The sequence below is a fragment of the Mustela putorius genome, unplaced genomic scaffold, assembly GCF_011764305.1.
Source record: "Mustela putorius furo isolate JIRA1106 unplaced genomic scaffold, ASM1176430v1.1 tig00003972_pilon_pilon_pilon, whole genome shotgun sequence".
NCBI lineage: Eukaryota > Metazoa > Chordata > Mammalia > Carnivora > Mustelidae > Mustela > Mustela putorius.
Genome location: NW_025422115.1, coordinates 17926633 through 18050838, shown reverse-complemented (window position 1 = coordinate 18050838; position 124206 = coordinate 17926633). Strand labels below are relative to the sequence as shown.

At 44.8% G+C, this 124206-nt stretch overlaps 2 protein-coding genes and 1 long non-coding RNA gene across 7 annotated transcripts; 2 read left to right on the top strand and 1 right to left on the bottom strand.

Moving 5' to 3' along the window:
* The first annotated feature begins 53339 nt into the window (after positions 1–53339).
* LOC106006458 lies at positions 53340–64338 on the top strand. The gene is made up of 3 exons (XR_001180500.2): positions 53340–53650; positions 55582–55963; positions 62363–64338. It is a non-coding gene; the product is annotated as an uncharacterized LOC106006458 (long non-coding RNA).
* LOC101673302 (40S ribosomal protein S4-like) lies at positions 60979–66184 on the bottom strand. Its single transcript, XM_045070442.1, has 2 exons — positions 66075–66184; positions 60979–61849 (listed from the first exon to the last, which is right to left on the bottom strand). Exon 2 carries the CDS (start codon positions 61840–61842, stop codon positions 61051–61053), a length of 792 nt encoding a protein of 263 aa, XP_044926377.1. The 5' UTR covers positions 61843–61849; positions 66075–66184; the 3' UTR covers positions 60979–61050.
* A 192-nt stretch (positions 66185–66376) lies between these two features.
* Positions 66377–121719, top strand: ARID3B (AT-rich interaction domain 3B). Of its 5 annotated transcripts, XM_045070439.1 has the most exons (10): positions 66377–66531; positions 68187–68258; positions 69066–69697; positions 101185–101256; positions 101462–101567; positions 113815–113998; positions 115074–115351; positions 115458–115712; positions 117113–117214; positions 119270–121719. In XM_045070439.1, the coding sequence occupies exons 3-10, from the start codon at positions 69143–69145 to the stop codon at positions 119431–119433; spliced, it is 1716 nt and encodes a 571-aa protein (XP_044926374.1). In that variant the 5' UTR covers positions 66377–66531; positions 68187–68258; positions 69066–69142; the 3' UTR covers positions 119434–121719. The 5 variants fall into 5 exon arrangements, with proteins under 5 accessions (XP_044926374.1, XP_044926373.1, XP_004758474.1 ...); XM_045070438.1 differs by lacking the exon at positions 68187–68258; XM_004758417.3 differs by lacking the exon at positions 68187–68258 and having other exon boundaries at positions 66378–66531; positions 101462–101534.
* Positions 121720–124206: the final 2487 nt, after the last annotated feature.

Below are 124206 nucleotides of genomic sequence, written 5' to 3'. Positions count from 1 at the left end.
TTATACTTCTAAAAATATAACTATATTGAATTAGATAAATGCGTGTATTCAACAAGATTTAGATTATACTGCATATGTTTAGTAAGCTAAATATTTCCCCATATGCTCATGTTTGAGAACATGACTTTTCTAGTTTTTTTTAAGATTTATTTATTTTGTAGAGGGAGAGAGTGCAAGCAGAAGGAGTGGCAGAGGGAGACAGAGGGAAGCCGACTCCCCCCTAAGTGTGGAGGGTGATGCAGGCCTGGATCCCAGGATCCTGAGATCATGACCTGAGCCAAAATTTAGTCTGACACTCAACCAACTAAGCCACACAGGCACCCCTATTTTTATTTTTAAATAATTTGAAGTTTACAGTAAAGTTGCAAAAATAATAGAAAATAGCTCCCTTTTAACCTTTACCTAAAGCCCCAATTGTTAACATTTTACAACATTTACCTTTTCATTCTTTCTCACCCTCTCTAGATGTGGAAGCAGAGAGCCTGATGCGGGGCTTAATCCCAGGACTCTGGGATTATGACCTGAGCCGAAGGCAGAGGCTTTAAGCCACTTAGCCACCCAGGCGCCCCTCACCCTCTCTAGATGTATTATTCTTCTCCCAACCCCATCCCTAAGCCATTTGAAAGCAAGTTGCAAATACAATACCCCATTACTCCGAAATATTTCAGTGTCTCTTTACTGAAAACAAAGACATGCTCCCCTACATAGCCACAGTATAACCTATCAGAATCAAGAAATTAATATTTATACAATACTACCATCTATAGTTAATCCACAGATGAATTTCAAATTTCAACTGCCCCAGGTAGATGGAAACTGATCATCTCACTGCTGTTTTGCTTTCTTTTTCTTTTCTTTTTTTTAAGATTGTATTTACTTATTTGACAGAGAGAGACATAGCAAGAGAGGGAACACAAGCAGGGGGAGTGGGAGAGGGAGAAGCAGGCTTCTGCTGGGCAGGGAGCCCAATACCAGGTCTGATCCCAAGACCCTGATCTTGACCTGACCTGAAGGCAGATGCTTCACTACTGAGCCACCCAGGTGCCCCAAGATTTGTTTATTTATTTGAGATAGAGAGAGAGTGATGCGGGCACAAGGGGGTATGGAGGGAAAGGGCAGAGGGAGAGGCAGAGGGAAAGAATCTCAGGCAGCTGAGTGAAAAGCCAAAGCAGGGCTCCAACCCAAGACCCTGAGATCATGACTTGAGCCAAAATCAGGAGTCGGACACAACCAACTAAGCTACCCAGGTCCCCCCTCACTGTTGTTTTCATAAGTGATGTGGGAAATTTTGACAAAGTCTGTCCTATTAGTCATTAATCCAAACAGCTTTTTTTTTTATTTTAGTAGAGAATCGTATTTAGGATCCAAGTCTGGATGCTAGGTGTGTTTATTACCACTGGGGTGGCATTATTTCCAGTCCATCTCAGTGGATAGACCTAGGATATATATGAATATTTACACACACAAACCCATTTATTTGTATTTCTATTTTATACATATATAAAATATGTAAATATAAATTATACATGTTTTAACACCAATACTTCGAATTCTAATCCAACACCACAATTTTTTCTAGTCTCCTCCTCTATAATTTTACTGCTCTTCAAAATGGCTCCCATTTTCCACAGTATATTTACCTGTATTTGCTCATGTTGAAATTCATGGTACTATACAGTGAACCGTCTTCAACTTGAGGCTGGGTCCTTTTAACATATAATCCAGGAAGTTTTTGCTCTTTTCCATACTATCTGGCCTGAAAAGAGTTCCAGGCTCATTTTGTACATTTCCTGCCCCAGACACAAGAATGAACCATTCGTTCAAGAAGCTCAAGTGGTTTTTAGCGGGAAATTGTATTTCAAGACCACATTCGGTACTAGAGATGCTCACTGCTACCAGACTGATCATTATTTCTAAGCCGCTTTTGTGGTCAGAGCTAGAGAGAGATCTAGATCTATACCTAATTTATATCTAGATTTATATTCATAGAGATAAAAAGTTTATATTGCTACTTCAAATTTAAGACTAACTGCAGGGTTTTTTTGTTTTTGTTTTTAAAGATTTTATTTATTTATTTGAGAGAAAGACAGAGAGAGTTTGAGTACAAGTACGAGGGAAGGGGCAGAGGCAGGAGAGAGAGAAGCATATTCTCTACCGAGCAGGGAGCCTGATGTGGGGCTGGATCCCAGGACCATGACCTTAGCTGAAGGCAGATGTTTAACCAACTGAGCCACCGAGGAGCCCTTGCAGGGGTTTTCTGTAACCTTTTCTACATTGCATGTTTATTTCCTGTCTTCCACACTGAGCATCCTAGTTCTCAAGAACATAGTTAGGGGGCGCCTGGGTGGCTCAGTGGGTTAAAGCCTCTGCCTTCAGCTCAGGTCGTGATCCCAGGGTCCTGGGATCGAGCCCCACTCTCTCTGCCTGCCTCTCTGCCTACTTGTGATCTCTGTCTGTCAAATAAAAAATAAAATCTTAAAAAAAAAAAAAAGAATGTAGTAGTATGGATAATCCATAATTACTCATTTACTTTAACCTACATTACATAAATAGTACTCTCCAAAAACAATACAGTCATCACCAATGTAATTATTACGAAATGTTTTTTTAAAAAAGAAAGAAATGTTTAAGGGGTGCCTGGCTGACTCAATCAGAACAGTTTGTGACTCTTGATCTCTGGGTCGTGAATTCAATCCCCACATTGGGCGTAGAGATTGCTTAAATTAAATACATAACTTTTAGGGGCACCTGGGTGGCTCAGTCAGTTAAGCATCTGCCTTAGATTCAGGTCATGATCCCAAGGTCCCAAGATTGAACCCTACATAGGGCTCCCAGGGAGCCTGCTCTCACTCTCCCTCTGCCTGTCATTCCTCGTGTTTGTGCTCTCCCTCTCTCTTTCTCTTGATCAAATAAATTTTAAAAATCTTAAAAAATAATAATAATAACTTGGGGCATCTGGGTGGCTTAGTCCCTCTCTTTTTCTCTCACCCTCTCACTCTCTCTCTCTAAAATAAATAAATAAAATTTAAAAATAAAATAAAAAATAAGTAAATAAATTAACTTTTAAAATTAAAGAGAAAAATTTTAAATGCTTTTGTATATACTTTTTTTTTTTACCGCTTCAACTCCTCTCCACTTCAACAGACATATTATATATTATTTGAATCTATATCATTAAATACTTTACCTTCTTCCTTTCAACACTTTTATTTTCTAAAGAATTCTGTGTTTTTACAGTTGCAACTCATTCTCTACTGGATTTCCTAGGAAGGGCTACAATATTCCCTGAGCTTTTTCATATCGGGAGTCTTTATATGTGAAAATCAGTTTTTTAAACATAAAATTCTTGGCTCTTGCTCATATCTCATTGGTATGCTTTCACTGTCTATAGGTCTATAAGTCTCCTTATTCTCTTCTTCTTATAATAATCTTCTTTGAGATTTGACTTTCTTTACTGTTTTTATTATATATAGCTATCAATGTTTATGTTAAAAAAACAAGAAAGATCTCAAATCAGTAACTTACTTTACAACTTAAAGAACTAGAAAAAGCAGAATAAACTAAACCCAAAGCTAAGGAAGGAAATAATAAAGATTAGACCAGAGAGAAATGAAATACAGAAGAGAAATATCAATGGAACCGGAAGTTGGGTCTTTGAAAAAATCAACAAAATTAACAAACTTTTAGCTAGATGGACTGCAAAAAAAAAAAAAAAAGAAAGAGAGAGAGAGACAAGTTACTCAAATCAGAAATGAAAGTGGGGACATTACCACTGATTCTATGGAAATAAAAAGACTGTAAGAGAGTACTGTGAACAGTCATACTAACAAATTGAATAACATCGATGAAAAGGACAAATTCCTAGAAACAAACCCAAGACTAAATCATGAAGAAATAGATCTGAATATAACTAGTAAGGAGACTGAATCAGTAATGACAAATCTCCCAACATCTGACAACTAGATGGTGCTGAGAAGTTTTGAGTAACACACTTTGCTTGAAAAACAAATAAACCAACAAAGAAAAGCCCTGAACTTAATGGCTTCACTGGTAAATTCTACCAAACATTTAAAGAACTAATACCAATCCTTCTCAAACTTTCCCAAAAAACTGAAAAGGGATCACTTCTTAACTCGGGTTTACAAGGGCAACATTATATTGTTATCAAAACCAGACAAAGTCACTACAAGAAAACTATAGACCAATATGCCTATGAGCATTGATGCAAAAATCCTGGAAAAAATACTAGCAAATAATTCAGTAGCATATTAAAAGGATTATACCATGACTAAGTGGGATTTATTCCTGCAATGCAAAGGTAGTCAACACGCAAAAAAAAATTAATTTAATTTATAGCACATCAATAAAAGGAATTGGAAAAACTACATAAATACAGAAAAAGCACTGACAAAATTTGGAAAAACTGTATGAATATAGCAAAAGCACTGACAAAATTTGACACTCTTCTAAGATAAAGACGCTTAACAAACTAGCAATAGAAACTACCTCCACAAAATAAAAGGGGGCCTTCTTAATTATATCCCCCTCCCATCACATGGAAATGAGTTTGGATTTTCTGAGCAAACACCAGCTGGCTGAGGGGTGGCAGCCCAGAAGGCTGCCAGTTGGAGAAGGGAGGAGAAGGGAGAGGGGAGGAAGTCAGGCCAAGATGAAAATTCAGTGTTGGGGTGCCTGGGTGGCTCAGTTAGTTAAGTGGCTGCCTTGGGCTCAGGTCATGATCCTGGGTGCTAGAATTGTTCCGCACTTCCGGCTCCCTGCTCAGTGGGCGAGCCTGCTATTCCCTCTCTCCCTGCCTCTCCCCGTTTGTGTGCTCTCTCTCTCTCAAATAAATAAAATCTTTAAAAAAAAAAAATCTGGGTTCTCACAGCAGAGCAATGATGGGGTGCTGACCCCTGCCCTCTGCCTGCCTCCTGAAGGGAAAGCATCTTGCTTATAGGCTCAGAGGAAGTGATGTGCACTTAAACCAGCTTGTCCTCTGAGAAATAAAACTTCCAAGATCCAAACCATTTAGCTGGCCATTAGTGAGATTCCCTGGTACTAGACTTGTCTGCTAGTCTGTTAAGACTCCTCAACTTCTAGGCCAGCCCTCTGGTGGGGTGGAGGTGAGTGGATCTGAGGCTCAGAGAAAGGACAAGGCCTGCCACCCACCACAGAAGTCCACAAGTCTGTCTTGTCCCCGGCGGCCTGGGTTCTCCCTTTGGAGTTGAGGGAGAGCCGGCGGCGAAGGTTTTCCGGGTGTGTGTGTGGGGAGAGGGGGTTGCACCGCGGACTCAGGGCATGAAAGGCTGCGAGGGGCGGGGTGAGGTCAGGTGTTCGACTCCGCCTCCCCGCGCCGAGATCTCGGCTGCTGGGCTGCTGGCTACTGTTGCTCCCGGTCCTCCGGATGTCACCGTCTCTGCCCAGATGCGCCTCCCGGCCTGCTGGCCTAGTCCCGGCTCCAGCTGCGGCGGCGGCGGCGGCGGCTGCTGCTGCTGCTGCTGCTGCTCTGGACGGCGGCCGCCACCCAAGGCCACCCGAAGACCGGACCCCGCATCTCCACTGTCTGGAAAGGTAGGTGGTGCCGCGGGGCCGGTGGGGCGCGGGATCGGACGCAGCGTCGGGCGCGTGCGTAGTGTGAGGGCCCCGGAGGGAGTGCGTGCGCGCGTCTGCGGGTCCCGGGCTGTCCCCGCGGGGAGCGTGTGGGTCTGGGTGAGTGTGTGTGAGTGTGCGCGCTGGCACGCCGGAGCGGGCTGGAACGCTGCGGTGAGCGAGCGGCGGGGGCTGGAGCCCCGGCTAAGTCGCTCCAAGTCCGCCCCCAGCCGGGAACCGCAGCGTCGGGGCGCAGGGGAGGGAGAGGGCCCCTCTCTATCGGCCGAGGGGCGTTTGATTGCCTGTCTCCGTGCAGGAGCTGTCTGTTGCATTCTGTTTCCTTTGCTCCTCACTTGAGCCTGGGGGTGAGTGTCATTTCTGGAACTTGTCCAGGTTCGTGAAGCCATCCAGTGGAAAAGACAGGGTTCCAGCTCCTGTGGTTTTCTCTAAACCGCGTGGCCCTGGCGGACAGTGAAGGGGAACAGGAGCAGGACCGTGGACAGCTTGTCCTTTCCGTTCCTTCGTCTTCCCCAGCTAGATGCCTCTTCACTCTGCTGTCCAGCCCAGGAGCTTTCACTGGCTCCGCGTGGGCCATAAATGAGACCGATTTGGTTTGTGTGGTTTTGAAAAGCTCGCCACGCCTCACCCTTGCGCGCTCGCCTCTCTGAATTTGCGTGTCATCCCCACTGCCTTCTCTTTCCCACGTGTGAGGCCCTACTTGGAAGGAAGTCCTGACAGGTCAGTTTTAGGGTCCATACTGACTAGACTGCTCCAGTCCCTTCAGACCTAAAGTGGACTCCTTGCCTTTAGCCACTGTTGGAATGGGAAGAAAAAAAAAAAAAAACCAACCCTGTTTCAACTGCTGTTCTCAAAATGGTTAGACTTTACAGTGAATATTTGCTGACTATTTATACGAATTCCTATTCTCAGATCTGTGAGATGTCTCCTTACTTCCTTCTGCTTCTTTCTGCACAGATGCTAATATCCCGCAAGTCTGTGGTTACCAGTAGTTTGTCCTCACCAACTTATACTTTGGAGTTCATGAAATACCAGCACTTCACATATAATTCTCATAATGCTGCCATGAAAAAAATACTACAGACTGAGTAGCCTAAACAATAGAAATCTATTTCTCATGTTCTGGAACCTGGAAAGTCCAAGATCAAAGTTGAGCAGGATATGGTTTGTAGGGAGGATTAGGATTCACTTTCTGGTTTCACGGTGTCCTCACCTGGCCTTTCATTGGTGTGTGTTCATGGAGAGAGAGAAAGAGAGAGATTTCTCTCTGATAAGACCACCCATCCTATTGTATTAGGGACTCATGACTTCATTTAACCTTCATTGCCTCCTAAAATCTCTATCTCCAGATGATGTCATTTTGAAGTTTAGGGTTCACTGTATAAATTTAGGGAGCAAACTGTTCATAACACCTAGTTTTGTTATTAATATTGTCCTTGGGTTTTTGGCTTTGACCCCAGTTGTTCTGTTTTTAATTGGGAATCCAGAGAGATTAAAAAGTGTGTCCCCCATTATGCTAACTGAAATAAGCCAGTCACAAAAAGACAAATATATGATTTCACTTATATATAGTACTTGCAGTAATTAAAATCATAGAGACAGAAAGTATAAGGGCAGTTGCTAATGTTTGGAGACGAGAGAATGGAGGGATATTGTCTGACATAGAGTTTCAGTTTTGTAAGAAGAAAATAATTCTGGATATGGATGATGGTACATCACAATGTGACTTTACTTAATACTGCAAACTTAAAATGCTTAAAATTTTATGTGTTTCCTGTAACAATTAAAAAAACGGGGCGGCGAGGACCTGGCTGGCTCAGTCACTGAAGCATGTGACTCTTGATCTCAGGGTTGTGATTCCAGCTCCATGTTGGGTGTAGAGATTACTTAAAAAAGTAAAATCTTGGGGCGCCTGGGTGGCTCATTGGGTTAAAGCCTCTCCCTTTGGCTCATGTTATCATCCCAGGGTCCTGGGATAGAGTCCCGAGCCCCCCCCCCACCATCCACATCTGGCTCTCTGCTCAGTGGGGAGCCTGCTTCCTCCTCTCTCTCTGCCTCCCTTGTGATCTCTCTGTCAAATAAATAAATAAAATCTTTAAAAACAACAACAACAAAATCTTACAAAAACTTTTTTAAAGGAAAAAAACAGGGAAGAATACCATCACCACCATCATCTTCCAGAATCCTCTCCAAGTGTCCAATCTTTATTTTTTTTAAATATTTTATTTATTTATTTGAGAGAGAGACAGAGATAACAATAGAGAGCAGCTCGAGCAGGGGAGGAGAGGGAGAACCAAGATCTCCCCCAGGTCGGCGGGGTGTGTCCCAAGACTCTGGGATCATCTCCTGAGCTGAAGGCAGAAGCTCAAACGACTGAGCCACCCAACTTCCAATCTTTAAACAGTGTTCCACGTCAAAATCCAGGAGCACCTACTCTTTACATCCTTTTTAACAATGAGTATTATCTTTCTTTAGTCCATGCCTATTGGATAGATTTAAATAATGAATTACACTAAAGTTTTAATTTGTCTTAAAATAATAACAAACAAAGGTATGTCCCTGTACTCTACTGGTCAGTGGTCTTTTCCAAACAACAGACATTAACTCTGCTTAACCTTAGCAGAAAAGGAATATATTAGAATGGTGCTGTGAAGCTCCCAGAATCAATGAAAGTGGACATAAACATGAAGGGGGCAAGAACCAACCTTAGAAATATCTTATGTCAGTCTACTTATGGCCTTCCACCCACAAGCCTAGTTTTGAAATCATGGTGCTTGCCACAGTCTGGATATTGTTCTTGAGGTTAATAATGAGGTTTGGCTTAATGTTTCATCCTGTTCCTAATTTCCTGGGCAGATTTATCCCCTCAGAAAAATAGTTCTTTTTTAAAAGTTAATTAATTATAACTAATTCATTAACTAAATTTTAAAATTTAATTCCAGTAAAATTAACATGCAGTATTAGTTTCAGGTGTACAATAGAGTGGTTCAGCAATTCTATACATTACTCCGCGCTCATTATGATAAGGGAACTCTAATTCCCATCAGCTGTCACCCAACCCCCCACCATCTCCTCTCTGGTAACCATCACTTTGTTCTCTATAATTAAGGATCTATTTTGGGGTTTGTCTCTTTTTTTGTTGTTCATTTGTTTTGTTTCTTCAGTTCCACATATGAGTGAAATCATATAGTATTTGTCTTTCTCTGACTGACTTATTTCACTTAGGATAATACTCTCTAGCTCCATCTATGTTGTTGCAAATGGCAAGATTTCATTCTTATTTTATAGCTGAGTACAATTCCATTGTATGTAAACATCACATCTTCTTTATCCATTCACATGTTGTTAGACATTTGGGCTGCTTCCATATTTTGGCTATTGTAAATGATGTTACTATAAACATAAGGGTACATGTATCTTTTCGACTTAATGTTGAAATGTATTCTTTGGGTACATACCCAAGAGATGGAATTACTGAATCATAGGGTAGTTCTATTTTTAATCTTTTGAGGAACCTCCATACTGTCTTCCACAGTTCCCACCAACAGTGCACGAAGATTCCTTTTTTTCCACATTCTTGCTAACACCTGTTGATCCTTGTGTTGTTGATTTTAACCATTTGGACAGGTATGAGGTGATATCTTATTGTGCTTTTGATTTACATTTCCCTGTAATAAGTGATGTTGAGCATCTTTTCCTGCATCTGTTGGCCATCCGGATGTCTTTTACCCATTTTTAATTGGATTGTGAGTTTTGGTGTTGAACTGTTCTTTATATATTTTGGATACTGGCCCCTTACTGAAAAATGTCATTTGCAAATATCTTCTTCCATTAAGTAGATTGTCTTTTAGATTTGTTGATTGTTTCCTTTGCTGTGCAGAAGTTTTTTATTTTGTTGTAGTTCCAATAGTTTATTTTGCTTTTGTTTCCCTTGCTTCCAGAGACATATCTAGAAAAAAATGTGACAGCCAATGTCAGGGATATTGCTGCCTGTGTTCTCTTTAAGAATTTTCATGGTTTGAGGTCTCACATTTAGGTCTTTAATCCTTTTTAAATTTATTTTTGTGTACGGTGTAAGAAAGTGGTCCAGTTTCATTCTTTTGTGTGTAGCTGTCCAGTTTCCCCAGCACCATTGGTTAAAGAGACTGTCATTCTCCCATTGCATATTCTTGCCTCCTTTATAGAATATTAATTGAGCATATAAGTAAATCATGTGTTTGTTTCTGGGCTCTCTATCCTGTTTCATTAATGTATGTGTCTATTCTTGTGCCAGTGCCATACTGTTTGATTACTTAAACATTGTAGTGTATCTTGAAATCTGGGATGTGATACCTCCAGCTTTGTTCTTCTTCAAGATGACTTTGGCTATTCAAGGTCTTTTTTGGTTCCATACAAATTTTAGGATTGTTTGTTCTAGTTTGGTGGAAAATGCTGTTGGTATTTTGATAGGGATTGCATTCAATCTGTAGATTGCTTTGGGTACTATGGACATTTTATCAATATTTGTTCTTCTAACCCATGAGCATGGAATATCTTTCCATTTGTTTGTGCCATCTTTAATTTCTTCCATTGGTGTTTTATGGCTTTCAGAGTATAGGTCCTTTACCTCCTTCATTAAGTTCAGTCCTAGATGTTTTATTATTTGGCATGCAATTGTGAATAGGGTTGTTTTCTTAATTCCTCTTTCTGCTAATCATTATTAGTGTATAGAAATGTAATGGACTTCTGTATATTAATTTTGTGGCCTGCAACTTTATTGAACTCATTTATCAGTTCTAGTAGTTTTTGGTGGAGTCTTTCAGGATTTCTGCCTTTATGTCATCTGCAAATAGTAAAAGTTTTTTTACTTCTTCCTTGCCAATTTGGATGCCTTTTATTTCTTTTCATTGTCTGACTGCTGAGGCTAGAACTTCTAGTACTATATTGAATAAAAATCGTGGAAGTGGACATCTCTGTCTTGTTCCTGACCATAGAGGAAAAGCTGTCGGATTTTCCCCCATTGATGATGATATTAGCTTTTATGTATGCCTTTATTACATTGAGGTATATTCCCTCTAAACCTGCTTTGTTGAGGATTTTTATCATGAATGGATATTGTACATTGTCAATTGCTTTTTCTGCATCTATTGAATGATCATCTGGTTTTTATCCTTTCTCTTGTTGGTGTGATGTATCATGTTTTAGGATATTGAAGTATGTTCTCTCTAGGATCTTGATGAGAATTTTTGCATACATGTTTATCAGGGATGTTGGTCCATAATTCTTCTTGGTGGGGTCTTTGGTTTGGGGATCAAGGTAATGCTGGCCTCATAAAAAGAGTTTGGAAGTTTTCCTTCTATTTCTCTTTTTTGAAACAGCTTCATGGGAATAGGTATTCTTCTTTAAATGTTTGGTAGACTTCCCCTGGGAAACCATCTGGTCCTGGACTCTTGTGTGTTGGGAGATTTTTAATTACGGCTTCAATTTCTTTGATGGTTATCAATCTGTCCAGGTTTTCTACTTTTTCCCATTTCAGTTCTGGTAGTTTATATTTTCCTAAGAATGCATCCATTTCTTCCAGATTGCCTAATTTGTTGGCATATAGTTGCTCATAATATGTTCTTATAATTGTTTGTATTTCTTTGGTGTTGGTTGTGATCTCTCCTCTTTCATTTATGATTTTGTTTATTTGGGTCCTTTCTCTTTTCTTTTTGGTAAGCCTGGTTAGGGGGTTATTGATCCTATTAATGCTTTCAGAGAACCAGCTCCTAGTTTCATTGATCTGTTCTACTGTTCTTTTGGTTTCTAGTTCATTGATTGCTGCTCTAATCTTTATTATTCTCTTCTCCTGCTGGTTTTAGGCTTTATTTGGTGTTTCACCAGCTCTTTTGGGCATAAGGTTAGGTTGTGTATTTGAGACTTTTCTTGTTTCTTGAGAAAGGTTTGTATTACTATGTACTTTCCTCTTAGAACTGCCTTTGCTGCATCCCAAAGTTTCTGAGGAGCTGTGTTTTCATTTTAATTTGTTTCCATGAATTTTTAAAATTCTTCTTTAATTTCCTGGTTGACACATTCATTCTTCAGTAGGATGCTCTTTAGCCTCCAAGTATTTCTGTTCCTTCCAAATTTTCTCATGTGATTGAGTTCCAGTTTTAAAGCATGTGGTCTGAAAATATGCAAAGAATAATCCCAATCTTTTGGTACTGGTTGAGACCTGATTTGTGGCCCAGTATGTGATCTATTCTGGAGAATGTTCCATGTACACTCGAGAAGAATGTGTATTCTGTTGCTTCAGGGTGAAATGCTCTGAATAAATCTGTGAAGTCCTTCTGGTCCAGTGTGTTATTCAAAGCCCTTGTTTCCTTGTTGATCTTCTGCTTGGATGATCTGTCCATTGCTGAGTGGGGTGTTAAAGTCCCCACTACTGTTGTATTATTATCAATATGTTTCCTTAATTTTGTTATTAATTGGCTTATATAATTGGCTGCTCCCAAGTTAGCATAAATATATACAATTTTTAGATCTTCTTATTGGACAGACCCTTTTATTATGATATAGTGTCCTTCTTCAGCTCTTATTACAGTCTTTGGTTTAAAATCTAATTTGTCTAATGTAAGGATTGGCACTCCAGCTTTCTTTTGATGTCCATTAGCATGATAAATGTTCTCCAGCCCCTCTTTTTCAATCTGGAGATGGCTTTTGGTCTAAAATGAGTCTCTTGTGGACAGCATTTTCATGGGTTTTATTTGTTTGTTTGTTTGTTTTTTTATCTAATCTATACCCTGTGTCTTCTGGTTAGAGTGTTTAGACCAATTACATTCAAAGTAATTACTGAAAGATATAAATTTAGTGCCATTTTATTACCTGTAAAGTCACTGTGTCTGTATATTATCTCTGTTCCTTTCTGGCGTTTGTTACTTTTGGGCTCCTTCTTCTCTGAAAGGAGCCCCTTTAATATATATATCATATTTAATATATATATTTAATATATATGATATATGATATGATATATATCATATATATATTTAATATATATGATATATGATATGATATAAATATATATCATATTTAATATATATCATATATCATATATATTAAATATATATATGAAATATGATATATATATTTTTAAGATTTTATTTATTTATTTGAGAGAGAGAGCACATGAGAGAAAGCATGAGTGGAGGAGAGGGAGAAGCAAGTTCCCCACTGAGCAGGGAGCCCCACGTGGGGCCTGATCCCTGATCTTGGGATCATGACCTGAGCTGAAGGCAGACACTTGACCAGACTGAGCCACTCGGACACACATACCCCCTTTAATATTTCTTGCATGGCTGGTTTAGTGATCAGAGATTCTTTTGTTTTCTGTTTGTCCTGGAAGTTCTTTATTTCTCCTTCTATTCTGAGTGGCAGCCTTGCTGAATAAAGTATTCTTGGCTGCATATTTTTCTTATTTAGCACCTTGAATATATCATGTCAGTCCTTTCTGGTCTGCCCAGTCTGTCCACAGGTCTGCTGCCAGCCTTATGTTTCTACCCTTATGGGTTAAGAACCTCTTGTCCTGAGCTGCCTTCAGGATTTTCTCTATCTCTGAAATTTGCAAGCTTCACTCTTATATGTTGAGGTGTTGACCTATTTTTATGGATTTTGAGGAGGGTTCCCTGTGCCTCCTGGACTTGAGTGCCTGTTTCCTTCCCTGGATTAAGGAAGTTCTCAACTATAATTTGTTCAAATAAACCTTCTCTCTCTTTCCTCTTCCTCTGGGACCCAAATTACTCTAATATTGTTTTGCATTATGGTATCACTGATCTCTCAAATCCTCCCTTTGTGATCCAGTGGTTGTTTATCTTTCTTTTTCTCCACTTCTTTATTCTACATTATTTTTGTCTTCTATTTCACTGACCCTATCCTCTGCCTCATTTATCCTAGCAGTTAGAACCACCATTTTTTATTGAATCTCAGGAATAGCCCTTTTTATTTCAACCTGATTAGATTTTAGTTCTTTTCTCCAGTAAGGGATTCTCTGGTGTCTTCTATGCTTTTGTCAAGCCCAGCTATATCTTTATAATAGTTGGTTTGAATTCTAATTCCCACATCTTACTTGTATCCATATTGATTAAATCCCTGGCAGTGAATACTGCCTCCTGTTCTCTCTTTTGGGGTGAGTTTTTCCATCTCATCCTTATGTCCAGAAAAGAATAGATGGAAGAGAGAAAAATACAAAAACAGCAACAAGACATCAGAAAAATATGCACTAAACAAATCAGAAGAGAACAGAAACAACAAAAAAGAGAGAGAGAGAGAGGGAGAGAAATTAAACAAGAAGTAGAACAGAACATAACAATAAACTAGATTCTGGGTGTATTTTGGTCTGTTTGTTAGAAGAAACTAGATCTCAAAATAGGAGAGCAAGAAAAACTTACACAAAAATAAAATTGAATACAGTGAAAGGAAGCCAAAAACGAAAAAAATATATATAAAATGTAAATGTAAAAATGAAAATTAAAAAAGACTTAAAAAAAGAATTGATAAAATTTAAAAATAGCTGAAAAGAAAAAAAAGGAAAACTGAAAGAGTAAAGAATAATGAGAAAAAAACCCATGAATGCTGTATACTCTTTTCCCCAAGAGCTGAGTTTTCCAGCTTTCTATGATCAGTAAACTTGGTATTAGCTGATGTTTCTGCTGGTGTTCTGGAGGAGGGGCCTATTGCACTGATTCTCAAGCGTCTTTGCCCTGGTGGAATTGCACCCCCTTTGCCAGGGAGCCAGGCTCAGTATAAGTGTCTCCCTCCAGATTGCACTATATGGCTGTTTTGCTCTCTGAAGCAACAATGGCGGGGGTCGGGGGTGGTTGTGGTGGTGAAAATGGCGGCGTCCTGATCTCTAGCCCCAGAGCTAAAAGTTTGTGCCCCCTACTTTTCAGTGAGCCTTCACTGAAAAGCAATCGCTATTGTCTCCCTGGTTTCTGTCAGTACTCTGTGCTTACCTAGCCTGGGACTGAGGACTTCTAGCTCAGTCACACGACCCTACTTCAAGTCTCCAAACCCTGCAGACTCCTGCACAGCCCACCTGTGCCATTCCTCCCAGAGGGGGGGGGGAGTGTTTCTCTGTGGTTCTGCCTCTTGCTGGGCCCCTCCTTGGAGACCAGTCACCCCACCCTGCAGTGGTTTGCAGTTTATGACAACACCAAGCAGAAAGTTGGCACCTGGACTCGCTGTTTGCAGCTGGCTTCCCCACTCCAGTGCTTGGGAACTCTGCTGCATTCAGGCACCCGCATTCTTTTTGTGACCCCAGGGACCCTGAGACCATGCTGCCCCACTGGGATTCCATCCACTTTACCCCCTGAGCACTTTTCAGAGAGACTTCTAAAAGTTAGGATTTTGTGCTTCACTGTTTGTAACACTTTCTGGTACCCCGTTTATGGAGGCTCCCCCCCCCCATCTTTTATCTTCTGATATATTGTTTCAGTTTCATGTCTCTACACCTCCTACCTTGCAAAAAGTGGTCCCTTTTCTATTTGTAGAACTGCAACAATTCTTTTCTCAGATCTCTGGTTAATTTCACAGGTGTTAAGAATGCTTTGATAACTTTCCAGCTGGATTCCAGGGACCAGATGAAATTAGGGTCCCTTATTCCTCCAACATCTTAACTCCTCCCCGTATAATGGTTGTCCCCTTGTTAGATTGTTCCCTTTATGAATACATAGTTTCCTCTGTCTAATTACAGTTGTCTTAGAGTCTTTTTTTTTTTTTTAAGATTTTATTTATTTGAGAGATACAGCATGAGAGAGGGAAAGGCAGAGGGAGAAACAGACTCCCCACTGATCGGGGAGCCCAACGCAGAACTCGATTCTGGGGCTCTGGGATCATGACCTGAACCAAAGGCAGTTGCTTAACCAACTGAGCCATCTAGGTGCCCTCTTTTTCTTTTCCTTTTTTTTTTTTAAGATTTTATTTATTTATTTGACACACAGAGAGAGAGAGCTCACAAGTAGGCAGAGAGGCAGGCAGAGAGAGAGGGTGTAGCAGGTTCCCCGCTGAGCAGAGAGCCCGATACAGGGCTCGATCCCGGGACCCCGAGACCATGACCTGAGCCAAAAGCAGAGGCCCAACCCACTGAGCCACCAAGGCGCCCCTAGAGTCCATTTTTTCTGATATAAGTATTGCTACCTTGGCTTTCTTTTCACTTCTGTTTGCGTGTTAAATGCTTTTCCATCCTTTCCCTTTCAGCTTGCAGGTGGCTGTAGGTCTGAAGTGAGTCTCCTGTAGGCAGTGCGTAGATGGGTCTTGCTTTTTTATCCATTCCATCACCCTATGTCTTTCAATGAGCACTGAGTCCATTTACGTTTGAAGTAATTATTAGTAGGAATGTACTTATTGCTATTTTGGTACTTGTTTTGTGGTTGTTTTTGTAGTTCTTCTCTGTTCCTTTCTTTTCTTACTCTCTTCTCTCACAGTTTGCTGGATTTCTTTAGTGATATACTTGGATTCCTTTCTCTTTATCTTTTGCATATCTATTGCCAATTTTTAATTTGTGGTTACCATTAGATTTAAGTATAGCATCTTATACATATAGCAGGCCATATTAAGTTGATGGTTGCTTAAGTTTGAACCCATTCTAAAAGCACTAAACTTTTACGCCTGTCCCCACCACATTTTGGGTATCTGGTGTCATAATGATTCAGGAGACTTTCAGCTACTATTTCTTCAAATACATTTTCTGCCTGTTTTTCTCTCTCTTCTCCTTCTGGGATCCCTATAATGCAAATGTTATTATGCATGATGGTGTCACTGAGTTCCCTTAATCTGTTTTCATTTTTTGTTATTGTTTTTTCTTTCTCCCATTTAGCTTGACTACTTTCCATTACTTTGACCTCCAGGTTGCTGATCTGTTCTGTTTCCTCTAGCCCACTAGCTATTCCATCTCATGTATTTTAAATTTCAGTTATTGGTTTCTTCATCTCTGATTGGTTCTTTTTCATTTTTTCTGTCTCTTTATTGAGGGCCTCACTGAGGTCCTCCAATCTTTTCTCAGGTCCAGTGAGTATCTTTATGACCATTATTTTAAATTCTCTATCAGTCATATTGCTTATCTCTGTTTTGCTCTCTTACTGCAATTTTGTCCTGATCTTTCATTTGGGACATATTCCTCCGTCTTCTTCTCTCTAACTCTCTGTGTCTGTTTCTATGTGTTAGGAAAGTCAGCTACATCTCCCCTTGCAAGTTGTGGCCTTATCAGGCAATATCCCCTGTTTATCAGAACCTGGCTCTTCTGGGCTGTCTCCTACATGTGTTGTGTGTGCCCTCCATTTGTGGTTAAGACCCCTTTGCCTCTGGTCCAATTGTCTGCAACAGTTCTCTTTGCCTGTTGGGGGGCAAGGTTTGGTCCCTGTGTTGTTAGTGGGCCAGTCTGGGGACACCTTCGGCTTGAGTTGAGTCAGACCAAGTATTTCTCAGAGATGCAGTAGCACCAAACTTTAGAGCAATTTCCCTGTGTTGTCCCCCTGAAAATCTTTCACTGGTTGGTGGGGCCTGCAGTCAGACCAGATGTCTGCCCCCCAGCCCACTTCTAGGGCTACAGTTGAAATAATGTATGGTTATCTTCCCCCTTCCCATGGTCACGTGTCACTCTCCTCTAGTGCTGGCCCACCAAGGCTGCTTGCACACTCTCCAGTTTGTGGCTCTGTTTTGGATGAACTCCTGCTGAGGACATGTTGGATCAGCTAGGTCTGCAAGAGAATGTGGCTGTGGGGCACCTGGTATTAACGAGGTCTGCACAGTTTGCTGTGGGAAGGGACGGATTTTGGAAAATTTCTTCCCAGGACATGTTGGATGGGGCAGGTCTACAGAAGAACACGGGGCAGGGCCTCCTGTTAGCAAGCCAGGTGGAGAGCGTTCATGTGGCACTGGTTCCCATACTTAGTGGAATTTGTTTTGCAGGTAAAAGGAGCCCATCACTTCACAATAGCCAAAGGTAAAGCAACCCAAGTGCCCATCGACAGGGGAATGGCTAAACAAAATGTGGTATATACATACAATGGAATATTATTCAACCTTAAAAAGGAAGGAAATTCTGACATATACTACAACATGGATGAACCTTGAGGACATTATGCTGATGAAATAATCCAGTCACAAAAAGACTGTATGATTCCACTTACATGAGGTACCTAAGACAGTCACATTCATATAGACAAAAAGTAAAATGGTGGTTGCCAGGGGCTGGGGGGCAGGGAGACAAGGAGAATGGAGAGTTATTGTTTAATGGGTACAGCGTTTCAGTTTGGGAAGGTAAAGTTCTCAAGATGGATGGTGGTGGTGGTTGCACAGTAATATGAATGTACTTAATGCCATTGAACTTCACCCTTACAAAAAAGTTAAGATGGGGCTCCTGGGTGGTACAGTCGGTTAGGTGTCCAACTCTTGATTTTGGCCCAGGGTGTCATCTCTGGTTCCAGGCTCTGCACTCAGCATGGAGTCTGCTTGAGACTCTCTCCCTCTACCCCTTACCCCCTCCCCTGAATGCACACATCCTCTTTCTCTAAAATGGATAAAGAAAATCTTTTTAAAAAGTTAAGATGGTAGTTTCATGTTACATATATTGTACCACAATTTTAAAAATTATTTATTTATTTGAGAGGGAGAGAGAGGGAGGGTATGCATGCTTGATGGGGAGGGCCAGAGGGAGAGGGAGAGAGAATCCCAAGCAGTCTCCTTCCTGAGTGTGGGGTCCAAGGTGGGGCTTGATCCCACAACTCTGAGATCACGACCTGAGCCAAAACCGAGAGTCAGATGCTTTTTTTAAAAAAAGATTTTATTTATTTTTTTGACAAGGAGAGACATAGTGAAAGAGGGAACGCAAATAGGGGGAGTGGGTATGGGAGAACAGGCTTCCTACAGACCAGGGAGCCAGATGCAGGGTTCAATCATAGGACCCTGGGATCATGACTCAAGCCAAAGGTAGATGCTTAATGACTGAACCATCCAGGCACCCCCAAGAGTCAGACACAACCAACTGTGCCACCCAGGAGCCCTTATTTTATCACAGTTTCTAAAATGGAGAAGACCCCCCATCACCACACACCCATCCAAAAAAAGGAACACATCAAAATTTGAATGATCCCGTCTGTCAGTCACTGGGCTGGAACTCCTCCAACCCTTCACTTGACAGGAAACTATTCTATGAATAGAGATTATGAGCTCACTGAAATGACTATAAAATATAAAGATAGGTATTGCTGTGCATGTGGGTCTCTTCCTTCCTCTGGAGCCTGAAATAAATAGGACTACCTTTATGGCTGAACATTAATTTCACAAATGTTCAAGCGCCTATTTTATGCAAGGCATTATGCCAGCAGCTGGGGGAAAATGTGAAAATGAAGCACATACAAGAAGTTCATAGTCTGGAAGGGATAGGTCCATGCATAAATTTTTTCATGAATAATTTGAGTATGAGATAAAACATGAAACGTTCCCTTTTCTATGCCCTTAAAGCACCCTGTACTTCTCAGTTATGGTATGTGTTCCACTGTATTGTCATTAGCTTCACGTTTCCTATTCCCACACTGTCGGAAGATTGTGTTCATCATCATCCCTGTCCCCACACCCTTCACTGCGGAACTGTGTAGCCAGTGTCTGCCCACCATGAGAAGCGTAACCTGCCAGCCCCTTGATTCTGGTTTCCACCATCTGACTTGCTTTGGCCAGGGGAATGTTAGCAACTGTGATGGCTTGATACGGACTTGAACATCGGGAGCTACCCTTTGTGCCTCTCGGCTGTCACTGTGAGACCATGCCTGCGCTGGCCCGTGGTGGACGACAGGTACACATTGCAGAGCTGAATCTCCTGAATTGCCCCCGCAGAGGCCAGCCCAGGCAGCTGAGTGCCAGATGAACCTCTAGACGTGTCGGTGAGGCCAGCCAAAAGAAGTGTACAAATGATAAATGTACAGCTTGATGAATTTTCACTCAGCGCACATGTCCATATCATCACCTCCCAGATCTAAAACCAGAACATTCACCACCGCTTGGGAGCACCTCCTTTCTAGTCATTATCCACATCTTCCTCCAAAGATAACCATTATCTTGACTTCTAACCCCAAAATTAGGTTTTGCCTGCTTTTGAACTTCTAAACGGAATCATACCGTGTGTAGTCTTTTGGTCTGGCTTCGTTTGTTCAACATTATGTTAATGAGATTTTCACTGGTTGCTGGGAACAGCAGTAGTTCCTTCATCTGCATTGCTCTGCAGTATAGATGGACTGACTGTATCACAATGTGTTTATTAATTCTACTATTTGTGTGTTTCCCAATCAAAGCTATTAGGAATGGTGCTGCAGTGAATATTCGTACACGTCTTTTTGGTGAGCGTACGCGTGTGTTTCTCTTGTATACATAGAATTGCTGGGATATAGGATAAGTGTGTGTTCAGCTTCATACATGCTGCCAAACAGACTTCCCCAGTAGTTGTACCAGTTTATTCTCCCAGCAGAAATGTATGAGTCCCACTTTCTCTACTTTCTTGCAAACACTTGGTATTGTCAGTTCTTTTCATTTTAGTCATTCCAGTGGGTGTGCAGTAGTATCTGATTTTTGGCTTTAATTCACATATGCCTTATGACTAGTGAACATGAATACATTTAACTATGAGCATTCGAATGAACAGACACTTTTCTGAAGTGTCTGTTCATGTAAGATTCAAGTTTGTGCCTGGGAGAGACTTCTGCTACAGGATCAGAAGGACAGCTAGGCAGGTCATAAGGCTTTTGGCAAGAGATCATGAAGATAAAAAAGAACTTTGCATCAGCTCACACCCAGCCTTATATACATTAGGAATAATACAGAGAGATTCCAGCATAAAACACTGAATGCTATGAAACTTAAATCAATACCTGAGAAGGAGGTGATGGGTTGGACACATAATAATGTGGGAGTCTTCAAAGGAACTTACTGGCTGGTTGCTGATAGACTCACATGTTTTTAGACATCTTGGAAATACCAGGACTTCGGGGTCTGATTCATAGCAACACAGGCTCAGAAAGGAGCTTTTGTCAACACAGTGGGTCAGAAATTAATATAAAAACCAGAAGGCTAGAAAGCCAAAGTTGGTGTCATCACAATTCCGGACTTTAAGCTCTATTACAAAGCTGTCATTATCAAGACAGCATGGTACTGGCACAAAAACAGACACATAGATCAATGGAACAGAATAGAGAGCCCAGAAATAGACCCTCAACTCTATGGTCAACTAATCTTCGACAAAGCAGGAAAGAATGTCCAATGGAAAAAGGACAGCCTCTTCAATAAATGGTGTTGGGAAAATTGGACAGCCACATGCAGAAAAATGAAGTTGGACCATTTCCTTAAACCACATATAAAAATAGACTCCAAATGGATGAAGGACCTCAATGTGAGAAAGGAATCCATCAAAATCCTTGAGGAGAACACAGGCAGCAACCTCTTCGACCTCCGCCGCAGCAACATCTTCCTAGGAACATCATCAAAGGCAAGGGAAACATGGGCAAAAATGAACTATTGGGATTTTATCAAGATCAAAAGCTTTTGCACAGCAAAGGAAACAGTTAACAAGACCAAAAGACAACTGACAGAATGGGAGAAGATATTTGCAAACGACATATCAGATAAAGGGCTAGTGTCCAAAATTTATAAAGAACTTAGCAAACTCGACACCCAAAGAACAAATAATCCAATCAAGAAATGGGCAGAAGACATGAACAGACATTTCTGCAAAGAAGACATCCAGATGGCCAACAGACACATGAAAAAGTGCTCCATGTCACTCGGTATCAGGGAAATACAAATCAAAACCACAATGAGATATCACCTCACACCAGTCAGAATGGCTAAAATTAACAAGTCAGGAAATGACAGATGCTGGCTAGGATGCGGAGAAAGGGGACCCCTCCTACACTGTTGGTGGGAATGCAAGCTGGTGCAACCACCCTGGAAAACAGCATGGAGGTTCCTCAAAATGTTGAAAATAGAACTTCCCTATGACCCAGCAATTGCACTACTGGGTATTTACCCTAAAGATACAAACGTAGTGATCTGAAGGGGCACGTGCACCCAAATGTTTATAGCAGCAATGTCTACAATAGCCAAACTATGGACAGAACCTAGATGTCCATCAACAGATGAATGGATAAAGAAGATGTGGTATATATACACAATGGAATACTATGCAGCCATCAAAAGAAATGAAATCTTGCCATTTGTGATGACGTGGATGGAACTAGAGGGCATCATGCTTAGCGAAATAAGTCAATTGGAGAAAGACAACTATCATATGATCTCCCTGATATGAGGAAGTGGAGATGCAACATGGGGGGTTAAGAATAATAAAGAATAAATGAAACAAGATGGGATTGGGAGGGAGACAAACCATAAGTGACTCTTAATCTCACAAAACAAAGGGAGGGTTCCTGGAGGAAGGTGGGTTGGAAGAAGGGGGGTGGGGTTATGGACCTTGGGGAGGGTATGTGCTTTGGTGAGTGCTGTGAAGTGTGTAAACCTGGCGATTCACAGACCTATACCCCTGGTGATAAAAATATATTATATGTTTATAAAAAATAAAAAAACATTAATTTAAAAAAAACCCCAAAACCCAGAAGGCTGATGTATTAGTTTATGCTGTGAGTGAGAATTGCCAAGCATTCTGGTCTCTGATTAGAGTACTCTCTCCCTATAAGAAAATAATTTGGGGGACGCCTGGGTGACTCAGTTGGTTAAGCCACTGTCTTCGGCTCAGGTCATGATCCCAGGGTCCTGGGATCGAGTCTCCTGCATCAGGCTTCTTGCTCAGCGGGGAGCCTGCTTCTCTCTCTGCCTCTGCCTGCCACTTTGCCTCTTTCTCTAATAAATAAATAAAATCTTCTAAAAACAAAATTAAAAAAAAAAGAAAGTAAATAACTTGGGAGGTCGAATGCAATCCGAAGCCTGCATAATGAGCTGGAATCAGAGCACCAGAATGAGAGATGGGGGCTGGGAGTAACAGGAGAGTGCTCCCAAGTCCTTCACAGGAAAAATGGATCTACCAGTAGACCTGGACAAGATATGACCTTGGACCAGGCTTCTCTCTTCCCCTCCAATGCATGGATAGATGAATGCTGTCGATGTTACTTTAGAGACTCTCTCTTTTCTTGCTATTTCCAGTGCTAACTAATCCATTTTTTGATTGATTCCTTCTTTCTTTAGCTGTCCTGGTGGACATTTGTTGATTGTGTTCCTATCATCCATTTCCCTACCTTACTCCCCGGAGGCCCAAAACTCCTTTTTAAGAAACCATAGTTTCCATTTGGGAATCTGATCTGTGTAATTCCTGGGATGAGTCCACCACAAAACTCGGTTTAGAGCTTGCTACCTAGGCTGAGCAAATGAGCACATTCCATTCTCCAAACCCCGTCTTCGGTTGGGATTGTCAGCTGCAAATGCTGGGACCTGATAACCCTCTATTTGCTATTGGGCACGAATGACAAATCTTGTAGCCCTATGAGCATCTGAGGGTCAAAAGGGGAGTCAGCCTCAGATTATTTGGACACACAAGAAGGCAAAGTGGAAAGCTAGAGAGAAACCAGATTCTTGGTGATTTCATTAAGCTGTTGGATCAAGCTGTTGGACTTTTCAATTACTTGAGCCAAGATATTCCCTTTCTTGTGTAAACAGTTTGCATTGGTCTGGCAGACCCAGTTGACTATCCAAAATCTATTCTCTTCTTCTTCCTTATTTACAGATCCTCCAGAACCTTCTATGACTAATAATATTTAGCTTATGGGACCCCTGCATGGCTTAGTCAGTTAAGCTACTGCCTTTGGCTCAGGTCTTGATCCCAGAGTCTTGGGATCGAGTCCTGCATCATGCTCCCTACTCAGGGTGGCAATGCAGCCAATAAGATGCAAGTGAAACTCACTGGGAAAATTGATTCTATAAAAGTGACGAACTTCATGACTAAAAAAAGAGCACAGATTCTCTGGCGCAAGCATTTTGCCTTCCTCTATCCCCTTCTTCCGGCCTGCAGAGCAAATACAACATCCAGAAGTGGGACAGAAAACTTGTGATCATAAAGCCAAAAGACACTAAGGATGGCCAAAGAAGGTAGAAGGAGCCTAATTCTGTGAATAGCTATGCCAACCCGGACTGCATATGCCAGACTTGTCCTAACATGAGAAAAGTAAAGTAAAAAAGTTAGCCACTGGGGCGCCTGGGTGGCTCAGTGGGTTGGGCCGCTGCCTTCGGCTCAGGTCATGATCTCAGGGTCCTGGGATCGAGTCCCACATCGGGCTCTCTGCTCGGCAGGGAGCCTGCTTTCTCCTCTCTCTCTGCCTGCCTCTCTGCCTACTTGTGATCTCTCTCTGTCAAATAAATAAATAAAATCTTTAAAAAAAAAAAAAAGTTAGCCACTCTGTTGGGTTTTTGTGAAATGCAGCCAAATGCAATCACTTGGAGAATTCAGCCCATGAAACATGGACTTTACTGCCTGGTAGAGATGGGGGCTTGGGCTGTGAGGGTGCAGACCTTACAGACTGGAACACCCACAGCCTCCTTATGCAGTGGTGAAACATTGGGTCCCTTTGTTCTCCGATGAGAGATACCCTATATGCAACCAAGTCTGTTGTGTCGGGGAGATAACTGGAATAATTCAGAATAATAGCACGCGCAGGCTGCTTTGCTCCACTTTACACTGAGTCCTGAGAGACGTCCGTGCACTAGAGTGATCTAAAGGAAAAAGGGAAGGAAGTACTTGTTTACTGAGTTTCTTCACTAAGGAAAAACACTCCGCCTAGGGACCTTAAATCTTTGACGGAACCTCATAATTTGGAGATTTGCAGGGTTGGAAAAAGATTGTTCTTTCTCTTCTCTAAATAGGAGTGGTGGCTGCTGAGCAGTACCTTAGAAGAAGATAAGACTAGGGCGCCTGGGTGGCTTAGTGGGTTAAGCCTCTGCCTTCCGCTCAGGTCATGATCAGGGTCCTGGGTTCAAGTCCTGCATCAGGTTCCCTGCTCAGCAGGGAGCCTGCTTCTCCCTCTCCCTCTGCAGCTCCCCCTGCTTGTGCTCTCTCACATACATTCTTCCTCTCAAATAAATAAAATAAAAATTTAAAAAAAAAAAAAAAAGAGGACAGGTGTTCTAGAATTTTCCTAACCACCTTCCTTTAAGAGCCACCACTTGACAGAAGAAGTGAGGTCTGCAAAGCATTCTCTTCCCACTCCAGTCTTTTTTTTTCCCATTTGTCTAAAGTCAGTAAACATTAAGTTGAGGGCTTGAGGCACAGGCAGAACACAGGGGCCAGAAGGTTATAGAGGAGGACTTTCAGGTATAAAGACCAGGGCTATGTGATGCCTGGGTGGTTCCTTTGGCTCAGGTCATTGTCTCAGGGTCATGAGATTGAGCCCCATGTCTGGCTCCGTGCTGGGGTGTGGAGCCTACTTGAGATTCTCTCTCTCCCTCTCTGCCCCTCCCCATTTGTGCTCTCTCTCTTTGAAAAAAAAAAAAAAATCGTGGCGATATAGGAACTTTGGCTGTGGCTATTCACACCTAGGACTGAATGAGAGGCAAATAGACTAAAAGCCTACAACATTTTTGAGGGAATAATATCATCAAAAATGAGAATTTAAGAATCTGGCCAGCAATACCTTATCATTTTTCGGCCCATTCTGCTGTGGGTGTTCAGGTTCCCAGAGTTCACTTCTGATATGCTTAAAGAGGACAAAGAACAAGAAGTCCTCTCCAAAGGACTTCGAGGACCGCAGAGCTCAGTCAAAGAGGCATATCCTCCCAGAGAGTAGGTTGGGGAGTAAGGAAATTACTGTCAGGGAGAAAGTCCTGGTCGCTCCTGTCTAGCAGAATCTGGTGTTTGCGGTGGATGTACCTCCCGTTCTTCCCCTTCCTTTGTGGGAGCTGTATTTCACTCCTTTTCCTCTTCTATATGGAAAATGCTAGGGGAAAATAACTTGCCTTTTAGTTTGCAGGTCACTGGACTCCGAAGCTTCCCATCAGGGTTACGTGAAGGAAACTACTTCCTGACTAGGGATCTGGGCTTTTGAGATGAATGTGATATCTGGGTGAGACCTCAGCACTGTCTCCATTGTTGTGGGAGTGGGTGTATCCTACCTGTGGGAGGACGGATAGCCCAAACGGTGGTCTGTGGCAGTCACTGCTTTTTCCTACCCAAAACAATTCTCCTTGTCTTCTTTATGAGCAGAACCTTAAATTTGTTTGGAAAAGCAGTATGCCTAGCTAAAAACTACACCAAGGTTTTCTAGCCAACGAGACATCAGCAAAGTTCTGCCAAGGATATCTGGAAATGCTTTGCTTTCTGGCTGGAAGTATCATTCCTTCTCTCCTTTTCACTTCTTCTCTTCTTGCCTGGAACCAGATGGAAATTTGAATCCACAGGAAGGAATGAGGAGCATTGGAATTGGCAAATATGTGGATAAATGTCAAAGACTACTTACTTTTCTTGGTTTTTGTACGTGCATGTGACTAGTTAAAAATAACGGAGGAGTTTCCCTTTTCTCTGCTCTGGAATATTTTAAGTAGCTTGGAAGGTTTAGGAGATTCTCCTATGAATCCATCTGGGTCTCGTGTCTTTTTGAGGAGTAACCCGTTCATGTTTTATGCTTACTGGGGTCAATTTCAGTGAATAATATCCTCCTAGGAAATCACAATTGGTTTTTTAATGTTTTGTATCTAGACTTGGGAAAAGTAGTATCTTAAGATTTTTCATTTTTCTTCTGTTTCAATGGCCAGTTCCCCATCACTTCTTATCTTTCCATATTTATACCTTTTCTTTTTTGTTCCTGATTAGGTTAGCTAATGGTTTGTTTGATTGACTGGATTGGATTGATTTGATTTTTTAAGAACCAGCTGTTGAATGGATTTACTCTTTTTAGATTTTTTTCCTGTTCTCTAACTCTTTAATTTCTGCTTCTATCTTTATTTTATTTTATTTTTAAAGATTTTATTTATTTATTTGACAGAGAGATCACAAGTAGGCAGCAAGGCAGGCTGGGGGGAGCGGGGGAGCAGATTCCATGCTGAGCAGAGAGCCCGATGTGGGGCTGAATCCCAGGTCCCTGAGGTCATGACCTGAGACGAAGGCAGAGGCTTTAACCCACTGAGCCACCCGGCACACCTCTTTTTCTTTTTTCTTTCTTTTTTTTTTTTTTTAAAGAAAGTAGTTTCTTTCTTTCTTTCTTTCTTTTTTTTTTTTTTTTTTAAGATTTTATTGATTTATTTGACAGAGAGAGAGTGAAAGAGGGAACACCAACAGAGGGAGTGGAAGAGGGAGAAGAAGGCTTCTAGCTGAGCAGGGAGCCTGCTGGGGGGCTCCATTCCAGCACCCTGGGATCATGACTTGAGCTGAAGGCAGACGCTCAACCCTCTGAGCCATCCAGGCATCCTGCTTTTATCTTTAATAGTCCCTTTATTCTGCTTTCTTTTGGTTTACTTATTTTTTTTAAGCTTTTGAATTGATGTTTAATTTTACTGTTACAGGTAACTTCATGTAATATATTTTCTTCCAACAACCATTTTTGCAGTATCTCATAGCTTCAATAAACTTTTTTCATAATTGTTATTTCATAAAATTCTGCAGTTTTGGTTTGTATTGCCTTATTGGCCCACAAGCTTAATACAGTTGTTGTTTTTTTTTAATTGGTGGAGGTATCTTTTTGCTCTTAATTTTGTTATTACCATTTTTTTGACTTGTCATAAGAGAATGTGGCTTACATTATTGTTTGTTTGTTTGTTTGTTTTAAGATTTTGGTTTTTTATTTGACAGACTGAGATCACAAGTAGGCAGAGAGGCAGGCAGAGAAGGGGGGCGGCGAAGCAGGCTTGCCGCTGAGCAGAGAACCTGATGTGGGGCTCTATCCCAGGACCCTGGGATCATGACCTGAGCTGAAGGCAGAGGCTTTAACCCACTGAGCCACCCAGGCACCCCCATCACTGTTATTCTTAAAGTTACTGATGGGGCGCCTGGGTTAAGTGTCTGCCTTTGGCTCAGGTTATGATCCCAGGGTCCTGGGATGGAGCCCTGCATCAGATTCCTTGCTTGGTGGGAATTCTGCTTGTTCCTCTCCCTCTGCCTCTTCCCCCATTCTTGCTTTCTCTCTTTTATTCAAATAAATAAATAAAATCTTAAAAAAAAAATAAAGTTACTGAGATTTTCTTTTGCGATCCATTTTCACAAGTGTTCTTTTCGATTACCCAGTAGCCAGTGTTCTGATCCACCAGACTTCAGACCTGTCCTTGGTGCTTCCCCTCGTGGTATTGAGCCCTCTCCTTCGGAGGCTAGTTGGAGCTGATGTTGTTGGTATTGGCCTCCTCTAGGACCAGCTGTACTCCTCTCCTCTCTTCCACGCACCATCCCTACCCTCCCCCAAGTCCCAGTTCTGCTGTGAGCTCTGGAGCTGGCTCTGCGAGTTCCAGATATGCATCTCCCCATTTACATGTAAATTGAAGTGTGAGGTATTCTCTGTCTCCTAGGATGCTGTAGGTGAGAGCTGGGGTGATTTCATTTGCTGTCATTGTTGATCTGTATGGTTTCAGGAGGATTGTGAAGGGATTTAGGTATTTGCCATTATTCTATGGGAATCAGGGAGCTCTGTGCTTTCCTTTTATCATATCTACCTTGCTGTTTCTTCTTCCAGTCCCGTCTTCCACTGGTTTACTCAAATATTCTCTTTTGCCCATTCCTTTTCCTGAACATTGAAGTCACAGTTCTATTTCTGTCCTCTGAGTGGTAACCGCGAAAAGTGTAGCACGCATATTCAGCTTAGCAAAGTCTAAAGTTAACATTACTGCCTTCCTTTCAAATGACCTAAGGACCTTGGGAGGCTTTGACTCCTGTCATCTCCTTCTCATGTTGCTTCTATTCTTGCCAGACAATTTGGAGTGCTTACCATGTGCCAGCTTGATACAATAATGAACAAATGGGGGGAGGGTAGAACTCCTGTTCTAAAGGATTTGCATTTTAGTGGGAAAGACAAACAAGATACAAATTTATTTTATTTTTTTTTAAAGATTTTATTTATTTATTTGACACACAGAGAGACAGCTAGAGAGGGAACACAACAGGGGGAGTGGAAGAGAGAGAAACAGATTTCCTGCAGAGCAGGGAGCATGACCTGGGGCTTGATCCCAGGACCCTGGGATCATGACAGGGGCTGAAGGCAGATGCTTAACAACTGAGCCACCCAGGCGTCCCATAAGATACAAATTTAAAATATGTAATATGTTACATGATGAAAAGTACTACAGAGCAAAAATTAAGAAAGGTAGGGGAATATGAAATCTGCACTGTGTGTGTGCACATGTGTGTGTGCTTGTGTGTGTGTGTGTAGCTAGCCATGCAGGTATCTTGGGGGAGAACATTCTGGCCACAGAGAATATCAGATGCAAAAGCCTCAGAGGACTTTTTTTTTTTTTTTAAGATTTTATTTATTTATTTGAGAGAGAGCACAAGAGGGGGGAGGGTCAGTGGGAGAAGCAGACTCTCCGCTGAGCAGGGAGCCCAACATGGACTCGATCCCGATCCCAGTACTCCAGGATCATGACTTGAGCTGAAAGCAGACGGTTAACCAACTGAGCCACCCAGGTGTTCCCATTAGAGGACTTTCTGACAAAGAGGCCTGTGAGGCTGCGGGGAAGAGACAGAGGGAAGGATGGTAGGATTTGGGATCACAGGAGCTCATGAGAGGACCGAAGTAGAGCCTCACAAGGACTACAGTCTGGACTGTAATCATATTAGGGACTTCTGCTTTTATTCCAAGATGGGCCTCCAGTGAAGGGTGCTGAACAGAGGAACTACATGGTCTGGCTTATGTCGTACCAGGAGCACATAAGTTACTGAGAACAGATGGCTAAGCTGGGTCCATTAGGAGGGTACTGCAGTAAGCCACGTTGAGAGGTGGTGATGACTGGCCCAAGCTAGGGCACCAGGGGTGTGTGTGTGTGTGTGTGTGTGTGACAGGACATGGTTGTATTCTAAATGTATTTTGGAAGTTAAGCTGACAGATGACTGGTCAGTGTTAAAAACAAAGCAACAGACCCAAAATGGAGTCACTTATGCTAAGCCCCACATCACCAAATGGAGACTTAACTGAACTATGTAAAGTTTTTTCCGGCGAGATAAACACAACACCAGGCAAAGTGGGTGCAAGGCAAGATTTATTAAAAACGCTCTCTGGCGAAGTTTCAGGGCTCAGGAGAAGGGGAGCCAGGAAAGTTGCGCCGGGAGGAGGTGGGCACCCTCGGGCGAGGTTCCGCCACTCTGGAAAGCAGAGTGGCGGAAGTCGCACCCAAGGCAGGGAGGAGGGGGCTTTTAAGGGGTCTCGGAGGAAGCTCAGGGGTCTTTTGGAAGTTTCCCTTATTTGGATATCCCGCCGCTCATCAGGATCCCATTGGCCCACAGGAGCCCGGGGCGGGGGTCTCAGATTCCTGCTTGGGCCTTTGTTCTCCTGTCCAAGCTCAGGTCTTGTGGCGGGAACTTTCGCCATCTTTAGTAGCCCTTCCTGCCAGCCCAACAAACTATAGTTCTGCCATCTCCCAGAAGTAAAATCTTAAATCTATTGATCAGGAATCACTCGGTCTGCACTAGTGAGGTAATCTGTCTGATAGACCCTTGCCATCCCCTAGGGAAAGTGACCTTACCGTCACAATCCACTATTTTGCTGGTATAGTTTCTTTATTCCCTCTCCCTTCTGCCTATAAGTCTTTCACTTCGTATAACACTTGGGGCTCCTTTCTCCTTGCTAGATGGGATGCTGCCTGATTAAAAAATTGCTGAATAAGGGGCACCTAGGTGGCTCAGTGGGTTAAGCCTCTGTCTTCGGCTCCAGTCATGATCCCAGGGTCCTGGGATCAAGCCCCACATCGGGCTCTCTGCTCAGCAGGGAGCCTGCTTCCCCCCCTCTCTCTACCTGCCTCTCTGCCTACTTGTGATCTCTGTCAAATAAATAAATAAAATCTTTAAAAAAAAAAAAAAGAATTGCTGAATAAAGCCAGTAAGAACTTTAAGATTTATTTGGTTGAATTTTGTTTTTTAATACAAATGAAGTGTAAAGAAAAGCAAGAGGACAAGGATGACACCCAAAGCGTTGCCTTGAGCAGCTGGAAGGATAGAGTGGCCACTAACTTCTATTGACTGGCATTTAGTCACATTCTAGGAATGCCCTCAGTGCTCTGTGAAATCTCTTCCTTAGGAGTGTGGGTATGATCTCATGATGTGGTCCTGTTATGTTGCATAATAAAAAGAAGGCTACCCAGGTGGGCTGGTTCTAATCACAAGCCCTTTAAATGCACAGCTTTTTCCTACTGGTGAGCAGAAAGGGAAGTCAAAGATTCAAAGCCTGAGAAGGACTTGCTGTACTGATGCCATTTTAAAGATGGAGAGGGCACAAGAGGAGGGTCCAGGCAGCCTCGAGGAACAGAGAACAGGGGACGGGACCTCAGACCCGTGGCCCCAAGGATCTGGCTTCCACTAAGAGCCTGAGTGAGTTTAGAAGCAGGTTCTTACCCAGAACCTCCAGACCTGACACCTTGATTTTGGCCTTGTGGAACTCTGAACAGAAAACAACCAAACTCAGACTTCTGACCTACAGAACTCTGGGATAATAAGTGGTGTTGTTATAAGCTACTAAGTTTGTGGTAGCTCTTTACAGTGCAATTAAAAAAAAAAAAAAAGCCTCTTGGCCACACACAACTCTTAGGGAGGTCGGGAGATGGTGTCTCCAGCTGGCTATTCATATGTGTTGTCAAACTTGAGAGTGGGATGTGTCTATAATAAAACAAAGAGAAGAATGAATGCTGGGGAGATGATAAAATGTTCTTGCATAAGCTGTACACCTGCATTGTTCAGTAACAGCGGATATTAGCCACGTGTGGATACTGAGCACTTGAAATGTGGCCAGTCCAAACTGAGATGTGCTATAATCACAAAATATCCACTAGCTTTCAGACTTTGTATGAAAAATAAGGAATGTAAAATATATCATTAAGTATATTTTATATCTACTATATTTTGAAATGATAATATTTTTGATATATTTGATTAAATAAAATATATTATTAAACTTGATTTCAACCTGTTTCCTTTTACTTTAAAACATTTGGTTACGTGTGTAACTGAAAATTTCAAATTACATATATGGCTCTATATGTGGCTCTAAAACAACATGTTATAGTTTTGTTGGACAGTGCTGCTGTAAACTCTTTTGTACATCTCAAATTTTCTTCACATGTCCAGGAATTAAATTTTTTTAATGTTGGTTTTTTTTTCTTTTCAGCATTGTAGGTTTTAAAATACATTGTTCTCATAAGAAATAATGACAAAGAACGAAGTTCCTAGTCATACTCGGCAAACCTGCTTTCCCAGACTACATGAGTATGCTAGCTGATGCTTGTACACGTGTAGGAGGTGGGGTTGATGGTTATGACATTAGGTGACCGCCATCATGGAGATGGAAATGGTGCTTATACCGTCACGATTCATCCCTTAAGGCTGGGCATACCAGGGTCCCAAATGATGTGTAAGTTCTAGCGGCACAGGGGAAGGGGTGGTAACTTTATCATTACCGGAGGGAGAAGAAAGGACCGGCTGTCTGCGCTTGGTCTCTTCAGGACACGTGTGTACTGCCCCCTGGTGGACGAAAGGGCACTTCAGTCAGGCAGCTCAGAATCCCCCACTTCTCCCCACCTCCACGGAGTCCAAGCCATCACCTCAGACAAGCATTATCCTAAGAGATTTCTAATAGATCTCCCTCCTCCCCTCTCACCCGCGCCCTGCCCCCGCCCTGGTCCAGCAGAATGATCTTTTTTCTTTTTTAAAAAGATGTTGTTTATTTATTTGACAGAGATCACAAGTAGGCAAAGAGAGAGAGAGAGGGATGCAGGTTTCCTGCTGAGCAGAAAGCCCGATGCGGGACTCGATTCCAGGACCCTGAGATCATGACCCGAGCCAAAGGCAGCGGCTTAACCCACTGAGCCACCCAGGCGCCCCAGAATGATCTTTTTTCTTAAAGACTTATTTATGTGATGTAAATATACAAAAATGCAAAAAAAAAAAAAAGAATATTACTAAAAAAAATTATTTGAGAGAGACAGCTTGCACGAGCATGGGGAGGGGCAGAGGGAGAGGGAAAGGGAGAGAAGCAGATTCCCCTGAGTGTGGACCCCACAGAGGGCTCCATCCTGGGACCTTGACAACATGATCTGAGCAGAAATCGAGTGGGAGGCTTAACCTGCTGAGCCACCCAGACGCCCCCAGAATGGTCTTTTAAAACCTTCATCAGATCGTGTTACTCTTCTGCTCAAAACTGAGGAGCAACTTTCTTCCCCAGTTAGAGTTAAAGCCAATGTTCATTTTCCCTCCTACCATCTACCTCTTACTCCTTGCTAGCCTTACTGCGCTGCTTGCCCCTCGGCAAGTGTAACACACCACGCATGCGCGCGCCCTGGCCGCGCTCTCTCTTCTGCCTGCGACCCGTGGGTTTCTCTTTCACGGCTGCGCGCAAACCTCGCCATATCACCTTGTTGCCCTAAATTTAGAAAAAAGAAAATGACGTTCACCATTCTATATTGCCCCCTCAGCCAGATTCCTTTTTCTTTTTGGCCGTAGCACGTAATACTGTGTGACTTATTGCATATTTACCTGTTATGTGTATTATGTATTTATTACCGGTCTGTTCGGCTAGAATGTATACTTCAAAAAGGAGCAAAACTTATCTGTTTTGTTGACTGTTGTATCCCCAACATTTAGGATAGGGCTTAGCAAGTAGTAGGTGCTCGAAAATACTTGTTGGATAAATAAACGAAACGGGATCTGTTGTATGGGCTCATTGTTTTACCCTAGAATATGAAGACTTAATGTCACAAAAAAGGTCAACTTCATAAATTTATATAAAATTAATTTCAATTACAGTATCCACCAGGCTTCTTTTTAATGGTATTAGATTATCTTAAAATTCATTTGGAAAGAATAAATCACCTATGAATAGCTAATAATGTAGAAAGAAGTACACTAAACGTACACTTGGCTTCCCAGACATTGGAAGACGCTGTAAAGCTACCATGATAAAACCCATATGAAATTGGCATAGGAATAGACAAATGAGCCAGTGTAACTGACTAGAAAATCCAGGAATAGAAATGTGTTTAAAGGATAGAACATATGAAAGGTGAAATTCAGTGATAAAAGGATGAATATATAATAAATGAACTAGACCCCAATTTTATACCATTTACAAAAAGTGCCAAGTAGATTAAATACTAAAATATAGTTGGTACTTTAAGAACTTGAACATAAATACAGAATATTGTTAATTTTGTCCTCATGCCAAATGAAGACATATGGCTGATTTCATCACAGCCAGAACTTATAGTGCACATTCTTAATCCCTTTGCTTTAAAAATCCCATTTCATGACTGGGCTCAGAGTATTGAAGCCCAAGCAGAATGAAGAGGGAGTCTGCTGGGTAGTGGTGGATGGGTGGTGATCAAGAGTGAGGGGCTGGAGGCCAAGCACAAGAAGGTTTCTAGAGTGGGATGGGGACGTAGCAGTCGCCAGCCAGCTGGGATGTCAGCGTCCAAGCCAGGTAGGGAGAGATTTCAGGGAGGGGCAGAACAGTAGTGCTTCATAAGATACAAAGCGATTGATCAAAGAAGTAAATATGTCAGGGGTGATAGAATACTAGGAGCCAAATTTCTCACTATCAAAAATGAAAGGGGACGCCTGGGTGGCTCAGTCGGTTAAGCAGCTACCTTCAGCTCAGGTCATGATCCCAGTGTCCTGGGATCAAGTCCCACATCGGGCTCTCTGCTCAGTGGGGAGCCTGCTTCTCCCTCTGCCTCTGCTTGCCATTCTGCCTGCCTGTGCTTGCGCTTGCTCTCTCTCTCTCTCTCTGACAAGTAAATAAATTAAAAAAAGAAAGAAAGAAAGAAAGAAAGAGCAGGGAAAGAAAGAAAGAATGAATGGACAGGGGCACCTGGCTGGCTCAGTGGGTTAAAGGCTTGGCCTTCAGCTCAGGTCATGGTCTTAGGGTCCTGGGATGGAGCCCTGCATCTGTCTCTCTGCTCAGCAGGGAGCCTGCTTCCCCCTTCTCTCTGCCTGCCTCTCTGCCTACTTGTGCTCTCTCTCTGCCAAATAAATAAATAAAATCTTTTTTTTTTTTTAATGAAAGGATAAATAAAGTAATGGAGAAGCCAGAAAAACCCTGTGGTGTTGGATTGGAATTGGAATGGTTTTCATTTAATATAAACAGGTAATAATGTATGTATAACTAAGTATATGTAGGTCTTTTAAAACATATATTCCCTTGATCTGTCCACTGAGAAAGACTGGGAACAACAGTATGCTGAAGCAAGTCTACTTAGCACTGAGATCTTAGATGCTGAGTGCTGAGAAGCATGCAAGAGAGCATCTTAACCAAGTAATCAAATTAACATCACAAGTAATGCACCAAATTGAAATTGTGCATCCCCTGATAAGATGCAAGGGGAAGATACTCCTGCCAGAGTGCATAACTTGAGCCTAGACATGACAACATATCAGACAAACTCAGATCAAAACACTTGGCCTGTCACTAACAAAAGTGATTGTACCAGTCAAGGAAAGACTGAGGAAGTATTCTAGTCTAAAGGAAACCAAAGAGAGATGAAAACCAAAAACAGGGTGTGATTCTGGGCTGGCTTCTTTTGCAAGAATATCTTTGGGACTGTTGGTGAAATTTGGATGAGACTTGGTGAAACCTGCTCTCTGGGTTCGATTGTTTTAAGACATCATTGCCAAAGTCCTGGTTTTGATGGTTGTGTTGTATGTATGTAAAAGGATGCTGTTGATTATAGGAAATACAAACAGTAAGTGTCACTGCAGGTGCCAGGGCGTATCACTAGCAACATACTCTTAAATTGCTCAGGGCAAAAAAGTTCTTTGCACTAGTCTTGGAATTCTTCTTTAAGTTCGAAATTATTTCGAAATTGTGGCTCAGTTGTTAAGTGTTTGCCTTCCGCTCAGGTTGTGATCCCAGGGTCCTGGGATCGAGCCCCTCATCAGGCTCCCTGCTTGGCAGGAAGCCTACTTCTCCCTCTCCCACTCCCTCTGCTTGTGTTCCCTCTCTCGTGTCTCTGTCAAATAAATAAATAAAATCTTTTTTTAAAAAAAGTTTAAATTATTTCAAGATGAAAAGAAAGGGAAAATTGTATTTTAACCACTGATCCCATAGAGGAAATAAAAGAACCATAAAGCAAAACTGCATAGGTACAATTTGAATTTACATCTTTGTGTACCCCTATACATACTTCAATACAACATAATCGGTAACTTCTAGAAAGAACGATTTGGTGTGTTTCTAGAAAGAAAGGAGTAATTGGCATAGAAAGCCAATCTATGGTCACCCATACTAGTCACCCATATTATCCATCCTAGCATAATTTCCAAATACCTATGGCGCACCACTGCCTTTATATTGATTCGATGTTCAATCGTTCTGTGTCCTGAAGAATGGCACCCTGTCTTTGCAGAGCATTGCCTCAGCTTCAGCTGTGATGTCGGCAGACTGCCCAACACTCTATGGGGCAAGCATTTCTCATATCAGATTAGATACAACACAGGACATGACCCTTAATGCCTGTTGTCCATTCAATTAGCAAATGCTAATTTTTTTCTGTCCCTGTCTATCTGATTGGGATGGAAAACGTGTTTGCCAAATCAGTGGCTGCATACCATGCACCTGAGGCCAGAGTAACCGGCTCTAGCAAATGGGTCACATCTGGCTCAGCAGTTGTAGTCAGGGCTAGTGTACCCGGTTGAGCTCATAGTAGTCTATAGTCACCCTCCAGGATTCTGGGTTCTGCAGGGGTGAGAACTGTGAATTAAACAGATATGTGATGGAAACCAGCATCCCCGCATCCTTTATATTCTTAAGGATAGAACTGATCTCTGTTATCTTTATTCTCAGCACTTTTCTTTGTGGACCCCCAAGAACAAACCAACCCCTATTATATACTCAGGGACTGAGAAATGACCATTGATGGGTCCGGGAACACAGGAGACTCATTGTAAGCCAAACCTAAGACAGGATAGACAGGATTTTTGCTTATTACCTGGACCCATGTGCCTCCCCAGCTCTAACTGGGAGCAGGCAGATGATACTTCAGATGTTTAGTATCAATGTCAACACACACCCTGTACATGTCTGGGTATTCTCCCTTTCCTAGTGAAGTTACCCAAGTAAATGGTCATAGATCTCTTTGGGAAAGGATTGGGGGAGTCATTAGCATATATTCTTGCTGTAATGTTGAGGATCCTTCCTCTTACAAGCCTGGCCAGTTCTTCAGTCATGGTCTGAAAATTGTCTCAGGTCTGGACTCTGGGAAGAGACTGGGACTTTTTCCAGGAGCTGGTGCCTCCAGCCTTCCAGTCACCTATCCTTAATATTTTCTGCTGGTACAAACTAAGTTGTCCATCTGTTTTGCCTCTAGGAACGCTTTGCTGGATTAACCATCTCCATAACTACCTGTGGGCCAGGTCCTCCTGGCTGCCACTCCAACATTACCAGTCATTATGAGAATTGTCATTCTCTCGATTCCAGAAGTTAAGCAGTGCCATTTGGCCTTTGTTGTTTTACGGTCCAGTTGTGCCCATTGCTATCAGTGAGCCAAGTTCTGTAACAGTATCTTCCATCATCAGCCCTGGTCTATGGAGGAGAGCCACCACCTAACTTGTTAAAGATTCTGGTCAGCTTCTCACCAGCAGATTCTCATGGCCTTGGTAAATAGTGTGTCTTTTTGTTCTTTCCAAGGGACATAATTATCTGATAGGTCTTCTGGTTATCCATAGTCCATTCTGGCATACCCACTTCCCTGAGTCTTGTAATCTCACCTGCATCATCTTCCTTAGGAAGTCTAACACTTAAATTTTCTTTAGCATGGGTCATCATCACTTTTTCCATGCTTCCAGGATCCATCCTAGTGATGACATTGCATTATATCCTGGCACTTGCCAGGATACTGAATCCTGTAACTCAAGAGGGGGGTACCAAATTTATTCCTAGGTTGCAGGGGTGGTTCAATATTTACAAATCAATCAACGTGGAACATCACATTAATAAAAGAAAGGAGGAAAAACCAGATGATCATTTCAATAGATGATGAAGATAAATATTCAACAAAGTACAATATCTATTCATGATTTAAAAAAAAAAAAACAAAAAAACCTCCACAAAGTAGATTTAGAGGAAACCTACCTTAACATAATAAAGGCAAACATGAAAAACCCACGCTAACATCATCCTCAATGGGGAAAATCCGACAGCTTTTCCTCTATGATCAGGAACAAAACAGAAATGTCCACTCCTACCAATTCTATTCAACACAGTACTAGTAATCAGAAAATGAAAAGAAATAAAAGGGATCCACACTAGCAACGAAGCAGTAAAACTTTTACTATTTGCAGATGACATGATATTATATATAGAAAATCTGAAAAATTCCACCAAAAAACTGCTAGAACTGATAAACGAATTCAGCAAAGTTGCGGAATTCAAAATCAACGTGCAGAAATCTGTTGCATTTCTCTACACCAATAATAAAGCTGTAGAAAGGGAAATTAAGGACTCAATCCTATTTACAGTTGCACCAAAAACTTATATAATATATCTAGGAACCAAAAAGTGAAAGACCTGTACTCTGAAAATATAAAACACTGATGAGAGAAATTGAAGATGACACAAACAAATGGAAAGACATTCCATGTTCATGGATTGGAAGGACAAATACTGTTAAAATGTCTATACTATTCAAAGAAATCTACAGATTTAATGGAAACGCTGTCAAAATACCAACAGCAATTGTCTCAGAACTAGAACAAACAATCCTAAAATTTGTATGGAACCACAAAAGACCCTAAATAGCCAAAGCAATCCTGAAAAAGAAAAGAAAAACTGGGGGAAAAAAAGAAAGAAAAGAAAAGCTAGAGTCATTACAGTTCTGGACTTTAGGGTATATTACAAATCTATAGTGATCAAGACAGTGTGGGACCACCTCTTGATTAAGTGTCCAACTCTTGATTTTGGCTCAGGTCATGATCTCAGGGTTGTGATCTCAAGCCATGGAGCCTGCTTAAGATTCTCTCTCTCCCTCCCCCCATCCCCCCTCTAAAAAAGAGGCAATATGGTGCTCGCACAAAAATAGACACATAGAGCAATGGAAGAGAATAGAAAACCCAGAAATGAACACATCTTTGAAAAAAGAGGGGAAAATATCCTGTAGGAAAGAGACAGTCTCTTCAAGAAGCAGTGTTGGAAAAACTAGACAGCAACATCCAAAAGAATGAAACTAGACCACTTTCTCACACCATACACAAAAATAAGCCTACAGTGGATTAAAGACCTAAATGTGAGACCTGAAACCATAAAAATCCTAGAAGAGAACACAAGCAGTAATTTCTTTGACATTGGCCATAGCAACTTCTCTCTAGATTTTATCTCCAGAGACAAGGGAAACAAAAGCAAAAATAAACTGTTGATACACATCAAAATAAAAAGCGTCTGCACAGTGAAGGGAACAATCAACAAAATTAAAAGGCAACCTACAGAATGGGAGAAGATATTTGCAAATGACATATCTGGTAAAGGGTTAGTATCTGAAACATATAAAGAGCTCACAAAACTCAACACTCCCAAAAATGAATAATCCAATTTAAAAATGGGCGGAAGACATGAATAGACATTTTTCCAAAGAAGACATACAGATGATCAACAGACACATGAAAAGATGCTCAACATCACTCATCCTCAGTGAAATGCAAATCAAAGCTACAATGACATATCACCTCACACCCCTCAGAATGGCTAAAATCAACAACACAAGAAACAACAGATGTTGGCAAGAATGTGGAGGAAAAGGAACCCTCCCTCTTGCACTGTTGGTGGAAATACAAACTGCTACGGCCACTCTGGAAAACAGTATGGTAGTTCCTCAGAAAGTTAAAAATAGAGCTTCTCTACTATCCAGCAGTCACACTACTAGGTATTAACCCAAAGAATACAAAAATACTAATTTAAAGGGATACATGCATCCCGACGTTTATAGCAGCATTATCTACGATAGCCAAAATATGGAAACAACCCGAATGTCCATCAACAGATGAATGGATAAAGAAGATGTGGTGTATATATACAACAGGATATTACTCAGCCATAAAAAGGAAGGAAATCGTGCCATTTGCAGTGACATGAATAGAACTAGAGTGTATTATGTTAAGTGAATTAAGTCAGGCAGAGAAATACCATATGATTTCACTCCTATGTGGCATTTAAGAAACAGAAACAAATTTAAGAAACAAACAAATGAGCAAAGGCAAAAAGAGAGAGAAACCAAGAGACAGGCTCTTAAACCATAGGGAACAAACTGATGGTCACCAGCCAGGAGGTGGGTAGGGAATAATTTAAACAGGTGATGGAGATTAAGGAGTGCCTGGGTTGTGATGAGCACCAGCCGATGTATGGAAGTGTTGAATCACTATATTGTACACCTGAAACTAATATTACACTGTATGTTAACTACACTGGAATTTTTTTTTAAGGATTTTATTTATTCATCTGACAGAGAGCACAAGCAGGCAGAGAGGCAGGCAGGAGGTGGGGAGGGAAGCAGGCTCCCCACCAAAGCAGAGAGCCCGATGCGGGACTCGATCCTAGGATCACGACCTGAGCCGAAGGCAGCTGCTTAACCCACTGAGCCACCCAGGCGCCCCAACTATACTGGAATTTAAATAGAAATTTAAGGGGGTACCTGGGTGATAGTCGGTTAAGCCTCCAACTCTTGGTTTCAACTGAAGTTGTGATCTCAGGGTTGTAAGATGTAGCCCCATGTGGGGTTCTCAGTGAGGAGTCTGCTTGGGATTCTTTCTCCCTCTCCCTCACACCCCCTCCTCTTGAACACATAACTAATTAAAAAAAAAAAAAAAAACTTAAAAAAAAGTAAGTAGTTGATCCAAAGTTGGGTACATGTAAAAGAGAGAGAGAGAAAGGGGAAGGAATCCCAAGTCAATAAATTCTTCTTTTCCTGTTATTAGGTTCCTTCCCCCTCCAACAAGCACCCTCAGAATCCTATTCCACAGGTATCCCTTTGGCTCCTCCAGTTCATACTGGCTAGGTCTGGGCTCTCCTATGGGGTAGAGCCCCTTTCCTCCCCATGAGGCCATCTCGGGCCTTATCACTTCCATGCTGGGTTAGGCTGCAGCTAACCTCATAGAGCCTGGTGGCTAGGAGGAGAGGGAGCGGCAGATGCTGCCTAGGTATCTGTTGCTTTGTGAGGGAGAGGCTTCTGCACTGTCTTCAAGCCGAGGGGGAGCGCTGGCTCTCACTAGGGAGAAGTGGGCTGCTTCTGGAAGCTCAGAAGACTCAGAGGAATTTGTGGAGATAAAATCTTCAGGAGCATCCACTCAGTATCACCACTCCATGTGTCAGAATCTCAGGTTTTTCCAACCAGGACCCTGACTTTGGCATAAGAGACCTGCCTTATTTGGGAACTTAACTGCCTTTGAAATCAGTCACTCAGACTACTAAATCCTGGGCTGAGTCCTCAGCTTCTCTGCCCTTCCCCTGCAAGAGACATGAGGCTTCTCTCTATGAAACAAAGATGCCCTCTGGTTTTCCTACCCAGCATTATCCTATAACACATCTATGGAGCTTAGCAATACCTCTCCAGCTCCGTGATCCTTATACTTAGTATTTCTATGTACATCTCAAGCATCTGGATCGTTGTGCCTTCTAGAGAATTCTATTCTATGAGTTCACTACTGGGTGTGCTCCCCCTCCAGTGATGGGGTCCTTGTTGTCAGATGGGTGGTGGTCAAGTTCCCAAACTCCATCTTGTCACCAGCTTTCTCCTCCACTTCTGGTAGCAACTGTCAGAAGGTTAGGTTTTTAAGGTTTGATGCTGAGACGGAATTTGGGGTGTAAAATGTTTGTTAGAGATCCACACCTAGGAAAGGAAGGGACCAAAGGCAGGATTGGGCTGAAGGAAATCTGTGCTGCTGGGTCACCAAAGACAATCAGCAGATCACCCTGGAGAGAGAGGTCCCATCAGGGTTGTCAAGTATCAAATTTAAATGGCTAGAGCTTTATACCCCTACTTTTTTTTTTTTTTAAGATTTTATTTATTTATTTGAGAGAGATCACAAGTAGGCAGAGAGGGAGGCAGAGAGAGGAGGAAGCAGGCTCCCTGCAAGCAGAGAGCCCTATGCGGGGCTCAATCCCAGGACCCCGAGATCACAACCAGAGCCGAAGGCAGAGGCTTCAACCCACTGAGCCACCCAGGTGCCCCTATACCCCTACTTTTTAAAGTCACCAGATGGAGCCGCAGGAAGAGCACGGCGTCAGGTAAGACGGCCCTCTGCAGGCTCTGAAGGAACTGGCACTGGAGTCTGTCTGCTGGCCATTATCCCTGCAGCTGGGCGGCAGATTCTTCCTTGAAGGGGGCTCTGGACAACACATCACCATGTCTCCCACAGTAGCATGAAAGTGCATAAATCCCTGAGCATACAGCTTGGTGAACATCACCCAGCTCAGGAAATCACAAAAGCCCCATTTATCCCTCTTAGTGTTTCTCCTTCAAGGTAACTATGCTTCTTCTAACACCATAGACCCATTTACCTGCCTTTTTCTTTTTTTTTACGTTTTTTTTTTTTTTAAAGATTTTATTTATTTATTTGACAGAGAGAGATCACAAGTAGGCAGAGAGGCAGGCAGAGAGAGAGAGAGGAGGAAGCAGGCTCCCTGCTGAGCAGAGAGCCTGATGCGGGACTGGATTCCAGGACCCTGAGATCATGACTTGAGCCGAAGGCAGAGGCTTAACCCACTGAGCCACCCAGGCGCCCTTTTTTTAAGTTTTTAACTGTGATCAAATACATATCACATAAAACTTATCATCTTAACTATTTTTAAGGGTACAGTTAGGCAGTGTTAAATACGCACTGTAGTGCAAACAATGTCCAGAACTCTCTTCTTCCTGCAAAGCTGACCCTCTCTCCATATGCATATATACCCATTAACAACTTCCTGATCTCTCCTTTCTTCACCCCTTTGCAACCACCATTGAGACCTTCTGTCTCTGCGATTTTGCTTACTCTAGGTGCCTCGGATAATGGGATCGTACAGTATTTGTCTTTTTGTGGCTGGCTTAGTTCACTTAGCAGAATGTCCTCAAGGTTCTGTGTTGTAGCACATGTCAGAATTTCCATCCTTTTTCAGGCTGAGTGATATTTCCTTGTATGGGTATACCTTGCTTTGTTTATCCATTAATCTGTCAACAGACACTAAGGTTGCTTCTACCTTTTGGTCATTGCAAATAATGTCGCTATAAAGGACTGGGCACCTTTATCTGCCTTTGGTCTTTATACAAATGGAATGCATTACATCACATATGTTCTTCTGTGGTTAGTGTCTTCCCTTCAACATTATGTTTGTGAAATTCATCCATCTTATTGCATTTAACCATAGGATACTCTTTCTCATTGGTATGTAGTAGTCCGTTATGTGATCACACCCAAATTTGCTCATACATTCTACCATTCATGGACATTTGGGTTGCTCCCAGGTTTTTGCATTGGTTTATGGATAGTGCTGCCATGAATATTCTTGTTCAGGTCTTCCAAGATACACATGTATGCGTTTCTCCAGGTTCATACCACAGAGTTAAATCGCTGAACCATAAGTTATGCATGTTCAGTGTTACTACCTTCTGCCTCACAGGTGTCCAGTGAGCTGGGGTGAGCTCCCCTCTCCGGGGCACTGAATGAGAGTTCCAGTTTTTTCACACCAAGCAGCACTTGATACCCTCAGTCATTGTAATTTTAGCCATCCTCATTAGTATAAAGTCTATCTCATTGTGGTGTTGATTTGTATTTCCCTGATGACTAATGAGGCTGAAAAACTTTTCTCATTTATCAGTCAATTGCATATCCTCTTTTGTGAAGTGCTTGCTTATGTCTTTTACCCTTTTCTTAATTGGGTTGTCTTTTTTTTTTTTTTTTGATTTTTAGTTTTGTAGTATTTGTATGTATTTTCCAAGGACTGTTTAATTCTCCACTGTGGATGATATGGACTTGCTCCAGAACTCCATGGATCTCTCTGAGGCTTGTCACAAATTATGCACTCCGTCTTCTCTCATTTCCCCTGACTGTGTGTATGTGAATTCTTGATAAGGGTCTGTTGTTGGAGGGCGCCTGGGTGGCTCAGTGGGTTGAGACGCTGCCTTCGGCTCAGGTCATGATCTCAGGGTCCTGGGATCGAGTCCCGCATCGGGCTCTCTGCTCAGCAGGGAGCCTGCTTCCTCCCCTCTCTCTCTGCCTGCCTCTCTGCCTACTTGTGATCTCTCTCTGTCAAATAAATAAATAAAAATCTTTAAAAAAAATAAAAAATAAATAAAAAAAAGAGTCTGTTGTTGGATACATGGATTGCAAACACAGTCTCCCTCCCTGTGCCTTTCCTTTTTGCCCTCTTTATGGTGTCTTTGATGAACAATAGTTCATCATCTTAAGAAGTTTGAATTATCAATCCTTTTCTTTATGGTCCGTACTTTTTGTGTTCTGCTTACTAATTACTTTCAAAATATGCAAAAGGGGGCACCTGGGTGACTCAGTTGGTCAAGTGACTGCCTTGGGCTCACATCATGATCCCAGGGATGGAGCCCCATTGCTTCTCCCTCTCCCTCTGCCACTCCCCCTGCTTGTGCTCTCCTGCTCTCTGTCAAATAAATAAAATATTAAAATATATATATGCATAAGAATAAACATGTATCTACTGAGAAAAGAATAATCTTTTGTGGCCCGCCTAAAGTTATGTTGTGTAGACCTCTATGGCCCACTGGATGAAACACAGACTGGCTCACGAGTCACATGATTGCATCCCCGCCAAGCCCCCAGGCTCCTCTCGCTGCTCCCTGCTCTGCACTTCTGCCTTCAGCTATTTGCTTAACCAACTACCCTACTCTTATATCAGCAATTCTGGAAACGGTATGTCAGGAACATAGCAAACGCTCCTTTTTCCCACTAGGGCCCTGATATTTTATATATTTATTATTTTTTAAAGTAGTCTCTGTGCCCATTGTGGGACTCGACCTCACAGCCCCGAGATCAAGAGTTGCATACTCCACTGACTGAGCCAGCCAGGTGCCCCCAAGTTCCTGATTTTGTTCGGGCATCCACCCTCCTCCACATGGCCCTGTGCATCCGGGGACGATGGCCCCACTCTAAACGACAGAGGGGCATCCTGATTCTCTAATCCAGTCATGGCTCCACAGTCCTCCTGCCATGGGTCCCAGTTCTGGCTAAGGAAATGTGTGCAGCTCCTGGAAAAGTCATCTTTGCTCCTGCCAAAGAGAACAGAAGGAGGGGCCCCATTTCTTACTTTGGAAGTCATTGGGTCTTGAAGCAAATTCCACACATGGAGCCTGAAAAAACCTGAACATTTTGTGATGTCAGGAACCAGCGATCATCTTGTGCCTGAAGAACAACTTCTGCCAGTCTGCATTTCCTTTGGATTTAAGCCCATTTGCATCAGTTTCAGTCCCTTTCCACTGAAAACACCTAGTGACCTTGGGTGAATGACTGAATGTGGACATCCTTGGTGGATTGTGACGTGCAGGGCCGGCTTCACCGGTGTATGACCTTGCTGTCACGTGAGGTTTCATGCTTAGTACCACCCAACCCCACTTGGTTTCCTGTTCTGCTGTTACTGTTTCAAAATTCTTTTTTTTTTTTAAAGATTTTTTTAAATTTAAATTTAAATTTTAATTGACAGACAGAGATCACAATCAGTCAGAGAGGCAGGCAGAGAGAGGGGGGAAGCAGGCTCCCCACTGAGAGCCCGATGTGGAGCTTGATTCCAGGACGCTGAGATCATGACCAAAGCCGAAGACAGAGGCTTAACCCACTGAGCCACCCAGGTGCCCCTCCTTTTTTTCTTTTTTTTTTTTTTAAAGATTTTATTTATTTATTTGAGAGAGAGAGAGAGAGAGAGAGACAGATATTGACAGAGATAGCAAGAGAGAGCATGAGTGGGGAGGAGAGGGAGAAGCAGGCTTCCCACTGTGCATGGAGTCCAATGTGGGGCTCCAACCCAGGACCCTGGGATTGTGACCGGAGCTGAAGGCAGACACTTAACCAACTGAACCACCCAAGCACCCCTCAACATTCTTAATAACTTATGATCAAGGGGCCCTGCATTTTCATTTGCCCTGGGCCCCCCAAATTGCATAGCTGGTCATAGCAGCATGACATTTTTTTTTTTTTAAGATTTTATTTATTTGACAGAGAGAGAGAGAGATCACAAGCAGGGGGAGTGGCAGGCAGAAGGAGAAGCAGACTCCCCACTGAGCAAGGAACCTGATGCAGGACTCCATCCGGGACCCTGGGATCATGACCTGAGCCGAAGGCAGATGCTGAGCTGACTGAGCCACCCACGCGTCCTCGGCATGACATTTCCTATCTTTTTGTTTTTATTCATCTGCCTTCTCAAGCTTTGAATCTTCACAGCTTCATCTTTAAGACCCTAGTCCAGATGCTTCATCTGTAAAACCCACCAGCTTAACTGGAAAATGAGGATGTTGAGCTCATCCTTCTGGATACTTTTCCAGCACTGTTAAGAATTCAGCTTTCCCTCAACCCATTTTGGTAAGTAACAACTTTTCACTACCCAAAAGGGACCATCGAGGCAAATCCCAACCCCCTGGCCTAGCTCTCATCTTCTTATTCAATAAGCTGTTCCTGTCACTCGTTCAGCCTCAACCTCCATTGCTTTCCAATGGGAATCACCTACTTAGGTCAAAATGAAATCAACAGAGGTGCCTGGTGGGCTCTGTCGGAAGGGCATGTGATTTTGAATCTTCAGACCCATGTTGTGAGTTCAAGCCCCATGTTGGGTGTAGAGATTACTAAAAATAAATAAATAAATAAATAAATAAAACTTTGAACATAAAAATAATTATTATAACAGTGAAAACAGTGCATGTGAATAGTGGTTTTCAAGCAAACACATATTACAGTCTATGATCTTTGCAATAATTCTGTGAGACACAATTTTTTAAATTACCTTATGCCTTTATTCTGTTACCAATAGAGTGCTCGCTTCGGCAGCACATATACTAAAATATTCTGTTACCAATAGAATTTGCTGACAAGTATTATGTTTAGTGCAAAAGTCCACAAACTTAATGAGTATAGTTACTTGTCACTTTTAACAACTTTTTATTTTCTTTTATTTTTCTTAAAGTTTTTATTTATTTATTTCTCTCAGAGAGAGAGAGAAAGAGAGCACAAGCAGGTAGAGGCAGAGATAGAGAAGCAGGCTCCCTGCTGAGCAAGGAGCTGGATGCAGGACTGGATCCCAGGACCCTGGGATCATGACCTGAGCCGAAGGCAGAGGCTTAACCAACTGAGCCATCCAGGCATCCCAACAACTTTTTATTTTGAGAGAATTTCAGACTTATAGAATGGTTGAATGAAGAATACAAAGACCTAACATATACCTTTTATTCAGATTCTTAAAATGTTAACATTTAACAAATTTGCTTTATCATTCTTTACCCCCATATGTATATATAAACATACACACATATATGTTCCTTTAGAGGTAAAAAGGCATAACTGTAATTTACTCTCAAATGGTCTACTTGCTCAGGAAATAATTATATATGTTTATATATTAAAACATATAATATACAAAACTATATGTCATGTATTTATATATTAACATATAAATATATTATTTCTATTATATATATATATGTATATGTTCCCTCAACCATTTGAGAGTAAATTGCAGATATGATGCCTTTTTACCCCTAAATACTTGAATATTTCCTGAAACAAGGGCTTTTTTTTTTTTTTTAAGATTTTATTTATTTATTTGAGAGAGAGAGCATAAGCAGGGGGAGCAGTAGAGGGAGAAGGAGAAGCAGGCTCCCCACTGAGCAGGGAGCCTGATGCGGGACTCGATCCCAGGACTCCAGGATCATGACCTGAGTCAAAGGCAGACTCTTAACCAGCTGAGTCACTCAGGCACCCAACAAGGGCATTCTTTTTGTAACAATAGCACAATTACAAAATGTGAAAAATAACACTGATACAATAATACTTGCTAACCTACAAGCCTTATTCAAATATCATCAATTGTCTCAGTAACGTCCTTTATAGCAAAAAGAAAAAAGTATTTTTCTGCTTCAGGATGCAATCCAGGATCACATGTTGTATTTCATCTATAAGTCTCCCTAGTTTCCTTCAATCTGGAATAATTGCTCAGTCTCTCTCTGCCTGCCATTACCTTGTCACTTGAAAAGTATAGGCCAGATGTTGTGTACAAAATCACTCCATTTAGTTTTATATGTGTTTTTTCCTCATGATTAAATTCGGGCTATGCATTTTTGTCAAGACTACTGCAAAAAATGATGCTGTGTTCTCGGTTTATTAAATCAGGAGGCATATGCTTTCTATTTGTCTCACTACTGGTGGTGTTAATTAACTTTGATTCCTAAGTTAAGGTGGCATTGGTTGGGTATCTATAGACCATATCCTATTCCTTATAAAACTTTCACCCACTAATTTTAGTATTCATTGACACTAGAGTTCCTAATTCTTTTTTTTTTTTTAAGATTTTATCTTTAAGTATCTTTAAGTAATCTCCACATCCAACAGAGGGCTCAAACGCACAACCCTGAGATCAAGAGTCACATGCTCCACAGACTGAGCCAGCCAGGCGTCCCAAGTCCCTAATTTTTTTAACTGAAAAAGGACACATGACTCAATGGTTCAAAAAAATCCAAACCATATAATACAGTAAATAGTAGAGTGAAAAGTAAGTCTTCTGATATCAGATCCTGACTCCCTCCTCCTGTTACTTGTCTTTTTCTTTCTTTTTTATTTTATTTTATTTTATTTATTTATTTGACAGAAAGAGATCACAAGTAGGCAGAGAGGCAGGTGGGGGCAGGGGAAAGCAGGCTCCCTGCTGATCAGGGAGTCTGATGTGGAGCTTGATTCCAGGACCCTGAGATCATGACCTGAGCCAAAGGCAGGGGCTTAACCCACTAAACCACCTAGGTGTTCCTACTTGTTTTTTTCTGTGTCTTTGTGGAAGAAGCGATGTTACAGGATACTGAAGCCCATTTCATTTTCTTCTTTCTGGATCTGCAAGAGGAAAATACTTCTACCCTGTCCTGCAGTGAGGCTGTGCCCAGGAGGCCAATTTTGGCTCAAAGACTGTGCAGAGAAGTGATATGTGCACTTCCGGGTCAGAACATTTAGTTCCAGTGTACGATTCCCCAGCTCTCCCTTCCCTTGCTGCAGCAAGGGATTTAGATGGTGGAGTCACTGGACAGAAACAGCCTGGATCCCTGAGGCACCACATGGAGCAGAGCAGCCTTCCAGAGCTGCCTGTCTTACACCGGACACCTGTGGCTCAAGAAATATAAGCCTTTGCTGTGGTGAGTAACTGATTTCAAGTTCACTACTGTCGTGTCATCACTACTACACGATTGAGTTTATCCTAGAAAAAATGTCCTGAAAATCCCTCATGTATTAAAAATATGAATTTATGCCTAATTTTACTGTATGTAAATATATTATGAAATAGTCTATATCTTCCTTTTCTAACCTAACAACATCTTTGAGACTGTTCTACTTCAGAATAGGCGGCTCATTCTTCTTCAGAGTTAGAAAGTGCTCTGTTACGTGAATGGACACTAGGGTATTTGGAAGGTATCTGACTTTCATTTAAATTTCTTAAATAGGTACTACACACAGAGAGTTTAAAAAGAGTTCAGAGTATGTGTGAAAAATTCTCCCTCCCATGGCTTCCCTGAGCAAACACATTTCCCACCGAAGGTAACCAATATTTCCTGTTCCCTATGTATACTTCCAGAGATAGGTTACACGTAGGATGTTGAAATGAAGCTCACTTAGTCTGATTTGTCTCAGATCCCCAAACAATAAAGTCACATTCCAAGTTAGATGCCAGTCCACCACCACAGGATTTACAGGGGAAGATGATAGAAACACAGCTTTTCATTCTTAGTTCACCACCCACCTCCAGCCTGTAAAAGATGTTGGAGAGGTTGAAAAATATAGGAGAGTTAAGGTTTTTAGAGAAAGTTATCCGTGTCCTGAGTCATTGCCACACCCCTAACCTCATTGTAAGAGTATGTACCCATCACCTCACACTGATGGGAGGAGTTTTACTGGGATCACCCAATAGTACATAATGCGTGTTCCTTCCAATTTGAGAGACAGAGTGGCCAGTGTCTGAGTTACAGCTGGAGTAGGTCAAAGGTGAAGGACTGCCTCAGGCCTCCCACGGGGTAGAGATGAGGCTATGGTTTGGGTTGTAGCCACACTCCCAAATGAACGTGTCCTTTGCTATGAAACATACATGCAGGGGGTCTGGAGAAGTTCAGTCTCAGATCCTTTTCGAGAACGCTGCCAGAAGTGACTACATTTCAGTGGGAGGAAGGTGGAGGCACATCCCCAGATGCCCAGAGTCTTGAGAAAGACTTATGAACAAACACCAGTAAAAGCAATGCCTTCATCTACAAGAAAGAAACTACAGAGATGTGGTCACCATTGATGGAATGATGGAGCTTTATAGAACTAAGGAATCCATTCCCTTCCCCAAAAAGAGTAGCATTAAATCTCTGCAAACCCCAGAGAATGCAGTTGCCACTCAGGACAGCACTAGTTAAGGGCAAACTTGAGCTTCTGGCCCAGAACTTCGTCCATATGCTCCACATTTAACAGACCTTACGGTTGTGCAAGTCATTCACTGAAACGCGTGCCTGGCTGTAGGTGCAAACGGGGCTCCAATCCAGCCTGCTTTCCAAGCTCCAAACCATATGCCCTGGCAGGGGGTTGTGTCTTCTCGGAGGAATTGCCTTTTTCTACTTCACACGGAGGCGCAGCCCTCTCCCTGTAGGATGGCAGGCATCCCCGAGGAGAACCTCTTTCTGACCTCCACCGAGGCAGCACATAGACTAGCAGACCCCCAGTGTGCAGGGCTCAGAGACATTAGCTAGCAAGAGGAAGAAAGGAATGGAAGTATTGAATGAGGGAGTGAAACCGGTCACACAGTCCTTTTCTGTGGGAGGTGACCCACCTCACAGAGGCCCAAGCTAGCTGCAAGGGAGGAAGAAGCCTCAGGGGTTTTCTTGTTATTTGGTTTTCAAGATTTCATTTACTTATTTGCCAGAGAGAGAGAGAGAGAGAGCGAGCACACGCAGGGGGAGTGACAGGCAGAAGGAGAGAAGCAGGCTCCCTGCTGAGCAAGAAGCCCGATGGGGCGCGATCTCAGGACTCTGAGATCATGAACTGAGCCAAAGGCAGATACCTAACTGACTTGAGCCACCCAGGCACCCCAAGAAGCCTCAGTTTTAAATCAATTTTAGAATGATGACTCTTACAGGGGGCTGGGCATTTTTGTTGCTTAACTCACGCTGTCTGGGAGACCAGTGTGACAGGAGGACTCATGAAACCTAAGAGTGATCAGCACAGTTGAGGGACCTGACCAAGATCTCCTCTAAGGGGGCAAGGGGAAACCAGAGCCCCTGAGAATAAATTTAAAAAGTCCACCGGAAGAGTTGTATCCTGTAGTGGAGACCTCGAGCTCCCTACTAATGTGCATTCCCTCCTTCAGGCACAAAGCCAGGCAATGTTTCCTACTGTCCCTTGCAATTAGATAGAATCTTTAGACTCGATTCTCTACAATGGAATGTGAGCCAGATTAGGGTTAATCTGATGGGTGCCCCTTCCAGGACTGGCCTAGTAACAGCCACTCCCCACTTCCCCCACGCCATGAAACTCTTTTCTTTCCTCTTCTGCTAACTGGATACAATTGGTGACAAGGACACCAAGGATGATAGGCAGAAGGAACCTGGGTCCATATAAAATCCTTACTAATTGCAAAGGGAAAAAGAATAACTTTACAGTACAGAGAACTGGCAGACAACCACCTTAACCAAGTGATCAAAGTTAACGTCGTCATACCATATGCCTCCTGATACGATGCACTGAAAATAAATGGTACCACTTCTGCAGTGTTCCTTCCAGAAATGCATATCCTCAAATCTAATCAGGCAAACCTGAACTGAGGACATGGTACAAAATAACGGGCCTGTACTCTTCAGAAAGTCAAAGCCAGAGTGTCTGGCTGGCTCAGTCAGTTGAGCAACCTGACTCTTGATTTCGGCTTCGGTCATGATCTCAGAGTCATGAGATCAAGCCCCTACATCAGGCTCCATGCTTGGGGCAGAGTCAGCTTGGGATTCTCTCTCTGTCTCCCTCTGTTCCCCCACACGCATGTGCACACATGCTCTCTCTCTCTCTCAAATAAATAAATAAAAACCTTTTTTTAAAAAAAAAAGTCAAAGTTATAAAAGAAGACTGTAGATTATTTAAAGGAAAATAAAGAGATTGGACTTCCTTTAAAAAAAAAAAAAGTGTTTATTTATTTATTTGGCAGAGAAGAGAGAGAGAAAGCAAGTACAAGCAGGGGAGGAGCAGGCTCCCTGCTCAGCGAAGAGCCCAGTGTGGGCAAGGAGCCCAATGTGGGCCTCTATCCCAGGACCCGGGATCATGACCTGAGACAAAGGCAGCTGCCCAACCAACTGAGCCAACCAGGCGCCCCAGGGCTTTCTTTTTTTCTTTTTGAATTTAAGTGGGCTCCACACCCATTGTGGAGCCCAGTGCAAGGCCTGAACTCAGGACCTTGAGATCAAGACCTGAGCCGAGATCGAGAGTCAGACATTCAAACAACTGAGCCATCCAGGCGCTCCCAAGAGATTTGACTTTTTTTTTTTTTTTTTTTTTTTTGAGATTTGACTATTTTAAAATGCAGTGTGTAATCCTGGACCAGAAAAACAAGTTTTTGTTTTATTTTTTAAAAATTTTAAAAGATTTTTATTTATTTATTTGACAGACAGATCACAAGTAGGCAAAGAGGCAGGCAGAGAGAGAGGGGGAGGCAGGCTCCCCACTGAGCAGAGAGCCCAATTCAGAGCTTGATCTGAGGACCCTGAGATCATGACCTGAGCTGAAGGCAGAGGCTTTAACCCACTGAGCCACCCAGGTGCCCCAAGTTTTTGTTTTATTTTGATATAAAGGATACTTTGGGGACATTTAGAAAAAAAAGGAGTATGATCTGTAAGTTAGATAATAGTATCGTGTCAAAATTCATTTCCAGGGACGCCTGGGTGGCTCAGTCAGTTAAGCCACTGCCTTCAGCTAAGGTCATGATCCCAGGGTCCTGGGATTGAGTCCCGCATAGGTTTCCTTGCTCAGCAGGGAGCCTGCTTCTCTCTCTGCCTCTGCCTGCCACTCTGCCTGCTGTGCTCTCTCTCTCTCTGACAAATAAATAAAAATAAAGTCTTTTAAAAATTGATTTCCAATGAATTGTACAATGGTTATGTAGGAGAGTGTACTTGTACTTTTGAAACACACACTAAAATATTTAGTTTTAAAGGGATGTTGTATCTGTAAATTACTCTCAGATGGATCATAGAATAGAATAACATGTATACAGAGAGAGAATGATGAAACAAATGTGGTAAAATGTCAACATTTGCAGAATATGGGGCCAATGTATATGGGAATTTTTGGTACTAATTTTGCAACTTTTCTTTAGAAAACATTATTACCAAATAACCTTTTTTTTGGACAGAGAAACAGCCAGAGAGGGAACGGAAGCAGGAGGAGCAGGGAGCTGATGTGGGGCTTGATCCCAGGACCCTGAGATCATAACCTGAGCCAAACGCAGATGCCTAACCACTGGCACCCCACCAAATAATTTTTAATTATATACACTTGAACACCTAGAGTGGAAAATGATGGCCAGTGGGACAGAAAACAAAAGCATGGGAAGAAAGACATGTGGCTGAGTAGTTGTTGGCTTTGCACTTCATACAGTCATCGGGTTGCTCCAAGGTTCTCGTGTTCAGTAGCAACTTCGAAGGATCATCTGCTTTCTGGCAGCTCTTGGGGAACCTCGATTTCAAATGTCTGGTAAGTGCCATTTTCCAATTTTTTGTTGTTGTGTAACAGATAATCTCATGTTAGCTGAGGAACATGAAACTGAAGATCAGTCCTTTGGAGTTTGACTGCTCTAAGGTCTTTTTCAAGCAAGGTTTAAGTTCCTTAGTCCCAAAATACCCAGTGTCTGATCTAAGGGCATTTAGAAGCTGGTTAGGTGGCTGGCAAGGGAATGTGACCTGTGCCTGTTACTGAGTAGACTCAGTAGGTCTGGTTAGTCCTTTGCAACATGCAGCCAGCTCTGCCTATAAGAGGTTAGAATCCAGTAGACTTCTAGCCAATAGAATCCAGTAGTATCTCTCTGGTGGAGAGATTCCTGGTTATATGGGCCTGCCTGCCAGTGACAAATTCACAGGGAGACAAGCTGTGAGTTCCTGAATGTGAAGAACTTGGGGTCTTATTTTTTTTTAAGATTTTATTTATTTATTTGACAGAGAGAGAAAGAGAGCACAAAAGTAGGGGGAGAGGTAGAGGGGAAGGGAGAAGCAGACTCCCTGCTGAGCAAGGAGCCCAAGGCAGGGCTCATCCCAGGACCCTGGGATCATGACCTGAGCTGAAGGCAGAGGCCTGACTGAGCCACCCAGGTGCCCTAAGAACACGGAGTCTGAAGTACCGAGGACAGTACTCAAGGCCATGGGAACTCAATTGGTATCCGCTAATTTAGCTCATTAAATTATCAATATTTCTTTTGTTCTCTCCACTTTTCTTTTTTTTTTTTTAAGATTTTATTTATTTATTTGACAGAGACAGCAAGAGAAGGAACACAAACAGGGGGAGTGGGAGAGGGAGAAGCAGGCTTCCCGCTGAGCTCAGTTGTTAAGCATCTGCCTTTGCTCAGGTCATGATCCCAGGGTCCTGGGATCAAGTCCCACCTCGGACTCCCTGCTCAGCAGGAATTCTGCTTCTCTCTTTGCCTGCTGTTCCGCCTGCTTGTGCTCACTCTCTCTGTATCTCTCTTAACCTAATAAATAAATAAAATCTTAAAAAAAAAACCAACTCGCTTTTTTTGGTGTCTGTTTTTAATAGGGACACTTGAAGAGGTAAAAAGAAAAAACATTCTCTTTCTTTCCATGGTTTTCTGAAGTCATGATCATGAGTCAGAATGTCAGAGTGTATTGGCAGCTCCTTGCTGTGTTTAACAAGATACCATAAGAGGCAAGCTCAAGCAAGAATGTCCTGGTTTGCAAGCTGACACGAAAAGGAACTGAGGGCGCTCAGAACTAGGGCCTTGTGCCCCAACAGCAGGAAAAAAGACTGAAAAGGTTATCCACAAAGATATTTCAGTTAAACAGAGGACTCCAGCACGAGTGCAAAGAAAAGTCTCGAGGCTTTCCTTCCTCCTAAGCCTTTGTTTCATATGGCTTCACTGTAACTGCCATTAAGTTGGGAGAGAGAGGCGTGGAGTAAAGAAATAAATGAAAGTTGATACTTCTATCCTGGAAAAAAAAATCTTTGAGGCATGATTTCTGGTACAAGAAGCTGCTTAGAAGCAAATCGACCCGAAGATTCTGTACTGCCTCAACCCCACAAGCCTGGCCTGAGTAAATAAGGAAAGCCATAAAATAATACCTGGGGCCATACAGTCCCCAAGGAGGGCATGCCCCCACCTCACGTATAGCCAGGGAAAGCACTGGCAGAGGGCTGAACCAGGGCATAAGGAGAACAAGGACAAGAGAATTTTTCCTAAAGAGCAAGATTGGATCTCTTCTAGGTGCTTCCTTCACTACCGGAAAGGGAGTCTTCACGGTGTCCATCTAGCAGGATTCCATGATTGCTTTAGACATGACTGTACATGTTTCCCAATCTCCCTCTTCCAAGTAGTTTGTGTTGCAGTTTTCCTGTCCCCTCTGTCACTGTGTAGTGGGGTAATGGTGACGTGGCAACAACTTGGCTTTTAATTATAGGTTGCTGGATCGTGAGGAAATTCGTTCAGGCCAATTGAAGAAGACTGCGATCCAAATTTTCATATGGATGCCATAACTGGATAGGACTTCTTGTGGTCTCCCTTTGGGGAAGAGTGATTGTATTTGGTGACCAGAAAGACCAACTGTAACAGAGATCTCTTGCTGTCTGCCAAAAGCCATTATTCTCTGCAGGCACACACCCCTTCCAATTCGGGAGTGGCCATACGACAAAGTTTTCTCCAATGTAATGTGACTGGAAGCAATGTGTACCACTTGGTGACTATGGGGTGGGACAGCACAAGAATGAAGAGCCTAGGCTCCTGAACACCAGCAATGAAAGACGACCATGTCCCTGACCTGAATATCTGCCCAGGACTGTCAGGTAAGCAAGAAATAAACTATCTGTGGGCGCCTGGGTGGCTCAGTTGGTTAAGCATTTGTCTTTGGCTCGGGTCACGATCTCAGGGTCCTGGGATCGAGCCCCACATCGGGCTCTCTGCTCGGTAGGAAGTCTGCTTCTCTCTCTCTCTCTCTCCCTCTGCCCCTCTCCACTGCTTGTTCTCTCTCTCTCTCAAATAAGTAAAATCTTTTAAACAAAAACAAAACAAAACAAAAAAGAAACAATTTTGATGAGTCACATTTTGGATCTGCTTGTTGCAGTAGACCCCATAAGTCATACAGTATACCCCATGAGATATACCCCATGAGTCATGCTTGTTCCACATGATTACATACTCATACAAATGATGTACATACTACATCCTTTAAATCACAATTATTAATGGTAACATACTAATCACCCTTTAACAAACCTTGCTTTTTTTCATTTAATGTCTTGGGAAGTGTTCCATATCAGTCCATTAAAAACTTCCTCATTTTTTCTTTACTTTCTTTTTCACTTCTTGATAGTGTGTTTAACTATTTATTTAACCAGTTCCCAACTGATGGGCATTTAGGCTGTTTCTGGTCTTTTGTTAGACACTCTCATGCTCACGTTCTTTCAGCTGGTCCTCTGCAAATGCAAGATACAGGTCAGCCTCATGTACAGAATGCTCTAGTTTTACTCTCTGATGTGGGACTTAGCTTCTTTTAGCCAAATTGCAAAGCTAATATGTGACATTACTGATTCTCTATGGCACACTAGGATAAATTATGTATTACAAAATAAACTCAGGGATGCCTGGGTGGCTCAATGGGTTAAGCCACTGCTTTTGGCTCAGGTCATGATCCCAGGATCCTGGGATCGAGTCCCGCATTGGGCTCCTTGCTCAGCAGGGAGCCTGCTTCTCCCTCTGCCTCTGCCTGTCACTCTGCCTGCTTGTGCGCTCGCTCGCTCTCTGACAAATAAATAAATAAAATCTTTTAAAAAAATAAATGGTTACAAGTGAAATACTGACACTACTGGGAGGAACGTGGCATGGTGGTCACCAGCATGAATTACAGTCAGACAGCCCTGGTTTCAAATCCCAGCCCTGCTCCCTATAACATAACCTTGGGCATGTTACTTAACTCCGGTGAGCATGTTATCTCATCTGTGAAATGGGCATTATTGTGAGGATTAAATGAGAAGGTAAGTGAAGCACTTAGCACATAATAACTATCAGTTAAGAAGTACTATAGATTTTTCCTTAATATAGCATTTTTTTTCTTTTTTTAAAAGATTTTATTTATTTATTTGACAGACAGAGATCACAAGTAGGTAGAGATGCAGGCAGAGAGAGAGAGGAGGATGCAGGCTCCCTGCTGAGCAGAGAGCCCGATGCGGGACTCGATCCCAGGACCCTGAGATCACGACCCGAGCTGAAGGCAGAGGCTTAACCCACTGAGCCACCCAGGTGCCCCTAGCATTTTTTTCCTATTGACCAAAGACAACAAAAGTTAGACTGGACTCTGAGGTTAGGGCATCCATCGTAATTATCTTTATTTTTAAGATGGGAATTGTTTCTCAAAAGATTAAATCATTCAAATTTTTTCTTTTTTGAAATAATTTTTATTTTACAAATTTTTCTGTAATTTGGTAGTTACTTTTAGAATTCTACCACTGGCATCTTCCCAAGTCAGTAGAAATTATGGACTTCATTGTTTTTAACGGCTATACCCATTTTGGAGATAACTTTTCTTTTTCATAAGGACAAAGGCCTCAAATTTTGTGACTGTTCATGAGTTTTCTATCAAACAATTAGGATTCAACTGTATTGGGTCAGGGCTGATCCCATATTACAGGTCCAGGAAATTCAGTCATTGTCAATGTTATCATTGATGTTAAAACAAATGACACAGAGACTGCTTTGGGGAGTGAGAAAGAATTGTAGAAAAAGCATGCAAATGTAAATGCCATTCTCCTAGCACTTGAATTCCAGAAGTGAAACTGGATGGCTGAACTGTCCATATTAGGAAATGACTGGTTGCTTGATGAGCACATAGTTAAGCTCAGTAGTTTGCTTTTCAGGGGGGTGTGGGTGGCATGGAAGGGAATTGGTTAGGAGGACATTATTATCAGATCAGTTAGTTTTAGAACCACTCTATTCTCTTCCAGCATAATCTCAGTGCAGTTATAAGCATTATAAAATCAAACTTTCACTTCAGTTGGAGAGCCTGAAAACCCAGCTCAGTTGGGTTTTCTTTGTTTTTTAATGCAGAGGGCTTGAACTCACGACCCTGAAACCAAGCCCTAAGCTGAGAACAAGTTTGATGCTTAACCAACTGAGCCACCCAGGAGCACCCCCAGCTCAGTTTTTTGTTGTTGTTAAGATTTTATTTATTTATTTGACAGAGAGAGATCACAAGTAGACGGAGAGAGAGGCAGGCAGAGAGAGAGAGAGAGAGGGAAGCAGGCTCCCTGCTGAGCAGAGAGCCCGATGCGGGACTCGATCCCAGGACCCTGAGATCATGACCCAAGCCCAAGGCAGCGGCTTAACCCACTGAGCCACCCAGGTGCCCCCCAGCTCAGTTTTTAAAGGTGAAGTTTCTGAATCAGATTCCCAAATAAGGTTATCTGTTATTCCCTGAAACTGCAGCAGGTGAAAATCCTATGTTAAGATTGGTTTGAATCAAAGCTTTCAACATATGCTCTTGCTATAAAGTAGTAAATGAAGGCACGGGATACAGATAAGCCCTTTCCACCTCTCTGGCATTGCATGTGGTTCACCTTAATAAAACACCAGGGGCTCCCTTTATACAATACTCAGTTTTCTTTAGCTAAGAATGAGGGCTAAGATAGCAGTAAGCGGGCACTGGGAACACGGCTGTGTCATGTGATTCATGGGGACAATAAAGATATGATGAGCCAGGCACCCAAACTCCTCAAGCCACACAAAGCCAAGTGCTTCCCACCCTATATTGGAGAAACTCCTTTCCTCCACCCCGTTTTTGGAAGCTTCTTTTTCACTGAAGTTTCTCTAGGATACTTCGCATCCTCTGAGCCCATGTTTCCAAAATACTTACTGTCCTAAATTCTCTATACTTTAGTCCTGAAATTGACAGTTGTGTTGTTGTTGTTTTTTAGTTCAGAGAGAACAAGAATCCTGGCCAACTTTAACAATAGAAAATGCATATTACTGTTCTTGATAAATCAACATTCAGTGTTGGTGCTTGGAAATAAATATTTTTTTTGGTGGAGATAAAGCCCCCGGGCATGTGCAGGGGTCTGTGGACACATTATGGCAACTGGTTGGCTCCATGATTCTTCCAGCCAACCAAGCTCACTGCCAGCCCAGCTTCAACTCAGACTTCCTCTCCTCTTAGCCTCACCAGCACTTGACAGTGTCGAGCTTATCACAGCTCCACTGGGTGGGGAGCCAGATGGCTTCCAAAAAGCCCCGACCAGAGGCATAGACCTATGACCAGATGTTGCATTCTGGGACAGATGGCTTGAAACACCTCCTGCTGCCTTTTGCTCTGACAGTCTGCGGGACCATTGAGTGTGAGAGCCATCAGAGAAATCTGGCTGGAGTTTGCAAAGACAGCTTTCAATAAACCATCAAGGAGAGTGAGACAATCTAAGGGTGAGTCAAAAGCAAGTCACTTTGGGATCAGTGAGTCACTTGTTAATTGCTTTAGAGGTTTGACTTGTTCTGTTCCTCAGTGACAGAACCATACAGTCAAGGCAGTCCATCAGGACGTTGGCCAATCCCAGAGCCACAGGCTGGAAAGGACCTTTGCAGTGAGAGTAGGTCGAAAGGGAATGTGGCAGGAGAGCAGCTACCTGCAAAAGAAGGCTGGCTACAGAAGAAGGGAGTCCCTGTTACTTTGAAGGCATTCTCCAAGCTCAACTTTGGGTCTCAGCCGTTGGGTGCTGACAGTTTTCCCAGGTTGACGGGCTTGTGGAAGCTCACATGTCAGGTAACTCAAGTCATCAGACACCAAGTAACAACTGCCTAATTCAAAATATGAACAGGGCAGTAGAAGAAAGGACTGAAGCATCAGCCTGACGGGCTTACCCTCCCTGCTCCATGGGAAGACACGCAGCACAGTGCAAAACCAGTCAGGCCGCAGGCAACATTACGGGTGCCTCCAGCTCCATGAAGAGGTCCCTTCAGGAATCTGTGGACTTGATCCACCACCTTTTATACCCCACCGGATGGTCACATTCCTTCTCTACATTTACTCGGCGAGGCTTTACACATGCTCAGAGAGGCTCCTGAGGCTATACCTTGACCTCAGGATAAGAGGAAACCCTAATCATCTGGTCACATTTTAATTTTCCATGGCATTAAAGGTTTAGTAACTGCAGGACAGTCCTTTCCTGACTTACGAGGCTAGTCAATCCTGCAAAACCTCTCATGGAACCAATGCAAGCTGAAAATGTCATCACCGGTAATTTCAATGGGAAAACATTTTTTGTTTCTTGAGTCCCCAAACTGATACTCATTCATGCTCAAACGTCAAATCTCATTGAGACAGACCCAATTACATGAATAATTAATACTGGCTATCATGAACGCAAATGGAAGCCATCTTTCTCTTAACTAGTTATGACTAAATTACATGATTATTCTATAATATGACCATTTCCCTGTTGTTTCTTAGTTTTTATGTCCTATACATGTAAGCTTAAATTTAAGACAAAACATACATACAAATGACACTCAATACTTACACAATTCAACCTTTAGTTTAAAAAAAAGAAAAAAAAATGAGCAATAGGGGCGCCCGGGTGGCTCAGTCATTAAGCATCTGCCTTAAGCTCAGGTCATGATCCCAGGGCTCTGGGATAGAGCCCCACATCGGGCTCCCTGCTCAGGAGGAAGCCTGGTTCTCCCTCTCCCACTCCCCCTGTTTATGTTACCTCTCTCGCTGTCTCTTTCTCTGTCAAATAAATAAATAAAATATTTAATAAATAAATAAATAGCAATAAAATCAGTGAAAACTACACAAATGATATTAGTTTTGTTGTTGTTTTTTTTTTATTGTGCTGTATGACCTTTAATTAGGTATAAAGACTTCCAATCACGTCACCTAGGGACCATTCTACCCGCTGCTCTGTTTGGCCGCCAGTCTCTTGTCTCTCTCTTCAGCAATGGTGAGGCGGATACCCTTTCCACGGGGAAGAGAAATCCATGGTTTGTTGCCTTTGCCAATAACAAAAATGTTGGAGAGTCGGGTGGCAAAGCTGTTGCCACTGGCATCTTTCACGTGAACCACATCAAACGAACCAGGGTGTCTCTCTCTGTTGGTGATCACACCAATTCTTCCCAGGTTAGCACCCCCAGTCACCATACACAGATTACCAGTGTCAAACTTGATGAAATCAGTAATCTTTCCAGTTTCCAAATCAATCTGAATGGTGTCATTGACCTTGATGAGGGGATCAGGATAGCGGATGGTGCGAGCATCGTGAGTCACCAGATGGGGGATGCCTTTTGTCCCCACAAAAATCTTTCTCACTTTGCACAACTTGTACTTGGCCTCATCGAGTGTAATCCGATGAACAGCAAAGCGACCCTTGGTATCATAGATCAGACGGAAATTCTCTCCGGTCTTGTCAATGCTGATGACATCCATAAAACCAGCAGGGTATGTTATATCAGTTCGGACCTTGCCATCAATCTTAATAAAACGCTGCATACAGATCTTCTTTACTTCATCTCCTGTTAGGGCATACTTAAGTCTGTTCCTTAAGAAAATGATAAGAGGGAGACACTCTCTCAGCTTATGGGGACCAGTAGATGGGCGAGGAGCGAACACACCCGTCAGTTTATCCAGCATCCAATGCTTTGGAGCTGCTACACGCTTCAGATGTTTCTTGGGACCACGAGCCATGGCTGCGCTAGGAACGAAAAGAGGCAAATGATATTAATTTTACTGAACAAGTTGAAATACAATGGACATGACATGTAAGATTACCCCTGCTGTAAATAAGCAAAACAGTGAGAAATCAGATGGGACAACATAAGATAACCTAGACTAGCCACGTGAAGGGGATGTATGGTGGCTCTCTTCTTTAGGTGCTAAGCAGCTCCAAGAAGTATATCCGACTAAATCCAGTCTATTAGACACAAAGAAATACCCTGGGTGTCATTTATCTTTTGCTGAAAAATTAACCCACCTCAAAATTTATTGCTTTAACTTTAGAACAATAAATATTATTTTTCACTGGTCTGTGGGTTTACTGGGGGTTTCTTTGGGTCTGGGCCAGCATAGCTGGACTTAGTCTACAGTGGCCTGGCTCACATGTCCAGGGCTTGGCAGGCTAATTGGTCTAAGGAGCCACACTCATATGTCTGGCAATGGGTTAGATGTCAGATGAGGTGTTGACATCCTTTCTCTCCTCACCCATCAGGTCAGCTGTGAGTTTTTCACAACGTGGCAGAAGAGTTCCCAGCAGCAAGAGAGAGCAAGCCACCATTTGTAAGCACTTTTTAAAGAATCTCTTTGTATCAGATTTGCTAATGTTCCATAGAACAAAGCAAGTCACATGGCCAAGCCTAGATTCAAAGGGAGGAGAGACTACATCTCTTGAGGGGAGAAGCTGGAAAATACCAAGGCTATTCTGTTCAATTCTATCATGGAAGCCAAAATAGAGAGATTGAATGATATTCCTTATAAACTGAACGGGTGATTTATCTCAGGGTTTAAACATATTTCCACTGGGGTGGGAGGAGACTTTTCTGTTTTAACGACTGAGGTCATCTAGTAAGGCTGCCATCTTGAGTTAAAACCAAAGAGGAAGGCTACGGCTCTGCAGGCCACATGAAGAAATTTCAGTCTTGATCCCAAGAGCAACGGGACACCATAGAACATGTTAAAGAGAGATAAGATCACTTGGGCTATGGTGAGGATAGTAATTCTAGAAACTTTTCCGGAAAGGGGAATAGTGAGATAAGCCTTTCGTCATAGAATATGGGGTCAAGGGAAAGATTTTTTGTTTGTTTGTTTTAAAGCAAATATGGTTGAAACTAAAGCTTGATAGACTACTGATAGAATGATACAATACTGCAAGAGGTTAGAGGGAGAGCCCTGGGAACTGGGAAGGGAAACTCCAGCATGCATGAAATGTTTGGCTTACAAAAAATTATCATACAATAAAATTGACTGTATTTTGCTGTATCGTTCTCTGGGTTTCAGAAGAGTCCCATCTCCCCAAACCCTCCATTTTGCTATTTCTTTATACTCACTCCTTTACCCCTAACTACTGGCAACCACTGACTCATTCTCCATCACTACAGTGCTCATCTTCTCAAGAATGTCACTTTGAGATTAGCTTTTTTCATTCAGCAGAATGATTTTATTATTATGTTGGTATAATGCCAAGTTGTTGGGTATATCAATATTTCATTCTTTTATATTGCTGAGTAGTACCCCACTGGGGTCGGCTTCTGACAACATTCCCCAGCTGAGTATATGGTTTCACTATTCTATCAGTTATTCAGGCCAAAACCTTGGCTTCATCTTTGACTCGACTCTCTTCTTCAACCTACACATCCATCATTAAATCCTCAAGGCTGTACTTTCATAATTGACCTAGAATCTGACTTCTTAATACTTGCGCCGCTGTCATCAAGTTCAAGCCACCATCTTCCTTTGCCAGGGCAAGTGCTTCTACTCTTTCCCCTTGCCCTGCAGTATGTTCTGCACACAACAGCTAGATTGAGCCTTTTAGAGATTTAGATCTAATCAGGCCACTCTTCTGCTCAAAACTCTCCAGTGGTTTCAGTGTTGACAATCCAGAGTTGTCACCATGGCCTAAAAGACCCACAGGATTGAGCCCCTAACTACCTCTCTGATGTCTTTTCTGTCACCATCCCCCTCACTCACTCTGTTTCAGCTCTAGGGGTCTCTTTGCTATCCCGTTAGTAAGCCAAGCATGCTCGTGCCTCAGAGAATTTGAACCTGCTGTGTCCTCTGTCTGGAACACTCCCTTCGTAGATATCCACATGGCTCAGCCCATCAAATCAATTCCAGTTTCTACTTATCAGTCCCTCTCTAATATCTAAAATAGCAGCTGACACCATTGTCTAACCCCTACTCTGCTTTGTTTTTTGTCATAGCACACATATATTTTTCTGTCTCTCAACACTAGAAAAATCTTTTAGGATGAGGACTTTGTTCACTGCTTAACAAGCACCTAAACAGGTGCCCTGCTTGGCATATAGAGAGAGTTCAATGAATATTTTTTATTTAGTAAGTTATAGAAGGAAAAGACAGAATGGGAACACATGTTAATTTCTAGATCTTAGGACATTCTACATTTATTTCATTTTAATTTCAGTATAGTTATCATACAGCATTATATTAGTCTTGGGTATACAATACAGTGATTTCATAATTCTATACATCACCCAGTGCTCAAATGCACTCCTTAATCCCCATCATCTGTATCTTCCATCTCCCCACCCACCTCCCCTATGGTAACCATTAGTTTGTTCTCTATGGTTTTTGCTTTGGTTTGGTTTTTGGTTGTTTTTTTGGTTTGTTTGTTTAGATTTTATTTGACAGAGAGAGACAGTGAGAGAGGGAATACAAGCAGTGAGAAGCAGGAATCTAGGATCATGACCTGAGCAGAAGGCGGATGGTTAATGACTGAGCCACCCAGACACCTATTGTTTATTAAGTTCCACATGTGAGTGAAATCATATGGTATTTGTCTTCCTTTGCCTGACTTATTTCACATAGCATTATACTCTAATTCTATCCAAAGTGTTGCAAATGGCAAGATTTCATTCTTTTTTATGGTTAAATAATATCCATTGTGTATATATCACATCTTCTTTATACATTCTCCATTGATGGACACTCAGGCTATTTTTATAATAATCTGGCTATTGTAAATAATGCTGCAACAAATATAGGGGTGCATGTATTCTTTTTATTTAGTGTTTCTGTATTTGGGCAGTATAGGGCATTCTGATTTTTCTGTTACTTATTCAGTAAGATAATCAGGGGAAGGTGTATGGGAACTGTAGGGCTACAGATTTGCAGAGACAGTGAAAAGCAAGTTAACTAGAAAAATACTGCAATGAAATTTCCAGGCATTGTTCAGAGCCCATTTAAGGTTGAAATTAATAATTTAGTGATGCCAGTCTGTTCAGCAAGACAATTTTCTACAACAAGATACAGGCATGGAGAAGCATGTTGGTCCATCTAGGGGGGGAAACTTAGGTGGGGAAAAGAGTGGTGGGCAGGCTTAGGAGTAAGAGTAGGATTGTAATGGAATACAATCGTATTTAAAATGCATTAAGAGGGGAAGTGAAGGACGCCTGGATGGCTCAGTTGGTTAAGCAACTGCCTTCGCTCAGGTCATGACCCTGGAGTCTCCCGATCGAGTCCCACTTCAGGCTCCCTGACTTTCTCCTCGGTCATGCTGTCTCACTCTCTCAAGTAAATTAAAAAAAAAAAAAAATTAAAAAGGAGGGGGTAGTGAAGAATGTGGACTAATGGGGGCTTTCAATGGATTAGAAGTACTTCTAAGCCTTTGAAAGTCCCCATTAATTAAAGTTTTAAAAAAGTTAAGTTCTTGAACAGTCAAGCTGAAAGGACATCAGGCTGTAACTGGGCAGAAGGATGTTCCAATTAGTAATCTGTGACGCGATAACGTTTCTGGTGACAAGGTCCAGGTTTTTATTTAAATTTGGGAGGCTGATGTAAGGGTCGCTAGAGATGAGGCCCAGACGGTAACCCGGCAGTTTGACTAAAATGATCAAGGAGGAAGCTAGAGGGGATAAAAGTAAGACAAGGAGCTGGACGAAGCAAGACGATCTGGAAGAGGCGGTTAAACAGGTGGCAAAATCTTAAAAGCGTTGGAGAAGCAAGGGTTTTTACAAGAGGTGGCCGCATTCGGTACATAGCTCCCCGACCTCCTGAACCTGAGGAGTGAGAATACTAATTCTCCAAGGGATGAAGTACCCTCGAGGGACAGCCAGGTCTCCGTCGGAGAAGTTCAGAGAAAACTGATTTGGAAGCGGGAATCTCGGAGAAAGAGCGATATGAGAGCAGTGAACTGGGAAGGGGACCGAAGCAGAAGAAAACACGGACACGCCTCGTCCCTAATTTACCTTCCTCCCAACCGGACGCTGCGCCACACCAAACCCGGCAACTAGAAAACAGGCTAAGAGTGGACGCCGACCGGCTCTTTCCAACTCCGCGCGGAAGTCCTCGCACCGGAACGCCGCGATGTCCGCGCTTTCCCATTGGCGGAAACTTCCGCCAGCGTCAGTCCGCTTCCGCCAACGACTCGATCAGGCGGGGCCGTCCCTCGAAGTCACTTCCGTTTGACCCCGCCCCTCGGTCCCTTTTTGGCCGCTTCCGGCCTTAGGCCCCGCCCCCTGTCCAATGTGGCCCCGCCCCCACCCCGCCCCGGGCTCACGGCTCCGGCCCCGCGGCGCCGCTTCCGGTGCGGGCCCCGCCCCGGCTGTGGCCCCCGGCTGCGGAGGAGTCCGAGACGCGGCTGCTGCGCCGGGGCCTGAGTAGTCGCCGCCACCACCACGGGCGGATCCGGAGTGCCCTGCACAGGTAAGCCCCGTGGGGCCCGGCTCCCCCGTCGCGCGGGAGCGGGGGCTGTAGCAGGTGGAGGGGCCGGAGGGGAGGGGAGGCAGGTGTGTGGGGGGGAGACGCGAAGGCGCGGGCTGGCAGAGCACGGGGCCCGCGGAGGAAAAGTGAGAGCTCTGGGAGGAGAGCCGAAGCGCCCTGCAACCCTTAGGGTGACTTGAGATAAAGAGATGGGAAGAGTGAGGGCCCCCGGGAACTGAGAGGGCGAGGGTAGGTGGGGTTGGGGCGATCGAAGAAGAGCCAGCGGATTGGCTGGGAGGGCTTGATAGAGGTAAAAGTGATAGGGCTGGACTGGGGGGGGGCTAAAGAAGGCGGCGGTGGGGGTTGGGGGCTGGCGTAACCGGGAAGGAGGTATGGGGCTTCAAGGGGACCGGGGCCAGAGGGATCCCGGAGCGAAGGTAGCGGGAATGGAAGGGGAGGCCGGGCTCAAAGCTTCAAGGAGCCCGTTGCGCCGGGCAGGGTGGTCCGAGAACTTTAGGGGAAATGGGGGAGGGGGCCGCGTGAAGGGATGAAGTGGTTTAGATTTCTGAGACACAAGTTTTCGAACCGTGGGCAAGTGGCATTGTTGTTTGGATCTTTCGGCTTAGGGACGGCGTAGATGGGCTCTTTTGGGGGAGGGTGTGTGTATTGAGTTGTGGAACTGAGTCATCTCAATCTTACTAAAGAGGCAGTGAGACGCCTCCCCCTCTGCTGGGGACAGCACACTGAGAAGATGGTGCCACTGGACAAGAAGCAGTTGTTCAAAGACTGGCAGGACTCAGTTGAAAAATGATTCCTCTTGTGATTGATTGCTTGTAATGATTATAAGGAAAATTAAAATGACCGCTGAATTATTTGCTTTATTCTTTTGTTTAATTTTTTTTACGCTAATTGTTTCTATCCTAAATGAATACTTTTGCCAGCTGGATTTAATGTGGGTGTAAATCTTTTCATGTTACACTATAAAAAGGGCTAAAGCAGAATGAAAGCAGTGCGACAGGCATAACTCACACTTTCTCAAGTGCCAAGAGAGGAAGTAAAGGCAGTAAGAGGCAAATTGGAATTTGAATCTTTCACAGATTCCAAAAGGCAAAAGCAGTGCTTCTCAGATGAACAGACAATGAGAATTTTTATCTTTACTTTTTGCCTAGCATTAAAAATTGCACCTTTTCTCCCTACCCATTAAAAGATTAGTAAATGCAAGCGGTTTTTATTGCTGGGGATGTGATTCCTTCCCCGTGAATTTTTGAAGATGCTGAAGACATGTAGTGTTTTTAATCTTTATACTCAGTTCTAAAACAGTGAAACAATGCAAATATCAAGTCTCGACCTGTGCAGTGGAGCTTCTTTCAGGTGATGACAACATAGCACGCCATGTTGCAAGTCCTGTTCACCTAAAATTTGCCCATGCATAGTAATCCATTCAGTTATGGATACTGGAGACTTGCTGAGGAAACATAACTCAAGTAAGGTTTGTTGGGGCTGGAGCCCTGGAGAGGAGGAAGGGAAAGGAGGAGCTAGAGTGGGAAGAGGGTGTGAAAGGGGGCTGTGTTTGGAGACTGATTGGTATAAGAATGCTGATAAACCTGCCCCCAGAATACTTTTGGCCTGAAAGCCTTTTCTGTTTGCGTTTGTCCTAGACTATCATAGTAGAAGTGAATCAGAAGGAAAAGGGCTGTGAAGAGATTTACTTGGCTGTTTATGAAAAAGAGGTATTAGCTTGTTGTTTAGACAATATTGATATCTGTTTCAGTTTAATTAACTTTAAAATCTCCAGAGGAATCCCCCCCCCCCGTTTGTTTTTTGAGTGACCACTGCAATTTGAAACTCTTGCCTCCTTGCATGTTTCTTTCATGTTGTTGAAATTGGATTCTTTTTGAGGCCGTAATGTACAGTTAGCGGGGCTCAGCCTACTTGAAAAGCAGGCCGGCAATTCGATCTGGGAAAATCTGAAAAGTTTAAACCTAAGAGCAGTTTGCTGTGTTCTGCTTTTGTAAGAGCGAACTCATTCTGTCTGCCTGATAGCTCTGTGTCTAGCTAGGACGGTACTTTCTTTCTCTGATGGGCCTGGGAACATAAGCCTCATTCTCTCTTTTGTAGGCAGGCTCTTCTTTCCTTCATTATTGTGATTTTTCATATTCACAACCTTTGTGCAGTGCAAACCTGGTTGCCTTTTCAGTAATAAAGAGGCCAGCGTTTGATAATGTCAAGATCAGGACACAGGTTCACAGGCTAGATGCCATCAGGATGTACTGATTTTTAAACCCACAGCTGTCCACCATTGTTGAGACTCATCCCACATTTCCTCTCTTAAATCCTGTTCTTCACACTGTTCCCTACCACTCACCTTCCCTGCCCCCCACCCTTCCTCCTCCTAGAACCCGGGCTTTAGAAGCATATATTTAGTGTTCAGAACCCCAACCCTTTACCAGAAAAAAGAAAGTCTTTTAATACCTGTTTTACTATTGTTTTTTTCCCCCTTGTTTCTTCTTCTTTGTGGTTTCTGTTAATCACTTAAGGTTTAGACCCAGTGTGCCGGCCGGGCTGTCCCCAGCTTCAGAGCCATGCCAGTCGGCGGCTGAAGCTTAAGGCAGCGATGGAGCCCCTGGCACGACAGAAGCAGCCGCGGCAGCCACCGCCACAGCAGGCCCCACAACTGGCGCCTCTGCAGATGGATGCCAGAGAGAAACAGGGACAGCAGATGAGAGAAGCCCCATTCTTGTATGCCCAGAAGCTCGTCGCACAGCAGACTCTCCTTTCTGCGCCCCCCGGGAGGCCATCTGGCAGCCCTACCCTGGGCCCCCTGGCCAGAGGGCCACCGGCCGCTGCCGTGGCCCGAGTTTTTGAACAGAGCAACGTGAACTCCGAGCCTGAGGAGGAGGAGGGAGGTCTGGAAGATGAGGATGGGGATGATGAAGTTGCAGAGGTGGCTGAGAAAGAGGCCCAGGCCGCGTCCAAGTATTTCCATGTGCAGAAAGTGGCTCGCCAGGACCCCAGAGCAGTGCCTGGATCTGGTCTGCTTCCAGCACCAGCACTCCCACTGCGTGGCCAGCAAGCTAAAGAAGACCATACCAAAGATGCTTCCAAGGCCCCACCTTCGGTCTCCACAGCTGGGCAGCCGAGCTGGAATCTGGATGAGCAGCTCAAGCAGGTCAGTCTTCATGGTGCAGGGGGTCATTTGTTCTTCCTAAAGGCTGGGCAAGAAGAGTCCTGCCAGGGCCAGCTTCTCTGCCAGTCCGCACCTTCTCACCCCACCTCTGTGACCCGACAGCCTAGCCATGAATAGACTTTGAATTTCTTTTCTCATACTTGTTTTCTTGATTACAGCACTGAAATGTGCAGGTTACTAGTCCTAATATAGATTGTTTCAAATGGGATGTGAAAGAATGTCAGTACAGTCTTTTTTTTTTTTTTTAAAGGAAGGATGAGGTTGCAACAGTGTTATGCGGGATATCTAAAAATGCAATGTGTGACTCTAATTACAGTTCTTTTAGTGAAAGAACAATCTTGCCTAAGACCGTTCCTTAGCTCCAGGCTAAACCAGGATCATGCTCTTTAAGGACAGTTTTGTTGTTTTGCAGTTACATATAGCTGACAAGAAGTGCTTGCGTTGTGTATATTTTCCAACAAAGAACATTACAGACATTTCACTTCACCCTTACACCATCCCCTTTGAAAGAGGAAGGGGTAGGGGCGCCTGGGTGGCTCAGTGGGTTAAAGCCTCTGCCTTTAAGAGAGAAACAGGGACAGCAGGTCATGATCCCAGGGTCCTGGGATTGAGCCCTGCATCAGGCGCTCTGCTCGGCAGGGAGCCGGCTTCCCCCTCTCCCTCTGCTTGCCTCTCTGGCTACTTGTGATCTCTCTGTGTCAAATGAATAAATAAAATCTTTAAAAGAAAAAAAAAGAAGAAGAAAGAGGAAGGGGTAGACCTCAAAATTCCCAGCTTAACCAAGGCCAGCTTAATTGGTTTTCAAACATAGGTGAGCATCACAGTCCTCCCGAGAGCTTTAAAAAATACAGATTCTAACGTCTTAAAGAATTATATTGGGGTGGAGCCTAAGGAATCTGTGTTCTTAACCAGGCCTTTGGTTTCTAATTGCTCTTTCCCTTTCTGACCTGCTGTGCAGTTTTTCCTCACCCAGAGAGCCGGGAGTGCTGCTGATGGGTTGTTCCAGGTTAAGTGACTCATTGATGCTGAGACAGGGAGCTCATGACAAAGCTGGTAGTACCTGGATACTTCCTATAAATACAGGCTCTTCAGTGGCCCAGTGGTGCTCTTTGGAAATCCGTTGTGAAGAGCTGTGGGTTTTCACAGGGCGACTGAGAAGTCATCTAAGAAAGGTCCTTTGGAGCCTGAAAAATCAGCGTCTTTGTAGAAAGGAGCCCTGTGTAGTTGATCAGAGTTTTAGCGCAGCGGTATTTGCAGTGGATTCCAGAGCTTGCAAAGTGGGGTTCAGTTCCCATCTCTTCCAGTTATTACCCTTGTGATCTTTCCGGAGGGCTGTCAGTCTCTCTGAGCATGAGTCTTTCATCCCTGAAGTGAAAATGATGAAGTGTGCCTCTCCCAGGGATGGTGAGTGGTCTGACTGAGCTAATGTGTGGTCGGTCTTCGTGCTCCCTGTGCTCCTCTCTGCTCAGAGCACCATCCTCTGCTGCAGCCCCACAGATGGGACGGGCTGGGCTCAGAAGCAGGCAGAAGATGCTGAAGTGCCCTGGGGTTTTCCCTCGGCTCGCCCCGCGGTAGTGGCTGGGCTGGGACTTGGATTGGAGAGTCCCAGCTTCCACGACAGCAGCAGCCTGGCCGCCAGCCCAGACCCGCCTCCTGGCTGATTGCTTTAGTTTAGCAAAACATCTGTGAGTTGCCTGCAGCCCCCGCGCTGCCTTGTGGCTGGCAGAGTTCCATGCCGGCCGCTGAGTCAGCTCATAGTGGGATCCCGCCCTGACAGCACTGGGAAAGTTCAGGCCCGAGGCGGCTGGGCTGCCCCCGCCTTGGCAGCTGGCCAGCCTCTGCGTGTGTGCGGTCGTTCCTAGAAAGTGCAGCCGCGTGCGAGGAACAAGTGGAGCTCCAGAGCCTGTCTGTCTTCAGGAAGTGCAGCAGGTGTTGAGGTCAAGCCATTAGAGCTTTGAAAAAAGAGACTCTTCAGAAGCGGCGTGTGCACACACACTTGAGTGCACAGTGGCAGGCACCCAGCGCCGGGTTCTGGGCGAGTCGGCCCCATGACTACACAGCTCAGTGCTCAGGCGCTGGCTGCTGGTTTCTGAAACCCTTTGAGTTCATTTTAAGTTTCTGAGGTGTACCCACTAATTATAGACTGCCTGGCAGAACACCTGCCAGAATGTTTTATAAACACCAGCAGAGCTGAGACCGAATCTCACACCCTAAATTCCCCTTTGCCTTGGATTTGGAGATCGAGAACTGGGTTAGGGGGTCATTGGGTAATGGTGACTTTGAAATCTCTGATGCGCCCCTCCTTTTCCTTTTGAATTTAGTTTTACAAAATCGCTTTGGCCTATGCGCACCTCCTTTGTCTAATCCCATCTTTAAAGCAGTAAATAAAGGGCTCCTAGGTGGCTCAGTCGGTTAAGCATCTGCCTTGGACTCAGGTCATGATCCCAGGGTCCGGGGATCCAGCCCCATATCAGTCTGCCTCTCCCCTTCTTCTCCCTTCCCCGTGCTGGTGCTCTCCTGTGTTCTCTGCTCTCTCACACTCTCAGTGAATGAGTAAAATCTTCAAAAAAAAAAAAAAAAAGGAGCAAACAATATGCTTAGGGATTTTAAAAAAACCTTTTTTTAAAGTTGTGTGTATGAAGTGGGGCTGAAAAAATATCCCTGGAGAGAGCCTGTAGAAACCATTACAGACCATGAAACTAGCTTTTGTATTGTTGACAGTCTTTTGTTTCTTATGCAGTTAACTTGTAGAGAGCAGAAATGGAGTATTCCTTGCTCCAGCAACAGTTACAACGATCTTCTGCAGGTAATACAAAATGATCTCACTGTCAGTGTGTTGCGGTGTCCATTTTGTTTTTTTATATAACAGACTTTTACAGAAGCTTCTTTGGGCCAGGCCTGAGCCCCATGGACTAAGGAACTCACAGTCCAGTAGCAGCCGTGTGGAAACCTTAAGGGGCATTGGGTCTCATTGGGTCTTGGGTTGCAGTAATTTCACTCTATCCTGAGTCAGATGAAGCCCAGATGCCCAGCCCTAGCTATGCTGCAGATACTTTCTTTTTTCCTTTTTTTAAAAGATATGTATTTGTTTATTTGAGAGAGAGAGAAGGAGCATGAGCTGGGGGGAGAGGGAGAAGCAAACTCCCCTCTGAGCAGGGAGCCCAATGCAGGGCTTGATCCTAAGACCCCAGGATCACAACCTGAGCCAAAGGCAGATGCTTAACCCACTGAGCCACCTAGGCAGCCTATGCTGCAGATATTTTAAAATAAGTTTTTGTTTCAGACATTCATATATCAAAGCAAAACATTAATTTTGTCTACAGCATAGCTAACATAGCTTGGTCAACTAATAGGAATTCTCAATATTTTGTAAGACTTGGGCAGGGTGTGGGTGCAGGTCAGCAGGCATCTGCCAACCAAAAAGCAAAATTTAAAAAGCTTAAGGACTCTACAGATTACCTTTTGTTTTGTAATCCCTTTCTTAGAACATGTGAAGTCAAAGTAATTTTATGGATTCTCTTTAAAGAAACTCTTAGAAAATAATTGCTTCTTAAGGCCCGGATCGTTAAGACAGAGTATAGTGTTCTCTGACACCAGAGTGATGGGAAGATGGATAATGCCATCGAGCCAGGCATTCTAAAGCCCATCAGATTTCGATGGGCAGAGTAAATAATTGTAAAACAGGCAACAGACAAAGAACTGAGTGTCCTTTCTCTCGAGGGAGATCAGTAGAGCCCTGTCAGCATACAACCAAGTGGGGGGTTGTTGCTGGCCTGTTAGGGGTGGTTTTCTGTCCTCCTGGGAAGAGGATAGTTCAGGCAATACAGGCTTTGTCTGTCTTGAGCCTTTTAGTGGAGCCAGCTTTCTAGAAGGGTGTAGACTCCCTCCCAGAGAATAGAAAGATGAGCAATAGCTTGATAGGCATGGGAGAGCCAAAGTGTGTATGTTTGATTTTTTGCATACTTGGGCGTCTCCTCGGTCACTGAGTGTGGGAAGGAGGAAGGATGGCTGACTGCTTGGCCTCTGGAATCTATTAGCAAGAGTTTCTCTAAGTAGTAAGGTGCCATTTCTTGGGGCTAGTCCAACTTTTCTTGGTTCATATTCCATGTCTTTGGAACATTTGTTGCTTTTTGTAAAGATTGTGTGAACTATTGCCTGAATAAAAATAAAGTCATAAACTTTCCTCAGTTTCTTTGTAGGTCTGTCTTGCATGTCCTTAGCTTCTATGGTGGAATCGAATCAGTGGTTCTGAGTTGAGGTTGATCTCCCCACCCTCCCAGCTACCCACCCTGCTCCCAGCTGTTGTTTGGCAGTGTCAGGAGACATGTTTGCTTGTTGAGACTGTGGTGGGGGAGATACGCTACTGGCGTGTAGTGAGTAGAGGATCTACTGGTAAACATCCTGTCCCACACAGGACAGGCCCCCACAACAAAAGAATTACCTGATCCAAAATGTCAGTAGTGCCGTGTTGAGAAAGCCAGCTGTACATTGTGTAATTAGAAAAAGAACATATGCCATCCTTTCATCAGACACTGCCCTAGACTCTGTTCCTTTGTATTTCAGTCTTGGTCACTGAAGAGTTTGGCAACCTTGAGTTTTCGTCACATCTGCTTTCAATATCTGTGAACTCAATATCTTGAGTTCATGTCTTTCCCCATAGTCACCTGGGTGACCAGTCTGTCACTTACGAGAGGATTGGGACCTAGAACTTGTGCTCTCTCATTTGGCTCAACCAATGGTGCTTCCAGCATAGCATTCCACGATGTCTAAGATGTCTGTGGTGATTTGTGACATAGCTTGGTTGCCCTTTTAGACATTAACCCCAAAAAGTTAAGGCATAAATCCTCAGCAAATGTGTTAATTAGTAACAGATTTAATTATTAAATCAACATTGGTTTTGGAGCCAGAAGATGTGGATTTAGATCCTAGCTACACTGTCTGCTCGCTATAGTACTCAGGACAGGTGTCCTGACCTGGCACTCTGAACCTGTACTTGCATGTATCTCAGAGGATGGAAATCATAGTCTCCCACTGTGCTCAGGGAGCAACTGTAAAGTTGTTACCAAGGTGGAGGAAGAGTACAAGTATGAAACATCTTTGTAAATTTATACCATCATACAAAGGCTGAGTCAGATTGGCGTTAATGCTGAAATACTTTTTGAAGTGGTAATTCTTCAGTCTTTACTACTTTTGTAGGTAAGATGCTCCATAAATCCTAGACACTGCTCTGAAACAGTTCCTCTTCAAGTTTCGCAGAGCTGTGACCAAACTCTCTTATTTCCAGAATTCTCTGAAACATTTCAGGATTATGTGAGCTGAAACCACTGCCTTTTTTTTTAAGTCAACACTTTAAAAGCTGCTTCTTTCCACGTTAAAATAGGGCTATGTGCTTGTTTCTTCTTTAGGTAGAACTAAGCTTTATTTACAATGAATTCTTTTTTTTTTTTTATAAAGATTTTATTATTTATTTGAGAGAGAGAGAGGACATGAGCAGGAAGAGGAGCAGAGCTCCTCCCCACTGGAGCCCGATGTGGGGCTGGATGCCAGGACCCCAAGGTCACAACCTGAGCTAAAGGCAGATGCTTAACCAACTGAGCCACCAGGCGCCCCGAATTTACATTGGATTCCTATAAATACATGGTCTTGACTTAACTGAGGTCCTTACCCTTCTTACCAAACATGATCCCACCACACACATCTGAGATCCCATCCCCCTCCTAATTTTCAGGGACTTGCTCCATCAGAGAAAGGCCTATTTCCCTGATTCTTCAGACCCACTGGCTTCTGAAGCTCCACCTTCATACATGTTCTGCTGTCTCCCACATTTTTAATGTTTTTTTTAAAGGTTTTATTTATTTGAGAGAGAGAATGAGAGACAGAGAGCATGAAAGGTGGGGGAGGATCAGAGGGAGAAGCAGACTCCCTGCTGATCAGAGAGCCCGGTGTGGGACTCCATCCCAGGACCCCAGGATCATGACCTGAGCCACCAAGATGCCCTGTCTCCCACATTTAAAAACAACAACAACAACAAAAAGACTCCTTTAATCCATAAATCTGTTTGGGTCATTTGTTACAAGGGAATTAGGAGTCATTTTTTAAGAAACTTTCCCTGGTGGACACATCTCCTTCCGGTTAGTTCCCGTTGTTCCCCCAGCGGAGCCTCTCAGAGGCACTGTCTGCACTCTCTACCGCCACTTTGTCACCTCCAGCTCGCTCCTCAGCTCACTTCAGTCTAGACTCTGACTCTTGCATGTTCCTGACGTTCCTCTTGGTGAGGCCTCCCAGTGACCACCATGTGGCCAAGCCCCGCCTACCCTCACCTCACTTGATTTCTCAGGGGTATTGAATACAGTAGACCCCTCTCCTTGAAACATTCTCTTCCTTTGCTTTCTGTACCCCCTCCGTTGCCTTATTTTCCTTTCTCTGTCTCTTCTGTCTGACCACTAGAATCCCAAGTTCCCCAGGGTTTAGTCTCCAACTGTCTTCTCTTTATCTCCCTCCCCGGGCAATTCTGTTCAGTCTCACAGTTTTAAATACTATCCACAAGGCTTTCGCTCCAGTATGCATTGTTCGAGCCCGCTCAGATATTTTACTGGCATCTCAAGTTTAACACATACAAACCTAAACTCCCTTACAATTACTTCCTCCTTTATTTCTCCATCTCTGTAAAGGACATTTCTGTCCATTTAGTGGTTCATACCAGAAGCCTTAGAGTTAACTGTCTCTCATACCACCTAATCTATCACTCCATCTGGTGGTGTCCAGTCTTCACCAGGTCTTATCATTTCCCCCATTTTTTAAAAAATTTTTTAAAAAAGATTTTACTTATTTATTTAACAGAGATCACAAGTAGGCAGAGAGGCAGGCAGAGAGAGAGAGGAGGAAGAGAGAGAGAGCCTGAGCAGAGAGCCTGATGTGGGGCTCCATCCCAGGACCCTGGGAACATGTCCTGAGCCGAAGGCAGAGGCTTTAACCCACTGAGCCACCCAGGCACCCCCTTTTCCCCCATTTAAGTGTCTAGAATTCTGCCCCATCTCTCCTCCACTGTCATCTACCTAAACCAAGCTACCTACCTCCTGCTGGCGCTATCAACAAGTGTCTGTGTCTTCCCTCCCCCATTCTAATCCATTCTCTACACAGTAGCTAGAATGATCTTCTAAAACACAAATCAGATATGTCACTCCTTTAATGCCATCCAAGTATGATGTCAGTTGCTCTGATTGTAAAAGTCAAAATCTGCAAAATCTGATCCCTTCCTGTTTGTCAGCCTTATTTTTGCAAACATCCTCACCTATCACTGTACCCTGGCCCTTTCACATGTTGGTCCTGCCTAGAACACCACTCTAGGCTAACTCTGTCCCGCCTTCGGTTCTCCCCGGAAACATCACAAACATCACTCCCTCAGTGCCACTGCCTTCACCTTTAGTGCAGATGAGGTTATATCCTGTCAATGAACATTATCCTTTTATATTTGTGTGATTGTTTGGTTTGGTATCTGATTCCTGTACTAGATCGTAAACTCTAAGAGAACAGGGACCCTTCTGCCTTGCTTATCATGTATTCTGGTGCCCAGCAGAGTGATGGCAGGTGGTATTTGTGTCTTCCACTGTCTTTTACTTTCCCCTGTTTTTGTTTCTGTCATTTAACGCAAATGGCATCATTTCATTTTTTAAAGCAGTCTTAGATTCACAGCAAAACTGATCGATTTCCCACACCACCCCTGCCCCAACCTATGCGCGGACTCCCCCATTATCAAAAGCCCCCACTAGTGGGGTCCATTGTTGCAATCGATGAACCTGCACTGACACATCATTATCACCCAAAGTCTATAGTTTATCTTAGGGTTCACTCTTGGTGTTGTATGTTCTGTGGGTTTTGACAAACGTGTAGTGCCATATATCCACCATTGTAGGATCGTACAGAGTAGTCTCACTGCCCTAAAAATCCTCTGTGCTCCACCTCTTCATCTCACCTTCCCCTTCAACCTCTGGCAACCCCTGACATTTTTTTTTTCTTTTTATTGTCTCCATAGTTTTACCTTCTTCAGAATACCATATAGTTAGAATCATGTAGTATATAGCCTTTTCAGATTGGCTTCTTTCACTTAATAATATACATTTAAGATTCCTCCATGTCATTTCATGGCTTGGTAGCTCATTTCTTTTTAGCTTTGAATAATTTTCCATTATTATACCACAGGTTTTTTTTTTTTTTTTTTTTAAGATTTTATTTATTTATTTGACAGAAAGAGATTACAAGTACACTGAGAGGCAGGCAGAGAGAGAGAGAGAGAGAGAGAGAGAGAAGGAAGCAGGCTCCCTGCTGAGCAGAGAGCCCGATGCGGGACTTGATCCCAGGACCCTGAGATCATGACCTGAGCCGAAGGCAGCGGCTTAACCCACTGAGCCACCCAGGCGCCCCTATACCACAGTTTTTTTATCTGTTCACCTACTGAAGGGCATTTTCGTTGCTTTGGGAATATGAATAAACCTGCTATAAAAATCTGGGTACAGGTTTTTCAGCTCATTTGGGTGAATACCAAGGAACACAACTGCTGGATTATGTTAAGAGTATGATTAGTGTTATAGGAAGCTGCTAAACTGTCTTCCAAAGTGGCTGTACCATTTTGCATTCCCACCAACAATGAGTTAGTGTTCCACATCCTTGCCAGCATTTGGTGGTAGTGGTAGTAATGTTTGGTATTCCGGCCTTTTTTTTTAAATTGAAATTATCATTGAGATAATTATAGATTCACTTGCTGTTATTTTTTTTTAAAGATTTTATTTATTTATTTGACAGAGAGAGATCACAAGTAGGCAGAGAGGCAGGCAGAGAGAGAGAGAAGAGGAAGCAGACTCCCTGCTGAGCAGAGAGCCCGATGCGGGACCCAATCCCAGGACCCCAAGATCATGACCTGAGCTGAAGGCAGCGGCTCAACCCACTGAGCCACCCAGGCACCCTCACTTGCTGTTATAAAGAGAATAATTCAGAGAGGTCCCCATACACTTTGCCCAGTTTTCCCCAATGGTAACTTTTATTTATTCTTATTTTGGTTTTTTTTAGATTTTATTTATTTGACAAAGAGAGCGCATGAGCAGGGGGGAGGGGCAGAGGAGAGGGAGAAACAGACTCCCCTGCTGAGGGGGGAGGGAGCCTGACTCAGGGCTTCATCCCAGAACCTTGAGACCATGACCTGGGCCAAAGTGTCAGACACTTAACTGACTGAGCCACCCAGGTGCCTCCAGTGGTAACATTTTATAAAACTATAATATCACAACCTGGAGATCGGTGTCATTATCTACTGATCCTGTTTAAATTTTCCAAACTTTACTTGTATATTTAGTTGTATGTTTAATATATCTTCTGAAATTCTTGTTACTTAATAAATGCATTAGAAGCTGTAGCTTTCTCTCAAGGTCACACTTTTGCTGGACACCACAAATATTGGTATGTAACTTTTCATTGGTTAGTACTAAACATTTCATTATTTTAGTTGTCATTGCTTCTTTAATCCATGGATTATTCAGAATGTTTCTTAATTGCCAGATATGTGGGTTTTTAAAATATATTCATTTATAGCTTTATAATTAACCTCTAACCATTGTGGTTAGAGAGCTGGTATGATAATAATTTCCTGGAATTCGTTAAGATGTCCTTTGTGTTGGCTTTATATATGATGAGTTTCTATAAATTCTCCATGTGTGCTTGGAAAGAATTAAATTTTCCTTTTGATAGATGTGGGGTTTGTGTATCTGTCTGTTGGATCAAGCGTATTATTAGCTGTATTAATCAAATCTTCCTTATCCTTACAAAGTTTTATTTGTGTAATCAGTTTCAAAGAGAGCTGAATTAAAGTATTCCAAGGTAGGATTGGCTTTCTTTTGATGAGTGTTAGTACTTTTTTTTTCTTATACATTCCACTCTTTATATCTTAAAATCACAAATAAAAGACTTACAATCTCTGCCTTTTTATTAAATTAATTTAATCCATGTAGTTAATTAGGATTGGTGGTACATGTGGGTCTATTTCTGCCTTCTGGCTCTGGATTTTCAGTTTGACTGAGGGTTCTCTTTGCTTCTTGTTTTGTCCTCTCCTGTCTTTTGTTCATTTGATTGAGGTTTTTTTGTTTTGTTTTGTTTTTTAATTCAGCCTTTGTCTCCTCTGCTGGTTTAGAAGTTACATTTCTGTTTCTGTTCTTTTCTTGGTTACATTTAGATTTTTACCTTGCATTCTTGACTTTCAAACAATAGTAGAGATTCTAGTTTTAACTTCTGCTCCACTCCCATCTTCCAGTCTGTTGTGGCCAGTATTTTAGTTCCAGTTTGTTCTAACCCCTCCCCCAAATTAGTTTTTTCCCCTAATACTAATGGCAAGTCTTTAGACTTCTCAACAGGTGTATCTGGTTTTTTTGTTTGTTTGTTTGTTTCTTTCTTTTTTCTCTCCATGACTTCCTACAGCCCACTCTCTCCTTTTAGGCTTGGTCTTTATACTTTTTTACAAACTCTTTTAGCAGAGATTTATATACAGTAAACTTTAGTCTTGGTATGTCTGAAGAAAGTTTTTAAAATTATATCTTTATTTTTCTTTATTTTTGTATAATTGATCATAGCTTTTAATTCTAGATTGACACTGATTTTCTTTTTCTTTTCTCTCTCTCTTTTTTAAAGATTTTATTTATTTATTTGACAGATAGAGATCACAAGCAGGCAGAAAGGCAGGCAGAGAGAGAGGGAGAAGCAGGCTCCCTGCCAAGCAGAGAGCCCAATGTGGGGCTCCATCCCAGGACCCTGAGATCATGACCTGAGCCGAAGGCAGAGGCTTAACCCACTGAACCACCCAGGCGCCCCTTCTTTTCTCTCTCTCTCTCTCTCTTTTTTTTTTTTTAAGATTTTATTTATTCATTTGAGAGAGAATGAGCGAGAGAGAGCATGAGAGAGGAGAAGGTCAGAGGGAGAAGCAGACTCCCCAAGGAGCTGAGAGCCCTATGTGGGTCTTGATCCCCGAAGTCAGGGATCATGACCTGAGCCGAAGGCAGTCACTCAACCAAGTGAGCCACCCAGGTGCCCTTCTTTTCTCTTTTTTAAGTAGGATCCATATCCAGTGTGGAGCCCAACACAGGACTTGAACTCAAAACAGAGTCAGATGCCCAACTTACTGAGCCACGCAGGCACACCCCCTCCCCGCTTTTTTTTTACGTGGACTCTGATTTTTCTTAACATTTTGATGATATGATTTCATCTCTCCTAGCTGCTCTTTTGCTGTTGTTAAGTCTGTTGTCTAATTGTCACTTTTATGAATGCTTTTTCTCTCTTGTGACTTTTAAGATTTTCCTTTTTGACTCTTGTTATTTTGCACTTGCACTTCTGTATTCTAGGTTTGGACTTACTTTTATTTGTTCCAGTTGGGCCTTGTTCTGCTTGTTCAACCTGACCTGAGTCTTTTTTTTTTCTTTGGCTCCTCTTTTTCTTTTTTCTTTCCCCCTGACCCTCTCATTCATTCTTCTCTGTATCTTTTATAGCCTTATCTCTCTCTGTCATCCCCCTGCATTCTGGAATATTTTCACATTCCATTTCCCAATCTTGAATTCTCTCTTCTGCTCTGTCTCCCCTGCTCAATAACTTAAAAAATTGTTTATCTTAATATTGTGTTTAATTTCTGTACTTTTTTTTTTAAACTTTTTAAAAATCTGCCTGTTTTTACCAATTGGTATTCCTTCCTTTAAGGTCTTTGAACATCTTTAACTTTTTAAAAACTATACTACGGAACTGTTAGAACTTTTTATTATGGACATCTGTAGCGTACAAAAGAGAGGATGGTAACGAGCTGCCTGTGTCCTTTACTCAGCTTTCAACAATTACCAACATTCTGCCATTCTTTAAACATGCTTATGTTAGAGATGCTTTTAGATGATTCTCTTATCATTCTTGGAGTGCAGGTTCATGTCATGTTACTCTCCCATGTGGTGGTTTATTACCTCTTGTGGTGTTTTTGTTTTTCCAGCATAAGCTCATTTTGAGTTGGGATTTGGTTCCATGGGAGTCCCATGTGTTAGATTATGGAAGCATTCCTAAGGGGAGTTTTGTCTGCTCCTCCACGGGGGCCCTGCAAGTTTAGCTGGTTGTCATCGTTTTGGAGTGTTATGAATTTGGAGTCTCCGTCTGTGCCTGGTGAGAACCTGGGCTTCTGTCTCTCACGGACCCTGTTTTTCCATGAGGGCCATGACAAACAGCCAAGTTCCTTATTTTTCCAGGCCAGAGGGCAGTTTTTAAAGCCCCAGTTAATGGGAGATGGAAGTGTAGTTCTTCTGGCCCTGACTTTATGCATTTATCTCAGTGCTGGGTCCTGGCATGCAGGGCACCTGCAGCCTGGACGCCTCCCTCTTGGGATTAAATCCACCATCCTCAGGCCTCAGATGTTAAGAACCGTATCCAGGTCCTTCTCCCTTGAGTCCTACAGCTTTGGCACCTGCTCATCGATGGTTAATTCCTTCTTGTTTCTAGCCCTGAGGACTCTGCTTTCTGTCTTGGTTTTAAGCTTAGCTATATGTGTAAGGAGTGTGGAGTGCTGGATTTTTTTTTTTTTTTAAGATTTTATTTATTTATCTGACAGAGATCACAAATAGGCAGAGAGGCAGGCAGAGAGAGAGGGGGAAGCAGGCTCCCCGCTGAGCAGAGAGCCCGATGTGGGGCTCGATCCCAAGACCCTGCGATCATGACCCCATCCGAAGGCAGAGGCTTACCCCACTGAGCCACCCAGGCGCCCCTGCTGGATTTTTTCTAGCATTTCTGAATGAGGTTTTCTTTGGAGAGGGAAGGGAGCAGTGGACTTCATATCAGCCTGTCCTCGGTCATGGTTTTGTTTGCTGGGTTTTTTTGTTTTTTATTTTTTTTAATATTTTATTTATTTATTTGACAGACAGAGATCACAAGTAGGCAGAGAGGCAGGCAAAGAGAGAGAGATTGGGAAGCAGGCTTCCCGCTGAGCAGAGAGCCCAATGCGGGGCTCGAGCCCAGGATCCCAGGATCACGACCTGAGCCAAAGGCAGAGGCTTTAACCCACTGAGCCACCCAGGCGTCCCAACTCCTGTTTTTGATTTTTTTTTTTTAAGATTTTATTTATTTATTTGACAGACAGAGATCACAAGTAGGCAGAGAGGCAGACAGAGAGAGAGAGAGAGAGAGAGAGAGAGGAGGAAGCAGGCTCCCTGCTGAGCAGAGAGCCTGTCTCAGGGCTCTATCCCAGGACCCCCGGGATCTTGACCTGAGCCACAGGCAGAGGCTTTAACCGACTGAGCCACCCAGGCGCCCCCTGTTTTTTATTTTAATAGCTTAGGCTTTTGACCTCCTGTGTGCCAGGTACTTGCCTTATTTCCCTGAGTTGTGTGAGGCACGCCCTGATATTATCACCCTTTGTGTGTTTATTTTACAGATGAGGAAAGAACTGTGTTCCTTATGATCTCAGAGTTGGGAAGCTGGGTATGAACCCAGGGGGTCTGACTTCAGCCGCCAGGCTTTGCCACCTCCTGTGTTCCCTGTCGCTCCATTCCAGATAGAGCAGGGCAAGGATAATCTTTTTTTTAATACTCACATTACTCTAAAAGTAACTTTGATTTCTTTTTTCTCATTGTCAGAGTAATTCAGACTTATTTTAGGAAACATGAAAAATAAAAACATTTGTAAAAGAGAAAATATAATCACCATAACCACATAACTTAGATGTAACTGTAAATATTTTCTTGTGCAGTTGACCCTTGAGCAACATGGGTTTGAACTGGTTGGGTCCGTTGATATGTGTATTTTTCCCCGAAAAAAAAAGTACAGTACTGCAGATATGTTTTCTCTTCCTGTGATTTTCTTAAATAACTGTTTCTATTTTTTAGTTCAGTTTTCTGTAAAAATACAGCATATTATATATATATACACATACACACACACACACACATAATATGTGTTAATTGTATGTTATCAGTAAGACTTCTTGTCAACAGTAGGCTATTGGTAGTTAAGCTTTTTGGGAATCAAAAGTTACACTGAGATTCTGCACTGTATGCGAGGTCAGCACTCCTCATTCCTAATCCTGGTGTTGTTCAGGGGTCAACTTTATTTCCTTTGCGTTAAAAAAAAAAAAAAAATGCTTGTAGGAGCACCTGGGTGGCTCAGTTCGTTGAGCATCAGAGCCTTGGTTTCAGCTTGAGTCATGATCTCAGGTCCTTGGATCAAACCCCAGCTCAGGGCTCTGAACTCAGCAGGAAGTCTGCTTGAGATTCTCTCTGTCCTGCCCCTCTCCCGCAGGCCCTCCTCACAGTGCGTGTTTGCACTCTCTCTCAAATAGATATATAAATCTTTTTTAAAAATGCCTGTGATTTAAAAAAAAAAATGCCTGTGATTTTATGCCCAACTTTTGTCACCTAGTAGACCATGAGTAATTTTTATCATTAAAATATATTGTAAAGAATTATTTTAAATGTTCAATATTTTTAAAACATATTACAGAAGTTAAATTAACTTCAATAATTTTAGAAATATAGAAATGTATAAAGTAAAGACCTGACTTCCAGTTGGTCATTGTTGTTAACACTTGGTACTCTGTGTCTTTTCAGAACTTTCTTCTTTACAAATGCATTTTGCTTGTTTTTAACAAAAATAGGAACTCTACATGTTATTCTATAAGGTACTGTTTTACTCAGTATTATGGCTGTCTTTCCCTGTGTGTTCATAATGAGCTACATACTAATATTTTGATAAGCATTTATCTCAGAATTATATAAGTAATATGAATAGATGCTCAGGAAAATTAAAACCACATAGGAAGACACAGAATAAAAATTCCTAGTTTAAAAAAATACAGTGTCCTGGGGCACCTGGGTGGCTCAGTCGGTTAAGCTTCTGCCTTCAGCTCAGGTCATGATCTCAGCGTCCTCATCGGGCTCCCTGCTCAGCAGAGAGCCTGCTTCTCCCTTTCCCTCTCCCTCTGCCTGCTGCTTCCCTACTTGTACTCTCTCTCTCTCTGTCAAAAAAATAAATAAAATCTTTAAATACATGTATATACACACACTCATATATATGTATATATTGTTCTGTTGCATACTCTGCTCTCTTCCATCCCACCCCACCCTGTCTGGCAGGAGGCTAACCTTTCTGGCTAGCCAGCCATTTGGCATGAATCAGCCTGTAGGGCTTTTCCTATATGTTTACTTACTTAACTGTATAGTTGCAGAACGTGTTAGGGAAGAGAGAGAGTGTGTGTTTGTGTGTGGTGTGTGTTTAGTATAAATTAAACTATCTTTGTAAATGCTGTGTAACCCTCTACACTGTGTCTGCATTTCTGTGGTAGGTGAGATTATCATAGAGATTGTGTTTGTTGTATCAGAGGGTATATGTATATTATATTATCTTTTCCTGTTTGCCTTTTTATTTGTTCTTGTCTTATCCTGCTTGTGGCCTTTTTTTTCCCTTTCTTTTTTTTAATTATAAAAACTACATGAGATTACCCTCCTAACAAAAACTTTAAGTGTGCAGCACACATTAACTATAAACAATGTTGTCCAGAAGATCTCTAGAACTTTTTCAACTTGCATGATGGAAGCTTAAACCCTTTGAACAGCCACTCTTCATCTCCCTTCCCTGCCAGACCACAGTGACCACCATCCCCCTTTCTGCTTTGGTGAGTTTGACTATTTTAGTTACGTTATGTAAGTGGAATCATGCAGTATCTGTCCTTCTGTGACTGGCTTAGTTCACTTTCATTACATTTAACTTTTTATTGAGAGATTTACATTATTTAACAAAATGCTCTCCAGGTTCATCCATGTTACCACATCTTATCCTGTAGGATTTTCTTCTTTTTAGTGACTCAGTAGTAGTCTGCAACTGAGTAGAGTTGACACGCAGTGTTACATTAGTTGCGGGTGTACAACAGAGTGATTGCACAAGTCTCCACTTTATGCTGTGCGCACAGCAAGTGTAGCTCCCCTTGGTCACTATGCAACACTGTTACAATATCATCCACTAGCTTCTCCCTACTACACCTTTTATCCCCATGATTTACTCATTCCATAACTAGAAACCTTTCTTCTCCTCACCCCTTCACCCGTTTTGCCCAACCTCCTATCTCCCTCCCCTCTTGCAAAATCAGTTCATTCTTCTCAGTTCACTCATTGATGGGTCTGTTTCTGCTTTTTCTTTGTTTCTTTTGTGTATGCATTTGTTTTTTAGATTCCACATATAAGTGAAATCGTATGGGTCTTGTCTTTCTCTCTCTGACTTATTTCACTTAGCATTACAGCCTCTAGGTCTGTCCATATCGTTGCAAATAGCAAGATCTTACTCTTTTTTATGGCTGAATGATAGTCCTCTTCGTGTGTGTGTGTGTGTGTGTGTGTGTACACTACATCTTCTTTATTCATTCAGTCTGTCAGTGGGCTTTTAAGTTGCTTCCATATCTTGGCTCTTGTAAATAATAAATAATACTGCAGTAAATATAGGAGGGCATGTATCTTTTCGAATTAGTGTTTTCATTGACTTTGGGTAAATACCCAGTAGCGGAATTACTAGATCATACAGTATTTCTATCTTTAATTTTTTTTAAGAGTTTATTTATTTATTTGACAGACAGAGATCACAAGCAGGTAGAGAGGCGGGGGTGGCTCAGTCCCAGGATCCTGAGATTATGACCTGAGCCTAAGGCAGAGGCTTAACCCACTGAACCACTCAGGCGCCCCTCTCTATTCTTTAATTTTTTAAGGAACCTCCTTACTGATGTGGCTATACCAGTTTGCATTCCTTCCCACAAACAGTGCACCAGGGTTACTTTTTCAGCAACACTTGTTATTTCTTGTCTTTTTTTTTTTTTTTAAGATTTTTATTTTTAGGTAATCTCTACATTCAACATGGAGCTTGAACTCACAGCCCAAGTTCCACTCACACACTCACGTGTTCCACTGACTGAGCCAGCCAGGCGCTCCTTGTCTTTTTGATTCTGACCATTTTAACAGGTGTAAGATGATAGTGTGGTTTTGATTTGCATGTCCCTGGTGGTCAGTGGTGTGGAGCATCTTTTCCTGTGTCTGTTGGCCATCTGTACATCTTTGGGAAAATGTCTATTCAGGTCTTCTGCCCATTTTCAACTCAGACTGTTTGAGGCTTGGGGGGTGTTGAATTGTATAAGCTCCATATATATATTTTGGATATTCTTTATTGAATATGTCATTTGCAAATATCTTATCCCATTCAGTAGGTGGTCTTTTGTTGATGGTTTCCTTTGCTGTGCAGAAGTTTTTTAAATTTTGGTATAACTCCAATAGTTTATTTTTGCTTTTGTTTCCCTTGCTTATTTAGACATGTCTAGAAAATGTTGCTAGGGCCAATGTGAAATAAATTATTGCCTGTGTTTTCTTCCAGGATTTTTATTGTTGGAGATCTCACATTTAGGTCTTTAATCCATGTTAAGTTTATTTTTTTGTTTGGTGCGAGAAAGTGGTCCAGTTCCATTCTTTTGCATGCTTTTTGCTTTTTGCATGCTGTCCAGTTTTCCCAACACTACTTATTGAAGAGACTGTCTTTTCCCCATTGTGTATTCTTTCCTCCTTTGTTATAGATTAATTGACCATATAAACATGAGTTTATTTCTGGTTTACCACATCTTTGTTATTCATACATCCGTCAATGAACACTTAGGTTGATTCCATTTCTTGATTATTGTGAACCATGCTGCAGTGAGCATAAGAGTGAAAATACCTCTTCAAGATCCTGATTCTTGGGGCGCCTGGGTGGCTCAGTTGGTTAAGCATCTACCTTCAGCTCAGGTCACGATCCCAGGGTCCTGGGATCGAGCCCTGCTTTGGGCTCCCTGATCAGTAGGGAACCTGCTTCTCCCCCTCCCACTGCCTCTTCCCCTGCTTGTACTCTCTGTCTCTGTCAGATAAATAAATAAAATATTTTTTTTAAAAAAGATCCTGATTCTTTTGGATAAATATTCAGAATTAGGATTACTGTATAATATGGTAGTTCTGTTTTTTTATTTTTTCAGAAACCTCCATACTGTTCTCCATATTGGCTGTACCATTTTACATTCCTACTAACAGTGCACAAAGATTCCAGTTTCTCCACATCCTCTCCAATACTTGTTATTTTATGTTTGCTCTAATAGTGGCCATCCTGACAGATGTGGGGTAATATCTTACTGGTTTTGATTTGCATTTCTCTAATGATGAGTGTTGTTGAGCATCTTTTCATGTGTCTGTTGGCCATTTGTATGTCTTCTTTGAAGAAGTGTTTATTCAAGTCTTTGCCCCCTTTGTAATTGGTTTATTTGGGGTTTTTTTGGCCATAAGTTGTAGGAGTTTCTTTTTTTCTTTTTCTTTTCTTTTTTTTTTTTTTTTTTTTTTTTTTTTTATTTATTTATTTAAGGAGGGATGGGGAGAGGTGTAGAGGGTAAGGAAGAGGGAGAGAAGCAGACTCCCTGCTCAGCATGGAGCCCAACATGGGGCTGTGTCTCATGACCCCAAGATTATGACCTGAACCGAAATCAAGAGTTGGGTGCTTAACCAAATGAGCCACCCAGGCGCCTGTAGGAGTTTCTTACATCTTTTAGATATTAACCCTTAATCAGATATATGATTTGCACATATTTTCTTCCTTTCTGTCTGTTGCCTCTTGCTATGTTGACTGTTCCCTTGGCTGTGCAAAAGCTTTTTATTTTGTTAGTCCCATTTGTCTTTTTACTGTGGTTGCATGTGTCCTATCCAAGAAATCATTGCCAAGACTAACGTCACAAAGCTTCCATCCTATATTTTCTAACAGGAACTTTATAGTTTCTTTAAGTCTTTTATGTATGGTATAAGCTAAGAGTCCATTTTCGTTCCATGTTTAAGTCTTTTATGTATGGTATAAGCTAAGAGTCCATTTTCGTTCCATGCAGGTAAATATTTGGTTCTCCCAGCACCATTTGTTGCAGAGACTACCCTTTCCCTGTTGTGTATTCTTGGTACTCTTTCAAAGATCAGTTAACCATATGTGTGCTCGTTATTTCTGGACTCTGTTCTGTTCCCTTGCTCTATAATTTATCTGTCTTTATGCGAATACCATAGTGTTTTGGTCACTGTGGTTTTGTGATTTTTTTTTTTTAAAGATTCTTATTTATTTATTTGACAGACAGAGATCACAAGTAAGCAGAGAGGCAGGCAGAGAGGGAAGGCAGGGGAAGCAGGCTCCCATCCCAGCACCCTGAGACCATGACCTGAGCCGAAGGCAGAGGCTTTAACCCACTGAGCCACCCAGGCACCCCAGTTATGTGATGTGTTTTGAAACGAGGAAGGGTGAGGCCTCAGCTTTGTTCTTTCTTCTAAGATTGGTTCAGCTATTCAAGGTCCTTTGTGGTTCTATATGAATTCTGGAGTTGTTCTTTCTATTTCTGTTTTTTAAAATGCCACTGGGATTTTGGTGGGGGTTGATTGAACCTATAGATCTCTTTGGGTAGTATGGACATTCTAACAGTGCTAAGTCTTCCCATCCATAACCATGGAATGTCTTTCCATTTTTTTGGTATCTTCTTTAATTTCTTTCAGCAGTATTATAGTTTTCAGTATACAGGTCTTTCACCTCCTTGGTTAGGTTTATTCCTGAGTATTTTATTTGTTTGATGCTATTGAATATGGGATTGTGTTTCTTAATTTACTTCTTGGAAATTCCTTGTTAGTGTATGGTGATACAACTGATTTTTTTTTTTTTTTTAAGAGTTTATTTATTTATTTATTTATTTGAGAGAGAGGGAGAATGAAAGGGGAGAGGTCAGAGGAAGAAGCAGACTCCCCACTGAGCAGGGAGCCCAATGCAGGGCATGATCCCAGGACTCTGGGATCATGACATGAGCTGAATGCAGATATCTAATGAATGACTGAGTCACCCAGGTGCTCCACCTCTTAGTTCTAATGGTTTTTTGTGTGTGGGGGGGGATCTTTAGAGTTTTTACATATGAGATTATGTCATCTGCGAATAGAGATACTTTTATTTCTTCCTCTCTAGTGTGGATGCTTTTTATTTCTTTTTCTTGCCTAGTTGTTCCAGCTTGGACTTCTGGTACTGTGTTGAATAGAAATGGCAAGAATAGGCATCCTTGCCTTGTTCCTGACCCTAGAGGAAAAGCCTTTAGTTTTTCACCATTGAGTATGGTGTTAGGTATGGGCTTTTCATTCATGGCCTTTAAAATGTTGAGGTAATTTGTAATTTACTCTGTTCCTAGTTTATTGAGTATCTTTGTCATGAAAGGACTTAAATTTTGTCAGATTTTTTCCTGCATCTATTGAGATAATCATATGATTTTTATCCTTCCATCTGTTAATGTGGTTTATCCCATTGATTGATTTTTGTGTGTTGAATCATCCTTATATCCCATGTCATGAATCCCATTTGGTCACAGTATATGCTTCTTTTAATGTGCTGTTGATTGTGGTTTGCCAGTGTTTTATGAAGGATTTTGCATCTGTATTCATCAGGTAGTTTTCTTGTAGTGTCATTTTCAGGCTTTGTTATCTGAGTAATGCTGAGCTCATAAAATGAATTCGGAAGTATTCCTTCCTCTTTAAGATTTTAGAAGAGTTTGGGAAGGATTGGATGTTAATTTTTTAAATATTTGGTAGAATTTACTTGCGAAGCCATCTGGTTCCAGGCTTTTCTTTGTTGGAAGGTTTTGGATTCTGATTCAGTCTTCTTACTGGTTATAGGTCTGTTCAGATTTTCTATTTCTTCCTAATTCACTCTTGGTTGGGGGTCAGTTTCTAAGAATTTATACATTCCCTCTAAATTAAGTTTTTTTTTTTTTTTAAAGATTTTATTTATTTATTTGACAGAGAGAAATCACAAGCAGGCAGAGAGGCAGGCAGAGAGAGAGAGAGGAGGAAGCAGGCTCCCCGCTGAGCAGAGAGCCCGATGTGGGACTCGATCGCAGGACCCTGAGATCATGACCTGAGCCGAAGGCAGCGGCTTAACCCACTGAGCCACCCAGGCGCCTCTAAATTAAGTTTTTTGCATGTAATTGTTCAGAGTAGCTTCTTATATAACCATTGCAGTATCTTTCTTTCATCTCTGAATTTAAACAAATATGAGTCTTCTCTTTTTTTTCTTAGTTTAGCCCGAGGTTTGACAGTTTTGTTACCTTTTCAAAAAACCAACTGTTAGGGGCACCTGGGTAGTTCAGAGGGTTAAAGCCTCTGCCTTCAGCCCAGTTCATGATCCCAGGGTCCTGGGATCGAGCCCCGCATCGGGCTCTCTGCTCAGCAGGGAGCCTGTTTCTCCTCTCTCTCTCTCTCTCTCTCTCTCTCTTTCTCTCTCTCTGCCTGCCTCTCCGCCTACGTGTGATCTCTCTGTGTCAAATAAACAAAATCTTAAAAAAAAAAAAAAAAACACCTGTTAGTTTTGTTGATGTTGTTTTTCTAGTGCCTGTCATATTTATTTCTGTTCTAATTTTGATTATTTCCTTCCTTCGTCTAACTTTGGGCTTAGTTTGTTCTTCCTTGTCTAGTTCTTTGATATGTAGAGTTAGGTCGTTTGACATTTTCTTTTTTAATGTAGGTGTTTACTGCTGTAAACGTCCTTCTTAGTCCTGCTTTTGCTATATTCCATGAGTTTGGTTTGTTGTCTTTTGTTGACTTAACCCATTTGTCTATTCTGTTACCTTATTTTATTGAGCTGTAAAAGCTCTTGCACATGGGCTTTTTGTCTTTTTTTTTTTTTTTTAAGATTTTATTTATTTATTTGACAGACAGAGATCACAAGTAGGCAGAGAGGCAGGCAGAGAGAGAGGAGGAAGCAGGCTCCCCACTGAGCACAGAGCCCCATGTGGGGCTCGATGCCAGGACCCTGGGATCATGACCTGAGCTGAAGGCAGAGGCGTTAAGCCACTGAGCGCCCCAGGTGCTCCAAGGCTTTTTGTCTTTTATGTGGCAAGAATTTTTCACAGTTGCTGGTCTTTCATATTTTAATTCTTTCATTATGTAGGAGTTTAAATTTTGATGTAGCTAAATCAATTGATCTTTCCCTTCTTGGTTTCTCTCATATTTAAAAAGGTCCCCTCTCCCCAGGGCTATAAATATATATTATTATAATTTTATGATTACATTTTTATATGTAGATCTTCACTACATCTGGATTAATGGGAAGGATGTGAAGTAGGGACCCAGTGGTTCACAAAAGCAGGGCTTTCTGTGATTGGCTGGGAGGTGTTCTGTCCCCACAGATAGCACCTTCACGTGTTGCCTGTTGGCCTTAATGTCAGGTAGCTGGGCTGTTTCTAATTTTTTGCTGTTATAAATCTCTCCTGTATTTCTAGTCATTTCCTTAGGGTAGATTCATAGGACAGAATTACAAGATCAGGAGGAGACGGGACAGTGACGCAGTTACAAGCAGAGTTGTGTTTACCTCTCAACACCTCTGTTCAGTTGCTTTGCAGCCTTCTGCCAGGTGTTCCCTCATGCCTTCCTTGTGCTTTAGTTTTTTGGTTTGAAAAATGGGTGTCTTTATAGTAGCCCTTCAGAACTGTGCTGAGGTTTAAATGTTTAATACACGTGAAATACTGAAACAGGGCGTGGCATATAATAAGTTCTCAATTATGATCTGTTGTTCCTGCTGCTGTTTTTATAAGGATGGGCATTTTGAGGCAAGTGACTCTCTGGAAAGATATACCAATTTTACATTTCCATTATGGGAGTATGGGAGATCCCACTCCCCCAACCCTTGTTACCATTGAATCTTATCATTTTTCAAAGCTTGGTTAATTTGTAAAATTGAATATGCATGAGGGGCTCTCTCACTCTCCCTCCCTCTCTCTCTCTCTCTTTTCTTTTTAATATATAATTTTCTATTACCCTTTTGAACCTTAAAATTAAACTGCTGTCTTTAGGAAATGGTTTCTGTTGCCTTCTGGGTCCCTTTAATAGAACCGTATTTTTAGAACTCGAAGCCCACCTTCTTTTAAGTATTTGCTTTCCCCCAATTCATCACTTGGTGATCCTCCTGAGTTTATGCTCGGAGCTTGTTCTTTGGGTACTGACATTCATTTGGGTTGTGAGTTGAGCCCCACGTTGTGTGTAGAGATGAGTTAAAAATTAAACCCTTTGTTTAAAAAAATGTATTTGTGGTGGCATGGTTGGTTAAGTGTCCTACTCTTGGTTTCAGCTCAGGTCGTGATCTTGTGGTCCTGGGATCAAGCCCTGTCGGGCTCAGCAGGGATCCTGCTTCAGATTCTCTCTCCCTTTCTCTCTCTCTCTGCTCCCCTCTCCCATGCACCCTTGCTCCTTCTCTCCCTCTCTCTGTCTCTCAGAAATAAATAATTCTTTTATAAAAATATAGCTTGAAAAAAAAAGTTTTGTGAATTTTCTTGAAACAAGTTTCTGAAGCACTGACTTCGGGCAAGTTTCCTAACCTCAGACCTCAGTTTCCCCTTCTGTCAGATGAAGGTCAGATGAGGTGGTCTCCTCAGCTGTCCGCCACTGGCCCTCAGAGTTCCGTGGGGTTAAATGGAGGGCCGTGGGAGTTCAGGGGCAGGTAGCTCACAGGGTGGAGTGAGCAGGGCTGCCTACTGGAATTCTGCTGGGAGCAGGAGCTGGGATTTTGCTCTGTGGCGGACTTAGACTTGGCTGGGCCAGTCGGTAGACAACACTTCACCAACACTGCACTTTAGTTTTTCTTCCTCCTTTTGTAGCAACTCTCCATTTCTGGGCAGTGTTCTTGGTTATGGCTGGGAGGGACTGTGTGTCTAGACAGGGAAGGTAGGACTGCTGTCCTCCCCCGACCCCCACACTTCCTCCTTTCTACTGCCTAATCAGAAAAGTGTCCCTTCGCTCTTTTTCCAAGCCACCGACTTTGAATTGAGCTTTGCTGCTTGTAAGGGGGTAGGGGAGTGCTTTCTGGTTCCTGCTAAAGTTACCTGACAGCGGAAGGTGTGCATCTGATAATTATAACTCTGTGCTTCCAAGGCCGGAGCCATTTAGCTAAGAGCAGTAATCCTGATCTTATCAGGAGGGTTTTGTAGTCCAACAGTGTTGCTTATAACAATATCTGTTTTACTTCCTGGGGCTCCGGTCGCCTTTTAGGATTCTTCTATAATCCTGCTCATTAGCCCCTTGTGCATGTCTCATTACCTCCTGGAATTGGTTAAAAGTGGTGGGAGGGCAAAGATGTTTTTCTTTCCTTCCTACCAAGATCTGGGAATTGGACTTTGAACATTACAGCGTCATCAGCCTGGCCAGCATCAGAGCAGTCACAGTATTGTAGAGGTGATGCCTAAAGTAGAGCCTGGGTCTAGCCAAAGAGAAGGTAGTATGGGTTGCTTATTTTTAAAAAGTTACAGTAGTAACAACAGCAATATTCAGCCCAAATACTTGGGTTACATTTTATATTTCAAAGCAATTAAATAGGTGCTCCCTTCGGCAGCACATATACTCAAAGCAATTAAATAGTATCTATGAGTTTGAGATCAGCCCCTTTGAAGTTTAGTTCCTTTGCTAATGACTACTTTGAGATTCAGGCCCCAGGAATTTGCCCAGATCCTTAACCTTGGGGTTCAGAATCTATTAGATTATAGAGTAGAGAGAACAGAAACAAATTACTGTTCTGTGTTTTCCGAGAATACTCAAGAATCTCTATAAGGGTTGTCAGTATGCGTGATGGTGTTTAGAGGTTTAAGAATACGGGGAGCCCAAGTGAGGAGTTGGAAGCTTAGCCTCTGTACTTTCAGTCTGAAGGAAAGGGTTAACACTTGCCTTGGGGAGGAGTGAGGAATGGGAACTAAAATTGCTTTGGACATCTGAGCTGTGCTTTAATAAGATATTCCAGGTGGTCAAGGAGTAATCCTAAAATAGCCTAGATACTTAATTGCTTTTAAAGTCAGGCGCTCCTGTCTCTGGGGAGGTACGGCTCTAAGGAATGTAGTGTTGGCTCCTAAGATCTTGGAGGCGTGGTCTGGTTGTGCCTTTTTTTTTTTTCCCTTCCTTTCCCCAAATCCCAGTAAAAAGAAAGGCCCAACATAGCCTTCTTGGGTCAGGAAACACTGGTTGGATTTCTCCCTTTCTCCTCCCTAGAAGCTTGGCTCTTGCCACTGCCAGGTACCATAACCTGGCTTCTTCCAGGGTTGTGGGATATTCTCTCTCCCTCCCTTTCTCAGACCAGAGACAGTAGTCTTGTTTTCATTAGTGCTCAAAGGCCTCCTGCTTGGTTCCTTGCCCAGCGTCTCTCCCTTTCCATCAGAAGGTACCTTTCTCATTATGAGATTCACGTTCATCCTCTTTCTCTTTTCGGCCTCTTAGTACGATCCTGTCATTTCTCCCTGGTCCTGCTGCCCCCTGTCCCACCCTGGATTCTGCATGGCTTCGGCACAGCCAGCCAGTGCCGGTGCTGGCTTTCCCTCTCTGGTCTTCTGTGCAGTGTACAAAAGTAGTATGTCGCATTGCAAGCCATTATTGAGAGCCATTCAAAGTAACTGTTGTTAAATGAAGAGTCATACTGCTCCCATACTGGAAAGACTACATATTGTGAAGGTGTTAGTTCACAAAATTGTTCTATCATTTCATTGCAATCCAGATTTTTTTCACTGGAGGCAAGGGAGAGGCAGGAGAGCAAGTGATGGGGCTTCACAGATGAGTCAAAGTTAATCTAGAAAAAATCAGCCATTTTCTTTTAATCATCTTTCTTTCCATTAAGATCCACAAGGTCAGAGGTTCGTAACTGGCTTGTTCTTTTTTCCCTCAGAACCCTTCACAGTATCTAGTATATCCTAGGTGATCAAATAAATATATGTGAATGAATATAAAGAAAAGTTGAAAAGTGAAAATCTCATTTTCAATGGGATTTAATCCATTTAATCTTAATGCAAATGGTATCCACATACGTTTGTATATTTGGATTCTATTCTCTATTCTATTCTCTCTAAAGTAGGTCATTAAAATCATCTAAAACACTGGTTTAATTATTTATTTTTCTGTTCAGAAAACATCCACTGCCTCCCTCTGTTCACAGTTCAGAGTTTAAATTTTCTCATGGTATTCAAGGCATCTCACAGCCTGTTTCCACCTCAGCCACTCAGACTCTCCCGCATCCTCCCTGCCAAAACACGCCCTGTTTATCCCCCCATTCCATGCTCATTTACACTGTAAATCTCCCCTCAGCCCATTCTTCCAGGCGGGCTTTATCTCCACCTCTGAGCCGCCCTCCTTTCTTCCACCTCCTGGGCACTTTTTTTCGGCACTTTGGCTTGCTCTATTAAATGCTGTGTGTGTCTAGCTTGTTTTTCCAACCATGTGGTAAAACTCCCAGTGGGGAGAATCACTTTTTGGGGGGTGGGGGTATTCTCAGCAGCTTGCACAAGGCTCTACCTGGTGTGGATTCTCAGGAAATCAGCGTTGAATGAATTTGTCACAAGGTCTTTGCTTCTCAGAACAGAAAGGGCCCCTAGAGGCCCTCTCCTCCAGCCCGGTCTCATGTTGGACTCCACAGCGTGATATCCCAGACAGATGGCCTTCTAGGGACAGGAACCTGCCCCCCCACCTCCTGAGAAGGCCCCCTTCATCCCTGAACTGTTCGGATCGTTAGAGAAGTCCTTCTTCTGTCCACTTGAAATTGTCCTCCTGGCGAATTCTGCCCCATGACTCTAGTTCTGTCTTCCAGGGCTTTACAGAGAGAAGGAAAAACAGGACAAAACAAAACAAAAAAAACACCCTTCTTCTACAAAGGTAGCTTTTTAAATTTTTAAAGGAGTGAATACATTTCCCCTCTGTCTTCTTGATCTTCCAGGGTTGAGGTATTGAGGAAGCACTATGTTAATTTTGAGAAGCTGTCAGGTTAGACTGATTTATTGTTTTCAAAGGCCTTTTATGAGCGAGTTGTAGTGGTAGGTGCCATATTCCACCAGTCCTCCCAGAGGCAAAACCTACTTATCTCTCTTTCTCTTTCCCCTGATGCCCTGGCTCTGGGGGAAGCGGGGTGGGGGGTGGGGTGGCGGGGTGGGGGATCCTGCCCCAGATGTTCTGTTCTGGAAGTAGTGGTGAAAGGTTAACAATTTTTATTCCAGTACCCCCCAGCACCCTAGATAAGTCTCCGCTGATGATGTGTGAAGGCTGGTTTCCTGCTTGGCTGGCCTTCCCAGATGTCACCAATGAGATGAATCAGGGAATAAAAGAATCTTCCTATGAGAGGAACCCCGAGGGCCATGACTTGGCATTGCAGGCATTCTGTAGCCAGGAGGATTTTCTTCTCCTCCCTCTCTCCTTTCCTGATGTCCCTGCGAGAACACCTTGTGCTCTTCTTTCTGCCCACCAGGCAGAGCAGTGTTAACAGAGAGAGCCAGACCTGGGTTCGTTATATGCTGTGCTGCCACCTGGAAGCTCTGTGACCCCTGGCCAGTTAAGCAGTTTGCTCTTTGAGCCTCTGTTCTCCCACCTCTAAATCATAGTTCAGTGAGAAAAGGCCTGCTAAGCCCCTGGCCCAGCCCTTGCTGCACAGGAGATACACAGACATCAGCTTGCTGCTCCCCTCTCTCCTTCCCCCAGCCTTCTTTTGCTGCCATTTTTGAGGGATTTAAAGGCAGGACACTGTGGCTTCCCTGGGGGAAAGAAGCTGAATGTAGACATAGTAGCCAAAGCTAGTCTTGGGTTGGTATTTGGGAACAAACTGTCAGTTTCCTGTGAGCTCCTGGTGAGATCAAAGCGGTTAAGAGAGTTCTCAAGTAGGAGAGGCTGGGAAGGTTGTAAATGGCCGTCAGTGAGCACTGGCTGCTGCTGGCCTCCCTGTCACAGAGCCTGTTCCCCTGGGCCGTAAACTGAAATGTTTTTCTTGGGGACCCCTCAACAGTGTTGAGCTGGCTCCCTTTGGACGTGTGTTCCCCACACTCACGTCTACCGCTCCCCAGTTGCCTCCCTACCATGGTCTGCATTGGCCACACTTGGCATCCAAGAAATAAATCATCCCTCAGCTTCCAGCAGTCACACCCACAGCCTGGGGATAGGCTAAGAAACCAGCGCACAAACTCCAGGTGCCTAAGGGGGCTGTGTTCTGCAGTAGTTGGTCAGAGCGAAGAACCGAGAAGATAGCCGTGGAAGCCTGTAGTCCTCCCTGTGAAAAGGGGGAGAACTGAGGCGTTGTAGGGTTGGAGATCGCTGCCTTTCAGTATACCTGTCTGCACTTTCTATGTGCTGGGGCCTGGGGATACCCCGATGGGCATGGACAGGGGACAGAGGCAGGGGCACAAGTCGCCAGCACACCAGGTGACAGCCCAGAGGAGAAAGGCGTGGATTCTGCCCGGTGGCAGAGGCGGGAGGCTTCCTGTGGGGGGGAGGCAACATTCCAGCAGGACTGTAAAGGGTGGGCAGGTCCAGGAATTACTCTCACTTCAGCTAGAAAATCCTGTGAAGCAGGGTTTAACTGCCCCAAGACAAAGAGAATAATGCACAGAGAGTGGACATTTCCCCACCAACCCCAGCTGAGTATTTTAGATGAAGTAATGGCCCATCCTTTCCTTGGACAAAAGAGAACACCTCCACTCATGGGAAACTCTTGCCCTGTGTTTTCTTTAAATCATCACTAAAATTCCTATCTGTGGAATGGGTTGAACTGTAGGATTGCCCAAAGAGTTGGATGCCCTCTTTCCATCCTGTTCTGGCAAATCTCCCTGTCCTCTGCGGTCACTGAGCCAAGGGTGCTTTATGCTAAAATCCCATCACTACGCAGATTTTTAAGTGTTTCCTATTTAGCAGGCCATAGCTAGTGCCAAGTCCGACCCTCCCGCTCAGGTTCTGATTCCATTTGATCAGAGCTGGAGAAGGCCAAGGGGTCCTGCTGGCCCCCAGACCCCCTCCCGACCCCCCAGGGCATTCTTCTCTGTTCCAGAGCTGAGCCCTCACACCTGGGTGTTTATTTTCACACGTAGTCACATGGTGGTTGCACTGGTGTGCTTGTTTTGACGCTCATCTCCTGCTGTGGGAAGCGCTGTCTGGGTTCTGGGTTGTGGATTCTGACCTCCCCACCCTTCCGTCCTCCCCACCTGGCTGAGTGTTAAAGCATTTCTGAGAAAGCTCTGAGTGCCTGGAAGTTACTTGTAATTAGCAAAAAACTGTGTTTTCATCTCTCTTGGTCACCTATAGAGAAAGAAACCTCCTGTGAACAGAATCCGCTTCAGATCCCCAGCTAGAGAGAGCTGGGAATTGAGCTGCCACAGTAAACAGCTGACATAACAGAAGCGGCAGTGATCCCCCATTAAATGTCTTTCAGCCGATAGGGGCTCCCGGGATAATTGACTTTCCAGCAGGAATTACTGGCTCAAACAAAATCAGTGGGCATTAGGGCAACCTCCTGCATCCTTTGAAAGGGGGACTGTAATTCCGTCTGGTTTTGCTGACCTGACAGGCATAATTCATCTTGATTATTCATTGTGCTAGTTGCCACCAGATGACACCAGATTTCTGTTCACTGTAATTACAGTGTGGGGGTGAATCTTAGCCTTTTTCTTTATTCTTTTTTGTTGTTGTTGTTTAATAGTGTTTCTCCTGCTTGGTTATTGGCCTCCCTGAGCTGAAGAGCTGTAGGGAGATCTCTGGTGGCGTCTGCCTGGGGAGATGATGAGTGCACTTAGATAGCATTTACTGAGCACTTCCTCACACACATCTTTTACGAGATAAGTAGGGAAACAATTTGGTCTAGCCTGTTCCATTTCAGCTGACAGAGTGTCAGTTCTTCTTGGTTATACTTACCTCCCTGTGTACTAAATTGCTATCAGAAAGTAGGTCTGCATCTCAGAGCCCTCTTTGAGTAGGGGAAGCAAAGTATGGTCCCAAAATATGACTAAATAATAACCTCCGGCTTTCAGGCAAGCTTTGATTAGAGGGGGAGCTAGGAAGAAGGGAATTAGATGAGGCTTTTGTTTTATTGATGAGGTTTTACAACACGATCCCTGTGCAGTCCAAAGAATGTCCTCCCAAGAAACCTCTGCTCCCCATCCCCAGAGGCCCCTCCCCAACTATTTGCGCATGCGCCTGTGGTCCTGGGGGTAGAAATGAAAGAGTGACGGGCTCCATTCGTCCAGTCCCGTCTATGAGGTCCTCCACTGGACCAGCATGGCAGAAATGAACAGCAGACTTCTATAGACAATTCATGTTTCCCACTAGCAGAGAGCCTTTTTGACTCTTCTGTACAGTAGATGTGTGTGTGGTTTTTTTTTTTTAAGATTTTATTTATTTATTTGACAGATAGAGATCACAAGTAGGCAGAGAGGCAGGCAGAGAGAGAGGAGGAAGCAGGTTCCCTGCTGAGCAGAGAACCTGATGGTGGGACTCGATCCCAGGACCCTGGGACCATGACCTGAGCCAAAGGCAGAGGCTTTAATCCACTGAGCCACCGGGGCGCTCCTGATGTGTGTATTTTTAGAAGAGGTGCTTAATTGATACAAATAGCCAGTTACTGCCTTTTAGCAATGTTATAGTTCATCAAGCATTTACTGGGGCCTATTAAGTGCCAGGTGGTGTGCTCTTTGCTGGGGTTACAAGCATGAATGAGACACTTTTGTTCTTGAGCTTACAATGTGGTGAGGATGATGGATAATTCCAAAATATGTTAAGTTCTAACCTCAGAATATACAGAGATTGCTTCCAGAGTGCTTAGCACGGCTGGAGTGAGGGGAAGGCTTCCCCCAGAAGATGTTACCTAATCCGAGGAGTAAGAGTTACGCAACTGAATAAAGGCAGGAAGCAGGTTCCAAGAACATAAACAAAGGCATATTTGCCATTTGCTCCTATTTGGCTGAGTGGTGTTGGTTTAACCTAATCAATTAAATTAGCATTAGGTTTTCATTATTTCTCTAATGGCAATGCATTTCACCCCAGTGACACAGTCTCTGTACCTTGGAAAGAATGTCAGTCTCCGAGGACCATCCTTTCTCTAGACTTACGGCTTCTAGTGGGGAGGCTTGGCCAAGAGACCAGAACTTCAGGACCTGTGTCCTGCTCCCGGGACACTTTGCCCTCCATTTAGAGTGTCATAACGGAAGCTGGGCTAGGTGTCATTATAACATACCGTTTAGTATCTAAGCACACCATAAAAGTCATACAAATGCATATACTGTATAGAACCTAAAGAAGTACAGCTCAGAGTGATGGTTTCTGGAAGATCAGCTAGGGATGAGTAGGTTCTCCAAAAGTTGGGCCTTGGTGTCCTTGTCTTCTAGGATTATCAAGGAAAAGTAATACCCACCCTCCTCCAACAAATGGATGTGATTTTTCCACCTGACTCCCTCTTATTTTGGAATGTAATTGAAAGCAAAAGAAGAAGCTGTCCCATAGGAGTGGCAGAGGCAGTCAGCCGAGCAGTCTTCTATGGTCTAAGCCCAGGATAGCACAGTTGCTGAAGGTCTTCGTCTTTGCCCTGAATGATTGTCCCTCCCTCTGCCACTCTGTCCTATTCCCTTCTGAACTCTGTGCTTTGTTCCCCTTCAGAATGGTGGTTTGGCCTGGAGTGATGATGCTGATGGAGGCCGGGGAAGAGAGATCTCTCGAGATTTTGCCAAGGTCTGTAATGTTTCCTTTGTGATAACAAAAGGGGCAGTTCTGCAGTGGGTTGTTGTATCTGATCCCCAAGGAGTAAGGACAGGAGTGGCCTGTGAGTCATATCTGTTGTCATACAGAGAGAAGATTGTGTATCTCTGGTGTGAGACTTCCTGCATTAGTTGGAATTTTTCACTGTGTTTTTTTTCTGGGGGGACCGGGATTGCAGCTGTATGAACTGGACAGTGATCCGGAAAGGAAAGAGTTCCTGGATGACCTCTTCATCTTTATGCAGAAGAGGGGTGAGTGTGCAGTCTACTCAGTTTTTCAACTCCGTGAGTATTAATTGAATGCCTACTGTGCACAAGTTACTGTTAGCCATCCTCCATGCAGAGTGCCAGCGTCTTACTTAGCCCAGGAGAACAAGAAGCATTTCCTGATTATCGATTCTGGCCTTAGCAGAGGAATTGGCAGACAATGAGATCGAAATGGGCAGAGAGGGCCCTGGCAGAAAATGAATCCATCCAAATTTTGTCCTGCCTTATTTGTGATGCTCTCTTCTGATTAACTGGTCTCTAGGAGATAATTTCAAATTCAAAGGTACTTTTTCCTTAGCCTTCTAGCAACCTTAGACATCACTTTAAACTAGTATGTGGGGTTTCATGTTGGTGTACCTAGTCTCACAGAGACTGAGAAAGCCCAAGAAAAGGCTAGAATGATTGCCCTGAATGATTGTCCCATAGAATTTGGTGAGAGGGTCTGAGATGATCCATGAAAAGGGAAGGCTAACTCTCTTTTTCTTACCCATTGGCTCTTTGGTTTTTGCACCCACTGGCTCGGTTGGGGCGTTCTTGCAGTTTGTAGGTTATGTGGGCATCTGCTTTATAATGCACCTTCCCACTTCTCTGTCCATCTCTCTTTCTCACTTCCACCCCCCCGTTCCCCAGCCATCTCCACGTTGGACCCTGACGTGACTGAGTCTTGAGCCCCAGTGACTCAACTTCCTGGCTTTATATCCTGTCATAGCGCTGGGTTCACCGGCCAGGTCAGCCCTCAGGAAGCATGGTCAGAAACCCAGCCTCTCTAGGAGAAGGTCCACAGCAACCTGCATAGCTCCACCCTCATTACCCTTAGGACACAAGAGAGAGCTGTTCCCACCAGCCTCTTGCCTGGGACCCTGCTTTCCTTGGCTTCTGTGTCAGCTCCTTTATTGGGATCTGGGACTGAAATCCTCCTCTTCTTCTTAGGCTGAGCTTAAAGGCAGCCCCCAGCAGGTATTACTCTGTGTGAACTCCTTTCTTTCCCGCTCCTTCCTCTTCCTTTACATTCTAAATCCTCACTGCTGTCCTAGCAGTGTGCCCATGACAGCTGGTTTGTAACAAGGATGACTGAAAGTTTTGTGTCTCTGTGTCCTCCCATCGCCAGGCCTCTCAGAGCAGTCTAAGCAGCCTAATTAGTTTACTCCCCCAACTACTATCTGGAGCTGCATGTGTCGGTAAAAAACAAGAATATAATCCTGAAAGATAATGTGACCGGCAGCAGTGAAACTCCCTGGTTGCCCTGAGAGCGAAAAATCCACTTAATACTTTGGTCTCCCTTCCAATTACCTTTTAATTATTTACAAGCTCCACAAGCCCAGCTGGTGCAAACCCAGGAGCTGATCACGTCTCGGAGGGGCTGCCATAGCAGTATAGATTTTAATCAGCAGTGTGGCTCCACTGCTTTATTCTCTACTTTATTGTTCATCTCTCTTCCCAGAAGGATTTTTTTTGAAAGGAAAATGGAAGTTAGATCAGCCTAGCCAAGAGTGAATCTCAGAAATGATTTATTTACTACTCTGTGTCCTCACTAGACTAGGCGCTCCTTGAGGACAGCCAGTTGGTTAGTTCTTTGCGCCCGCAGTGCTAGCACAGCACCAGACTGGGAGGTGCTCAAGAGGTGTTGGCCGTCTGAGCAGTCCTGTAGGCTTTCCTTACTCAGAAGGCCTGGAGCTGGCCCTCTTTAGATAGCCACCCTATAACTGGAAGTCAGCACCAAAAAGCAGCGTGTGCAGACAAGCTGGCCACTCCGCGGTGGCCAGGTACTGCCAGACTGCTGTTGAGTGTATTTCTGAGTGACCCCAAAGTGGGAGTAAGGGACTCCCTTTGATCGCCGCGACAGATCTTGTTCTGTCCTCAGCACATAAGCTAGGTATTTCACTGTTTGCTGGCATCACCCATAGGAACAGAGGAGTCCATTTTGCTATTTGTTAGTTATCCGAATACGAGTTTTCTCAGCCTCAGCATATTTACTTTGGGGACTGGATAGTCCTTTGTTGTAGGGACACCTCCCAGTCGTGATAACCCAGAATATCTCTAGATAGAGTAAATGTCCCCTGGAGGACAAAGTCACACCCATCCCCCACCCCCCATTAAGAACCACTACTATGGAAGGATGGGAAAGAGGATGAAGGTCTAAAATTTACTTTGGAGAGATATTCTTTCTGGAAATCATCTTCCCTCCACCCCAGTAGCAGGACCCGAGGGCAGCGGGGGCCTGTGCCGAGCAGTATCACCAGCGCTCCTCCCATGGCTGAGTGCCAGAGGAGTGGGTGTGGGGGCCCTGTCCTGGGCTGCAGCACAGGGGAGGCCTCTGAGAGGAAATGCACTTCCAGTAGGAGGTACCAGGAGTGGGGGACCCACCCAGGCGGCGGCAGAAGCATGGTTGCCCGTGGCCCAGGCCCAGCTGGCAGAACCGTTGTCTGTGGCCTGGCTGAGTCAGCTGGCACCCCACTGTGGAGAGCCGTGTTTGGCCAAGAAGTTAGCACTAGTCTGTGCCCATAGAATACAGCGATTGTTGCCAATGCTGGGCCTTCTGGAAGCATGCTGTGGCAAACAGTGTGTGTGCGCGCACGCACACATGCAGTAGAGAGGGGAGAGGGAGGCACCGAGGCAGGGCTGGAGGGGGGTTCCTTTAAACCGGAGGGGATCTCTTCCCTGGAAACCCGCATCTAATGGTCTAGCCTAGAGGGGGCGCTCAAGAGGGCTGTGAGCAGATCAAAGTTGTACTCCTGGGAAGTTTGCTGTCTTTGGTCTTCACACAGTGGTGAGCTCAAGGGCCCCTGGACATGGGTGATTGATTCTTCACCCCTGAATCAGAGTGTCTGCGGCACTCAGGAGCCAGATGTCATTAGTTGGGTCCGAGGAAAAGCCTCAGAGATGCCGGTAGCAGGCCAGCAACAACTCCTCCACAGCCAATGGGAAGGAGAAACGTAGATTTCACAGGAGCCACTGAAAACAGCCTGAGTTTCAGAGGCCTGGTGACTCCTGCCTGGGCCAGGAGTGGGGTTGGGCAGCTTTGACACTGCAGGCTGCACCGTAGAGGAAGACAACAGGGCTCGGAGGCAGTGGTCGGAAGGCTGCCCCAGCGGCCGCAGCTGCAGGTGATAAAATGGCTGTCCAGTGGGAGAGGGCCAGGCCGTAACTGCTGCTTTGTGCAGGGTCTCCTTCGCTTGTTAATGTGTTTGAGTGAATTGACTGCAACAGATGGGCCTTTCGGCTCCAGGCACCTTGGTTTCTGGGCCAGACCAGGGTGACTCCCACCCTGATGACTGCTGCCCCACTAGCAGAGCAAGCTGCCCTAGAAGGAGCCTGAGAAGAGGCCCAGGCACACCCCTTGGGGAGGCAGATAGCCAGGGAGAGTGCTGTGGACTGGGTACAAAGCTGGGTTCACATCCCCCCACCCAAATCTCCATGATCTGGAGCAAATCCTGCTTCTGGGGACCACAGTTTCCTTATATGTAAAATGAGAGGGTTCAATTAGAATTAATCTGGAAATTTCTTCCAAGTTCTGTATTACATCCATGACTGTGTCTTTTGAGCTTCCAACAGATAACGAGCCACCCTCAGTGACCAAAAAGAGAAGAGAAGCCCCTCTAGCAATTCTATCCAAACAGTTATGTATAAACCATACCAAGGACCCCCAAGACCAAGTGCTTCTCCCCTTTCCTTGTCTAAGCCACACTGAACTAAACTAGTTGGTTTTGCTTCTCCTCCTCCCCACCCCCTGTTGCTCTGGAAAGATTGGTGAGATTTCAGAGTTCTGATGCCCCTTCTGGCTTCCCTTTAGCTGTGTGTGCACACGCACACATGTGTGTATGGAAAATACACACACGTTTCTTTGCCAAAAATAAAGCCAAACTATTGTAAATAAAATTCTCTGGCTAATTAAATTGACTGTGGATGGTTTCTGAGATATCATTCTGTGATAAATTCTCCAGGGGGCAATCTAGGTAGGCCAGAGGGGGACTAATTTGGAAGTCTGATAAGCAGAGGCTTATAAACAATTCCATTCTTCATCAGTGAGGAAGAAAAGCTTGTTTTCTTGTTTCCTAGGCCATGAAACAGAAAGAAATTGATTTCGCCGTTATTTTTAATATCCTTTGTACTTTAGAGATTCCTGTCAACCCATTTTCCAATCCCCTCCCCACAGCTCCAGCTCTAAAGGGGTAGAGAGAGCAAAGTTCACCAGGTTAAGGGACTAGACTAAGGCCACAGAGCCAATTTAGCATTTGTCCCCTAACTCCTGGGCAAGTGCTCTTTCCCTCTTCTGCCCTTGAGAAACTGGTCCCATAGTGCCAGCAGCTCCGTCACTTCCTGTTTGGACATTGGGCAGCCTTGTCTCTCCTTGAGCCTTCTGAGCCCTGCGGAGAATGCTGGTCTGCCTCCACAGTGGGGTGTCCAGTAGGGTCTGCCAGCATCTGGCCGATTAACACAGATGTAGAACTCTTCATGGAAGAGGAGTCTTCATCTCAGGGTGAGGCCTAGCTCTCAGGGAAGGGCAGATGTGACTGTTCACAGTGGCGTGGAGGCTGCCATCTGTCAGGCAGGATGGGGTTGGGGCAGGGGCATAAGCGGCGGAAGCTCTGACACGTCGTGCGTGCACCCAGAGCACCTTCTCCCTGCCCCAGCTGGACACACCAGTGAATGAACTGCCTAGTGACACAGAGGACAAGTCTTGTCAAGACCTCACCCAGAGAGCTGCCCTCCTTCCCCCACTAGTTCTTTTCAAGGCTGCAAACTGACCTTGGTTTTCCCAAATGGATTGTTGGATCTGTTCTTGATGTGTATATACAAAGAATTTACTGTGGGAAAAGGGTTTGGTCTGCCCCAAAGTGCAATTTGAGTGTTTTTCCTTCTGTTGTGTGCTTATCTATCCATCTCAGGCAAGGAAACGTCCATGACATATATTGCTTTGCCTTTTGGTGGAGGCAGTTTCTCATATATTCTTTGTATCTTGAAGTAAATGGTCTGTGCCATGGACATTCTTCCTGATAGACTAAAATATGTTGGCTTTGTCAGATGAAATAGGCTATGGGGCTTCATTTTCAAACTTTATCCCCAAATGAAAGTCTAAAATGCAAATCTTTGCCTCACAATTAGCCTTTGTCTGAGGCTAGGTCTTTTTCTCTCCCCACGTGTTCCAACTACTATTACTTTTTTTATTATACTTTTTTCTTTTTTTCCACTTGTAATAGTCATTTAATACTCTATATCTGTTCAGTTATCCATGATAACAGAAGGGATCCTAGTTTTTGGAAGACATGATTAATTTGAAGAGCCCAATTTTGTCATTAAATTCAGCCCCTTTGGCGTCAAATCTTTTTTTTTTTTTTTTTTAATTTTTAAGATTTTATTTATTTGAGAGAGAAAGAGAGCATGAGCTGGGGAGAGGGGCAGAGGGAGAGGAAGGGGAGAAGCAGATCCCTCACTGTGCCAGGATCCCAGGATGGGGCTCAATCCCAGGACCCCGAGATCATGACCTGAGCCACCCAGGTGCCCTCCTCCCCCACCCCACCCCCCCGCACTCTTTTATTGATACTTTGATACTTTCAGCGCTTGGTAAAACGGAGTTGATAGTTTTGCCTTCTTTGTTCCAGGTGAACTAATATTTAGTACCTCAGGGTTGGTGCCAAAAAGTCTAAAGGAAGGCTTTGGTTACACTTAGACTTGTGGTGAAGCTAGTGCTGTGGTTTGACAATAGAGGACAGCCATGTACTCCCTAGGCCTGCTGGGTTGTTGTAGCTTTCCTAGCACACTATCCTAGGCCCTTGAGTTGTGCCTTTCCCCATCAACTTTTTGCCACCGCTCCTAGAGACACTAGCCAGGTCTATTGATCAGCAGCAGTCAAAGCAGAAAAAAACCCAGTGGTTCACCTCCTCCTAACTCCTTGGCCAACTTCTCTGTACAGGGTTGGTTTTTGTTTGTTTTAAGACTTAAGATCTTAAGATTTAAGATTTTATTTAATTGACAGAGATCACAAGTAGGTGGTGGTGGGGCAGGCTCCCACTGAGCAGATAGCCCAATGCAGGGCTCGATCCCAAGACCCTGGAATCATGACCTGAGCCGAACGAAGGCAGAGGCTTTAACCCACTGAGCCACCCAGGCGCCCCTGAACAGAGTTTTTAAGCAAGGAGACAACACAGCCCTAATCTTCATTTGATTACTAGCCATAGGAGAACACAGTGTTTAACATTGACCTTCACCTAAAGCAATTAGTCTGAGCTAGAGTATCATGAAGAGTGAGGAGTTTAAAGGGAACCTCTCAGGTTGTGGTACAGCCAGTGCTCCCACGCATGGCTGCTAGGAGTATAAATGGGCACGAGCACTTTGGAAATGTACTTGGAAGGATTTACTACAGCTAAACACAGGCCGACTCTGATACCCAGCGACTCCACTGCTGGGCGTGTACGCAACAGAAGTGAATGCTGCGTTCACTGAAAAACGTCTCAGGAGTCTTCAGAGCAGTACTGTTTGTTAGAGCCCAAACTGGAAAGAACCCCAGTGTCCCTCAGCGGTGGATGGACAAACGGTGGCACAGTCCTGTAGGGAATTGTGCACGCAATAAAGAGGAATGAACTGCTGCTCTCACAGACCTAATGTTGAACAAAAGAAGCCAGACACAAGAGAGGAGATCCGCCATGGTTACAAGTACACAAAGTTGAAAAAAATCACCTGTGGTGATACAGGTCAGGAAAAGGGCTGTCGCCTAGGAGGGAAGAGGTGGGAGATGCATTTTGATTGGGTGGGGGCATGAGAATTTCTTGCAGCACTGGAGACCTGGTGTATTTTGATCTGAGGAGTGGTTATGGTTATAGGGGTGTCCGCAGAAGCCAGCAAGCTGTGACCTTCAGCTTCGTGCTCTGTAGCAGGTATCTGTCAGACCTGCTCCGTGGGAAATCAGAGGCAGAAGGCTTCAAGACACCTGTCAGCGCAAACTGGGGTATTGGGCCTCTTGCCTCTGCTCTGCTCATGGAGCAGTCGACTACACTCCACTGCACTGCACGCTGCCTGACGCGACTGCCCAGTTTCCTAGTGTGAGGTATTTTGTACGTAAACAGGAGGAAAATTACCAGTCATTTCTCTGCCTGTTCCTGGGCAGCAAGACCAGAGCAGGGCAAGAATTAATATGCAGAGGAATGGACAGGAAGCCTGTCTGTGCGCATTCCCTGCTTCACATGGGTCTTAACTCTTCCAGGCTCTCCACTCAGCTGCCCAGCTCTCTTGACAGACAGTGGAAATGATTAATGATCTTTTTTAAAGCCAAGAAAAAGCAGCGAGGGTCGTTGGCAGGGCCATGTCCTGGGTCCTGGGCCCTCACCCCTGATCAGTGGGCAGGAAGGCAGCTATGTGACTCTGTCTGGGGTCCGTGCCCCCAGTTGCGTCTGGTCTCATTGGAATGGGCCTATTCTCTGCGGTGGGGAGGAAGTCACCCTCCCTCCCACACTCCTGCCATCTCCCATCTTTGCCTCCATTGCCCAAGGAGGCCATCTACTCCGTCTGCCTTCACCCCTGCCCTAGCTCTGTCTCTGCAGTCTGAGCGGCAGGAAGGAGAGCAAAGTGCCAGGGAGCAGGATTTTTTTTTGTTTGGCTTCATCTGGCTGGAAACTTCTGATGACAGCTTTGGCCTTGCAAGTGCCAGTGCCCTGCGGCATTCCCACCACCCAAGGGTTAAAGTCCCAGGAGCCCCATAGCTTCGCTATGAGGGTCCCTGGCCCTCATAAAAGCCTTTTCTACACTGTCCCTCAGGCTGCCTCAGGCTCCCTGGCTGAAATCTGATAAGGGCGCTCTTTGTTGGAACTGTCAGTCTCTTTTATTGAGGAGGGAACTAGAGACCAGTGGCATTTCTTGGGGTACAGATAAGGCCCTGGATTCCTGTCAGAAGGAGCATGATTAATTACCCTCTATCCTAGCTCCCGCTTTGATAGCAGTGACTGACAGTACGCAGGCGGCCGCCATCAGGTGCTCACACACTGCCCCACACCCCAGGCACGATGGGGGGCAGAAACTCAGCCTCCTGCTGCGCCAACACCAGTGACCCACAGAGCGTGTTCTGCAGTGGCTGCTTGCCTCCTTCCTGGTTCTTCGCAGGTGGCTTTTGCATTTATTGGGGACAGAAAACTGTCACCTCTCAGATGAAGAGCCTCCTTAGAGGAAGATGCAGTCGAGCCCAGAGAGTAGGCCAGAGACACTCTTCTTCCCTCAGGGTTGGGGAAAGAGGCCTACTGTGGCCACACAGCGGCCTTCCTAGGATAAGTTTCTAAACTGTCCATTTCAAGATCACTTGGCAACATTATTCCATAATTCAGGCAAGCTCCTAAAACCAAGTCCCCCTCCCTTCAGTAATAATCATGACTATCAGTTTTTGTTTTAAGTTTTTATTCATAGACTCATGGGACTGAAAGTCATCTAGTCCAAATTCCTCATTTCACAGATGGGGAAACTGAGAACTGAATGTGTCGATCCCTCATCCCTAACCCCCTGTATGATATATTGGTTCCCTTTCTTGTTCAGAAGGTAAACTCAGCTTTTAAAAGTCCTCCTCTGCCTGCCCCCACCCCTTTCATAGCTGAGTCTCCTTGGGACAAAGGAGATGGGTGCCAGGTCCGTTAGGCACAGAGCAGACTATAGACAGACTGGCCTGAGGATCCAGCCTCTTTCTTGGTTGTCAGAATTGAAGCCAGGGCAAGTTTTGTATCTGGATTTTCTGGGTAATGTGAGAAAACCATACCATCATCTTGAGTTAGCACTCAGAACAGTCTCGACTTTGTTTCTGACATCCCCCCGGGGGCCTCCTGCCCTGGGAGCTATTTTTAGAAGTTCTGCAGAGGGCCAGGTTCTGGGAAGAACACGCCCAGTCTCCTTATCCACTGATCTCTGAACCAGGGTGCCTGGCTGGACCACAGAGCGGGACTGTGGGGGCCACCACCTGGTGCCATGTACCCCAGACCTGTGCTTTCTCCCCAGAGGGGCTGGGAAGAAGTCACTGTTGGTTAGATTTATAGCTTTGACTTAAAATGCCACTTTCTGAAACCTTCCTTGTCTTCTCAGCCCCCCTACCTGCCTGTTTCCCCCTCCTGAAGCAGTTCTCAGCCTCATGCAGTCACATTCTATGACTATAAAAAGGGGCATATTTTTTTTTCATGAAATTTCTACAGCTAAAACATTATGATCTTTCAGAGAAGCCACTTCAGATAACTAGACAATCCAGTGATTACTCAGAGTAAATGTATAATTCCTCTCTAGGGACTTGCCTCCAGAGGCAGTGTAAGCCACACCTGAGAACCTCTCACAACTCATCTTCAAATAAAATCCGTATAAACAGCCTGGTCACTTCCTGTTCTCCTGACTTCCTTCCAAGAATGACCATTTCTAAACGTAAAATACACCCTTTATGTTTGAAGGTTTACCACCATTGGAGATTCTAATGAAAATAACGCCAACTCAGAAGGCCATTTGCAAATGGATCTCCAAAACCGCAGTGTAGCTGGTTCTCCAAGGTGATTGTTCTGGAGAAAGCGGTCGGCTGGGCAAGCCCCTGCCTGGTGCTTACACACGCAGCCGCACCCATCCGGGTCTGGCACAGACCCGGCCGCATTCCGCTCTTTAACCCCTGCTTTCCTCTTCTCTTCCACCCCACTGAGTGCAGTCGTAGATTCTTTACCTTCTCGAGGACCCCCAGCTCTCCATCCATTCTGCTGCTGCTGGTCCACTTTGCGTGGGACTTGGCCACAAAGAGTTTACGCACACTGGGCCTCTGTACCCCCAGGCTCTTTACTAAGGGTCGTGACCCTAATGAACCTGCTGGGACCTGAGAGGAGAAGGGGACTTCTGCTCAGGGCTGTCAGCCTCAGACACGTGATGCTGGGGACAGGTCTGGTGGGCACACTGCCAGCACAACAGACATGCAACTGAGGGTCCCCGTTGGGTAACCCATAGCTGGTTGTTTTGACTTTGAGAAACACCTTCTTTTTCCATGTGCACGGCAGTTTAATCTATTAAACTAATCTATTAAGGAGTGGTGAAGGAGAAGCAGTCTCTGTCTGCCTTCACAGAGGTTGCAGTCCTCCTGGAATGCCTGGTGAAGGTGCGTGAGACAGAGACTAATCACCTGATGAGCTCGTAGGGCTTGTAGTAAGAAGTCTGAGAGAAGAAATCCCTCCAAACTGGGGTAGTTAGAAGATTCTTCCTGAAGGCCAGTGTGGAGAGGATTTGAGCAGAGGCAGGTCACATGAGGCTTGATGAGGGAGAGCACAAAGCAGAGAGTGGAGTAGAAATGAGCCTGGTTTGGGGAGGGTCGTGAGGAGACCGAGCTAGAGAGTGAGAGAGCGCGTCATCAGGATGCTTGAAACACTTCAAAGGCAGTCATTCAAGGGGTGTGTGGGACCCGGGTGATGAGACTGGGTAGGCGTCAGGGTCTGTGGGTGTGGAGCAGGAGAGTGAGTGTCGTCGTGGCTGCAGTGCGCACGTAGAGTACGTGGGTAAGAGGCCGCCATGGGCGGAAAGGAGGGGCTGGCTTTGGGGATAACGGTGGGTTCAGGGTGAACGTTCTGACTTGGAAGTGAACAGGTCACCCTGAAGATGTCCTAGAAGTTTCTGGAAATGGGAAGGGACCTTGAGAGTGGTCTTCCAGAGTCTCCAGGTGGTGCCATGAGGATGTGACCTGGCCTGGGCCGTGAGTGTGCTCGGGCAGACGGGCCTCCCACAGGAGGCAGACCTTAGCCCTGTCCTGCCAAGAGACCAGCTCTGCCACACCAGGCTCTCGTGTTTATGTCAGGAATTCATTTTATCGTCCAGAGCAGCACAGGGAAGAGAAGTTAACCAACACAAGCTGTGTGTCCTGGCCATGTACTCACAGTATCTCCTAGTTTACCTGTACCTTTGGGTCTAACACTGCGACCCCTTTGTGTTTGAGCCTCTGAGGACCAGCTGACCAAGACAGAGTTCTGGAGGACCTGCTGCTCCCTCCTCACACTTAGAAAAGAGGTCAGGTGCTGCCACAGAGGTCCGTTCCCCCTCCGCCCCACCCCCCGCCGTGTTCCTGCTGCTTGCTCTTCTTGGGACCCTTTGCTCCTTGCTCCGTTCCCTCACGTGAATTACCCTGTGAAAGAGCTGTACTAAGCCCGCATTTCAGGGCTGGGAAGAAAATACCATTCCATGACCAGAAAGAAAGAAGCAGGAGGAGCTGAGACAAACAGCACTTCTCGAAAATCAAGCTGGCTTACCGGCCTCCAGTGAGTCAGTGAGGCCTCAGCAAGACCAGGGCGGTGGGAGGGGGCCGAGGCCCAGAGGAGCAGCCTGTGTGCAGTACAAGGAGTTTGTCATCAAAAGGCAACAAGTCTCAAACCTTGCCCCGGTCGGTGACCCTTCCCTGTGGAATTCTCCCCTCTGACCTCTGGATCATTAATCCTGAGGCTGCCAAATGACAGTCATCCATCACGCCTCCTGCCGAGCATCCCAGTGGCCTGTGAAAGGGCCCCGGGCCCGCCCTCCCTGCCGTCCCCTGGTGCTCATTAGTGGGCCTTCCTGCCTGGTGCCAGGCTTCCTAATCAAGTCCCCGGCTCCTCTCACTTCCCTTCGGGGCCAGTGGCGGAAGCCACTCTGACCCTCCCTCTTTCAGAGGCCAGGGAGGGATGGAGCGGTTAGTGGGGAGAGAGTCGTTCAGTGGCTTTTCATCCCCTGGAGACATGGTGTCCAGCAGCTCCTTTGACTCGGTGGAGACAAGGGAGAGAAAACATTTCTCTGTCCTGCTACAGGAGAGGAGGAAGCAGGCGGTATGCAAATGAAAACACTGTTACACTGTGTACACTGTTAAAAGGGCGCCATAGCTGTGCATGTGGGGGGGGGGCGGTGGAAGGTGGGGGGTACGGCGCAGAGCAGCATCTTCTGAAGGCCCCAGAGGAGTGTGAGTTACCACATCATTAGGAAAGAATCTGGACTCATCCTGCTAGTAAAAAAAAAAAAACCAAAAAACAGCAAAACCCCACAACAACTCAACTTTGAAGCCATCTAGTGCAGCCCCGTTATTTACAGATGGGAAGACAGAGCCAGAGAGGCTCACAAAGCCTGTGAGTTGGACCTGTGTTTCTGCTCATCCCAAGGAGAACTGGCAGCTAGTCTGATAGCTTCCAGCTTTGGGAATTTGAGTCCGATTAAAGCAGATTCATGACCATATTTCCAACTCCGCAAAAGCTGGGCACATGCATATGTCTTCTTTCTCTGCTTGATGACACAACACTTTTTTTCTCTATTTGGACAATCCCAGGGACCCCCATCAACCGAATCCCCATCATGGCCAAGCAGATCCTGGACCTGTATATGCTGTATAAGCTGGTGACAGAGAAGGGGGGCCTGGTGGAGATCATCAACAAGAAGATCTGGCGGGAGATCACCAAAGGCCTGAACCTGCCCACATCAATCACCAGCGCCGCCTTTACCCTGAGGACCCAGTGAGTGGCTGGGGCCCTAGGGAAAGGAAGCTGATCTGGGAGAAAGGGGATGTTTTAACCTAGAGGAGAGGAAGGAAGGAAATTCCACTGTACAGAGGGCAAGATGGGAGGAATTCTCAACGTAGCCAGGAGCTTTCTGAGACGAATCCCTTTCTAGACCTGGGAGATCATGAGAGCCACCATTTCCCAAGTGTCTCCCTAGGCTACTTTGCTATTTTATTTCTTTCAGATCTCACCATCAACCCTGTGAGATAGGTGTTATCTCATTTTTCAGGAAACAGAAACAGAGTCTCAGAGTTTAAAAGGTTTGATCAAGGCCATACCAACTAGTAGTGGTAGAACTGAGATTCCCCCGTGGGCTTCTGGCCCTGTAGCCACTCTTTCCAGGACATTGTTTCTGATGAGACACCTCAGCCCTAAGCCTAGCCCCTCCTACCCAACACTCCGCCTGCCCAGCAACAGAGGACCTGGGATTTGGACCTATTTTCATCATCATCTGGGTTAATTATGGGGGTCATAGGAGCAAGGGAACCAAGAGTAGCATCAGAGAGTGAGGGCCGAGGGGAATCCATTCACTGCATCATACTGGGTGTTGCTCTCTGGAGACTAAGGAATGAGCATCAGTGAGGCAGTACGCTAGAAAGAAGGGCTCCTTCTCTCAAGGTTCTTGGATAGAGAAGTGCTTCTTACGATATGTGATGCAAAGAAGGACAGGAAACATTGCTCCTACCTGACCTGGTTGACTCAGAATGGTGAGGGCATCTAGGAGCCAGGAAGACATTGCAAAAACGTGTCTAAACAGCACCTAAAATGGTGCCCAAACAAACAGAAAACGGGAGTGAAGATGTCCTTTCTTTCTTTTAAAGAACAGTTTCCTCCAGTTGGAGCAGAGTTTTGGTACAGTGTTGAGTAGCAGCTGGAAGGGCCTGGGACAGGGCATCCGGCCACCCTGGACCTTCTCTTCTGCCAAGTGACCCTGTGTCCCAGAGGCCTGTCCCACAGAGCCATAAACTTAAACTGGGTGGCCTCTGGTACCATTCTGGATTATTCTCCTCCCTTCCTTCCTTCCCTTCAGGTACATGAAGTATCTCTATGCCTATGAGTGTGAGAAGAAAGCTTTGAGCTCCCCGGCCGAGCTCCAGGCAGCCATTGACGGCAACCGGAGGGAGGGCCGGCGGCCTAGCTACAGCTCCTCCCTCCTTGGCTACTCGCCCGCTGCCGCCGCCGCCACTGCTGGGGCCCCTGCCCTTCTCTCCCCACCCAAGATCCGCTTCCCCATCCTCGGGCTGGGTTCCAGTAGTGGTGCCAACGCCAGCAGCCCTCGGATATCCCCAGCAGCCACTCTCAGGAAAGGTCTGCAGGGCCCAGGGGGGAGGAGGGTGGGCAGGGCGGGAGTGGCAGAGCCCACTGTCAGGTGGGGAAGAGGGTTGTGAATTTGTGAATCTGGTGCCTTTGCCAGGTGATGGAGTCCCGGTGACGACAGTGCCCGTGCCAAATCGCCTGGCTGTGCCCGTGAGCTTGGCAGGCCAGCAGGCCGGTACCCGGACGGCCACGCTGGAGCAGCTGCGGGAGCGGCTGGAGTCAGGGGAACCCCCCGAGAAGAAGGCACCCCGGCTGTCAGAGGAGGAGCAGCGCCTGGTGCAGCAGGCCTTCCAGCGCAGCCTGTTCACCATGGCACGGCAGTTGCCCATGAAGATCAGGATCAACGGCAGGGGTGAGCGCTGGGCCCCAGGCAGGGCCTCCCCCGTTCTGGGTGCCGACATGGGCTCCCCTGAGGGGCCCGTTTACCTCCCAGAACCATCTTAGGGCCAGAAAGCCACATGGGGCTTCTGTGGCCACTGGGACCTCAGCTCACCAAGCTGACCAGAAATTGCCTCAGGCAGCACCCTGTTCTCCGGCCAAAAAAGGAGTTCTAGGAGGAGGAGGGGCCAGAGGCCCTCAGGGACAGCTGCTGTGCTTCTCTTCCTCACTAGCCTTTTGATCTGTCCAAATGAAAGGGCTTAGCCTTCCCCTGCAGTGCCTCCCCGGATGTAGATCTGGGCTGTGGGCTGAAGGCAGCATCTCCACAAGGAGGCCAAGTGCCTCAGGCCAGGTTGCCTGTGATCCTCTGAACCATGGGGAAAGAGGAAATACAAGTTTGGCAGCATCGTTGACATCCTTCCCTTCCCCTCCTCATTTTTCAAGTGCCCTGCCTTCTCCTCTCCAGAATCATACACTCCATGCCCCTTGTTCCTCCTTTCTCCCCCCAACCCCATGCACATTTTCTTTGCTATTCTTGCCCTTGATTCTATCGCAGAACAAACTTGAGCAAGCACGTGATGGGAAGAAGTCAGGTGTGGAGGGAGCTGTGCGTATTTGCTGGCACTCCCTGACCCCTGTCCCCAGCTGAGGTGCAGAAGGGCGCTGGCAGCAACAGCTCCGCTCTGTTCCCTCCCCTCTCAGGGCTGGTGCCTCTGGTGCTGCAGCAGTCAGACACGAAAAATAGCTCATTTGGAAGAATTCTTGGCTGCATGGTGAAAGGGCAGAGTCTGGGGTGAGCCAGGCAGAGGCCCTGGGTGCCAGCACCTGCAGCTTTGTACAGATGGTCAGGTTGAAATGCGTTATAGGTGCCAGCCCCACACTGGGTAGGCAGACCCACTCCTTGAGGACCCAGCCCACTTAAGGAGAGGAGGAGGAGGAAAGGCAGGTTCTCCAAGGTAGTGACTGGGTCTTCCTCATCTCCGTTTCCCCAGCCCAATGGGTGGTGGGTGCTTAGTTAGGGTGACCAAATCACGTTGAAAGTGTTAGTGTACAGCTGGGAGCTGGGTCAGTGTCTTACTGCCTGCGATCCCTTTCCTTGGACCCCAGAGGAGTAGGGGAGTAAGTGGCTCAGCCAAGAACGGAGAAAGCAAGTGATAGGCCATTGGCAAGCTTGGGTTCTCTTGCCAGATCTGACCCTCAGGAGAAGGTTGTAAGGATGCTTTCTGGATGTGGGAGGCCTCGGCCAGCGTGGCCGAGGAACAGCGGGCTCTGAGTGTGGTTGAAGCAGCCCCTGTGTATAGCCCCTGTCCAATGCGGAGAGGACACCGCAGTGCTAGGAGGCCTGACCAGGCCTGCTGTCTCCCTTGCCCCCAGCAGAAGACAGATCGGAGGCCTCGGCTGCAGCACTGAACCTGGCCACAGGCAGCATCGGGAGCATCAACATGTCTGTGGACATCGATGGCACCACCTACGCAGGTAAGGCTCTCGGAGCTGTCATGGGGGCCACGGAATGGTGGCCCTGGCTGGCCCTGCTCATCACGCTCCCATCTGAACCCTTTTAGGGCTAGCTTTCTTATATGTAGTCTCAAGGGTTAAATGGTTTTTCCAGCCTAGGAGAAGCTGAGGGTTGCTAATGGGATGACAGGTTCTCCCCCAACCAGCTTTGACAGAACCATAGAAACCCTCCGTCTGACCCTTTTGACCAATGGCTGGCTCGTTAATTGCAACTGTCCTTGAGTGTGAAGCTCTGTAATTTACTCCGTCCCCTTTCCCCAAATATCATGTCCTGAGCCACCTCCGCCACTGCTGTCAGGGTCCTGTGACGCACCACTCTCCTCCAACTAGCTCTAGCCCGCTCTCCCTGAACACCGCCTGTTGTTCCCTTTGTTCACAACTGACCAAGGGCTGACAGGCAGGCGGAGGAATCTGAGTGTGGCTGAAGCAGCCCCTGTGTATCGGATCCCACCCAGTCCTTCCCAGTTGTCCCTCTCAGTCTAGTTGGGCAGTGGTTTATTTGTTGGCTGGTGGGTTTAGCACCTCCACCAGGTCTTTGCAGTTGCTAGAAACCAGCCCTTTCCCCAGCCCCATGTCTTTGGTTTAGGTGTGCGTTTGGGAACGAGCCCGCCGACTCCTACTACGAGCAGCTTGATGGGTGGGCCAGGGGAGCCCAGGCCTGCTGGCCTTGTGTTAGATGGCGGGCCTGGGACGTGCCCCATGGAGGGTCTTAAAGCTGCACCTTCCATCACCCTGGGGCATTTCCTCAGTAAGTGCTCTGTCCTTTGAATGCTCCTCTTCTGAGCTGGGTGCAGGGCCCCCGTGGGGCGCCGCACTTAAGGCCTCATGCTCTGGCTGGCTCTCTGCTGGGCCACTGGCTCTGGGCCTTGGCGCTGCAGCCCAGGAATGGCCAGAGTTCCTGGAGGGCAGCCTGCAGAGACGCAGTAAGGCCAGTCAGATGGGGAAGGCCTCTGCCTGACATGGGGGGCCCCTTGAGGAGACCAGGCAAGCCAGCAGGCAAGACCTAGGTGTCCTTTGCCATCTGGTGGTGTTCGATGGTCTAGGAGTCTGGGAGGCTGTGAGTGGGTCCACGGAGAAAGCAGGGAAGAAGGGGATCTGTGTCTGGAGCTAATAATGCTGTCATCCTCTCTCGGGAGAAAGGAGGGAATAAATGCCTCCTTCTCTCAGAACGGGGAGCAGCCAGAAGAGAGCTGAAGGTTTCCCAGCCCTCACCTGCCTCAACCCCTGGTCCCCTGTTCCCACCTGTGCCCTTTGTCAGTGGATGTGCAAGTTGCACTGGCCAGGAACCAGGAAGTTGTCCCCGAAGGCCCCCGGAGCCGCTTGGACCCTGCTACTCTGCTCTCTGCCCCCTCTTGCTGCCTCGCACCCCACTGCCCCGGTTTGGGCCTCTCCCCGCTGTTGGAGTAGCTTCCTGGCAGGCCCCAATTCCTCCCAGCCCCACAGAGAGCATTTTAAAACACAGATCTCATCATGTCCCTCTTCTAAAAACCCTCAGGGGCATCCCTATCACCAAGGTGCAGGGTGAGACCCTTCCCCCAAGAGGCATACAGGCCTCCTGTCTCTGTGGCCTCCCCAGCGGGCACTCGCCTTCTGCACCCCTCCTCCTGCTCATGAGTCCCTGCTGCCAGGCAGCCTCCCCGCCACAGCCCTGCCTGGCCTCTGCTCTGCCTGGCATGACAGCCGTTCCTCTGACCATGCTTTCTGCCATCCCAGGCACGCTCTCCTCCTCCGGAGCCTTTCCTGACTAGCTAGGCCTTGCCTTCTGAGCCCTGCTCTTGGTTCCTTCCATCCCCATCTCACTGCACCCACACGGCACTGGGGACATATCCTCAAAAGCATGGCTTACCTCTCTGCCCCCTGGCCGGCCCTGGAGCACCTGAAGGGGGAAGGTGGAAGGCATGCGGGACTTGGTCGGAGGCACAGGGTGCGGAGGGGCGCACACCTGCGGGGCCAGAGCGCACAGGCCTCATGTCTCCTCAGCTGCTCACACTCACTACCCCCCCACCGCCCCTGCAGGTGTGCTGTTCGCCCAGAAGCCTGTGGTCCACCTGATCGCGGGGCCCACCCCCCAGAGCGTGGGTGGCAGCGCCAGCGGCAGCAGCAGCTCTCACTGCTCACCAAGTCCTACCTCGTCCCGGGGCACCCCCAGCGCCGAGCCCTCCACCAGCTGGTCCCTCTGAGGGGCAGGACCCAGCTCCCCATGCCCCACTCTCCTGTCGAGAGTGAAGGAGGTTGATGCACAGAATTTACCTCATCTCACGGAGCCCATGTCAAACACCATTTGGCCAGACTAGAGTTTGGACGTGTCCGTCTATCCAGGCTTCGTTCAGGTCCTGCTGTACTCTGGGGACAGGGAGAGGCTGCAGGGGCAGGACAGGGCAGCGTTGTCCAATCAGGGATCGTCCTGGAGAACCGGGCGGGGTCTGCCGGCATCCAGCTTCCTTCCTCCTTGGTTCCCAGGCCACCTCCCGTCCCGGGCACGGTGTATCGACAATCTGTAAGCCGGCACAGGGCTGGAGGCCCTCCACAGCCCTTCCCCTTTAATTTATTGCCCTTCCCCTTCCCTCTGTCATGACCCCAGGGTCACTGGCCTCTTCCCTTGCTCAGTCCTCCGATCTTTAACTCCCATATGGGGCTGTGAGAGCCGAAGACCATGCCTTTGTGGCCCTTCACTCCTGAGCATGGGATGGGGCCCTCCTAAACTGCCTTCCCTACCATGTTTGGTTCCAGGGGTGTGGGTCCCTCAAATTCAAGTCTTGAGACAGTTCTCAGGGCCCTATACTCCCCTTTTAGTGGTCCCAGGAAGGGGCACACGAGGGCAGTCCTCAAGGTCCAGGGCTTACTGGGTACCTGCTGAGGGAGAAGCAGAGCCACAGGGGGCTGCCCAGGCAGGCCCTGGCACCCGTTTCACACTGACCCTTTTCTGGCCCTCCCAGACCTCACGCCTTCACTCACCCTTGTTGGCCAGCTCTCCCAAGAACAGCCCACTTGTCCCTTGGGCCCTCCCTTCTCATGGGGTCACCTCAGCCCCAGCATCCCCAGACCTGCTGATGTCAGGTTCATTGAAATACCTCAGATTTGTAATTGTTGATGTTCTTCAGGAAGTATTTGCATCTCTGAAATCCTTTTTATATGTGTTTTGCTGACTTTTTTGTTTTTAATTTTTATTGTTGTTATTGTAGCACCAAAGAAATGAAAGCAGATTACCCCCAAAGCCGAGCAAACATTTGGTACCCCAGCCCCTCCAGCCCTTTGCTAAGACCCCAGTGAGGAGGCGGGGAGGCAGGCAGGAGAGATGACTCAGGGATCACAGTGGTGGGGAAGGCAGTGGAATAAGAGGCCTGTGCTCTCAAAGGTTGGGTCCTGAGACCACACAGTTCGGGAGATGGCCCCTGACCCATTTCATGCTAGAGCAGGGCTTGTCCCACACCCCTCCCTGGCTCCCCAGGATGGGGACAGAATGGTTGCCCTTCACTCAGCATTCCCATCTCAGGGTAGGGGCAGGACAGAGAGGCTGAGCCGCCCCAGGGGATAAGGGGATGCTCTTGGAAGAGGGGAGAACTCCGTCGTCCTCTGGGACCCTGGGCTGGAGCAGGCTGCTCCGGTGTTGGAAAGATGACTGATTGCCACGCAAGGCTCACCTCTCTTTGAGTAGGCCCTGCAGAGCTCCTGGAACACCACCCACTGTAACGTCATCAGGCTCTGGTGGTGACAGGCCATGCCGCCTGCAGGAGCCCTCGCATGACTAGCATTCTGCCCTATGAAAGGAAAGGGAAATCAAAAGCTTGAGCACAAAACAGCTACCTCAGCCTGGTGAGCCGCAGCTCTGCTGGACTGCCATCTTCTCGCCCCTTCCCTGGCCTTCCACGCACTCGCTCTCCCACACACACTCTCACACAGCCCTGCCGCTGAGGCCTGACCCTCTTCTGGCCTCAGGAGCCTTCCCACCTTACCCACTCTGGTGGGCAGAGAAGGGCCTCTGGGATCTGGTGCCATGAAGGAGCCCAGTTGGCTGGCGCTGGGCCCACCTGAAAGTGTCGCAGCATTTGGCCAGTTTGTCTTTCTCAGGGGTTTGGTCACGAAGGATGGACTCTTCCCAGCCAGAGGATGCGAGGACAGCATACTGAGGCTTTCTGGTCATTAGATCCTCTCCCCTTCCCCAGGCAGCTTGAAAGCCCAAGAGTGGGGATGCCAGCAGGTGTCCCAGGAGCAGGGACCCTGGCAAGAGAAGCTTTCCCGGAAGGCCTCAGGGCAGGCCGTGGGCCAGGACTGCTCCGGCCCCTCCCCTCCCCTCCCTGTCTCTCTGTACTCTGGCCAGGAAAATGTGCTAGCACATGGGTAGCCTAGGCAGTGATAAATACCTCAGATGTCCTCTTGCAGCAAGTGTCTGTATATGTGGTGGTTATTTTCTATCCTACATGTTCTCGAATGTTTATATTTCAATAAACCTCTACCTCTTCACACAAGCAGGTCTCTCGGGTGCTTTCTGTGACTGTCCAAGACGAGGGCAGCAAGACCCCAGAATGCTCAGCCCTTTTTTCTGCCATGAGGCACATCCTGTGGCTACAGCTCAGTGTCGGTGCAACCAAAAGAAGTGGGGAGGGAGGGAAAGCATGGGGGATCTCTAACTGCCCTCCTCCGCAACAATGCATACCCCACCTGTCCGTGCAGCCCTCTGAGGCAGAGGGGGACCTCTTTGCCATTTGGAAGTACTAGCAAATGCGGGAGACACTGGGATAGCCTCGAGCCTCTCTCGCTGATTTCTAAAGACCTTTTGAAAGAAATGATGAGTCCTTTAGTGTTTTGTTTTGTTTTTTAAGATTTTATTTATTGATTTGAGTGAGAGAGAGAGCAGAAGTTGGAGAAAGATGGAGAAGCAGACTGCCCGCAGAGCAGGGAGCCCAACTTGGGGCTCAAATCTGAGCACCCCAGGATCACGCTTAACCAACTGAGCAACCCAGGCAGGTGCCTTTTTAGTGCTTTTTAAAAAAAGTAATCTCTACACCCAGCGTGGGGCTCAGACCCACAACCCTGAGATCAAGAGTTGTCTGCTCAACCGACTGAGCCAGCCAGGCACTCCAGTTCTCTAATAACTGGTAACCAGTAGTTGGTATCACACCTGACAGCTTCCTGTGACACCGCAGGGGACTGCCACGTGGAGCCGCAGTGGGCCTAGCCTACAAGGGCACAGAGATGAGGAGAAGCAGAGTCCAGAGACCTCCGAGGTGGAAACAGTGCACATGACTGCAGGGGTGGAGGTGCTGAGGGAGAAAGTGGCAGATGAGTAAGGCTCCTGACAGACCTGGAGAACCTAGAAGAGCAAGGCAGCAGGCCACTGCAATTCTGTCCCATTTCAAGTTAACAAGAAAAAAGAGTATCTCAAACTCAAATTAGCCCCTCCAAAACACTACTGAAAGATACTGGTATTTAAAATGGCAAACTGGGGGCGCCTGGGTGGCTCAATGGGTTAAGGCCTCTGCCTTCAGCTCGGGTCGTGATCCAATTTGGCTCTGGGATCGAGCCCCGCATCTGGCTCTCTGCTCCGCAGGAGGCCTGCTTCCTCCTCTCTCTCTCTCTCTCTCTCTCTCTCTGCCTACCTGCGATCTTTCTCTGTCAAATAAATAAATAAAATCTTTTTAAAAATAAAAATAAATAAATAAAATGGCAAACTGGGGCTGGGAGGGTGGGAGATGCCTAGGTGGTTAAGCATCTGCCTTCAGCTCAGGTCGTCATCTCAGGGTCCTGGGATCGAGCCCAACCTTGGGCTCCATGCTCAGCGAGGAGTCTGCTTCTCCCTCTCCTGCCTGCCACTCAGCCTGTTTATGCTTTCTCTCTCTCATCAAATAATATCTTTTTTAAAAATTCAAAAGATTTTTTAAATAAAATGACAGACTGGGAGAAGGTGCAACACAAAGTGTGTATGTGTGTGTGTGTGTGAATGCTTACTGTTAAGTTAATGGCTTAGTCTTTAAGCATCTGCCTTTGGCTCAGGTCATGATCCCAGGGTCCTGGGATGGAGCCCGGCATCTGGCTCCCTACTAAGCAAGCCTACTTCTCCCTCTGCCTGCTGTTCCCCCTGCTGTGCTCTCTCTGTCAAGTAAAATCATTTAAAAGGGGGGTGGAGGGGCGCCTGGGTGGCTCAGTGGGTTAAGCCGCTGCCTTCGGCTCGGGTCATGATCTCAGGGTCCTGGGATCGAGTCCCGCATCGGGCTCTCTGCTCGGCAGGGAGCCTGCTTCCCTCTCTCTCTCTCTCTCTCTCTGCCTGCCTCTCCATCTACTTGTGATTTCTCTCTGTCAAAGAAATAAATAAAATCTTTAAAAGGGGGGTGGAGTGGGCAAAAAGAAGGGCTGGGGAGAGGGGGCAAAGTCATGAACAGGTGTTTTTTAGAAGAGGAAATAAAAATGCCTGGACTTCATTGTGATCAAGGAAATCCACAGAAAACCATTCCATGGCATCAGATTGGCACAAACTTTAGTTTTACAGTACCGGGTCTTGGCAAGGATGGGGAGTAATGGAAACTCTCACAGACTGCCAGGGAGTGTAAATTAGTCTAACCACTTTGGAAAACACTTTAGCATTACCTAGTGAAGTGACACATGCCCAGCAATTCTGCTCCTAGTTTTATACCCCAAAGGAACTACAAGGGTGCCCCAGGAGCCCTGACAGCAAATTTCTGAAATTAAATTCTTTGAATGAGGGGTGCCTGGGTGGCTCAGTAGATTAAACATCTGCCTTCGGCTTGGATCATGATCCCAGGGTCCTGGCATTGAGCCCCACATCAGGCTCCTTGCTCAGTGGGGAGTCTGCTTCTCCTTCACCCTTTCCCCTGGCTTGTGCTGTCTCTGTCTCTGTCTGTTCTCTGTCTTAAATAAATAAAATCTATAAAAAATAAAAAAGCTGTTTGCATGAATTAACTACTTGGATCCTCTACACATTTATGAGATGGGACTAT

Excerpts from the sequence above, each read along its gene's own strand:
- LOC101673302 (XM_045070442.1), bottom strand. The coding sequence starts at position 61,842 with ATGGCTCGTGGTCCCAAGAAACATCTGAAGCGTGTAGCAGCTCCAAAG.
- ARID3B (XM_045070438.1), top strand. The coding sequence starts at position 69,143 with ATGGAGCCCCTGGCACGACAGAAGCAGCCGCGGCAGCCACCGCCACAG. Across the intron at positions 69,698-101,184 it reads TGGATGAGCAGCTCAAGCAG|AATGGTGGTTTGGCCTGGAG; the intron begins GTCAGTCTTCAT and ends GTTCCCCTTCAG. Across the intron at positions 101,257-101,461 it reads TCTCTCGAGATTTTGCCAAG|CTGTATGAACTGGACAGTGA; the intron begins GTCTGTAATGTT and ends CCGGGATTGCAG.